Genomic DNA, 144,179 nt, shown 5'->3' on the forward strand with positions numbered 1-144,179 from the left:
GCTCTCCCGCAGAGCGTTCGCGCTTGCGGTCATGGCGGATGTGGTTCCAGGTAGGAGGACGATGCGCTATGGTGTGGAGGTTAGCTGGGCGATGCCGCTTTAAGTAGCACATTCCGGTGAGGCCAAGCATCCGGGTGCGTCATTAAGTCGCCAGAGTTGTTCCTCGCGCACCGAGCCTCTTAATGACGACATACGAACGGACGGCATGAATGCGGGCAGCTGGCGCCGGCTGGGAACGCACCGTGCGACGGCGCGAGGGACGAGGATTTTGGTGTGCCAGGGTAGTCAGCTGCGGTTGTGGCAACGTTGGAGATGCCCTTTGATCACATGTGATCCTCGCATGTCATTGAAAAAGCAAGACGACCCGGCATGGTCTCAGGTCCAGAGGATGCAGTTGGCCGCGCTACACCACTCCGCGGACGCATCACGGCGCCCCGTGCATCCTCGACGAGCCGGGTGTTGGGGTGTGTTTGGATTGTGGCCAAAGTGCACCTTGCCAAAATTTTGGTCATGACCAAAAGATTGGTCTTTGTTTGGATGGTTGCCATTTTTTGGCATTCCAACGAACTCTAGCCAACTCTAGTTCATTTTTCTAGCCAATGTCGGCCAAATCATGGCAACCAATACCTCAACCAAAATTTTGGTCATGACCCAAAGATTGGTCTTTGTTTGGATGGTTGCCATTTCTTTGGCATGCCAATGAACTCTAGCCAACTCAAGTTCATTTTTCTTGCCAATGTCGGCCAAATCATGGGCAACCAATACCTCAACCAAAATTTTGGCTACCCAATGCTTTGATGGGGCAACCTTGGGCACAAACCAAACATATCATTGGTCGTGCCACAACACTAACGCCACCCTCGGCAAACTGAAACCGACCGTGTCTAGCGACGATATGAGCGTGTCGCTCACCGCGGTCGCCGTGTCCAGAGGTGGTGCTGGAGCTGTGCCCCGTTGTTGGCCCCAATGACCCACATGAACGGTTGTCAGTGGCGAGGAGGTCATGGGCCAGCTCCTCCATTGGACTAGTCTGCGCTACGTCGTCCTGACGGGTGTGCCCCACATGTCTGTTTCGCTGTTTTCCCGGCCATATTCGAGCGTTAGTGCTCCGCGTTGTGCATTAGGCCTTTCACTATGTAGGCCAAGTGAGACAACTTATTGTTTATTTGAGCCGTTCAAGTATAATCATGTGGCGTTTGCTTATTTCTCATTCCTCTCCAACCCTCTTCTCCATCGATCAGGTCGCCCTCCAGTCGAGTCCATCCTCCCGCATGCCTCATTTGAACATTCCACCGAGTATCATTCGCATGTACCCACCCTAGTCCTCTTTCAATAGATCTCCGTACCCCGAGATGAAATCGAGAGGGAACGAGTGGGGGCACGTGATACCTAAGGCGTATTCAAAAATTTTAACCGGTGATCATAGCATCCACAAATCATATATAAAGGGTATTCAATGTTCGTTTCGTTTTTGAACGTACAATATACTCCCTCCTATCCTTTCTACTCCCTCCTTCCATCTATATTGGGCCTAATGCATTTTTCAAGACCGCCTTTGACTATTGAGAAGATTAATAGTACATGACATGTATAATGCGAAAATTATATCATTGGAAGCTCCTTTCACATACGAATTTGATGGTATGCTTTATTTAAGTTGCATGTCATATATTATTTCTCTACCTTTTGGTTAAAGTTAGCCTCGAAAACGCATTAGGCCCTATACAGATAGAAGGAGGGAGTAGTTTACATATAAGTTTTATGTGTAGTCAAAGTATATCTACTTTGATAAAAAAGGTATCAACATTCAACAACGCCCAATCAATATTGTTAGATTCGTACGTACTCCTAGATTTGTACTCGAGATGGTTTCCAATTTGACTATTGACAAGATTAATAGTACATGAGATGTATAATGTGAAAATTATATCATTGGAAACTCCTTTCACATATGAATTTGACCATATGCTTTGTGTAAGTTGCATGTCATATATTATTACTCTAACATTTGGTCAAAGTTAGCCTCGAAAAACGCATTAGACCCTTTATGCTTTGTGTAAGTTGCATGTCATATATTATTACTCTAACATTTGTGTAAGTTGCATGTCATATATTATTACTCTAACATTTGGTCAAAGTAGTATAGTGGAAGTGGATCCTCTGACGTAGGTATCCCTGCCTTACCCTCCCTTTCGGTCACTTACTGGCGGACCCCATGCTTGCTAGGCCCCGCATGTCAGTTACTCAATGGGTTCGGCCACGTCAGGGGATCCTCATCCATAGTAATACTCCCTCTGTTTTTATTTACTCTGCATAAAATGGAGGGAGTGGTGGTATAATAAAGGACGCGGGCGGGGGAGGGGGGACGTCGGTTTGCTCTCAATTGTGGTCCCACAAGCGAGCGAAAACGCAAGACGAAGCGTGTTCCATTCGGTGGGTGACGTGGAGGGTCCAGCGTGCCGGGCTGCAACGCGAACGCGACAAGAGCGATGTACAGTCAAAACCGATTGACCGGTCGTCACCGAAACCACTATTCACACCAGAACCTTCGCTGCTCGGCCTACGCCAACCACTGCCCTAAAACCACACCAAATCTCTAGCCCATTCCCCCACCTTTCGATCCCCTAGCCCGCATCAAGCGTCCCCTAGTTCGCCGGAAAGCCATGGTGCACCGCAAGATCACTTACTACAAGATGCTGACGCCGGAGCGCCGTGCAGAAATCGCGGTGGCGGTCGGCGCCACAGACCTCCGTTCCCAAGCTCGCTTTGCGGCGGGCCAATCCCCGAGTTCTCTGGAGCTAAGCTACGAGGAGGAGGAAGCCGATCCAATGTTCATGGTGGAGGTCGCGGCGCAGAAGGCCCCCGATGGGTATGAGACGATGGATGTCGACTTCGTGCCGGCGTCCGAGTCCCGCATGGTGCAGGCGGACCAGTGGTTCAACATGGCGATACTAAAGGAGGACCGGGAGGCAGAGGCTCAACTCGACGCGGAGCGCGCGCATGCCGCTTCCATCGAGGCTCTCCTGCAGGCGGAACCAGATGTCGTGGATGTGAACCGGGGGGCGGAGGCTCAACTTGAGGCGGAGCGCGCGGATGCCGCTGCCATCAAGGCCCTCCTGCAGGCGGAACCGGACGTCCTGGACTTGAACCGGGCGGCAGAGGCTCGACTCGACGCAGAGCGCGCAGATGCCGCTCTCATCGACGCCCTCCTGCTGGCGGAACCGGACGTCCTGGACTTGAACCAGGCTGCAGAGGCTCGACTCGACGTAGAGCGCGCGGATGCCGCTACCATCGAGGCCCTCCTGCAGGCGGAACCGGACGTCCTCGAGTTGAACCGGGCTGTGCTCTCATCCATGCAGAGCGCCCGCACGCTCCGCTTGAACGAGTAGCTGGAGGCCGAGGACAACCACGGTGCGGAGACACACGTCGGCAGCGATGGCTGGTTCGTGCCGGCAGCCAAAGACGACGAGGCCTTCTCTTTCCGCGAGCAGTGATAGTTTTTCTTTATGTTGTTGTTTTCATGGATCTTTTGCTATGTAAAAACATATATTGGTTATGCAAGTCGCCTGACTTGGGTCAGTCTACCATTTCAGGCGGTTGGATGAATATCCTACGTCTCATAACCCTTCTTTCCTTCTTCCTCACCTCTTCTTCTTCCCCAACAGACCACCGCACGGGCCGTACGGATACTCCCCAACATGCGGTTGGATAAACATACTCTATGAACGAAAATTATGTGTCAGCGATAGGATGGCTGAGTTTGGTGTGTTCACATGCGACAGCATGTGTCAGTGAGGGTGCGTTCCCTTGGTTGGGTTTGCGGCGTGCAGGAGCGACTCTGTGAGGGTGCGGTGCGACCGCGACATGCAGGAGCGACCGTGTGAGGGTGCGGTACGACCGCGATAGCCATGCGCAAGTGTACCTCCTTCTCATTTTGAAAACTTTAGGCAAGCTTGGCAAAAATGTGTGGCGAAGTTTGGCAATGCAAGGCCTAGACCCAAACAGGATAAGTACGTACTCCCTCCGTTTGTTTTTAGTACATACTAGGAGTACTAGTGTTAAAAAAGAAAGGCTGGGTTTTCCTTCACGGGATTTAATCGATACAAATCCTCGTTTCATGTGTCAATTAATGCGTATTTTCTTCTCCAAAGACCAAAGAGCTAACCATCTCACTCCTCATTGCTTGATTAATGCAGCGCCATGCAAACCAACCTTCTCACTTCCGCATGCATGCAGGGGATATTAATGTCCTTGGTTGCTAACCCCATCAATTTTGCCTCGATTAGTGTTAGTGGCCCTTTCCAAATTGTAATTTTGATATACTGGCCTTGTGTACAAAAAAATGGAGGTAGTAACTATATTTAACTTCCTTTCCCATTGCGGTGACGTCGACGATATTTTTTGTGTGGTGGTTTGGCGAAGTGTGTTCGACGGAGAACACCATTTGCATCCAGGAAGTCCTTTACTAGTACTACTAGGAGTAACTAATGCCGTGAGATGGCTTCTCGAAGAAGACGATGGAGAAGCGGAGTTAGCGAAGAGTGAAATGATGGCTGCTTCGTCTGTGCTTTTGTGATTTGACGCCTCACTGCTTTGTGATTTGTGATAGAAGGGACAGGGGAGTAGACTCTGTGCTCTATACTGTAGTACTACATGCGTCCAAGCATGGGAGAAAGAGGAGAGACGTTGCATTTTTCTATTCCTTCAATCAATCAATCACGGAGCTTCGGTTCCATCTTTTTCGCTTTGGCAACACCATCCACAATGGTTCCCACGATGCCAAAAGCTATTTTCACATTTGGCTACACATTGTGGATGCCCTTAACCGTACCACTTGGTTTTGCTCCTATGTGCTATCTATACAAATCTCAATTATATTGATCTAAAAAATTATAGAATCGAGATTAGTAAAAAGGACGTGATTTTGCCGCGCGGATGGGGGGGAGGTTTCTTATTTGAGCAATGCTACATCCACCTAATGGTTTACATAAAGTTACGAACTGATGTGATGTGGGACTATTTGATTGGATTAAAGGAGGGGATTAGGCCCACCCCACCTGAAAATCAGGGGGGCATATATAGATTAGATGGAAAGTATACGTAGCAGTTACGTAGCCCTTTGTAAGTCTAGGATTAGGCTTCTTATTTTCGGAGGACGTTGTCCTGGCGGTTTGCTAACATGCGGTCCCACATGTCAGTGCTTTACCAAGCCGATCCGCGTCCCACATCAGGCAGAACAACGGCAGAAGCAACACGTGGTTTAGTTGAAGAAGATGAGGGAGAAGCGGATTCAGCAACGAGTGAAATGATGGTTGCTTCGTCCCTCCAACTTAACTGCGGGAAAGGTGCAGCTTTGTGATTTGACGCCTCATTGCTCATTACTACGCCGACGCCATGACTGGGGTGCTTCACCCCGGCTGCTCTACACTATATTCCTGTATGGCACGTGGACCTGGTAGCTTGATGACCCACATGTCGGCGAAAGGGACTAGAAGATTTATGAAAGCGAGCGCTCCACTCTTACGACGGAGGAGTAGACGACACGACGGCCCAGTGAACTGTCACTTGTACTGTATAGTACTAGTATAGTTTTGCTGTTTCGCACGATCCATCGACACAAACCCGATTAAACAGGAAAGGGCGGGATTTTTCCCGCGCGGTAGATGATACTGGCCATACATTTCAAAGGCAATTTTAATGTATGGAAACTGAATAATTATAAGTAACAATATGATATCTAGTAAAACTAAAAACACATATGATTTATTGTGTTAGAGTGTAGTAGTAGTGCTGTATTGCATAGTTGTTAGATGTAACATGGGAGAACGTGTAGAGATGTAGTTTTGGAGGGCCTACAGAGAGAAAAGCGTAATACGGTCACCGAACTTCAGAATAAGCTGATTATGGTCACTATATACGTTTTGCGGTGATTATACGGTCACTTGCTCACAGCTCAGCATCGGATTGCACTCTGTTGACCGGCCAAATAGTCTGCGTGGCGCCATGTTGACTAGTTAAATTAACCACGTTCGTTGTGGGTCCCACTTGTCAGTACGCATAGGCAAAAGGTCAGATAAACACAAATTTACGCAGGCGTGACAAGGCTCCAACCCGTGCGCGGGAATCACCTGGTTGTGTATGTGTCTGTCAAGGCCTGATGTGTGCGCATGCACGTGTAGGTTGAGCACTTGAGCGTGAGAGTGTGTGTTGGTCGTGTGGTGTACTGGTGTGTGCATGCATGCGTGCGTGTGTGTGTGTGAGTGTTGTGTGCATGCGTGCGTGGCTGCGTGTGTATGTGTGAGTGTTGCGTGCATGGGTGCATGTGTTTGTGTGTGTTGCGTGGATGCAGTTCGTGTGCATGCGTGCGTGTGTGTATAATCACCACACCAGCTCCTGTGTGTTAAAACAGACGGCTCAGCATACCAATACAAGGCCACCTTGTCCGCTGTGCCCACGGTCATGACTTTGAACCACCCTCCAAATATTTTTTTTGTCATTTGTTTTCATTCTTACTAGAAAGATGCCCGTGCGTTGCACGTAACATCAAGATGCATTTGTATGACTTGTTTATCTTGTGAGAGAAAAGGATGAACAAGGGAAGGCCTTATTTGCAAATGTGGAGAGGTGTGTGGGTACCTTTTTGCAAAATTCCATAGTTTCTTTCCTATCCGTCAGATATAAATCGGACGGCCTATATTGCAGGATGGCAGGCACACCATCATCACCAACTCTGTTTTTTATAAGAGTGTATTTTATGTATTTTATAAGAGTGTAGATGTAGAGTAGATACAAGTCGACAGGTGGGCACGATGGTAGTGAGGTAATGTGATGCAACACTAGAGGTGCCACGTGGAGCGTTTAACTGGTCAACTAGTCATGTCATGAGCAAATACAGAGTTGTACGGTGAGCCCGTGACTGCATAATAACCACTAAACATAAATGGTGACCGTAATGAGTGGATTCTGAAGTCCAATGTATGTATCGTGCTTTCGCTTCAAATACAATGATCGTCATTACATATATCGCTAGAGAAAGATGAAACATGCCTGAATTTTCTGGGGGGGCTTAGTTTTAGAGGACCTGGAGATAGTTTTGTATGCATACGTGAAAGGGCGTACATGGGGGGTATGCGATGGAAAGAGAGATGCTCTTCGTTTCTCTTTATTATGACTAACTTTGTATATAGTATAAAAATATACAAATTCACAGTGCGGAATAAATATCATTGTGGGCACCATGCAATGCAAATTAGCGTTCGTACTCCTCCATATAACTTTGTAATGTTGTATATATGTAGAAACTCTAAAATATTTTTTTGGCCACACTTTATTCAAAAGGAATGTTGTATGCGAGATAAACGTGAAGAGAGGGCTTTTTAGATCAATGGGGTATGTGATGTAACATGTGTGAATGTGTAGTTGATGCATTTGGCGGGGCCTAGAGAGGTATGTGTGTGTATTACGTATTCGAGAGAGGCATGGATAAAGGGGACGACGGGGGGTGGGAGAGATAGCGCAAGAAATGAGAGTGGTCTAGAGAGAGAGAGACGAATATGACATCACGACAAGAGATTCCATTCCGTTGAGTGTGTATATGCAAGGAGTGAGGGAATAGAGGCACCAGGAGAAATTTTCTATGTGTGTGGTGTTTGTGTTGGTATTTGTGGGTGTGAGAAGATAATGAGACGTGGGGGCAGAGGATGTGTCACCGCGTGAGGTCCGGTGGGTCGAGGTGAGGCCCTTCGTTCTGTTCCGTCCTGCGCCACATTGGTTGGCTCGTGACGCATTTAGGAAGACCCATGGATGACTAGTCGTACAAGACAAAGATAGCAGAATTGTGAAGGACTCTGTGTCCACTTACAAAGCCGGCTAGGATTTGTAACCCTAGGTTCTCGGACTAAGGTAACCCCTTTATCTCTGATATTACTATTCATCCAACCTAACTTTAAGGGGCATCCTACAGAATGCTCTGCTAGAATCATACTCGTCGATTGGGAAGAGAGGTGTGAGACAATGTGTGAGAGACAGGCGTAAAGATAATGTGCGTACATGAGACACGTAGGCAGGTCCATGTATATAGAAAGGGTTGATGAGGATTGTGCGTGTGTATGTTTGAGAGAGGAAGAGTGCTTGTGATAAAGGTTAGTGAAAACAGTTGTAAATGGTTACGAGAGAGAGGGAGGGTTATATCTAGAGCATGTGTGCGAGAAAGACACCTCGGGAGAGAGTGTGTGAGCATGTGTGAGAGACCACCGATGGAGAGTGAAACTACACGTAAAAGACTGCTCTACACATTGATTAAAGATATAAATTGTATCCAAATATTAGGATGGGATCATGATATTTGCAATTCACGTAAGGAGCGGTCATTGATCCATCAGACATCTAGATTCTATCGAATTTGAGCATGTCTATGTTATTATTCGACACAATTGATCCACATAGTTAGTATTTTGAACTCCAGACAATGCATCACTTTAGCAATCGAATATAAACATGAGTATAGTTCATGTTGTGTGTGTAAAGCACATTATACATACGAAAGTTACACAATGGACATTATAAATAGCTACTACCTATGAACTAGCATACATTTGAATTCAACTTAAGGTGGTTTAAAAAAACTCAAATTCAACATGAAGTCCATTCAATTATTTGAATTTGATATCATGGCATTTGTAAACCAAACCTAAATTATGGGGGCACCAATCTTTGCTCTGATTTTGTACATAATAGCATATGTAGTCTTGTACAAAATAGATTCAAATTTAGCTCCTCCATTCCAAAATAATCGTAGTTATAGGATTTTCATGTGTTAAAATTTCAAAAAGAAGCGGGTAATTTAATGAGGTTTTCAAACATACAAGGTCAAATATAACGTTGTATATTTAGGTCAATCCTCATAGTTCAAGAGTACTCTAAACGTGAATGCTTGTGTTTCAAAATTTCGAACGAAGCTCCAAAAGAGCCTCTACTCGCCCGAAACCGCGTGAGACCAATGTTTGGTACTACAAGGAAATTACTTTTCTAATAACTCCGAACCGTGAAACCTACCGGCCCGACGTCCAAAGGTCTAAACCGGGGTAGGTTTGTAGCTTCATCTAGAGGCTACACTGTAGGATCGAAAGTATGTCTAGAGGGGGGGTGATTAGACTACTTGACCAAATAAAAGCTTAACCTTTTCCCAATTTTAGTTCTTGGCAGATTTTAGCTATTTTAGGACAAGTCAAGCAATCATCACATAATTCAAGCAAGCATGCAAAGAGTATATTGGCAGCGGAAAGTAAAGCATGCAACTTGCAAGAATGTAAAGGGAAGGGTTTGGAGAATTCAAACGCAATATGAGACATGGATGTTTTTCCCGTGGTTCGGATAGGTGGTGCTTTCCTACATCCACATTGATGGAGACTTCAACCCACAAAGGGTAACGGTTGCGAGAGTCCACACAGGGTAATGGTTGCGCGAGTCCACACAGGGCTCCACCCACGAAGGGTCCACGAAGAAGCAACCACCCACAAAGGGTCCACGAAGAAGCAACCTTGTCTATCCCACCATGGCCATCGCCCACACAGGACTTGCCTCACTAGTGGTAGATCTTCACGAAGTAGGCGATCTCCTTGCCCTTACAAACTCCTTGGTTCAACTCCACAATCTTGTCGGAGGCTCCCAAGTGACACCTAGCCAATCTAGGAGACACCACTCTCCAAGAAGTAACAAATGGTGTGTAGGTAATGAACTCCTTGCTCTTGTTCTTCAAATGATAGTCTCCCCAACACTCAACTCTCTCTCATAGGATTTGGATTTGGTGGAAAGAAGATTTGAGTGGAAAGCAACTTGGAGAGGCTAGAGATCAAGATTCATATGGTAGGAATGGAATATCTTGGTCTCAACACTTGAGTAGGTGGTTCTCTCTCAGAACATACGAGTTGGAATGGTGTATGTGTTCTGATGGCTCTCTCTTCAAATGAAGAGGAGGTGGAGGGGTATATATAGCCTCCACACAAAATCCAACCGTTACACACAGTTTTCTAATCTCGGTGGGACCGAATCAACAAACTCGGTCGGACCGAAAATGTAAACCTAGTGACCGTTAGGGATTTCGGTGGGACTGACATGCAACTCGGTAGGACCGATATGGTTAGGGTTTGGGCATAACATAATCTCGGTGAGACCGATTACACAAACTCGGGGAGACCGAATTTGGTAATTAGCTAACCAGAGAGTTGGTCAGGCAAACTCGGTGGGACCGATTTGCTCTTTCGGTGAGACCGAAAAGTTACAAAGGGGAAACACTGAATTTACATTGCAATCTCGGTGGGACCGATTCGCTCTTTCGGTGAGACCGAAAAGTTACGAATGGGAAACAGAGAGTTTGCAATCCCATCTCGATGAGACCGAGATCCCTATCGGTAGAACCGAATTGCTAGGGTTTGGCAGTGGCTAATGACAAGTGAAACTCGGTGGCGCCGGATAGGAAGAATCGGTAGGACCGAGTTTGGCTTAGGGTTTAGGTCATATGTGGATATGGGAAAGTAGTTGAGGGTTTTTGGAGCATATCACTAAGCACATGAAGCAAGAGGCTCATTAAGCAACACCTCATCCCTCCTTGATAGTATTGGCTTTTCCTAAAGACTCAATGTGATCTTGGATCACTAAAATATAAAATGAAGAGTCTTGAGCTTTTGATCTTGAGCCAATCCTTTTTCCTTAGCATTTTGAGGGATCCACTTTCACATCCATGCCATGCCAATCATTGAGCTTTCCTGAAATAATCATCTTGGAATAGCAGTAGCTCAATGAGCTATATGTTGTTATGAATTACCAAAACCACCTAGGGATAGTTGCACTTTCAATCTCCCCCTTTTTGGTAATTGATGACAACATATAGATCAAAGCTTCGACAAATGATAATAAGCATGAAATATATCGTCGCTTTGAGAAGTATGTGATAAGTAAGAGCTCCCCCTAAATTTGTGCATATTTGAAATTTGCTTTGGACTGCAAATGCACAAGGAGTTAGAGTCATGGGTTCTTCCATGTCACATACATCTTGGTGGAGCGCTTAAAATGATAAGAATGAAATACATGCACTCATCACCAAGAATAGTGAAAGATCACATAAGATAGATAAGATAATAGCATTAAGCAAGCATTAAGTGTAGCTTATGATCAAACACATGATCATCAATGTCTCACAAATAATGACGTAGTATCTCAAGCACTCAAAAGCAAACAAGTTTGAAAAACCACCAAATAAAGCAAGAGAGAAAAGCAACACACTCTCTCTCTCTCGAAGCCTATGATCTACACATTTTTCTCCCCCTTTGGCAACAAGTTACCAAAAAGTTCCTAGAAAATGCATAGTACTAGATCGACGCTCAGGCTTGATCTTCTGGTGGTGGTGGAGTCCGGATCACTCCAAGGACGAAGGCTTCTATAGACGCTGAAGTAGACGCTGGAGTTGGAGCTGAAGTAGATGCTGGAGCTGGTGGAACTGAGGCTGTAGCTGGTGCTGAGGTGGTGGCTCTTGTGTCAGCAACTGGCACGGCAAACGACCTCGGACCTCGTGGCACTCTTGCAAAGGCAGTGGTAGTCCTGCCTCTCCTCTCCTGCATATCATCTTGGAGCTGCTCCACTGCAGTCTGAATCTCCGTTACCTTGACATCCAAGTCATAGAACTTTTGTTCCATGATTCTCTCTAGGCTTGCCTGGTTTTGAGTTAGGGTGGCTAGACCTTGCTCAATCTGCAGGGAGGATGCAATCAGGTAACCAAGCTGCTCTTGTTTGGTCTTCAAGAAATACTCAGATGCCCCCTCTTGAGTTGGCATCTTGGCAGCTTTCTCCTTCCTTGCCTTCTCCTTCTTTGCATATGCTTCGGCAGATGATGGCTCGTTCTCAGTCATGACAACTTGATTGTCCTCAAAATCTGGACGGATGGGCAGGTGTTCCTTGTCCAATAAATATATGCCCATGCCCATCTTGGAGTTAATGAGCTCCTGGATCTGAGGGGCATATCCGCAACTCCTCTTCTGATCTGCTGCAGTCCTTTTGATAGTTTCCACTATGAGGCTCATCACCTTGAACTTCTGAGGCACATCAAATACATGTAGCAAGTTGATAGCATGGCCTCTGATCGTCTTGTGATCTCCAGACTTGGGCAATAAGGTGTGCCTCAAGATCCAATTGATAGTTGGCAGCCCTGACAGAAGGTAATGCACAGACCCAAATTTGAACGTGTCAAGTGCTTCATTTGGAATTTCCTTTTACATATTGGACATAGAGTTATGGTCCATCTTCTTCTTGGCATATATGTCAAAGTCATCATCATGCTCCTCTGGGGCATTAATGATCTGTGCCCACTCAGCAATTATGGATTGGTACCTTGTACCCTCAGACATCCATGTGATCCTCCCATATGAATAAAAATGTGCTGTGGAGTAGAACTGCATTATAAGCTCCTCATTCCACTTTGTGAGCTTCTGCCCAACAAAGTTAGCTACTCCACAAGCTATGAAGCTGTCTTGCACTCCAGGATAGTGCTCCTCATTGTCCTTGATGTACTGCCAGTCAACCCATCTCATATCACAGACTATTGGCTTCTTATCAAGCAGTACTGTCTCATAGAAGTCCTGCTGTTCCTTAGTGTGGAACCTGTAGTCAACAGCAGTCCTCCTCCTTGAAGCATACGGGTCTGCTTCTCTCCACTTCCTCAGCCCTGAATCTCTCCTGAGCTTCATGTCCTCAGCCACATGATGCGCATCGTTGTGGTCTGGGATCTTGGGCTTGAGCTTTCTCAGAACTTGCTCTTCATCCTCTTCTTTTGCAACAGTCTCAGGCATTGGGGCCTTGTTCTTCTCAGCTGCAGGAATGCTCCTTGTATTCCTCTTTGGTTTTGGCTTGGAGGCAGCTTTGGGCTTAGATGCAGTAGCCCCTGATCTTATGGCATCACCCATCAGCTTGGGTGCCTTGGGTGCTGGTGCAGCTACCTCTTCTTCCTCTTCCTCTTCCATGATGGAAGCCTTTCCTAGCACTCTGGCTACGGTCTTCTTGACCCTTTCCTTTCTTTTCTTTCCCTCAGCAGCAACTGGCTCTTTGGGTTCAGGCTTTTCAGTTGAGGCTCTTGCCTTTGACATGGGCTGCCTGCCTGCTGGCCTTTTGATTTTCAGCCCTGGCTTTGTGCCATGAGCTGGCTCAACTCTCTTTGATGTGGCCTCTTCCTCTGCCACATAATCTTCATCTTCGGAATCAGAAGTTCTCTTCTTCCTCTGTCTGGTGGCAGCTTTTGGCAAGTTGCTAGGGGTGCTCCTGCTGCCCTCATCTGAAGAGCTGGAGGGACTAGTGCCCTCACTCATGTGCACCTGCTGCTCTGACATGTTCTGGCTGTCACTTTGATCAGACATGCTGCAAGCTCTGACTGCTGACCCTGTGAATAGGTTATAGATGAGGTAGAAAAGATGAGCATCACAAAATGCAGAGATTTTTGCAAAAGAATGATCCAAAAACTTAGTTTTAGTTTCCCACTGAAATCATCTCGGATCTACCGATTTTCAAACTCGGTGATACCAAAGCAGTTTTGGAACCTAAACTAGTGAACTCGGTAGGACCGAGTCACAGTTCGGTGGCACCGAGACTGCTAGGGTTTCACAGAGTTCCAAAATCGGTCACACCGATAAGTAATTCTCGGTCAGACCGAGTCTCACTTGTGCAATGGCATAAGCCAAATCGGTGGGACCGAGTTTTTCAACTCGGTGGGTCCGAGATGGTTTTGGCGGAAACCTAACCCTAAAATTTTCAAATCAAAGCTAATCTACGGGCGTATTGACTGGATAGGAGTGTTTCAATCGTGGCAAGAATCATGAAGAACACAATGTGCTAGGAATCGGACGGGGAATAGCACTGTGATCGAGTCCATACCCTAGTTCGGCGGAGACTCGCTACGGCGGCAACGGCGGGGCAGAATTCCCGTTGACGGCGACGGAGACCAGCGACTGGAGGCGGCTGGCGGCGAGAAGACGATCCGGAGACCACGTTGGCAGAGCAGGCTATCACGCGAGCGAAGGGGTTCGGAGAAATTTCCAAATTTTGCCCGTGACTATATATAGCCCGACCCTGTCGGTGTGACCGAGTGGAACAACTCGGTGGCACCGAGATTCATAACTGCATGCAGTTACTGAAATTCGGTGTGACCGAAATGTTCAAATCGGTTGCACCGAGATCGAAAACCTAGATCAACTTGATGATCTCGGTAGGACCGAAAGTGGGGTATCGGTCAGACCGAGAATCATAAAGAGGTTTTGGAAGTTTAAGTCTATGACGAATCAGGGACTCCGAGCGCTCCTCACACAGAGTGGTTCGAATCTGACTTGATCAAATTTTGTGATGCAGCATGAATAGAGTTTGAGACGAGAAAAGCATAGATAGCTAGAGGAGGTACTTAGGCATTCTTGTCCATCCACTTGGCAAAAGAAAATAAAACCAAACAATCAAAACAACAAGTGGATGTCCTCGAATGAGTAAAATATGCAACCAGCATGCTCACACAATAAGATGGCAAATGAAATATGTGGCAAGGCATGCACAACCAATTCTAGCATCTATCAAGCAATTTGCGATGACAAGGTCATCTATATATGAGTATATTGACTTAGGAGTCAAGTGAGAGCACTTGATCATAGGTCATACTCATCGTTTAAGCTCAAGTGGGGTTACCACTTTTACATAAAGCATTGTTGTGTTCACATCTTTAGAGTTGCTTTAGCTCAAGTCTTAGAGTAAAGCTCCCCCTAGATGTGATATCCCCCCTAAGAGGGATGAACTAACCTTGGGTTTTGTCGATGATGACTTCATGTAGATGTTGAAGATGTGGGTGCTCAATGTTGATGTAGATCACTTGGAGCTATCTATTTGAGTGAATTGCACTTTCAATACCTACATGGGTTAGTCCCACAAGGAACAAACAAGGATATCCATAGACATAGAGTGATGCACACAAAGGATGATGTCCATGAAAACTTTTAGGTTACCTTGTCCCTTGTCTTACCAACAAGAGGGTTTGTGACTCCTTGAACAAGTGCAAGATGTGGAAGTTGATTGCACTTGTTCTTGCCAAAATGATAAGAGTGAAGTATGTTGGCGGAGTCACCCTCAAGAACTCTCTAGTTCTTCTTCTTTTGGATCCACATCATCTTGATGGGAATCCTTGGAGTTGTAGTCATACTTGATGAAGTGGAACTTGAAGTAGTCTTGGGAATCCACTTGACTAAGGTCTTAGGAGCTTCTTCAAATGCGTCAATTTCCTCTTGAAGCTTGTCCTTGCCTTTTTGCTTGTGGTCTTGTGGTGGAAGATCATCTTGAGATTGTGTCCCCTTGAAAGAAGTATACTTCTCTTGTTGAGGAACAAACTTTGTCTTGGGGTATTGATCTTCTTCCCACTCAACTCCATTGGCATTGAACTTTCGTTCAAAACCAACACCTTGATTCGTCCGGTGCATTCTTTGCTTGCGCACAATTTCCTCGAATTGCTTACTCCCGGCAAGGCTTTTGTACACTCCTTTCTCTATAATTCCCTTCAATAAACCATTTTCTTTCTCAAGTGTAACTTGGCTAAGAGAATCATTAGTGGAATCAAGAGAACTACTAGAAGCAACAATATTGGATTTAGCATGATCATTGTTACTGCTAGAGGAAGAATCTTTCTTGTTCTTGTTACTAGACTTGACTTGAGGCATGTAAGTGGATAAGAGTAAACGCTTGGTAATATAAGAAGAGCTTTTCTTGCGGAGATCATCATTGATTGCTTTTAAGAACTCATGCTCTTGCTCAAGATTGAGCTTTTCAAAGCGTAATTTCTCATGAGCTCTTAAAAGTTCTCGATGATCTTCGAAGATAGTTTCATGAGCTAACTTAAGAGTGTTTAGTTCTTTAGTTAGAGCCTCAATCTTCTCCTTATCATTGTCATTCGTTTTATCTTGATTAGCATGTTTAATTGACGTTTCATCATAGTATTCATCACTAGAGTTGTCAACAAGCAAATCATCACCTAACAAGTCATCTTCATCACTATTGAAATCAACATACTCGGGGTGTGTTACCTTAGGACCTTTGGCCATGAAGCATCTTCCAATTCCTTCATTTGGTGAGTCAAATATGTCGTAGGAGTTGGTTGACACAAGTGCTAGACCGGCAACACCTTCATCTTGAGTATCTTCGGAGTCGGAGTGATAACTTCTCTCGGAATGGCTGTCGGAGTCAGAGCCGGATACCCATTCACCAACATGAGCTTGATGTCTTCGTCTTGTGTAGCTCCTTGATGATTTTTCCTTCCTTTCCGAATCCTTGCTTCTCCGTGAGTATCTTCGTTCATAACGATCATCTCTACTCCTCCTCTCTCTTGGTGGTGATTCTTTGCTTCTTCTTTTTGGAGAATCTTCTCTTCTCTTGTAGGGAGCCGTGCACTCATTGGAATAGTGTCCGGGTCTTCCACAACTGTAGCAGTTTCGCTCTCGACTAGAAGATCTTTTGTCATTGTAGGACCTTGACTTGAAGCTTCTATCTTCGCTTCTACTCTTGTAGAACTTGTTGAAGTTCTTCACCATTAAGCTCAATTCTTCATTGAAGTCTTGTTTCTCACTTGATGATGTAGGGGCTTCACAAGAGGCTTTATAGGCACCACTTGATTTGTTGTGAAGTTCCTCTTTATCCTTAAGTGACATCTCATGAGCAACAATTCTTCCAATCACCTCCGTTGGCTTGAGATCTTTGTAATTGGGCATCATTTGGATCAATGTGCACATGGTATCATATTTTCCATCCAAGGCTCTTAGAATCTTCTTGATGATGAATCTGTCGGTCATCTCTTCACTTCCTAAGCCGGCAATCTCATTTGTGATGAGAGCAAGCCTAGAGTACATTTCAGCGACACCTTCACCATCCTTCATCTTGAACTTGTCAAGTTGGCTTTGAAGCACATCCAACTTGGATTCCTTAACGGAGTCGGTACCTTCGTGCATATCAATCAAAGTGTCCCAAATTTCCTTCGCATTCTCAAGACGGCTGATTTTGTTGAATTCTTCGGGGCACAATCCGTTGAAGAGAATATCACAAGCTTGAGCATTGTATTGCAACATCTTCAACTCATCTGCGGTAGCTTCACGGTTTGGTTCTCTCCCATCAAAGAAGTCACCTTGCAAACCAACACACACAATAGCCCAAACGGCGGGGTTATGTCCAAGAATATGCATCTTCATTTTATGCTTCCAACTAGCAAAATTAGTACCATCAAAGTAGGGACCTCTATGGTGGTAATTTCCCTCGCTAGACACCATACTCTCCTGGGTTGTGAAACCAAGGCTATGACCACCAAAGCTATGGAGATCAAAGCAAATGGAGACCAAAGCTCTGATACCACTTGTAGGATCGAAAGTATGTCTAGAGGGGGGGTGATTAGACTACTTGACCAAATAAAAGCTTAACCTTTTCCCAATTTTAGTTCTTGGCAGATTTTAGCTATTTTAGGACAAGTCAAGCAATCATCACATAATTCAAGCAAGCATGCAAAGAGTATATTGGCAGCGGAAAGTAAATCATGCAACTTGCAAGAATGTAAAGGGAAGGGTTTGGAGAATTCAAACGCAATATGAGACACGGATGTTTTTCCCGTGGTTCGGATAGGTGGTGCTATCCTACATCCACGTTGATGGAGACTTCAACCAACAATGGGTAACGGTTGCGAGAGTCCACACAGGGCTCCACCCACAAAGGGTAACCTTGTCTATCCCACCATGGCCATCGCCCACACAGGACTTGCCTCACTAGCGGTAGATCTTCACGAAGTAGGCGATCTCCTTGCCCTTACAAACTCCTTGGTTCAACTCCACAATCTTGTCGGAGGCTCCCAAGTGACACCTAGCCAATCTAGGAGACACCACTCTCCAAGAAGTAACAAATGGTGTGTAGGTAATGAACTCCTTGCTCTTGTGCTTCAAATGATAGTCTCCCCAACACTCAACTCTCTCTCATAGGATTTGGATTTGGTGGAAAGAAGATTTGAGTGGAAAGCAACTTGGAGAGGCTAGAGATCAAGATTCATATGGTAGGAATGGAATATCTTGGTCTCAACACATGAGTAGGTGGTTCTCTCTCAGAACATACGAGTTGGAATGGTGTATGTGTTCTGATGGCTCTCTCTTCAAATGAAGAGGAGGTGGAGGGGTATGTATAGCCTCCACACAAAATCCAACCGTTACACGCAGTTTTCTAATCTCGGTGGGACCAAATCAACAAACTCGGTCGGACCGAAAATGTAAACCTAGTGACCGTTAGAGATTTCGGTGGGACTGACATGCAACTCGGTAGGACCGATATGGTTAGGGTTTGGACATACGTAATCTCGGTGAGACCGATTACACAAACTCGGTGAGACCGAATTTGGTTATTAGCTAACCAGAGAGTTGGTCAGGCAAACTCGGTGGGACCGATTTGCTCTTTCGGTGAGACCAAAAAGTTACAAAGGGGAAACACTGAATTTACATTGCAATCTCGATGGGACCGATTCGCTCTTTCAGTGAGACCGAAAAGTTACGAAAGGGAAACAGAGAGTTTGCAATCCCATCTCGGTGAGACCGAGATCCCTATCGGTAGAACCGAATTGCTAGGGTTTGGCAGTGGCTAATGACAAGTGAAACTCGGTGGCGCCGGATAGGAAGAATCGGTAGGACCGAGTTTGGCTTAGGGTTTAGGTCATATGTGGATATGGGAAAGTAGTTGAGGGTTTTTGGAGCATATCACTAAGCACATGAAGCAAGAGGCTCATTAAGCAACACCTCATCCCTCCTTGATAGTATTGGCTTTTCCTAAAGACTCAATGTGATCTTGGATCACTAAAATATAAAATGAAGAGTCTTGAGCTTTTGAGCTTGAGCCAATCCTTTTCCTTAGCATTTTGAGGGTTCCACTTTCACATCCATGCCATGCCAATCATTGAGCTTTCCTGAAATAATCATCTTGGAATAGCATTAGCTCAATGAGCTATATGTTGTTATGAATTACCAAAACCACCTAGGGATAGTTGCACTTTCACACGCAACCGCATCCGAAAAACATTCATACACAATGGCGCCTAAGCACACATGCGCACGACCGAATTCACTCCCGCCCACTATTTGGGACACCTGGGATTACCATCCTACCCCCGACCCGCAGTAGGTCCCAAATTTAAGAGGGGGGCAAAGTTTGTACTTTCCCCAAATTTCAAACAAGCGTGTCCCATCTTCTGTTCAAAAAAGCCAAAAACAAGCGCGTCCTAGACCGAAACATGGTTCCCCCCCCACCCGTCCGATTCCCCATTCATACTCCGCGGGCGCCGAAACTACCTCTCCAACAGCCACGAAACCCCGGCGTCCTCCGCTCGCCACCCCATCCCACCCATCAACCACCGCTCTCCTCCATCACGCCGGAGCCGATACCCCGACGTCGTTTTCCACCGCAACCTCAACCGCAACGCCCTCCATGGCTAGTAGTTGAAGCCGAGGCCGAGCCGTCCGTACCCGAGCCAGTTCAACCACGCCGTCCTGCGCCTCACCGCTGCCGCTCGAACTTCGCCACCCTCCACCGCACCGGAGCTATTCCTGCTATGCCGTCCTTCACCGCCTCGGATCTGCTTCCCCTCCGCCGACATATGGCCACGGCAACACAGTCAACAATTTGGCCATGGGTTCGTCCAAGCATGCACCCTCCAGAACATCAGTTTCCCCGATAAAAACAAGAAGATCGGCGCGACATGTGGGCGTGCCCACACCGGCAACCAAAAAAGGTACTCCTCTTCCTTATTCATGCAAAGCTTACGTCTCTACTTGCACGGTATTCATCCCATAGAAGACAATAGTTGACCGCTTCTTCTTGATACTAGATGTTCCTAGTAACTCGCGATGCACAAGGTTTCTCCTCATATACTATTTCACCTTAGCTAGAGGTCCATCGCCCCCCTGAATTTCAATTTCTGGCCACTTGATTCCCAATTAACGGAAGCATTCCCCGGCGTAACAGGCGCTAGTACGCCTATTACGCCGGGGAAGCAGCGCCTTGGTGTTTATCATAGGGGCGTGTGCGGCCTAGAGCTACTGGCGCCCAATCTAGAGGTCGGCCGAGATTAGAGGGATGGCCTGGGGGTGCTGCCAAGCACGGCGGTGGTGTGAGGTCGATGGGAGGGCGGGGCGGCAGAGACAGGGGTCTGGGCCGGTGGTCGCTGGCGGTTCGAGAAAGATCGTCAACAGTGACTGGTGGGAGGTAGACGAAGGCCATCTGCCCGTTCCTTATAGATCGGATGGTTCATTAAAAAAATTGACTGACCTATTTATTTTCAGTCGACTGTTATCTTAGATATGACCACATGTGGTGGTGTGCTGGAGGAGTACCTGCATTTCCTGTGCTCATATATTACAAAATCATACGGAGTAGAATCTAATTGTGTTTGCCATGCAATGTTGTAGAGCTATCATATGTCTCCTGTCATTTATTTTTCAGCCACCTGCTATCTGCTACTTTTACAGTGCACTAGTTCTGCACACACTTCACCCTTACTCTCACTGTTGTGTTTTTATGCAAGGGTATTTCAGACTCTGCTGCCATGAGAGAAGCCAAAAAGAAAAGAGATAAGTCGCTCCAGCTTGTTGTGTGGCTAGGCAAGACACGTTTCAACGCTTTAATGGGTGCAGTGTCAGCAGATGGAGACAGGGAACGTAGCTCTGGAGTTGATGACCTCGCGCAATGAACCACCATCCCAGGTGCTTGCTTTAACTTCGCGGTGTCATATGTGGTTGCATGTTCCATATGGTGTCTAGCTTTTATTCGAAAGGCCGAAATCGATAAGATAAGGAAAGATATTTTTTTTACATGAACCACCATCCCGTGAGCACCAGAAGACAAATAGCTAGTCAGGGCACTGGCCGAGCCAGTGACAAGCCCAACAAAGATAGGCATCACCTGGAAGCCAACTAAAAAGCTGCAATGGTGGTGAAGCAGCCCGCCTCCCACCAAGCTCTCAGGTCCTAGATGATCATGCTCACCACTCCAGCCGGATTTCTAGCTTGTATTGCTTCCAATTTGGTTAAATTGCACTTGCTTAGCTTACACATTATACCTTTGAATATGACATGCCTTTCTGTTTTTGGTACATACTAGTACATCTGTGTATTAACCATGTTCTTACATCAAACTAATGTTCTTGTGTATCCCTCATCAATCACTTATGACGAGGTAGGCAAGCAAGGGGACTACTCCTCATTTAAAGAATGCAACGTCAGCCTCCCGACATGATTCTCAAGAAACAAAAATGCTACATGAAGATAGTGAACGTAGCTCTGTAGTTGATTACAGCATTTCCCCTACACTAGCATCGCAGGTGCTTGCTCTAACTTGGCAGCATGATATGTGGTTGCATGTTGCATATGGTGTTTAGATTGTAATTCTTCCAATCTGGTTAAACTGCATGTGCTAGTCTGCTTAGCTTATACATTATACATGTTAATGTGACATGCCTTCCTGTATTTAGTACATAGTACATCTGTCTATTAAGCATGTTCTTACATAAAACTATTGTTTTTTTGTATCCCGCATCAATCAACATGACGAGACACCTTTAGTATATGCAGTGCGATATTAGTTGCATCTTTCATATGATTTATAGCATGCGTTGCTTCTAATTTGTTGAAATTCCATTTATGATGGGACGCTTTTAACTTGGTAGAGTCATATTGGTTGCGTCTTTCATGTGGTGTCTAGCTTGCATTGCTTCTTATTTGCTGGAATGGTTTCTGCTTAGTTTACACAAACAGTTGTGAACATGCCATGCCGTCCTGTTTTTCGTACATATTCCATCCTGGTATCATGTGTTTGCCATACATCAAAGTAGTGATTGTCAGTATCATGCATGAATGAGTTCTGAAGAGACAATTTTATTGCCTTTTCTTGTCGGTTTTACTTGACAATTCAAAATCAATAAAGCGGAAGGAGGTTAGCAAGGCAGCGGATAAAGGTGCTCCTTCCGAACGGAGGGCCTCTATAGTTTCTACTCCTCCACACCCCAAGATGATTTTCAAGACAACTCATGCATAGACACTCAACAAAGTTGTGTTTATGATGAGCACATCTCCCCTAGTGCAGCATCACCGGTGCTCCCTCCAACTTGGCACTGTTATATGTGGTTGCATGTTATGTGTGATGTCTATCTTGTATTGCTTCTAATTTTGTTGAATTCCATCTGCTTACTTTACACATTATACTTGAGTAAGACACGTGTTCCTGTTTCTAGAACATACAATATCTGTCTATCACACCATGTTCTTACATCATATTACTACTGTTGTGTAACCTGCAACAATCACTTATCATAAGACGCGTTTGACTTCGGAGTGTGATATAAGTTACATCTCACATTCTTTTCTAGCTTGTACTACTAATTTGTTGAAATGGCACTTATGACGAGACAGTTTTAACTTGGTAGAGTGATATTCGTTGCATCTTTCATATGATGTCTAGCTTTCATTGCTTCTAATTTGTTGAAATGCCTTCTCCTTAGTTTACAGATCATAAGATGTGAATATGCAATGGCACTAATGACGAGAGACCTCTAACATGGTAGTGTGATGTTGTTTGCATCTTGCATATGATTTATTTCTTGTATTGCTTCACATTTGTTTAAACGCCATTTATGATGAGACACTGTTAACTTGGTAGAGCGATATTTGTAGCATCTTTCATATGGTGTCTACCTTCCATTGCATTGCTTCTAATTTGGTGAAATGTCTTCTTCTTAGTTTACACATCATAGTTCTGGTTATCTCTTCCGTCCTGTTTTTCATACATATTACATCCTCCTATCAAGTTGTTGTCTAACATCAAAGTTCAGTTCGTCTGCATCACGCATCAATTTGTTCTGGAGAACTAAATTGTTATTCATTTTTCTTGTCGGCTTGACTTAACATGGCACAGAGAAAGAGGAAGAAACACAGAATGGCAGGGAATGAGAAGCGGATGAATCCTGCAGATTCTGCTGGTACTGATGGTGCAATAGAAGGTCAAAGTCCAGCAGAAAATTCTACAAACACGGCATCCCATGCTACACGAGTTGCAAAAAAGACAAACAGAAACAAATAGCTGCCACCAAACAAGCAGAGACGGCCCTAGTTCTTGCAACACCTACCACAGTACTACCAGCTGCACGACGTACTCATGCGTCAACTGAGCTAGCAGCACGTTCCCAAGCTCCCTTGCCACCTGACACTACTTCCCAAGCACTCTTGACACAAGACGAGTTGGCAATATCAGATGAACCTTGTGAGCTTCAACAACAAGAAGGTAGTTGCTGGAGTCAAGTTACATTTGCATGCTTCTTTATAAGTAGTCTCACAGTTTGATGTACACTAACACTTCCTATGTTTGTTGTTGGACTAGCACCTAGGCGCAAGAGGAAACAAACATCAGGGATAATGCTCGATAGGTTAACTAAATCTAGAGGAGGAAGAATGGAGATCCGTTTTGAGGCAGGTTTAAAAAGGCCACGTGATGCTACAGAGTCAGCCAAGTTAGTATCAGAGGTAGTGGTTGCTGTTAGGTGTCATGTACGTATCCTCCCAACATGGATTCAGTACAGGAATGACAAAGACGAAACCCAGTTCAACACCTTCCTCGACCATTTATCTGTAAGTATGGTTATGTATGGAAACTAGTAATATCGTCTTGCTCTGTCCAATACTTTCTAGGTTGCTGATAATGAGACTCCCATAATTTTCATTAGATGAGGTTCAAGTTGGATAGCCAAGATGATGCAACTAGACAAGCTTGCACCCATGTTTTCAAGTCTGCTCTGCGACAATATCGGTATAACTTGAGGAAAACTCACTTTGAAGGCAAGGCTAACAGTGAACTTGCCCAAACATCTCCAGTGGAAAATATAACTGATGAAGACTGGAGAGGCCTCGTTAAACACTGGTCCGATCGAAAGTATCAGGTACATTATATATATGTCATCAGATCACATGTTGAAGTCCTATTTACGCCTGTGCCATACAAATCTATCTTCTTGTAGGTGAACTGTTCAAAGAACAAGGCCAACCGTACGAAAGTGAAATTCCAACAGACGACTGTATCTCGTAGCTATATTGCACACTGCGAGGCTCTTGTAATGAGCTGATGTTTCACTCTTTTCGTTGTACCATATTATCAGATCTATATTGACTTGTTCCAAATGCAGAGGAAAGCCCGCAAGGACCAAAAAGTACCAGAACCAAATGCTGTGGAAATCTTCAAGGACTGTCACACCAACAAGAAGAAGGGCATGACTACACCAGTCAAAGCCGCTATTGTAAGTCCTTAATCATCATGCCTTTTAACTACTACTTACTCTGACTTGTGCCTTGAACTGCATGGTTTGCAGCCAATGTCTATTACTCTTTTCAATTTTATACCACAATTGTCTTAGCGTATCATTGCACCTTACAAGGTTTAAAAGAGAGGAGTGATGTTCCTTTCATCTTGACCCGTAATCTAGTTTCGTGCTGGACTTGCCCACACAATGTTACAATTGCCTATTTGTCTGTTCTCAGTTGTTTTGTGATATGAATGACGTCATACTATGCTTACTGTATTATAAACTTCGTCTCTTCATCCTTAGCCCTCAATACAATGTGAAGAAATAGACAATACATTAGCGATGGTACATGGTCATATGTTTGGAACCTGGTTTTATTATGCACTTTGCAATAAAATACAACTAATATTTTACATGGGTTCACCAGAATAAGTTCTGTATATAGACCAAAGCTATTTTGTTTGGTTTTGCTGCCTCCTTAATATCTTCTGTTCTGGTACTACTAATGTAAAACCTCAACTTTTCAGCAAGCTATGGAAAAAATGGTGGAACCGCCACCTTCTGAAGGTGGCAAGGCAACTATAACCGCAATGTCAGCTCTTGCTGCAGTGGGTCAGTACCTGTCCACTAACAGTGCCAAAAGCACGTTCCTGCATAATACTGGGTTGGTTGTTAAGGCAATATCGTCCAAACTACCTCATGATCAAGATATGCAAGCTCAAAGCAATGTTGTATCTGCGCTCCAGACACAAGTCCATTCCCTAACAGAGACCCTTTGTGAAACAAGGAGAAACATTGCTCAATGTCATCAAGATATGCATGGTTTTGAAAGAAGACTATTAGACATTTGCTATGTTGTTCAGGAGCCTAGGGGAAATGAAGGCGAGGGTTATGGTGCTCCATCGAACAATACAACATGAAAACGTAATAGTCGGGTCAAATGAACTGAGCTTTTGAACTTCTGGTGGTGCATTTATCTGCTAGACTGTTAAGTTTTATGCCAACCTTCCTTTTGTTATATAGTTGTAATTTGTTTTGGTGCGATACAAAATGTATTCTTAACATGCAGCCACCGCCTGAAGAAAACAACAAGCCATTCTTGTATAGTGTAGGGTGTTCTCTATATTTGCACTGGTGGCGATCTTTGATGCCGAGTGGATGTAATGTGTGCAATCGCCTTAATAGCCTAGTGTTAGTTTCAGCCTTATTTATTTCCTAGTATTCTTTTTCCCTGGTTTGCTAGTGGCCGCAACTACCATGGGCCATATACGGGCCGTAGGATCCATGGGTCACCTATGGGCCGTCGATAAATGGGCCTGTAATCGGTGGGCCTTGGGCCGTCGGATAAATGTGTCTACATGGGCCATAATCGGGCGTAATTGGTATCGGCCCAGCACGGTAACAGGCCGTTAACAGGCCGTAGGACAGCAAAGGCTTAATTCTGTCACAGGCATAACGGGTCGTTAATGGGCCAGAATATAGGACGGGCTGGAAACGGGGCAACGGGTTAACAGGCCAGAAACGGGCCGACTCTTACCATGGGACGATTTTGGCCCATTAGGGTAACAGGCCGGTAATGGGCCGACTCTTGCCATGGGCCGAATTTGGCCCATTAGTGGAACAGGCCAGTAACGGGCCAGAAGTAATCGAGGGCCGAAAAGGAGCCCAAGAACGTATGGGTTGTCAATAGGCCGAAAGCTAACACGGGCTGGAAACAGTCGATGTAAATCATGGGCCATTAATGGGTATAAAGAAAATTACTGTTTATTATGGGCCAGACTCACCGTGGGCCTGTAATGGGCCGAAAGATACGAAGGCCTCATATGGGTCGAAAGACATCGTGGGCCATACATAGGCCGAAAGTGAAATGGGCTGGTATTATATTCGATGGCCCACATGACGTTGTTGGGCCGATTTCCTTTAGGGCCTAACGGGCCGTGAGTTAACGGGCCATAAAATGGGCTATTTGCGAAGAGACTGTTAACAGGCTTTTCATGGGCCAGCCCGTTAACTTTTGACCAAGTCAAACGGGCCGGCTTTGTAAGCTAAATGGGCCACTGTTGGTCCGTGCCACGTGTCGACATATCATAGGCGCCTATCTGACCCACTGACGAGCTGACACGTGTTTCGTCCAGCCAATAAGAATTTAACACGTGGAAATTTCCCATTGGTCGGGGCTGTTAATGGGTTATCGGATCCAAAACCTAACCCGATAGCTTAACGGTGTTCCGTTACGGTGGATGCCACGTGTCGGTCACCCTTGACGAAAGCACTTCTGTGACGTGTGATTTATCGTCATGGAAGTGGACACTTCCGTGATGATAATTTTGGTAATGTCATGGAACACTTCTATGACAGCACATGTATGACTATCTTGATTCTGTCATAAATTTGGCATGGATGTACATGCATGACAAAAAAAGCGACCTACTGTGACAAATACGTATCATCACGGAAGTGTATTTTTTTGTAGTGGCTCCTCCAGACCTATGCTGCGAGACATGGTCGAGCAAGATGGGATTTGCCCCTCCGATCAGGAGAGATATACTCTGGGCCCCTCGTGTGATCCGACCAGGATAAGCATGGCCATGCGACAAGGATTATGAGATAATCTGGTTTGTGGTCGGCATCACTGGAGCGAGAAAGAGGCCGGGCTAGCACAAGGATGACAGACTCGCCTTGATCCCGACAACATATATCGTGTGGCAAAAGGAATGGAAGTATGATGTACAGGTTCGCCTAACCAGCTTCATAGTCTGCTTGGTGTTCGGCATGCCTTGCTAGGGGCCGCTACCAACTGTGCAGTTCAGAGGTGATCCGAACTGTGACCAAGCCGGCTTGAACCTAAGGGGCCGCGCGCTTAAGGGAAGGAACCTACAAGGTCGGATCCGAGGACACTGGTCGGATGTGATCCGAGCTGTATTCGGATTGTGGCCGAGTAGACTTATGGGCTTTAGGGTCCGTGCGAGGCCCAAGTGTTGAGCCCACGACGGATGCCTATATAAAGTGGGGGTGCGGTACATTCATGCGATTTGATCGCTTCAGCGCTATCACTAAGGTTTGCATGTGTTGCGAATAGACACCTCCACTCGCCACCAGTTGTGTGATCAGACCTAGCAGTCCGTCGCACGACGTTCCTCCTGCACGTGCGGATACTGTTAGAGGAGGTGCACTTGCGCCGCTCTGGCGAACCTGTACGTGGGAACCGACGACCAGTTGTACGAGGGAGATCGGACAAGGAGGAGACGATCCGCGCGGACGCGCTGCCCCAACTCTTCTTCCGCTGCACGGCACTGCGCGTCTAGTGGTAACGAACTATGATCCATCTCCCGTAGCATGTTCTTGGTTGTTCTGCGCGTAGGAAAATTTTAATTTGCAGTCAACGCACCCTACTGTAGAACCCATCATGCTCAAGGTCAGCAGGGGACTCGAGGTAAGACGAGGTTGCTTCTCGGGAGGCTTCATCGCCTTAGCAGAAGGGGCCCTGAGGAACCGCGATTAGGAGGAGAAGCGGCACTTTAGAAATTACAAAGATAATGTACGCACTCATCAATAGCAATGTACTTCCTCTGCTTCAATGGCCGGAAGGTGTCACCACTGCAACTTGGATACCCCCTCCTCTTGCGGAGCGCCGCGAAGTTTGGTCGGAGCCGACTGAAACCTGGGGCGCGGTCACCAAGGCCGGGCGCGGATGGTGCGACCTCTGAGGAGGCGACCTCAGGGGTGCCGGACCACGCTGAGACTTCGGCACTCACCTCGAGGAGGTTCACCGAGGCCTCGGGGGCTTCGGCCTCAGGAGCATAGGGTTGCGTCGCCCCCCAGGCCGTCTCCTCAGGATGGCTCTCCAAGGTCCCGGGGGACGGCACATCAGGGGCCCAGAGCAGTGTCGATTCCTCAGCAGCAGCGTCGCCATCGCCCGACAGCAACCGCCCTCCTGCGCCCCCTCCCGGAGCAGGCATCGCGCTCGTGGCAGGAAGTGGGGCCATGAAGACACATGAAAGTGCAACCATCCCTGGGTGGTTTTGGTAATTCCTAACAACATATAGCTCATTGAGCTAATACTATTCCAAGATGAATATTTCAGGAAAGCTCAATGGTTGGCATGGCATGGATTAGAAAGTGGACCCTTCAAAATGCTAAGGATAAAAGATTGGCTCAAGCTCAAAGCACAAGACTCTACATTTTCTATTTTACTGATCCAAGATCACATTGAGTCTATAGGAAAAGCCAATACTATTAAGAAGGGATGAGGTGTTGCTCAATGAGGTGCTTGCTCAAAATGCTTAGTGATATGCTCCAAAACCCTCCACAACTTTCTCACTTCCACATATGTCCCACACCATATATTCAACTCGGCCCCACCGATTCTTTCTATCCGGCCCCACCGAGTTCAGTTAACATGGACACTTCCAGAAACCCTAGTCTTTTCGGTCTCATCGATAGGGATCTCGGTCTCACCGAGATGGGATTGTGATATCTCTGTTTCCCTTCGTAACGTTTCGGTCAAACCAAGATAAGTGATCGCTCCCACCGAGATTGCAATGTAAACTCTCTGTTTCCCTTTCGTAACACTTTGGTCCAACCGAGATGAGCGAATAGGTCCCACCGAGTTTGCCTGACCAACTCTCTCTTAGTCCATTACCAAAATCGGTCTCACCGAGTATTGTGTAATCGGTCTCATTGAGATTATGTTATGCCCTAACCCTAACGAAATTGGTCCCACCGAGTTGACATGTCGGTCCCACCGAGAATCCTAATGTTCACATTTTGAACTAAATCGGTCTGACTGAGTTTCATGATTTGGTCCCACCGAGTTTGGTGATTTGTGTCTAACGGTTAGATTTTGTGTGGAGGCTATAAATACCCCTCCACCCACTCTTCATTCGAGGAGAGAGCCATCAGAACATGCCTACACTTCCAATACATATTTTATGAGAGAGAACCACCTACACTTGTGTTGAGGTCAATATATTCCATTCCAACCACATAAATCTTGATCTCTAGCCTTCCCCAAGTTGCTTTCCACTCAAATCTTCTTTCTACCAAATCCAATTGTATGAGAGAGAGTTGAGTGTTGGGGAGACTAACGTTTGAAGCACAAGAGCAAGGAGTTCATCATCAACACACCATTTGTTACTTCTTGGAGAGTGGTGTCTCCTAGATTGGCTAGGTGTCATTTGGGAGCCTCCGACAAGATTGTGGAGTTGAACCAAGGAGTTTGTAAGGGCAAGGAGATCGCCTACTTCGTGAAGATCTACCCTAGTGAGGCAAGTCCTTCGTGGGCGACGGCCAAGGTGGGATAGACAAGGTTGCTTCTTCGTGGACCCTTCGTGGGTGGAGCCCTCCGTGGACTCGCGCAACCGTTACCCTTCGTGGGTTGAAGTCTCCATCAACATGGATGTATGATAGCACCACCTATCGGAACCACGCCAAAAATCTCCGTGTCAACATTGTGTTTGCTCCCTCAAACTCCTCCCTTTACCCTCATATGCAATTGTTTTACATTCCGCTGCTATACTCTTAGAATTGCATGTGTAGGTTGATTACTTGTTTGTGCTAAGTTGCTAAAATCTGCCAAGAACTAAAATTGGGAAAAGGCTAGATTTTTATTTGGTCAAGTAGTCTAATCACCCCCCCTCTAGACATACTTTCGATCCTACAAGTGGTATCAGAGCCTTGGTCTCCATTTGCTTTGATTTCCATAGATTTTGGTGGTCATAGCCTTGGTTTCGCAACCTAGGAGAGTATGGCGTGTAGCGAGGAAATTACCACCGTAGAGGTCCTTAATTTGATGGTACAAATTTTGCTAGTTGGAAGCATAAGATGAAAATGCATATTCTTGGACATAACCCCGCCGTTTGGGCTATTGTTTGTGTTGGCTTGCAAGGTGAATTCTATGCTGGGAGAGAACCAAACCGTTAAGCTACCGCGAAAGAGTTGAAGATGCTACAATACAATGCTAAAGCTTGTGATATTCTCTTCAACGGATTATGCCTCGAAGAATTCAACAAAATCAGTCGTCTTGAGAATGAAAAGGAAATTTAGGATACTTTGCTTGATATGCACGAAGGTACCGACTCCGTCAAGGAATCCAAATTGGATGTGCTTCAAAGTCAACTTGACAAGTTCAAAATGAAGGATGGTGAAGGTGTCACCGAAATGTATTCTAGGCTTGCTCTCATCACAAATGAGATTGCCGGCTTAGGAAGTGAAGAGATGACCGACAAATTCATCATCAAGAAGATCCTAAGAGCCTTGGATGGAAAATATGATACCGTGTGCACATTGATCCAAATGATGCCCAATTACAAAGATCTCAAGCCAACGGAAGTCAAGTGGTGCTTACAAAGCCTCATGTGATACTCCCACATCATCAAGCGAGAAACAAACCTTCAATGAAGAATTGGGCCTAATGGTAAAGAACTTCAACAAGTTCTACAAGAGTAGAAGCAAATAAAGAAGTTCCAAGTCAAGGTCCTACAATGAAAAAAGATCTTCTAGTCGTGAGCGTAATTGCTACAATTGTGGAAGACCCGGACACTACTCCAATGAGTGTACGGCTCTCTACAAAAGAAGAGAAGATTCTCCCAAAAGAAGAAGTAGACGAGAAGAATCGCCACCAAGAGAAAGGAGGAGTGGAGATGACCGTTATGAATGAAAACCCTCTCTGAGAAGCAAGGATTAAGAAAGGAAAGAAAAGTCATCAAGGAACTACACAAAAAGAAGACATCAAGCTCATGTTGGTGAATGGGTATCCGGCTCCGACTCCGACAATCACTCCGAAAGAAGTTATCACTCCGACTCCGAATATACTCAAGATGAAGGTGTTGCCGGTCTAGCACTTGTGTCAACCAACTCCTACGACATATTTGACTCACCAAATGAAGGAATTGGAAGGTGCTTCATGGCCAAAGGTCCAAAGGTAACACATCACGAGTATGTTGATTTCAATAGTGATGAAGATGATTTGCTAGGTGATGATGATTTACTCGTTGACAACTCTAGTGATGAATACTATGATGAAACGTCAATTAATCATTCTAATCAAGATAAAACGAATGATGATGATAAGAAGGAGATTGAGCGTCTAACTCAAGAACTAAACACTCTTAAGTTAGCTCATGAAACTATCTTGGAAAATCATCAAGAACTTTTAAAGACTCATGATAAGCTACGCTTTGAAAAGCTCAACCTCGAGCAAGAGCATGAGTTTTTAAAGGCAATCAATGATGATCTTCGCAAGAAAAGTTCTTCTTACACTGCCAAGCGTTTACTCTTGTCTACTTACATGCCACAAGTTAAATCTAGCAACAAGAGCAAGAAAGATTCTTCATCTAGTAGTAACAACAATCATGCTAAATCCAATATTGTTGCTTCTAGTAGTTGTCTTGATTCCACTAATGATTCTCTTAGCCAAGTTACACCTGAGCAATAAAATAGCGTATTGAAGGGAATTATAGAGAAATGCGTTTACAAGAGCCTTGCCGGGAGTAAGCAATTTGAGGAAATTGTACGCAAGCAAGGAAGACGCTAGAAGAATCAAGGTGTTGGTTTTGAACGAAAGTTCAATGCCAATGGAGTTGAGTGGGAAGAAGATCAATACCCCAAGATGAAGTTTGTTCCTCAACAAGAGAAGTATGATCCTACTTCTTTCAAGGGGACAAAGCTCAAGATGATCTTCCACCACAAGACCACAAGCAAAAAGGCAAGGACAAGCTTCAAGAGGAAATTGATGCATTTGAAGAAGCACCCAAGGCCTTGGTCAAGTGGGTTCCCAAGACCACATCAAGTTCTACTTCATCAAGTACAACTACAACTACAACTCCAAGGGTTCCCATCAAGATGGTGTGGATCCAAAAGAAGAAGAACTAGAGAGTTCTTCAGGGTGACTCCGCCAACATACTTCACTCCTATCATTTTGGCGAGGACAAGTGAAAAAAACTTCCATATCTTGCACTAGTTCAAGGAGTCACAAACCCTCTTGTTGGTAAGACAAGGGACAAGGTAACCTAATGCTTTCATGGACATCATATTGTGTATGCATCACTCTATGTCTATGGATATCCTTGTTTGTTCCTTGTGGGACTAACCCGTGTAGGTATTGAAAGTGCAACTCACTCCAAAGGATTGCTCCAAATGATCTACATCAACATTGAGCATCTACATCTTCAACACCTACATGAAGTCATCATCGACAAAACCCAAGGTTAGTTCATCCCTCTTAGGGGGGATATCACATCTAAGGGGAGCTTTGCTCTAACCAATTGAGCTAAAGCAACTCTAATGGTGTGAACACAACTATGCTTTATGTAAAAGTGGTAAGCCCACTTGTGCTTAAACGATGAGTATGACCTATGATCAAATGTTCTCATTTGACTCCTAAGTCAATATACTCATATATAGATGACCTAGTCATCACCAAATTGCTTGATAGATGCTAGAATGTTTGTGCATGCTTTGTCACATATTTGATTTGCCATTTTATTGTGTGAGCATGTTGGTTGCATATTTTACTCTTTCAAGGACATCCATTTGTTGTTTTGATTGTTTGGCTCTTTCTCTTTTGCCAAATGGATGGACAAGAATGCCTAAGAACTCCCTCTAGCTATCTATGCTTTTCTCGTATCAAACTCTATTCATGCTACATCACAAAGTTTGATCAAGTCAGATTCGAACCACTCTGTGTGAGGAGCACTCAGAGTTCCCGATTCGTCATAGACTTAAACCTCCAAAACCACTTTGTGCATCTCGGTCTGACCGATTCATCCTTTTCGGTCCTACCGAGTCACTAAGTTGATCTAGGGTTTTTCAATCTCGGTGCAAGTGATTAGAACCTTTCGGTCACACCGAGTTGCAGTAACTGCCTGCAGTTTTGCATCTCAGTGCCACCGAGTCGTTCCACTCGGTCACACCGACAGGGTCTGGTTATATATACTGACGGGCCAAAATTTGGAAATTTTTCCGAACCTCCTTGCCCACGCATAACCTACTCTGCCTCCTCAGGTCACCGGATCGTCCTCTCATCGCCAGCGACCTCCCGCCGCTGGTCTCTGCCGCCGTCTACAGAAATCTTCACCGCTGTTGCCGCCGTAGCAAGTTCATCGTCGAACTAGGGTACGAACTTGATCATTGTGCTAATCCCTAACTCCGATTCTTAGCACATTGCTTTGCCATGATTCTTGCCACGGATGAAATCATCCTGTCCAGAAAAACATCCTGTAGGATCGAAAGTATGTCTAGAGGGGGGTGATTAGACTACTTGACCAATTAAAAATCTATCCTTTTCCCAATTTTAGTTCTTGGCAAATTTTAGCAACTTTGCACAAGTCAAGCAATCTTAACACAATTCAAGCAAGCATGCAAAGAGTCTATGAGCAGCGGAAAGTAAAGCATGCAACTTGCAAGAATATAAAGGGAAGGGTTTGGAGAATTCAAACGCAATTGGAGACACGGATGTTTTTGTCGTGGTTCTGATAGGTGGTGCTATCGTACATCCACGTTGATGGAGACTTCAACCCATGAAGGGTAATGGTTGCACGAGTCCACGGAGGGCTCCACCCACGAAGGGTCCATGAAGAAGCAACCTTGTCTATCCCATCATGGCCATCGCCCACGAAGGACTTGCCTCACTAGCGGTAGATCTTCACGAAGTAGGCGATCTCCTTGCCCTTACAAACTCCTTGGTTCAACTCCACAATCTTTGTCGGAGGCTCCCAAGTGACACCTAGCCAATCTAGGAGACACCACTCTCCAAGAAGTAACAAATGGTGTGTTGATGATGAACTCCTTGCTCTTGTGCTTAAAATGATAGTCTCCCCAACACTCAACTCTCTCTCACAGGATATGGATTTGGTGGAAAGAAGATTTGAGTGGAAAGCAACTTGGGAAGGCTAGAGATCAAGATTCATATGGTGGGAATGGAATATCTTGGTCTCAACACATGAGTAGGTGGTTCTCTCTCAGAGAATGTGTATTGGAAGTGTAGGTATGTTCTCATGGCTCTCTCCATGAATGAAGAGTAGGTGGAGGGGTATATATAGCCTCCACACAAAAACTAACCATTGCACACAATTTACCAATCTCGGTGAGACCGAATTGAGAAACTCGGTCGGACCGATTTAGCAAACCTAGTGACCGTTAGGATTTTTGGTGGGACTGAGATGCAACTCGGTAGGACCGATATGGTTAGGGTTAGGGCATAACGTAATCTCAGTGTGACCGATTACACAAACTCGGTGGGACCGATTTTGGTAATAAGCTAACCAGAGAGTTGGTCAGGTAAACTCGGTGGGACCGATCGCTCTTTTCGGTGGGACCGAAATGTTACAAAAGGGAAACAGAGAGTTTACATTCCAATCTCGGTGTGATCGATCGCTCATCTTGGTAGGACCGAAATGTTACGAAGGGAAACAGAGAGATTACAACCCCATCTCGGTGTGACCGAGATCCCTATCGGTGAGACCGATTTGCCTAGGGTTTGTGGCAGTGGATATGACATCTGAACTCGGTGGCGCCGGATAGAAATAATCGGTGGGGCCGAGTTTGAATTTTGGTTTAGGTCATATGTGGATGTGGGAAGGTAGTTGAGGGTTTTGAAGCATATCACTAAGCACTATGAAGCAAGAACCTCATCAAGCAACACCTCATCCCTCCTTGATAGTATTGGCTTTTCCTATAGACTCAATGTGATCTTGGATCACTAAAATATAAAATATAAAATGTAGAGTCTTGAGCTTTGAGCTTGAGCCAATATTTTTGTCCTTAGTATTTTGAGGGGTCCACTTTCCTCATCCATGCCATGCCAATCATTGAGCTTTTCCTGAAATATTAATCTTGGAATAGCATTAGCTCAATGAGCTATATGTTGTTAGGAATTACCAAAACCACCTAGGAATAGTTGCACTTTCAATCACCCCCTTTTTGGTAATTGATGACAACATATAGATCAAAGCTTCGACAAATGATAATAAGAGTGAAAAACATTGTCGCTTTGAGAAGTATGTGAAAAGCAAGAGCTCCCCCTAAATTTGTGCATAGTTTATGATTTGCTTTGGACTACAAATGCACAGAGAATTAGGCTCATGGGTTACTCTTCCATGTCACATACATCTTGGTGGAGCACTCAAAATGATAATAATTAAATACATGCACTCATCACCAAGCAAAGTGAATGATCATATAGGGATAAAATGATAATGTCATCCAATAAGCATTAAGGTAGCATATGACCAAACACACATGATCATCCAAGTATCACACAGACAGAAAGTATCTCAAACAAGCAAAGCAAATAAAGTTCAACCACCAAAGCAAGAGAGAATAAAAAGCAACACTCTCTCTCAAAGCCTATGATCTATACATTTTTCTCCCCCTTTGGCAACAAGTTACCAAAAAGTTCCTAGAAAATGCATAGCACTAAATCATCTCTCAGGCTTGGTCTTTAGGTGGTGGTGTCCGGATAACTCCAAGAATGAAGGCTTCAGTAGATGTAGATGGAGCTGATGGAGTAGGTGCTGGAGCTGGTGGCACTGAAGCTGTAGCTGGTGCAGATGAAGTGGCTCTGGTGTCTGGAACAGGCACTGCAGCAGACCTCTGAGCTCTAGGCACTCTGGCAAATGCATCAGTGGTTGTCTTGCCCTTCCTCTCCTGCATATCATCCTGAAGTTGCTCCACAACAGACTGGATCTCAGTTACCTTCACATCCAAGTCATAGAACTTCTGCTCCACGATCCTCTCCAAGCTCTCCTGGTTTTGAGTCAGGGTGGCCAGTCCCTTCTCAATCCTCAGAGTGGAGGTAATCAAGTAGCGAAGCTGATCTTGCTTGCTCTTCAGAAGATACTGAGATGCTTCTTCAGTAGTTGGCATCCTTGCAGCCTTTTCAGCCTTTGCCTTCTCCTTCTTGGCTTGTGCATGCATAGAAGATGGTTCATTTTCATCCATCACCACAATGTTGTCCTCAAATTCTGGGTAGATGGGCAGGTGCTCCTTGTCCAGCAGATATGTGCCAGTGCCCATCTTGGAGTTAATCAGCTCCTGGATCTGTGGGGCATACCCACAACTTCTCTTCTGATTTGCAGCTCTCCTCTTTATGGTTTCCACTATTAGGCTCATGACTTTGAACTTCTGTGGGACATCAAGGATGTGAAGCAAGTTTATTGCATGGCCTCTGATCATCTTGTGATCTTCTGACTTTGGCAAGAGAGTGTGCCTGAGGATCCAGTTGATAGTTGGCAGTCCTGACAGAAGGTAATGTACAGATCCAAACTTATGTGTCTCAAGAGCAGCATCTGGGATCTCCTTGTACATGTGTGCCATGGAGTTGTGATCCTTCTTCTTCTTGGCATAGACATCCAAGTCATCTTCACTCTCTTCTGGAGCATTGATCAACTTAGCCCATTCAGCAACCATTGACTGGTACCTAGTGCCTTCAGACATCCAGACGATCCTTCCATCTGGGTAGAAGTGAGCTGTGGAGTAGAACTGCATGATGAGCTCATCATTCCATTTTGTGAGCTTCTGAGCCACAAACTCATCAACTCCACAAGCCTTGAAGCTGTCATATACACCAGGGAAGTGATCCTCGTTTTCCTCAATGAATTTCCAATCAACCCATCTCATGTCACACACTATGGGCTTCTTGGCAAGTAAGACAGTCTCATAGAAGTCCTGTTGTTCCTTTGTATGGAACCTGTAGTCCACAGCAGTCCTTCTCCTGGTGGCATATGGATCTGACTCCCTCCATAGCCTCAGACCAGAGTCCTTCCTGACTTTCATGTTTTTTGCAACTGGATGAGCATCATCGTGATCTGGAATTTTTGTCTTCAATTTCCTCAAGACAACAGAATCATCTTCTTCTTCCATTGCAGCTTCAGGCATTGGGGCCTTGTTCTTCTCTGCAGCTGGAATGTTCTTGGTACTCCTCTTTGGTGCAGTTTTGGGTTTTGGAGTAGCTGGCTTAGAAGCTTCTTTGGGCTTAGATGAAGCAGCCCCTGACCTTATGGCATCTCCCATAAGTTTCTGTGCTTAGGTGCTGGTGCAACATCTTCTTCCTCTTCCTCTTTAGAGTATCTCATGATTGAGGATCTCCCAAGCACTCTGGCAGTGGTCTTCTTGACCCTTTCTTTCCTATTCTTCCCTTTTGCAGCAGCCTCTTTGGGTTCAGATTCCAAAGGTACTTGAGTAGAGGCTCTGGCTTTAGACATGGAAATTCTCTTTGCAGGTACTTTGGTCTTCATACCAGGCTTAGTTGCAGCAGTAGTGCTATATTCCTTTTTAACCACTTTCTTCTTGGAAGTGGCCTCATCCTCAACTGCTACATAGTCTTCATCCTCAGATTTAGAAGTTTTCTTCTTTCTGGCCCTGGTGGCAGCCTTTGGCAGATTGCTTGGTGTGCTCCTGCTGCCATCATCTAAGCTGCTAGAGGGACTAGTGCCCTCACTCAAGTGAACCTGCTCCTCTGACTTGTTCTGGCTGTCACTTTGATCAGACATATTGCAATCTCTGACAACTGACCCTGTGAATACATTATAGATGAGGTAGAGTGGATGAGCATCACAAAATACAGAGGTTTTTGAAAAAGAATGAATCAAAAACTTAGTTCTAGTTTTCCTCAGAAAGCATTTCGGATCAACCAATTTGTAAACTCGGTGATACCGAAGCAGCTTTTGGAACCTAAACTAGTGAACTCGGTCAGACCGAGTCACAGTTCGGTGGCACCGAGACTGCTAGGGTTTCACAAAGTCCTGAACTCGGTCACACTGATTTGCAATTCTCAGTCAGACCGAGAATCACATGTGCAATGGCCTGAGCCAAATCGGTGGTACCGAGTTCCACAACTCGGTTGGTCCGAGATGGTTTCGACGGAAACCTAACCCTAATTTTTCAAATCATCTCTAATCTACGGAGTGTTTTGACTGGATAAGATAGTTTCAATCATGGCAAGATTCATGGCGAACAAAATGTGCTAGGAATCAGATAAGGATAGCACAGTGATCAAGTTCATACCCTAGTTCGGCGATGAACTTGCTACGGCGGCAATGACGGGGATGATTCCCGTTGACGGCGGCGGAGACCAGCGGTAGGAGGCAACTGGCGACGAGGAGGACGATCCGGAGACCCTGGAGGCAGAGTGGGCTAAGCGCGGGCGAAAGAGTTCAGAGAAAATTTCCAAAATTTTGCCCGTGGGTATATATAGCCCGACCCTATCGGTGTGACCGAGTGGAACAACTCGGTGGCACCGAGATTCATAACTGCAAGCAGTTACTGAAACTCGGTGTGACCGAAAAGTTCGAATCGGTTGCACCGAGATTGAAAACCTAGATCGACTTAGTGATCTCGGTATGACCGAAATGGATGAATCGGTCAGACCGAAACGCACAAAGAAGTTTTTGAAGTTTAAGTCTATGACGAATCGGGGACTCCGAGTGCTCCTCACATAGAGTGGTTCGAATCTGACTTGATCAAACTTTGTGATGAAACATGAATACGGTTTGAGACGAGAAATGTATAGATAGCTAGAGAAGGTTCTTAGGCATTCTTGTCCATCCACTTGGCCAAAAGAAAAGGAAATCAATCAATCAAAACAACAAGTGGATGTCCTCGAATGAGTAAAATATGCAACCAACATGCTCACACAATAAAATGACAAATGAAATATGTGGCAAAGCATGCACAAACAATTCTAGCATCTATCAAGCAATTGGCGATGACTACGTCATCTATATATGAGTATATTAACTTAGGAGTCAAATGATAACATTTGATCATAGGTCATACTCATCGTTTAAGCACAAGTGGGGTTACCACTTTTACATAAAGCGTTGTTGTGTTCACACCATTAGAGTTGCTTTAACTCAATTGTTAGAGTAAAGCTCCCCCTAGATGTGAGATCCCCCCTAAGAGGGATGAACTAACCTTGGGTTTTGTCGATGATGACTTCATGTAGGTGTTGAAGATGTGGATGCTCTACGTTGATGTAGATCATTTGGAGCTATCCTTTGGAGTGAGTTGCAATTTCAATACCTACACGGGTTAGTCCCACAAGGAACAAACAAGGATATCCATAGACATAGAGTGATGCACACACAAGATGATGTCTATGAAAGCTTTAGGTTACCTTGTCCCTTGTCTTACCAACAAGAGGGTTTGTGACTCCTTGAACTAGTGCAAGATGTGGAAGTTGATTGCACTTGTTATTTCCAAAATGATAAGAGTGAAGTATGTTGGCGGAGTCACCCTGAAGAACTCTCCAGTTCTTCTTCTTTGGGATCCACACCATCTTGATAGGAATCCCCGGAGTTGTAGTTGTACTTGATGAAGTGGAACTTGATGTAGTCTTGGGAACCCACTTGACCAAGGCCTTAGGAGCTTCTTCAAATGCATCAATTTTCTCTTGAAGCTTGTCCTTGCCTTTTTGCTTGTGGTCTTGTGGTGGAAGATCATCTTGAGCTTGTGTTCCTTTGAAAGAAGTAGGATCATAGTTCTCTTGTTGAGGAACAAACCTTGTCTTGGGGTATTGATCTTCTTCCCACTCAACTCCATTGGCATTGAACTTTCATTCAAAACCAATACCTTGATTCTTCCGGTGCCTTCCTTGCTTGCGTACAATTTCCTCGAATTACTTACTCCCGGCAAGGCTCTTGTAAACACCTTTCTCTATGATTCCCTTCAATAAGCTGTTTTCTTGCTCAAGTGTAACTTGGCTAAGAGAGTCATTAGTGGAATCAAGAGAACTACTAGAAGCAACAACATTGGATTTAGCATGATTATTGTTACTACTAGAAGAAGGATCCTTCTTATTCTTGTTACTAGACTTGACTTGAGGCATGTAAGTGGATAGGAGTAAACGCTTGGCAATGTAAGAAGAACTTTTCTTGCGAAGATCATCATTGATTTCCTTTAAGAACTCATTGCTCTTGCTCAAGGTTGAGGTTTTCAAAACATAATTTCTCATGAGTCCTTAAAAGTTGTCAATGATCTCCTAAGATAGTTTCATGAGCTAACTTAAGAGTGTTTAGTTCTTTAGTTAGAGACTCAATCTTCTCCTTATCATTGTCATTCGTTTCGTCATAGTATTCATCACTATAGTTGTCAACAAGTAAATCATCATCACCTAACAAGTCATCTTCATCACTATTGAAATCAACATACTCGGGGTGTGATACCTTTGGACCTTTGGCCATGAAGCATTTTCCAATTCCTTCATTTGGTGAATCAAATATGTCGTAGGAGTTGGTTGACACCAGTGCTAGACCGGCAACACCTTCATCTTGAGTATATTCGGAGTCGGAGTGATAGCTTCTCTCGGAGTCATTGTCGGAGTTGGAGCCGGATACCCATTCACCAACATGAGCTTGATGTCTTCGTTTTGTGTAGATCCTTGATGACTTGTCCTTCCTTTCTGAATCCTTGCTTCTCCGAGAGGGTCTTCGTTCATATCGATCATCCCTACTCCTTATCTCCCTTGATGGTGATTCTTCTCTTCTACTTCTTCTTTTGGGAGAATCTTCTCTTCTCTTGTGGGGAGCCATACACTCATTGGCGTAGTGTCAGGGTCTTCCACAATTGTAGCAGTTTCGCTCTCGACTAGAAGATCTTTTGTCATTGTAGGACCTTGACTTGGAACTTCTCTCTTTGCTTCTATTCTTGTAGAACTTGTTGAAGTTCTTCACCATTAAGCTCGTTTCTTCATTAAAGGTTTGTTTCTCACTTGATGATGTGGGGGCTTCACATGAGGCTTTGTAAGCACCACTTGACTTGTTATGGAGCTCCTCCTTATCCTTGAGTGACATCTCATGAGCAACAATTCTTCCAATGACTTTCGTTGGCTTGAGATCTTTGTAATTCGGCATCATTTGGATCAATGTGCATATGGTATCGTATTTTCCATCCAAGGCTCTTAGGATCTTCTTGATGATGAATTTTTCGGTCATCTCTTCACTTCCTAAGCCTGCAATCTCACTTGTGATAAGAGCAAGCCTAGAGTACATTTCAGCGACACCTTCACCATCCTTCATTTTGAACTTGTCAAGTTGACTTTGAAGCACATCCAACTTGGATTCCTTGACGGAGTCGGTACCTTCATGCATATCAATCAAAGTATCCCAAATTTCCTTTGCATTCTCAAGACGGCTGATTTTGTTGAATTCTTCGGGGCACAATCCGTTGAAGAGGATATCACAAGCTTGAGCGTTGTATTGCAGCATTTTCAACTCTTCCGCGGTAACTTCATGATTTGGTTCTCTCCCATCAAAGAATTCACCTTGCAAGCCAACACACACGCAATAGCCCAAACGATGGGGTTATGTCCAAGAATATGCATTTTCATCTTATGCTTCCAACTAGCAAAATTAGTAACATCAAATTAAGGACCTCTACGGTGGTAATTTCCCTCGCTAGACGCCATACTCTCCTAGGTTGTGAAACCAAGGCTATGACCACCAAAAGCTATGGAAATCAAAGCAAATGGAGACCAAAGCTCTGATACCACTTGCAGGATCGAAAGTATGTCTAGAGGGGGGTGATTAGACTACTTGACCAATTAAAAATCTATCCTTTTCCCAATTTTAGTTCTTGGCAGATTTTAGCAACATTACACAAGTCAAGCAATCTTAACACAATTCAAGCAAGCATGCAAAGAGTCTATGAGCAGCGGAAAGTAAAGCATGCAACTTGCAAGAATGTAAAGGGAAGGGTTTGGAGAATTCAAACGCAATTGGAGACACTGATGTTTTTGTCGTGGTTCCGATAGGTGGTGCTATCGTACATCCACATTGATGGAGACTTCAACCCACGAAGGGTAATGGTTGCGTGAGTCCACAAAGGGCTCCACCCATGAAGGGTCCATGAAGAAGCAACCTTGTCTATCCCATCATGGCCATCGCCCACGCAGGACTTGCCTCACTAGCGGTATATCTTCACGAAGTAGCCGATCTCCTTGCCCTTACAAACTCCTTGGTTCAACTCCACAATCTTTGTCGGAGGCTCCCAAGTGACACCTAGCCAATCTAGGAGACACCACTCTCCAAGAAGTAACAAATGGTGTGTTGATGATGAACTCCTTGCTCTTGTGCTTCAAATGATAGTCTCCCCAACATTTAACTCTCTCTCCAGGATATGGATTTGGTGGAAAGAAGATTTGAGTGGAAAGCAACTTGGGAAGGCTAGAGATCAAGATTCATATGGTGGGAATGGAATATCTTGGTCTCAACACATGAGTAGGTGGTTCTCTCAGAGAATGTGTATTGGAAGTGTAGGTATGTTCTGATGGCTCTCTCCACGAATGAAGAGTGGGTGGAGGGGTATATATAGCCTCCACACAAAAACTAATCGTTGCACACAATTTACCAATCTCGGTGAGACCGAATTGAGAAACTCGGTCGGACCGATTTAGCAAACCTAGTGACCGTTAGGATTTTTGGTGGGACTGAGATGCAACTCGGTAGGACCGATATGGTTAGGGTTAGGGCATAACGTAATCTCGGTGTGACCGATTACACAAACTCGGTGGGACCGATTTTGGTAATAAGCTAACCAAAGAGTTGGTCATGTAAACTCGGTGGGACCGATCGCTCTTTTCGGTGGGACCGAAATGTTACAAAAGGGAAATAGAGAGTTTACATTGCAATCTCGGTGGGACCAATCGCTCATCTCGGTAGGACCGAAACATTACGAAGGGAAACTGAGAGATTACAACCCCATATCGGTGTGACCGAGATCCCTATCGGTGAGACCGATTTGCCTAGAGTTTGTGGCAGTGGCTATGACATTTGAACTCGGTGGCGCCGGATAGAAAGAATCGGTGGGGCCGAGTTTGACTTTTGGTTTAGGTCATATGTGGATGTGGGAAGGTAGTTGAGGGTTTTGGAGCATATCACTAAGCACTATGAAGCAAGAACCTCATCAAGCAACACCTCATCCCTCCTTGATAGTATTGGCTTTTCCTATAGACTCAATGTGATCTTGGATCACTAAAATATAAAATGTAGAGTCTTGAGCTTTGAGCTTGAGCCAATCTTTTTGTCTTTAGTATTTTGAGGGGTCCACTTTCCTAATCCATGCCATGCCAATCATTGAGCTTTTCCTGAAATATTAATCTTGGAATAGCATTAGCTCAATGAGCTATATGTTGTTAGGAATTACCAAAACCACCTAGGGATAGTTGCACTTTCACATCCCATAGATTAGTTTTGATTTCAAAATTTAGGGTTAGGTATCCGCCGAATTCATCTCGGACTGACCGATTTGTAGATATCGGTCTCACCGATTTTGGCTTAGGCCAGAGCACATGCGTTTTCGGTCTGACCCAAAATTGCAAATCGGTGTGACCGAGTTCAATTAACCCTAGCAGTCTTGGTGCCACCGAACTATGACTCGGTCTGACCAAGTTCACCAATTTAGGTTCCAAAAACTACTTCGGTATCACCGAGTTTACAAATCGGTAGATCCGAAATGCTTTCTGTGAAGAACTAAAACTAAGTTTTTGAGTCAATTGTTTTGCAAAACTCCTGTACTTTGTGATGCTCATCTACTCTAACTCATCTATAATCTATTTACAGTAGCTGCTGACAGTTTGCTTGCACGATGTCTGACCAAAGTGATAGCCAGAACAAGTCTGAGGAGCAGGTTCAACTGAGTGAGGGCACTAGTCCCTCTAGTTCATCTGATGATGGCAGCAGGAGCACACCAAGTAACTTGCCAAAGCAGCCACCAGAACAAGAAAGAAGAAGACCTCAGATTCAGAGGATGAGGACTATGTGGCTGTTGAGGAAGAAGTCAGCTCCAAGAAAAAGGTGCTGAAAAAGGAGTATGGCTCAGCTGCTACAGTCAAGCCAGGGATGCATAAGAAGGCACCAGCAAAGAGAGTCCCCATGTCTAAGGTCATAGCATTCACTACTGAAACCTCCAAGCCTTCTGAAGAGGCAGTTGGAGAATGCAAGAAAAGGAAGGAAATGGTCAAGAAGACCACTGCCAGAGTGCTTGGCAGATCATAAATTATGAGAGATGATGATGAAGAGGAAGACGATGCTGCACCAGCACCCAAAGCTCAAAAGCTCATGGGAGATGCAATCAGATCAGGAGCCGCTCCATGTAAGCCCAAAGATGCTCCCAAGGCAGCTGCTCCAGCTCAGAAGCCCAAAAGAAGCACTAGAAAAATTTCTGCTGAGGAAAAGAACAAGGCCCCAGTGCCTGAAGCTACTAAAGAAGATGAAACTCAAGTGCTAAGGAAGCTCAAACCCAAGATCCCTGACCACAATGATGCACATCCAGTCGTAGAAAACATGAAAATCAGGAAGGATGCAGGATTGAGAATATGGAGAGAGTTAGATCCATATGCTACCAGGAGAAGAACTATTGTGGACTATAGGTTTCACACTAAGGAACAGCGGGACTTCTATGAGACGGTGTTGCTTGACAAGAAGCCCATTGTGTGTGACATGAAATGGGTAGACTGGGAGTACATCCAGAAAAATGAAGATCACTATCCTGGAGTGTATGATAGTTTTAAGGCATGTGGAGTTGATGAATCCGTTGCACAAAAGCTCACCAAGTGGAATGATTAGTTGATCATGCAGTTCTACTCCACTGCCCACTTCTATCCAGATGGGAAGATTGTATGGATGCCTGAGGGTACTAGGTACCAATCCATAGTTGATGAATGGGCTCAGTTGATCAATGCCCCAAAAGAAAGTAAGGATGACTTGGATGTTTATGCAGAGAAAAAAGAAAGACCACAACACTATGGCCAACATGTACAAGGAGATCCCAGATGCTGCCTTGGATACACATAAATTTGGATCTGTCCATTACCTGTTGTCTGGTCTGCCTACCATAAACTGGATTCTGAGGCACACACTGCTACCCAAGTCAGGTGATCACAAGATGATCATAGGACATGCTATAAACTTGCTGCACATATTTGATGTCCCACAGAAGTTCAAAGTCATGAGCCTGATTGTTGGGACAATCAAGAGGACTGCTGCTGATCAGAAGAGGAGTTGTGGGTATGCTCCACAAATTCAGGAGCTCATTAACTCAAAGATGGGCACCGGCACATATCTTTTGGACAAGTAGCACATGCCCATCTATCCTGAATTTGAAGACAACACTGTGGTGATGGATGAAAATGAACCATCTTCAGCTCAAGCACATGAGAAGAGATAGAAAGCAAAGGCAGAGAAAGCTGCAAAGATGCCAACTATTGAAGAGGCATCTCAAGTGTTCTTGAAATCCAAACAAGATCAACTTGGATATCTGATCCAATCCACCCTGAGGATTGAGAAGGGCTTGGCCACCCTGACAAAGAACCAGGAGAGTTTGGAGAGGATCGTTGAGCAGAAGTTCTATGATCTGGATGTCAAGGTAACTGAGATCCAAACTGCAGTTGAGCAACTTCAGGAGGAAGAAGAGGAGAGGAAGGGCAAGTCTACTACTGATGCTTTCAAGCGAGTGCCACGAGGTCCAAGGTCTGCTGCAGTGCCTGTGACAGATACTCGAGCTTCAGTGTTAGCACCAGCAGCCACAGCTCCAGTTCCACCTCCAGCACCCACTCCATCAGCTCCAACTACTTCATCGGAAGCCTTCGTCCTTGGAGTTCTCTCTACACCACCTCCCGAAGATCAAGCCTGAGAGTCATTTAGCACTATGCATTTTTGAACTTTTTGGTAACTTTTGCCAAAGGGGGAGAAAAATGTATAGATCATAGGCTTCGAGAGAGAGTGTTGGTTTTTATCTCTCTTTCTATTTTGTTTGAAACTTTATTGTGTGCTTGTCTGAGCTACTTGTGAGATACTTGTTGATCATGTGTTCGATCATATGTTACCCTTAATGTTTGGTTGAATGATGCTATCTTTTATATCTCTTATATGATCATTCACTTGCTTGGTGATGAGTGCATGCTTTTAATCTCTATCATTTTGAGCGCTCCACCAAGATTTATGTGACATGGAAGAGTGACCCATGATCCTAATCGATTGTGCATTTGCATTCAAAATAAAATTTTAAATAATGCACAAATTTAGGGGGAGCTCTTGCTTATCACATACTTCTCAAAGCGACGATGTTTTTCAATCTTATTTATCATTTGTCGAAGCTTTGATATATATGTTGTCATCAATTACCAAAAAGGGGGAGATTGAAAGTGCAACTATCCCTGGGTGGTTTTGGTAATTCCTAACAACATATAGCTCATTGAGATAATACTATTCCAAGATGAATATTTCAGGAAAGCTCAATGGTTGGCATGGCATGGATTAGAAAGTGGACCCTTCAAAATGCTAAGGATAAAAGATTGGCTCAAGCTCAAAGCACAAGACTCTACATTTTCTATTTTAGTGATCCAAGATACATTGAGTATATAGGAAAAGCCAATACTATTAAGAAGGGATGAGGTGTTGCTTAATGAGGTGCTTGCTCAAAATGCTTAGTGATATGCTCCAAAACCCTCCACTACTTTCTCACTTCCACATATGTCCCACACCATATATTCAACTCGGCCCCACCAATTCTTTCTATCCGGCGCCACCGAGTTCAGTTAACATAGCCACTGCCAGAAACCCTAGTCTTTTCGGTCTCATCAATAGGGATCTCGGTCTCACCGAGATGGGATTGTAATCTCTCTATTTCCCTTCATAACGTTTCAGTCAAACCGAGATGAGCGATCGGTCCCACTGAGATTGCAATGTAAACTCTCTGTTTCCCTTTTGTAACACTTCGGTCCAATCGAGATGAGCGAATCGGTCCCACCGAGTTTGCCTGACCAACTCTCTGTTAGTCCATTACCAAAATCAGTCTCACCGAGTTTTGTGTAATCGGTCTCACCGAGATTACGTTATGCCCTAACCCTAACGAAATCGGTCCCATCGAGTTGACATGTCGGTCCCACCGAGAATCCTAATGTTCACATTTTGAACTAAATCAGTCTGACCGAGTTTCATGATTCAGTCCCATCGAGTTTGGTGATTTGTGTGTAACAGTTAAATTTTGTGTGGAGGCTATAAATACCCCTCCACCCACTCTTCATTCGAGGAGAGAGCCATCAGAATATTCCTACACTTCCAATACATATTTTCTGAGAGAGAACCACCTACACTTGTGTTGAGGTCAAGATATTCCATTCCAACCACATAAATATTGATCTCTAGCCTTCCCCAAGTTGCTTTCCACTCAAATCTTCTTTCTACCAAATCCAATCCTATGAGAGAGAGTTGAGTGTTGGGGAGACTATCATTTGAAGCACAAGAGCAAGGAGTTCATCATCAACACACCATTTGTTACTTCTTGGAGAGTGGTGTCTCCTAGATTGGCTAGGTGTCATTTGGGAGCCTCCGACAAGATTGTGGAGTTGAACCAAGGAGTTTGTAAGGGAAAGGAGATCGCCTACTTCGTGAAGATCTACCCTAGTGAGGCAAGTCCTTCGTGGGTGATACGTCTCCAACGTATCTATAATTTTTTATTCCTCCATTATATATTATCTTCTGTTTTGGACATTATTGGGATTTATTATTCACTTTTATATTATTTTTGGGACTAACCTATTAACCGGAGGCCTAGCCCAGAATTGTTGTTTTTTGCCTATTTCAGAGTTTCGCAGAACAAGAATATCAAACGGAGTCCAAACGGAATGAAACCTTCGGGAACGTGATTTTCGGAACGAACATGATCTAGGAGACTTGGACCCTACGTCAAGCAACCAACAGGGACGCCACGAGGTAGGGGCGCGCCTACCCCCCCCCCCCCAGGCGCGCCCTCCACCCTCGTGGCCCCCCTATTGCTTCACCGATGTACTCCTTCCTCCTATATATACCTACGTACCCCCAAACGATCAGAAACGGAGCCAAAACCCTAATTCCACCGCCATAACTTTCTGTATCCACGAGATCCCATCTTGGGGCCTGTTCCGGAGCTCCGTCAGAGGGGGCATCGATCATGGAGGGCTTCTACATCAACACCATACCCCTTCAGATGATGTGTGAGTAGTTTACCTCAGATCTTCGGGTCCATAGTTATTAGCTAGATGGCTTCTTCTCTCTTTTTGGATCTCAATACAATGTTCTCCCCCTCTCTTGTGGAGATCTATTCGATGTAATCTTCTTTTGCGGTGTGTTTGTTGAGATCGATGAATTGTGGGTTAATGATCAAGTTTATCTATGAACAATATTTGAATCTTCTTTGAATTCTTTTATGTATGATTGGTTATCTTTGCAAGTCTCTTTGAATTATCAGTTTGGTTTGGCCTACTAGATTGATCTTTCTTGCAATGGGAGAAGTGCTTAGCTTTGGGTTCAATCTTGCGGTGTCCTTCCCAGTGACAGTAGGGGCAGCAAGGAATGTATTGTATTGTTGCCATCGAGGATAACAAGATGGGATTTTTATCATATTGCATGAATTTATCCCTCTACATCATGTCATCTTGCTTAAGGCGTTACTCTGTTATTATGAACTTAATACTCTAGATGCATGCTGGATAGCGGTCGATGTGTGGAGTAATAGTAGTAGATGCAGGCAGGAGTCGGTCTACTTGTCTCGGATGTGATGCCTGTATACATGATCATACCTAGATATTCTCATAACTATGCTCAATTCTGTCAATTGCTCAACAGTAATTTGTTCACCCACCGTAAAATACTTATGCCCTTGAGAGAAGCCACTAGTGAAACCTATGGCCCCTGGGTTGATCTTCATCATATTAATCTTCCAACACTTAGTTATTTCTGTTGCTTTTTTACTTTGCTTTTATTTTACTTTGCATCTTTATCATAAAAATACCCAAAATATTATCTTATCATATCTATCAGATCTCACTCTCGTAAGTGACCGTGTAGGGATTGACAACCCCTTATCGCGTTGGTTGTGAGGATTTATTTGTTTTGTGTAGGTGTGAGGGACTCGCGCGTAGCCTCCTACTAGATTGATACCTTGGTTCTCAAAAACTGAGGGAAATACTTACGCTACTTTGCTGCATCACCCTTTTCTCTTCAAGGGAAAACCAACGCAGTGCTCAAGAGGTAGCAAGAAGGATTTCTGGCGTCGTTGCTGGGGAGGTCTATGCAAAAGTCAACATACCAAGTACCCATCAGAACCCTTATCTCCCGCATTACATTATTTGCCATTTGTCTCTCGTTTTCCTCTCCCCCACTTCACCCTTGCCGTTTTATTCGCCCTCTCTCTCTCTCTATCCTCCCTCTCTTTCTCTATTTGCCTCTTTTTTTGCCTGTTCCTTGTTTGCTTGTGTGTTGGATTGCTTGCTTGTCACAATGGCTCAGATAACACTAAATTGTGTGACATTACCAATACCAACAACAATGATTTTATTAGCACTCCGATTGCTCCTCTTACCGATGCTAAATCTTGTGAAGTTAATGCTGCCTTGCTGAATCTTGTCATGAAAGACCCGTTTTTCGGCCTTCCTAGTGAAGATGTCGCTACGCATCTAAATAGCTTCGTTGATTTTTGTGATATGCAAAAGAAGAAAGATGTGGACAATGATATTGTTAAATTGAAGCTATTTCCTTTTTCGCTTAGAGATCATGCTAAAGCTTGGTTTTCGTCTTTGCCTAAAAATAGTATTGATTCTTGGAATAAGTGCAAAGATGCTTTTATCTCTAAGTATTTTCCTCCCTCTTAGATCATCTCTTAGAAACGATATTATGAATTTTAAGCAACTTGATCTTGAACATGTTGCACAAGCTTGGGAGAGGATGAAATTAATGATACGTAATTGCCCAACACATGGTTTGAATTTGTGGATGATTATACAAATTTTTTATGCTGGATTGAATTTTGCTTCTAGAAATCTTTTAGATTCGGCCGCGGGAGGCACTTTTATGGAAATCACTTTAGGAGAAGCTACTAAACTCCTAGATAATATTATGGTTAATTATTCTCAATGGCACACTGAAAGATCTACTAATAAAAAAGTGCATGTAATAGAATAAATTAATGTTTTGAGTGGAAAGTTGGATGAACTTATGAAATTATTTGCTACTAAGAGTGTTTCTTATGATCCTAATGATATGCCTTTGTCTACTTTGATTGAGAATAATAATGAATCTATGGATGTGAATTTTGTTGGTAGGAATAATTTTGGTAACAACGTGTATAGAGGAAACTTTAATCCTAGGCCTTACCCTAGTAATTCCTGTAATAATTATGGTAATTCCTACAACAATTCTTATGGAAATTTTAATAAGATGCCCTCTGAATTTGAGACTAGTGTTAAGGAATTTATGAATTCACAAAAGAATTTCAATGCTTTGCTTGAAGAGAAATTGCTTAAGGTTGATGATTTGGCTAGGAACGTTGATAGAATTTCTCTTGATGTTGATTCTTTAAAACTTAGATCTATTCCTCCTAAGCATGATATCAATGAGTCTCTCAAATCCATGAGAATTTCCATTGATGAGTGCAAAGAAAGAACCGCTAGGATGCGTGCTAAGAAAGAATCTTTTATAAGTGCGTGTTCTTCTAGTTTCCATGAAAATAAAGATGAAGATCTAAAAGTTATTGATGTGTCCCGTATTAAATCTTTGTTTTGCAATATGAATCTTGATAATGATGAGACTGAATATGATCCACCTTTACCTAGAAGGCGTTCCAAAAGTTCGGAGTTTTTAGATCTTGATGCTAAATTTGATAAAAGTGGGATTGAAGAGATCAAAACTCTAGATGTTAATGAACCTACTATTTTGGATTTCAAGGAATTTAATTATGATAGCTGCTCTTTGATAGATTGTATTTCCTTGTTGCAATCCGTGCTAAATTCTCCCCATGCTTATAGTCAAAATAAAGCTTTTACCAAACATATCGTTGATGCTTTGATGCAATCTTATGAAGAAAAACTTGAGTTGGAAGTTTCTATCCCTAGAAAGCTTTATGATGAGTGGGAACCAACTATTAAAATTAAAATTAAAGATCATGAATGCTATGCTTTGTGTGATTTGGGTGCTAGTGTTTCCACGATTCCAAAGACTTTGTGTGATTTGTTAGGTTTTCGTGATTTTGATGATTGTTCTTTAAACTTGCACCTTGCGGATTCCACTATTAAGAAACCTATGGGAAGAATTAATGATTTTCTTATTGTTGCAAATAGGAAGTATGTGCCCGTAGATTTTATTGTTCTTGACATAGATTGCAATCCTTCATGTCCTATTATTCTTGGTAGACCTTTCCTTAGAACGATTGGTGCAATTATTGATATGAAGGAAGGGAATATTAGATTCCAATTTCCGTTAAGGAAAGGCATGGAAAACTTCCCTAGAAAGAAAATTAAATTACCTTACGAATCTATTATGAGAGCCACTTATGGATTGCCTACCAAAGATGGCAATACCTAGATCTATCCTTACTTTTTATGCCTAGCTAGGGGCGTTAAATGATAGCGCTTGTTAGGAGGCAGCACAATTTTATTTTTATTCCTTGATTTTTGCTCCTGTTTAGTAATAAATAATTTATCTAGCCTCTGTTTTGGTTGTGTTTTTTGTGTTTAATTAGTGTTTGTGCCAAGTAGAACTGTTGGGAAGACTTGGGGAAAGTCTTGTTAATCTTGCTGTAAAAAACAGAAACTTTAGCGCTCACGAGAACTGCTGCCATTTTTATTTGGAAAGTGATATTAAGTTAATTATTTTTGCAGATGATGCAATTTATTTTACAATTTTTGGGGTTCCAGATCTTGCGCTAGCTACAGATTACTACAGACTGTTCTGTTTTTGACAGATTCTGTTTTTCGTGTGTTGTTTGCTTATTTTGATGAATCTATGGCTAGTAAAATAGTTTATAAACCATAGAGAAGTTGGAATACAGTAGTTTTAACACCAACATAAATAAATAATGAGTTAATTACAGTACCTTGAAGTGGTCCTTTGTTTTCTTTCGCTAACGGAGCTCACGAGATTTTCTACTTTAAGTTTTGTGTTGTGAAGTTTCCAAGTTTTGGGTAAGGATTTGATGGATTATGGAACAAGGAGTGGAAAGAGCCCAAGCTTTGGGATTCCCAAGGCACCCCCAAGATAATCTAAGGACACCAAAAAGCCAAAGCTTGGGGATGCCCCGGAAGGCATCCCCTCTTTCGTCTACTTCCATCAGTAACTTTACTTGGAGCTATATTTTTATTCACCACATGATATGTGTTTTGCTTGGAGCGTCTTGTATGATTTGAGTCTTTGCTTTTTAGTTTACCACAATCATCTTTTTTGTACACACCTTTTGATAGAGACACACATGATTCGAAAATTATTAGAATACTCTATGTGCTTCACTTATACCTTTTGAGTTATATAGTTTTGCTCTAGTACTTCACTTATATCTTTTAGAGCGCGGTGGTGGATTTGTTTTATAGAAACTATTGATCTCTCATGATTCACTTAGATTATTTTGAGAGTCTTAAATAGCATGGTAATTTGCTTAAATAACCCTAATGTGCTAGGTACTCAAGATTAGTAAAAACTTTCTTATGAGTGTTTTCAATACTAAGAGAAGTTTGATGCTTGATGATTGTTTTGAGATATGGAGGCAGTGATATTAAAGTTGTTCTAGTTGAGTAGTTGTGAATTTGAGAAATACTTGTGTTGAAGTTTGCAAGTCCCATAGCATGCACGTATGGTAAACATTATGTAAAAATTTGATACATGAGGTGTTCTTTGATTGTCCTCCTTATGATTGGCGGTCGGGGACGAGCGATGGTCTTTTCTTACCAATCTACCCCCTAGGAGCATGCGCGTAGTGCTTGGTTTTTGATGACTTGTAGATTTTTGCAATAAGTATGTGAGTTCTTTATGACTAATGTTGAGTCCATGGATTATACGCACTCTCACCTTTCCATCATTGCTAGCCTCTTCGGTATCGTGCATTGCCCTTTCTCACATTGAGAGTTGGTGCAGTAGGGGCAGTTTCACACAGTTTGGTTTGGCCTACTAGATTGATCTTTCTTGCAATGGGAGAAGTGCTTAGCATTGGGTTCAATCTTGTGGTGTCCTTTCCTAGTGACAGTAAGGGAAGCAAGGCACGTATTGTATTGTTGCCATCCAGGATAACAAGATGGTTTTTTTATCATATTGCATGAATTTATCCCTCTACATCATGTCATCTTGCTTAAGGCGTTACTCTGTTCTTATGAACTTAATACTCTAGATGCATGCTGGATAGCGGTCGATGTGTGGAGTAATAGTAGTAGATGCAAACTTCGCCGGTGCATCCAAACCCCATGATATGATACGCTCTTTCACACATAAACCTCCTTATATCTTCCTCAAAACAGCCACCATACCTACCTATTATGGCATTTCCATAGCCATTCCGAGATATATTGCCATGCAACTTTCCACCATCCCGTTTATCATGACACGTTCATCATTGTCATATTGTTTAGCATGATCATGTAGTTGACATAGTATTTGTGGCAAAGCCACTGTTCATAATTCTTTCATACATGTCACTCTTGGTTCATTGCATATCCCGGTACACCGCCGGAGGCATTCATATAGAGGCATACCTTGTTCTAGTATCGAGTTGTAATCATTGAGTTGTAAATAAATAGAAGTGTGATGATCATCATTTAATAGATCATTGTCCCAATAAAAAAAGAGAAAGGCCAAAAAAATCAAGGCCCAAAAAAAGAGATGAAAAGGGACAATGCTACTATCCTTTTTTCCACACATGTGCTTCAAAGTAGCACCATGATCTTCATGATAGAGAGTCTCTTGTTTTGTCACTTTCATATACTAGTGGGAATTTTTCATTATAGAACTTGGCTTGTATATTCCAACAATGGGCCTCCTCAAGTGCCCTAGGTCTACGTGGGCAAGCAAGTTGGATGCACACCCACTAGTTTCTGTTGTTGAGCTTTCATACATTTATAGCTCTAGTGCATCCGTTGCATGGAAATCCCTACTCCTTACATTAACACCAATCGATGGGCATCTCCATAGCTCATTGATTAGCCTCGTTGATGTGAGACTTTCTCCTTTTTTGTCTTCTCCACATAACCCCCATCATTATACTCTATTCCACCCATAGTGCTATATCCATGGCTCACACTCATGTATTGCTTGAAGGTTTAAAAAGTTTGAGATTACTAAAATATGAAACAATTGCTTGGCTTGTCATCGGGGTTGTGCATGATGAGAGCATTCTTGTGTGACGAAAATGGAGCATGACTAAACTATATGATTTTGTAGGGATGAACTTTCTTTGGCCATGTTATTTTGAGAAGACATAATTGCTTAGTTAGTATGCTTGAAGTATTATTATTTCTATGTCAATATTAAACTTTTATCTTGAATCTTTCAGATATGAATATTCATGCCACAATTAAGAATAATTGCATTGAAATTATGCCTAGTAGCATTCCACATCAAAAATTTTGTTTTTATCATTTACCTACTCGAGGACGAGCAGGGATTAAGCTTGGGGATGCTTGATACGTCTCCAACGTATCTATAATTTTTGATTGCTCCATGCTATATTATCTTCTGTTTTGGACATTATCGGGCTTTATTATTCACTTTTATATTATTTTTGGGACTAACCTATTAACCGGAGGCCCAGCCCAGAATTGCTGTTTTTTGCCTATTTCAGAGTTTCGCAGAAAAAGAATATCAAACGGAGTCCAAACAGAATGAAACCTTCGGACGTGATTTTCGGAACGAACATGATCCAGGAGACATGGACCCTACGTCAAGCAACCAACAGGGAAGCCACGAGGTAGGGGCGCGCCTACCCCCCCCCCCCCCCCCCAAGCGCGCCCTCCACCCTCGTGGGCCCCCTATTGCTTCACCGATGTACTCCTTCCTCCTATATATACCTACGTACCCCCAAACGATCAGAAACGGAGCCAAAACCCTAATTCCACCGCCATAACTTTCTGTATCCACGAGATCCCATCTTGGGGCCTGTTCCGGAGCTCCGTCAGAGGGGGCATCGATCATGGAGGGCTTCTACATCAACACCATACCCCTTCAGATGATGTGTGAGTAGTTTACCTCAGATCTTCGGGTCCATAGTTATTAGCTAGATGGCTTCTTCTCTCTTTTTGGATCTCAATACAATGTTCTCCCCCTCTCTTGTGGAGATCTATTCGATGTAATCTTCTTTTGCGGTGTGTTTGTTGAGATCGATGAATTGTGGGTTAATGATCAAGTTTATCTATGAACAATATTTGAATCTTCTTTGAATTCTTTTATGTATGATTGGTTATCTTTGCAAGTCTCTTTGAATTATCAGTTTGGTTTGGCCTACTAGATTGATCTTTCTTGCAATGGGAGAAGTGCTTAGCTTTGGGTTCAATCTTGCGGTGTCCTTTCCCAATGACAGTAGGGGCAGCAAGGAATGTATTGTATTGTTGCCATCGAGGATAACAAGATGGTTTTTTTATCATATTGCATGAATTTATCCCTCTACATCATGTCAACTTGCTTAAGGCGTTACTCTGTTATTATGAACTTAATACTCTAGATGCATGCCGGATAGCGGTCGATGTGTGGAGTAATAGTAGTAGATGCAGGCAGGAGTCGGTCTACTTGTCTTGGACGTGATGCCTATATACATGATCATACCTAGATATTCTCATAACTATGCTCAATTCTGTCAATTGCTCAACAGTAATTTGTTCACCCACCGTAAAATACTTATGCCCTTGAGAGAAGCCACTAGTGAAACCTATGGCCCCCGGGTTGATCTTCATCATATTAATCTTCCAACACTTAGTTATTTCCGTTGCTTTTTTACTTTGCTTTTATTTTACTTTGCATCTTTATCATAAAAATACCAAAAATATTATCTTATCATATCTATCAGATCTCACTCTCGTAAGTGACCGTGTAGGGATTGACAACCCCTTATCGCATTGGTTGCGAGGATTTATTTGTTTTGTGTAGGTGCGAGGGACTCGCGCGTAGCCGCCTACTGGATTGATACCTTGGTTCTCAAAAACTGAGGGAAATACTTACGCTACTTTGCTGCATCACCCTTTCCTCTTCAAGGGAAAACCAACGCAATGCTCAAGAGGTAGAAGTGGGCGACAGCCATGGTGGGATACACAAGGTTGCTTCTTCGTGGCCCTTCGTGGGTGGAGCTCTCCGTGGACTCGGGCAACCATTACCCTTCGTGGGTTGAAGTCTCCATCAACGTGGATGTACGATAGCACTACCTATCGGAACCACGCCAAAAATCTCCGTGTCAACATTGCGTTTGCTGCCTCAAACTCCTCCCTTTACCATCATATGCAATTGTTTTACATTCCGCTGCTATACTCTTAGAATTGCATGTGTAGGTAGATTACTTGTTTGTGCTAAGTTGCTAAAATCTGCCAAGAACTAAAATTGGGAAAAGGCTAGATTTTTATTTGGTCAGGTAGTCTAATCACCCCCCTCTAGACATACTTTCGATCCTACAACAGGGCTCTCGCGAGGCCCTTCAAGGCCAAACGAGCATGGTCCCCATTCATCGAAGAGGGGCATCTGCTTCATGAACTCCACCTTGTTTAAGCAGCAATACAGAAGACAACCCTCCTCTGGCAGGTTGGCCGACATCGGGTCGCCCGTCAGGAGCTCGAGCACCGTGCGCCGTTCCTCAGGAGGAAGAGCCAGAGCCTGAAGCCTCATACAGTCCCCGTAGCCAGAGAAGGTCCACATTTGACGAGAGTGGTGCTGGAGCGGAGCGATGTGACACCGGATGAACTCCTTCACCACCATGGGTGCCGTCATGTCGAGGTCCTTCAACCTAGCGAACCGAAGCCAGACATGGGCGAGCCGCCGATTGGTGAGCTTCGCGTGCCCCTAACCGGAGCTCGGAGCAGCTGGGACCCGAGGGGGCAGCAGCAGGGGGTGCGCACGCAACCATCCATGAACACCCACCTCTTCCTGAATCCTCCGACGACTGGCGAGAGCTCGAAGTCAATCCCCGAGCCGGCCGTCACTGCGATGGCCTGGAAGGATACATGCCCAGAGCGCTGGAGAGGGTCTGTCAGGTGCAGCGAGAAAAAGTGGCGAAGCAGAGCCACAGAAGGGGCAATGCCCACCATGGCTTCGCAGACAAAGGTGAAGACAACAAGGAGGAAGTAATGTGGTTGATGTAGTCGAACGTCTTCGTGATCCAACCGATCAAGTACCAAATGCACGGCATCTCCACGATATGCACACGTTTAGCTCGGTGACATCCCTCGAACTCTAGATCTAGCGGAGGCCGAGGGAGAGTTTCATCAGCACGACGGTGTGTTGACAGTGATGATGAAGTTATCGACGTAGGGCTTCGCCTAAGCACTACGACAATATGACCGAGGTGGAAATCTATCGAGGGGGCACCGCACACGGCTACGAAATCAACTTGTCTGTCTATGGGGTGCCCCCCTTCCCCGTATATAAAGGAGTGGAGGAGGGGGCCGGCCGGCCTCCTATGGCGCAGCCCAAGGGGGGAATCCTCCTCCTACTAGGAGTAGGTTCCCCCCTTTCCTAGTCCAACTAGGAGGGGCGAGGAAGGGAAGAGGGAGAGAAAGGAAAGGGGGGCCGGGGCCCCTCCCAATTCGGATTGGGCTTCGGGGGTGCGCCCCACCTCTTGGCCGCCTCCTCCTCTCTTCCACTAAAGCCCATGTAGGCCCATTAAGCCCCAAGGGGGTTCGGTTAACCCCCTGGTACTCCGAAAGATGCTCAAACTAATCCGAAACCTTTCCGGTGTCCAAACATAACCTTCCAATATATCAATCTTCGTGTCTCGACCATTTCGAGACTCCTCGTCATGTCCATGATCACATCCGGGACTCTAAACAACCTTCGGTACATCTAATCACATAACTCACAATACATATCGTCATCGAACATTAAGCGTGTGGACCCTACGGGTTCGAGAATTATGTAGACATGACCGAGACTCATTTCCGGTCGATAACCAATAGTGGAACCTGGATGCTCATATTAGTTCCTACATATTCTACGAAGATCTTTATCGGTCAAACCGCATAACAACATACGTTGTTCCCTTTGTCATCGGTATGTTACTTGCCGGAGATTCGATCGTCGGTATCATCATACCTAGTTCAATCTCGTTACCGGCAAGTCTATTTACTCGTTCCGTAATACATCATCCCATAACTAACTCATTAGTCACATTTCTTACCAGGCTTATAGTGATGTGCATTACCGAGAGGGTCTAGAGACACCTCTCCGACAATCGGAGTGACAAATCCTAGTCTCTATCTATGCCAACTCAACAAATACCATCGGAGACACCTGTAGAGCATCTTTATAATCACCCAGTTACGTTGTGACGTTTGATAGCACACTAAGTGTTCCTCCGGTATTCGGGAGTTGCATAATCTCAAAGTCATAGGAACATGTATAAGTCATGGAGAAAGCAATAGCAATAAAACTTAACGATCATTATGCTAAGCTAACAGATGGGTCTTGTCCATCACATCATTCTCCTAATGATGTGATCTCGTTCATCAGATGACAACACATGTCTATGGTTAGGAAACTTAACCATCTTTGATTAATGAGCTAGTCAAGTAGAGGCATACTAGGGACACTTTGTTTGTCTATGTATTCACACATGTACTAAGTTTCCGGTTAATACAATTCTAGCATGAATAATAAACATTTATCATGATATAAGGAAATATAAATAACAACTTTATTATTGCCTCTAGGGCATATTTCCTTCAATCTGGCCCTTCACGGTTTCTTAAATTCCCGGAGAACCGTAAATCCATTTGCACTGAAATTTTTACATGATTTTTTTGATAAATTATCTTTCTTGCACTAGAATAAGGGCTCCAACCGCCTTATAGGGTGGGCACAAGACACCTGGGTGCGCCAGGGGGTGCCTGGAGTGCCTTGGTGAGTTGTGGAGGTCGTGGGCCTCCGTTAGCGTTGATTCCACCTCCCAAAATTCAAAAATATTCCATAATAATTCTCCGTAAATTTTTATTGAATATGGACTTCGTTTGATACGGATTTTCTGTGAAACAAAAACATGCAACAAACAGGAACTGGCACTGGGCAGTGGGCACCGGATCAATAGGTTAGTCCAAATAAATCAGATGAAATGTTGCCAAAAAGTACGTGAAAGTTCAATAATATTGGCATGAAACAATCAAAAATTATAGATATGACGGAGACGTATCAGCATCCCCATGCTTAATTGTTGCTCGCCCTCGAGTAGGTAAATGTTAAAAGAGATAATTTTGATGTGGAATGCTACCTAGCATAAACTTGATCATATATCTAATCATGGCATGAATATTAAGACATAAGTGATTCAAAGCAATAGTCTATAATTTGACATAAGGACATCAATACTCAGGCATCCCAACAATCAATCATGTCTTTCAAAATATCAATGCTAAAGAAAGCTATCCCTACAAAATCATATAGTCTTGTCATGCTTTGTCTTCTCAACACAAAGTATTTATCATGCACAACCACGATGACAAGCCGAGCAATTGGTTCATACCTTTTAACGCGCTTTAGCTTTTTCAACCCTCACGCAATACATGAGCGCGGGCCATGGATATAGCACTACGGGTGGAATAGAGTATAATGATAGGGGTAAATATAGAGAAGACAAAAAAGTAAGAAAGTCTCACACCGACGCGGCTAACCAGCGGGCTATGGAGATTCCCATCAATTGATATCAATGCGAGGAGTAGGGATTGCCATGCAACGAGTGCACTAAGAGCTATAAGTGTATGAAAGATCAATATGAAAACTAAGTGGGTGTGCATCTAATCCTATAATGAAAAATTCCCACTAGTATATGAAAGTGACAACATAGGAGACTCTCCATACGAAAAACATGGTGCTACTTTGAAGCACAAGTGTGGAACTAGCATGCCGCTTCTCTCTTTATTTATTTATTTCTTTTCTTTTTGTTTCTTTTTGTTTCTTTTTCTTTTTCTATTTTTCTCTCTCATTGTCCGGAGCCTCATCCCGACTCGTGGGGGAATCATAGTCTCCATCATCCTTTCCTCACTGAGTCAATGCTCTAAAAATGAATAATGATGATCATCACACTTCTATTTACTTATAACTCAAAAGAAATAAAAATTACAACTCGATACCTATAACAAAGTATGACTCTATATGAATACCTCTGGCAGTGTACCAGGATGTGCAATGATATAGCATAACAACGATATCAAAAAAACGGACATGCCATGGAAATATCATTCTAGCTATCTTATGATCATGCAAAGCAATATGACAATGAATGCTCAAGACATCAAAATGGAAGCGATTGAAGTTGCATGACAGTATATCTCGGAATGGCTATGGAAGGGCCATAATAAGTAGGTATAGTGGTTGTTTTAAGGAAGATATAATAAGGCTTATGTGTGATAGAGCATATCATATCACAGGGTTTGGATGCACCGGCGAAGTTTGCACTGACTCTCGAGGTGAGAAAGGGTAATGCACGGTACCGTAGAGGCAAGCAAATTGCAGAAAGGTAAGAGTGTGTATAATCCATGGACTCACATTACTCATAAAGAACTCATATACTTATTGCAAAAGTTTATTAGCCCTTGAAGCAAAGTACTACTACGCATGCCCCTAAGGGGATAGATTGGTAGGAAAAGACCATCGCTCATCCCCGACCGCCACTCATAAGGAAGACAATCAATAATAAATCATGCTCCAACTTCATAGCATAACGAGAGACTATACATGCATGCTTCGGGAATCACAAACCTTAACACCAATATTCTTACTAACCACAACCATTTACTAGTACCTCCCACATATTACCATCTCTATATCGCAAAACTATTGCAAGGAATCAAACATATCATATATAGTGATCCATAAGTTTTATGTAGGATTTTATGACTAACTATGCAAATGACCAATTCCTGTTTACTCTCTAAATAGATATAAGAGAAGCATGAGAGTTTAATTCTTTCTACAAAAGACCAAGCTCTAATTGTTGTAAGTGAATAAAAAGAGCATTCTACAAATAACAGTTTTCCATGTGAAGAGAAACAGGCAATCCAAACTTCAAATGATATAAGTAAAGCACATGAAGCATTCTATAAAGCCATACTCAAAAGATATAAATGAAGTGCAATGAGAATTCTATAAATCTACCATGGACTATCTCATACCAGCATGATGTGAAGGAAATATGCCCTAGAGGAAATAATAAAGTTGTTATTTATATTTCTTTATATCATGATAAATGTTTATTATTCATGCTAGAATTGTATTAACCAGAAACTTAGTAAATGTGTGAATACATAGATAAAACTGAGTGTCCCAAGTATGCCTCCACCTGACTAGCTCGTTAATCAAAGATGGTTAAGTTTCCTAACCATAGACATGTGTTGTCATTTGATGAACGGGGTCACATCATTAGAGAATGATGTGATGGACAAGACCCATCTGTTAGCTTAACATAATGATCATTTAGTTTTATTGCTATTGCTTTCTTCATGACTTATACATGTTCCTCTGACTATGAGATTATGCAACTCCCGAATATCGGAGGAACACCTTGTGTGCTATCAAATGTCACAACATAACTGGGTGATTATAAAGATGCTCTACAGGTGTCTCCATTGGTGTTTGTTGAGTTGGCATAGATCGAGATTAGGATTTGTCACTCCGTGTATCGGAGAGGTGTCTCTGGGCCCTCTCGGTAATGCACATCACTATGAGCCTTACAAGCAATGTGAATAATGAGTTAGTTACGGGATGATGCATTATGGAACGAGTAAAGAGACTTGTCGGTGACGAGATTGAACTAGGTATGAAGATACCGACGATCGAATCTCGGGCAAGTAACATATCGATGACAAAGGGAACAACGTATATTGTTATGCGGTTTGACCGATAAAGATCTTCGTAGAATATGTAGGAGCCAATATGAGCATCCAGATTCCGCTATTGGTTATTGACCGGAGATGAGTCTCGGTCATGTCTAAATATTTCTCGAACCCGTAGGGTCCGCACGCTTAACATTCGATGACGATTTGTATTATGAGTTATCTGATTTGATGACTGAAGTTTGTTTGGAGTCCCGGATGAGATCACGGACATGACGAGGAGTCTCGAAATGGTTGAGACATAAAGATTGATATATTGGACGATGTTATTCGGACACTGGATGAGTTCCAAGAGGTACCGGGTAACTATCGGAGTGTCGGAGGGTTATCGGAACCCCTCGGGGGACCTAATGGGCCTTCATAAGACTTAGTGGGGAGAGAGAAGGGCCACAAGGGGCTGCCCCCCCCTTAGTAGTCTGAATTGGACTAGGGGAAGGGGGCAGCGCCCCCCTTTCCGTCCCTTCTGAAAGGATCGATATGGTTGACTAGAGGGGGGTGAATAGGCAACTAACAATTTTTAGCTTTTCTTTAACAATTTAAACTTTGCATCAAAGTAGGTTGTCTAGATATGCAACTAGGTGAGCAACCTATATGATGCAACAAGGATAGGAACACAAGCAAGCAAGAGATATAACACAAATAAGCTTGCACAAGTAAAGGCACGAGATAACCAAGAGTGGAGCCGGTGGAGACGAGTATGTGTTACCGAAGTTCCTTCCATTTGAGGGGAAGTATGTCTCCGTTGGAGCGGTGTGGAGGCACAATGCTCCCCAAGAAGCCACTAGGGCCACCGTATTCTCCTCATGCCCTCACACAATGCGAGATGCCGTGATTCCACTATTGGTGCCCTTGGAGGCGGCGACCGAACCTTTACAAACAAGGTTGGGGCAATCTCCACAACTCAATTGGAGCCTCCCAACGACACCACGAAGCTTCACCACAATGGACTATGGCTCCATGGTGACCGCAACCGTCTAGGATGCTCAAACACCCAAGTGTAACAAGATCCGCAAGGGATTAGTGGGGGAATGAAATATCTCTTGGTGGAAGTGTGGATCGAGGCCTTCTCAACCACTCCTGAGCAAATCAACAAGTTTGATTGGCTAGGGAGTGAGATCGGGAGAAAATGGAGCTTAGAGCAACAATGGAGCTTAGGGTTGGAAGAGATAAGTCAACAGGGAAGAAGGGGACCCCTTTTATAGTGAGGGACAAAGATCCAACCATTATCCACCTACCAGTCCGCGGCCAGCGGTACTACCGCACCAGGCCAGCGGTACTACCGCAGGGCCACGCGGTACTTCCGCTTGCTGCCAAGCGGTACTACCGCAAGGTCACGCGGTACAACCGTGCAGGCACGCGGTACTACCGCTGCACCCGTAACAGCTAGGGCAGACCTGTAGCACAAGTGCTGAGGGCGGTACTTCCGCGGGTGTGGTACTACCGCTCCCCCTTGCGGTACTACCGCAAGGCAGGAACCCCCTAGCCTAGGAAGAGTGCGGATAAGGAAACATCCGTGCCTACTTCCGCTGAAAAACGGAAGAAGCAAAAACCCGACACGGTACTACCGCAGAGGGGCGGTACTACCGCCTGACAGCTGAGCACGGTACTACCGCGGAAGGGAAGCGGTACTACCGTGGTAGTCGCGGATGTAAAAAATTGCATCCGCCCCTACTACCGCGAGGGAGCGGTACTAGCCTGGTGGGCCACAGTAGTGCAGCTCTAGAGGAGCGGTACTACCGTGGGCACCTGCGGTACTACCGCGCCGCAGCACGGTACTACCGTTGGTGCCTACGGTACTACCGCTCACTTGGGAGCAGTACTACCGCAAGCCAACACAGCAGCCAGAAACAAGGTGACGAGATAACAATGGAGGAAGCTCCAAGGTGCAGGGGAAAGGAGGGGACTAGGAAGAAACGTGAACGTGATGATTCCACCCAAACCTTTCCGACGCGGACTCCCTCTTAATAGTACGGCTTTCCTACGACTCAAATCCACCAAAAAGAAACGTAGAAAAGACGCCGTCTTCAACAGTCTTCGAGGGGCACCCAACCGTCTTGTGCCTAGCGATGAAATGTCTGGGATACTCAAGGCACACGATTAGTCCACAAACGCATTGTCATCAATCACCAAAACACCTTAGGGATAAATATGCCCTTGCACCTTCCCCCTCTCCCTTCCTCCTTCCCCCTTCCACCAAGTGCAATCCTACTAGGACTTGGAGTCCTAGTAGGACTCCTCTCCTTGGTGCACCCTACAGGGGCCGGTCAGCCTTCCCCTCTCCTCCTTTATATACGGGGCAGGGGCACCCTAGAACACACAAGATCAATTGTCTTAGCCGTGTGTAGTGCCACCCTCCAGAGTTACACACCTCGGCCATATCGTCATAGTGCTTAGGCGAAGCCCTGCGCCGGTAAATTCATCATCACCATCACCACACCGTCGTGTTGATGGAACTCTCCCTCGTCCTCAACTGGATCAAGAGCTCGAGGGACGTCGTCGAGCTGAACGTGTGCTGAACACGGAGGTGCCGTACGTTTAGTGCTAGGATCGGTTGAATCACGAAGACGTTCGACTACATCAACCGTGTTACTAAACACTTCCACTTTCGGTCTACGAGGGTACGTGGACACACTCTCCCCTCTGGTTGCTATGCGTCTCCTAGATAGATCTTGCGTGATCGTAGGAATTTTTTTGAAATACTTCGGTCCCCAACAGTGGCATCCGAGCCAGGTCTATGCATAGATGTTATATGCCCGAGTAGAACACAAAGAGTTGTGGGCGATAATAGTCATACTGCTTACCAGCAACGTCTTACTTTGATTCGGCGGTATTGTTGGATGAAGCGGACCGGACTGACATTACATGACCGCGTTCATGAGACTGGTTCTACCGACGTTCTTTGCACACAGGTGGCTGGCGGGTGTCTGTTTCTCCAACTTTAGTTGAATCAACTTTGACTACGCCCAGTCCTTGTTGAAGGTTAAAACGACACACTTGACAAAAAATCGTTGTGGTTTTGATGCGTAGGTAAGAATGGTTCTTGCTAGAAGCCCGTAGCAGCCATGTAAAACTTGCAACAACAAAGTAGATGACGTCTAACTTGTTTTTGCAAGGCATGTTGTGATGTGATATGGTCAAGACGTGATGAGATATAAATTGTTGTATGATATGATCATGTTTTCTAAAAGTTCTCGGCAACTTGCAGGAGCCTTATGGTTGTCGCTTTATTGTATGAAATGCAATCGCCATGTAATTGCTTTACTTTATCACTAAGCGATAGCAATAGTCGTAGAAGCAATAGTTGGCGAGACAACAACGATGCTACGATGGAGATCAAGGTGTCAAGCCGGTGGCGATGGTGATCATAATGGTGCTTTGGAGATGGAGATCAAGGGCACAAGATGATGATCGCCATATCATATCACTTATTTTGATTGCATGTGATGTTTATCCTTTATGCATCTTATTTTGCTTAGTACGACGCTAGCATTATAAGATGATCCCTCACTAAATATCAAGGTATAAGTGTTCTCCCTGAGTATGCACCGTTGCTATAGTTCATTGTGCCAAGACACCACGTGATGATCGGGTGTGATAAGCGATACGTTCACATACAACGGGTGCAAGCCAGTTTTGCACGTGTAGAATACTCGGGTTAAACTTGACGAGCCTAGCATATGCAGATATGGCATCGAAACACAGAGACTGAAAGGTCGAACATGAATCATATAGTAGATATGATCAACATAGTGATGTTCACCATTGAAAACTACTCCATCTCATGTGATGATCGGACATGGTTTAGTTGATATGGATCACGTGATCATTTAGATGACTAGAGGGATGTCTGTCTAAGTGGGAGTTCTTAAGTAATATGATTAATTGAACTTTAATTTATCATGAACTTAGTACCTGATAGTATTTGCATGTCTATGTTGTTATAGATCAATGGCCCGTTCTACCGTTCCCTTGAATTTTAATGCGTTCCTAGAGAAAGCTAAGTTGAAAGATGATGGTAGCAATTACATGGACATGGTCCGTAACTTCGGGATTATCCTCATTGCTGCACAGAAGAATTACGTCCAGGAAGCACCGCTAGGTGCAAAACCCGCTACAGGAGCAACTCCAGATGTTATGAATGTCTGGCAGAGCAAAGCTGATGACTACTTGATAGTTTAGTGTGCCATGCTTTACGGCTTAGAATCGGGACTTCAAAGACGTTTTGAACGTCATGGAGCATATGAGATGTTCGAGGAGTTGAAGTTAATATTTCAAGCAAATGCCCGGATTGAGAGATATGAAGTCTCCAATAAGTTCTATAGCTGCAAGATGGAGGAGAATAGTTCTGTCAGTGAACATATACTCAGAATGTCTGGGTACCACAACCACTTGACTCAACTGGGAGTTAATCTTCTTGATGATAGTGTCATTGACAGAGTTCTTCAATCACTGCCACCAAGCTACAAAAGCTTCATGATGAACTATAATATGCAAGGGATGGATAAGACAATTCCCGAGCTCTTCGCAATTCTCAAGGCTGCGGAGGTAGAAATCAAGAAAGAGCATCAAGTGTTGATGGTTAACAAGACCACTAGTTTAAAGAAAAAGGGTAAAGGGAAGAAGGGGAACTTCAAGAAGAACGGCAAGCAACTTGCTGCTCAAGTGAAGAAACCCAAGTCTGGACCTAAGCCTGAGATTGAGTGCTTCTACTACAAAGGGAGTGGTCATGGAAGCAGAACTGACCCAAGTATTTGGCGGATAAGAAGGATGGCAAAGTGAAAGGTATATTTGATATACATGTTATTGATGTGTACCTTACTAATGCTCATAGTAGCGCCTGGGTATTTGATACCGGTTCTGTTCCTCATATTTGCAACTCGAAACAGGGGCTACGGATCAAACGAAGATTGGCTAAGGACAAGGCGACGATGCGTGTGGGAAATGGTTCCAAAGTTGATGTGATCGCCGTCGGCACGCTACCTCTACATCCATCGTCGGGATTAGTTTTAGACCTAAATAATTGTTATTTGGTGCCAGCGTTGAGCATGAACATTATATCTGGATCTTGTTTGATGCGAAATGGTTATTCATTTAAATCAGAGAATAATGGTTGTTCTATTTATATGAGTAATATCTTTTATGGTCATGCACCCTTGATGAGTGGTCCATTTTTGTTGAATCTCGATAGTAGTGATACACATATTCATAATATTGAAGTCGAAAGATACAAGTTTAATAATGATAGTGCAACTTATTTGTGGCATTGCCGTTTAGGTCATATTGGTGTAAAGCGCATGAAGAAACTCCATGCTGATGGGCTTTTGGAATCACTTGATTATGAATCACTTGATGCTTGTGAATTCCATGCCTCATGGGCAAGATGACTAAGACTTCGTTCTCCAGAACAATGGAGCGAGCAACTGACTTACTGGAAATAATACATACTGATGTATGCGGTCCGATGAGTGTTGAGGCTCGCAGCGGGTATCAGTATTTTCTGACCTTCACAAATGATTTGAGCAGATATGGGTATATCTACTTGATGAAACATAAGTCTGAAACATTTGAAAAGTTCAAAGAATTTCAGAGTGAAGTGGAAAATTGTCGTAACAAGAAAATAAAGTTTCTACGATCTGACCGTGGAGGTGAATATTTAAGTTACGAGTTTGGTCTTCATTTGAAACAATGTGGAATAGTTTCGCAACTCATGCCACCTGGAACACCACAGCATAATGGTGTGCCCGAACGTCGTAACCGTACTTTATTAGATATGGTGCGATCTATGATGTCTCTTACTGATTTACCGCTATCATTTTGGGGTTATGCTTTAGAGACGGCTGCATTCACGTTAAATAGGGCACCATCTAAATCTGTTGAGACGACACCATATGAACTATGGTTTGGCAAGAAACCTAAACTATCGTTTCTTAAAGTTTGGGTATGCGATGCTTATGTGAAAAAGCTTCAACCTGATAAGCTTGAACCAAAATCTGAGAAATGTGTCTTCATAGGATACCCAAAGGAAACTGTTGGGTACACCTTCTGTCACAAATCCGAAGGCAATATATTCGTTGCTAAGAATGGATCCTTTCTAGAGAAGGAGTTTCTCTCGAAAGAAGTGAGTGGGAGGAAAGTAGAACTTGATGAGGTAATTGTACCTTCTCCCGAATTGGAAAGTAGTTCATCACAGTAATCAGTTCCAGTGATTCCTACACCAATCAGTGAGGAAGCTAATGATGATGATCATGAAACTTCAGATCAAGTTAGTATTGAACCTCATAGGTCAACCAGAGTACGGTCCGCACCAGAGTGGTACGGTAATCCTGTTCTGGAGGTCATGTTACTTGACCATGATGAACCTACAAACTATGAGGAAGCGATGATGAGCCCAGATTCGGCGAAATGGCTTGAGGCCATGAAATCTGAGATGGGATCCATGTTTGAGAACAAAGTGTGGACTTTGGTTGACTTCCCCGATGATTGGCAAGCAATAGAGAATAAATGGATATTCAAGAAGAAGACTGATGTTGACGGTAATGTTATTGTCTATAAAGCTCGACTTGTTGCGAAAGGTTTTTGACAAGTTCAAGGAGTTGACTATGATGAGACCTTCTCACCTGTAGCGATGCTTAAGTCTGTCCGAATCATGTTAGCAATTGCCGCATTTTATGATTATAAAATTTGGCAAATGGATGTCAAAACTGCATCCCTTAATGGGTATCTTAAAGAAGAGTTGTATATGATGCAACCAGAAGGTTTTGTCGATCCAAAAGGTGCTAACAAAGTGTGCAGGCTCCAGCGATCCATTTATTGACTGGTGCAAGCCTCTCGAAGTTGGAATATACGCTTTGGTAGTGTGATCAAAGCATATGGTTTTATACAGACTTTTGGAGAAGCCTGTATTTACAAGAAAGTGAGTGGGAACTCTGTAGCATTTCTAACATTATATGTGGATGACATATTGTTGATTGGAAATAATATAGAATTTCTGGATAGCATAAAAGGATACTTGAATAAGAATTTTTCAATGAAAGACCTCGGTGAAGCTGCTTAATATTGGGCATCAAGATCTATAGAGATAGATCAAGACGCTTAATTGGACTTTCACAAAGCACATACCTTGATAAAGTTTTGAAGAAGTTCAAAATGGATCAGTCAAATGAAGGGTTCTTCCCTGTGTTACAAGGTGTGAAGTTGAGTCAGACTCAACGCCCAACCACTGCAGAAGATACAGAGAAAATGAAAGTCATTCCCTATGCCTCAGCCATAGGTTCTATCATGTATGCAATGTTGTGTACCAGACCTGATGTGTGCCTTGCTATAAGTTTAGCAGGGAGGTATCAAAGTAATCCAGGAGTGGATCACTAGGCAGCGGTCAAGAACATCCTAAAATACCTGTAAAGGACTAAGGATATGGTTCTCATTTATGGAGGTGACAAAGAGCTCGTTGTAAATGGTTATGTCGATGCAAGCTTTGACACTGATCCGGATGACTCTAAGTCACAAACCGGATACATATTTATATTGAATGGTGGAGCTATTAGTTGGTGTAGTTCCAAGCAGAGCGTCGTGGCGGGATCTACGTGTGAAGCGGAGTACATAGCTGCTTCGGAAGCAGCAAATGAAGGAGTCTGGATGAAGGAGTTCATATCCGATCTAGGTGTAGTACTAGTGCATCGGGTCCAATGAAAGTATTTTGTGATAATACTGGTGCAATTACCTTGGCAAAGGAATCCAAATTTCGCAAGAGAACAAAGCACATCAAGAGACGCTTCAATTCCATCCGCGATCAAATCAAGGAAGGAGACATAGACATTTGCAAGATACATATGGATCTAAAAGTTGAAGAGAAACAGGCAATCCAAACTTCAAATGATATAAGTGAAGCACATGAAGCATTCTATAAAGCCATACTCAAAAGATATAAGTGAAGTGCAATGAGAATTCTATAAATCTACCATGGACTATCTCATACCAGCATGGTGTGAAGGAAATATGCCCTAGAGGCAATAATAGAGTTGTTATTTATATTTCCTTATATCATGATAAATGTTTATTATTCATGCTAGAATTGTATTAACCGAAAACTTAGTACATGTGTGAATACATAGACAAAACTGAGTGTCCCTAGTATGCCTCTATTTGACTAGCTCGTTAATCAAAGATGGTTAAGTTTCCTAACCATAGACATGTGTTTTCATTTGATGAATGAGATCAAATCATTAGAGAATGATGTGATGGACAAGACCCATCCGTTAGCTTAGCATAATGATCATTTAGTTTTATTGCTATTGCTTTCTTCATGACTTATACATGTTCCTCTGACTATGAGATTATGCAACTCCCGAATACCGTAGGAACACCTTGTGTGCTATCAAATGTCACAACATAACTGGGTGATTATAAAGATGCTCTACAGGTGTCTCCGATGGTGTTTGTTGAGTTGGCATAGATCGAGATTAGGATTTGTCACTCCGTGTATCGGAGAGGTATCTCTGGGCCCTCTCGATAATGCAGATCACTATGAGCCTTGCAAGCAACGTGACTAATGAGTTAGTTACGAGATGATGCATTATAGAACGAGTAAAGAGACTTGTCGATGACGAGATTGAACTAGGTATGAAGATATCAATGATCGAATCTCGGGCAAGTAGCATACCGATGACAAAGGGAACAACGTATATTGTTATGCAGTTTGACCGATAAAGATCTTCGTAGAATATGTAGGAGCCAATATGAGCATCCAGGTTCCGCTATTGGTTATTGACGGGAGACGAGTCTCAGTCATGTCTACATAGTTCTCGAACCCGTAGGGTCCGCACGCTTAATGTTCGATGACGATTTGTATTATGAGTTATGTGATATGATGACCGAAGTTTGTTCGGAGTCCCGGATGAGATCACGAACATGACGAGGAGTTTCAAATGGTCGAGACATAAAGATTGATATATTGGACGATGTTATTCGGACACCGGATGAGTTCTGGAAGGTACCGGGGTAACTATCGGAGTGCCAGAGGGTTATCGGAACCCCTTGGGGGAACTAATGGGCCTTCATGGGCCTTAGTGGGGAGAGAGAAGGGCCACAAGGGGCTGCCCCCCTTGGCAGTCCGAATTGGACTAGGGGAAGGGGGCGGTGCCCCCCTTTCCTTCCCTCCCCCTCTCCCTTCCTCCTTCCCCCTTCCACCAAGTGGAATCCTACTAGGACTTGGAGTCCTAGTAGGACCCCTCTCCTTGGCACGCCCTACAGGGGCCGGCCGGCCTCCTCCTCTCCTCCTTTATATACGAGGGAAGGGGGCACCCTAGAACACACAAGATCAATTGTCTTAGTTGTGTGTGGTACTCCCCCTCCATAGCTACACACCTCAGTCATATCGTCATAGTGCTTAGGCGAAGCCCTGCACGGGTAACTTCATCATTATCATCACCACGTCGTCGGGCTGACGGAACTCTCCCTCGTCCTCAACTGGATCAAGAGCTCGAGGGACATCGTCGAGCTGAACGTTTGCTGAACATGGAGGTGTCGTACGTTCGGTGCTAGGATCGGTTGAATCACGAAGACGATCGACTACATCAACCGTGTTACTAAACGCTTCCGCTTTCGGTCTACGAGGGTACGTGGACACACTCTCCTCTCTCATTGCTATGCATCTCCTCGATAGATCTTGCGTGATCATAGGAATTTTTTTGAAATACTTCGTTCCCCAACATGGTGCATAGAAGAAAAATGAAAACTAAACGCAAAAGACGCTCCAAGATTTGCACATATGACATGAACAAAACAAAGACGAAAACATACTGGTACTTGTTGAAGAAAGATGTGACGCCTTCCGGGGCATCCCCAAGCTTAGACGCTTGAGTCTCCTTGGATATTTACTTCGGGTGCCTTGGGCATCCCCAAGCTTGAGCTCTTGCCTCTCCTCCTTCTTCTCATATCGAGACCTCCTCGATCTTTGATCAGTTCATCCACACAAAACTCAACAGAAACCTCATGAGATCCGTTAGTATAATAAAGCACATCACTACTTTAAGTACTATTGCAAACCAATTCATATTTGCTTTTTCATTATAGCTACTGTAATATAACTTTTCCATGGCTTATACCACCAATAAAAATTGATAGTTTCATCAAAACAAGCAAAACAATGGATCAAAAACAGAATCTGTCTTAAACAAGACAGTCTGTAGCAATCGGAACCTCTACCATACTTCTGGTACTCCAAAATTTCTGGAAAATTAGGAAAAAATAAACAATTTGTATATAAATACTGTGCAAAAAGTTTCAGAAACGTTTGACATTCAGTAAAAAATGAAAATTCACGCGCTACAGCCAAAGTTTCTGTTCCTGCACCGCACATACCAACAAACAATCTAATCATCCTAAAGGAAAATCTTGGCACATTATTTTTATAATGAAATAGATTTGTACAAGGGGATAATTATTATTGTGAGAATCTTAATGAAAAAATCTGCATTGTTTCCATGAGCATGAACACAAGTGTTCAAGGTCGACCCTCACTTCTCCAACCCATCACCTTTCAATCGCTTCTCTTTTTGAAAAAAGTTTTTAGTTTCCCCTCTATATTTTTTTGTTTTTAAACTTTATAAAAGCACTCAACATAAATAAATGACTATCTAAAACTTCCGGGTTGTCTCCCTGGCAGCGCTTTCTTTAAAGCCATTGAGCTAGGCATAAAGTGCTCAAGTAATGGATCCACCTGGATCCCAAGGTATATCAAAGCCAATTTTAATTAACAATGATTAGGCATTTAGTAATGAGCACAAAGCAACATAAATAATGCAATGACGAAGTCTAACTCTCTTCCTACGCATCGGCATGTCATAAAAGAACAATTCATGCACATCAAGTAAAGGCCAATACATATCATAAATAGTTTCTTGTAATTTTTTCGTGTTGGAAACATAAAGAGGTGGAGATATAGTTCCTCTCTCATAATAATTGCAAGTAGGAGCAGCAAGCACATGCATATTATATTCATCAAAATTATCATGTGCAATGGTAAAAGGCAACCCATCAATATAATACTTAATAAGTGCAAACTTATTTGATATAGTGTAGTTTGGAGAATTCAAAAAGATAATAGGACTATCATGCATGGGTGTAATAGCAACAATTCCATTCTTAACATAAGGAATAATATCAAGTTCATCTACATAAGCATAATTCATATTGGCATCATGGCCACAAGCATAGCAAGCATCAAGTTCATCAAAAAGGGATATTTCAAAAGAATCAACGGGATCATAGCAATTATCATAACATTCATCCTTCGGTAAGAACGAAGGGACATTAAACAATGTATGAGTTGGAGAGTTACTCTCATTAGAAGGTGGGCACGAGTAGCTAATCCGCTCTTCCTCCTTTTGTTCTTCGCTCTCCTCATCATCTTTTTCATCCAATCAGCTCACAGTTTCATCAATTCCTTCTTCCATAGACTCCCGCAAAATATTAGTCTCTTCTTGGACAGCGGAGACTTTCTCAATAAACACATCAATATCGTAATTGCATTTATAATTATCATAGCAATATTTAAGGATAGCAAAAAATTTATGTCTATAAACTGAATCATCAAAATCTTCAAACTTTTCAAACAAAGATTCAATTTCATAAGCAACCTTAAAAGCAACAAATTCTTCTATTTGTTCCACATCATAGTAATCATATATACCATTAGCATAAGAAGCCAAGGTTTCATTATCATTTAATTTGCATGAAAGGGGAAGGTGTGGAGCGTTCATCCTAGAGCAACAAGTATAATCATATCTCATGCATAGCTCTCGAGCATACCAATGCAACATATGAATTTGATCCCATAAAATTTTCCTTTTTGATTCAAGAGATAATCCCTAAAGTATTCACGTTGATCCAACGTTACCCCCATTATCAAGTTGAATGGGGTTTTCTCAGGATTATCGAAGTAGTGCATAATAGTTTTCACATAACGAGCATCGAGGGTTTTAGGAGGTTCCCCATCTCCATGAGTAGCAAGTACCACTAATTTTTTGGTGTTTCGTGTTCCATATCCATAACTAAAGATAGAGAACAACTTAGAACAGAAAAATAAAAAATTCTTAGTGATAAAGAAAACAAGCACACATGAGAATATTCACCCCACACTATTGCTCCCCGGCAACGGCGCCAGAAAAAGGTCTTGATAACCCACAAGTATAGGGGATCGTTTGTCGCCTTCTTCGATAAATAAGAGTGTCGAACCCAACGAGGAGCTAAAGGCAGAACAAATATTCCCTCAAGTTCTATCGACCACCGATACAACTCTACCCACACTTGACGTTTGCTTTACCTAGAACAAGTATGAAACTATTTTGCAAGAATAAAACTATGAGTACTTTGCGAGAATAAAACTACGGATAAATTGCAAGGTAATAAAAGTGGATAGATTTTGTCAATAAGAAAGTCATTTGTCCCTAGGAAATCGATAACAAGTACCGGTAATCATTCTTGTAATTTTACATGAGGGAGAGACATGAGCTAACATACTTTCTCTACATGGATCAGATGCACTTATGATTGGAACTCTAGCAAGCATCTGCAACTACTAAAGAGCATTAAGATCGTGAAACCCAACCATAGCAGTAAGTATCAAGTCCTCTTTATCCCATACGCAACAACCCACCTACTCGGGTTTAAGCTTCCCTCACTCTCGCAACCCACCATAAGCGAATCATGAACGTATTCCAACACTCTACAGCGGGGACCCCTCACGTTTGCGCAAGACGGAGGGCACCGTAGGACAGCACCATAAATAAAATATACAATCATACCAACCAAGATCACGATTAACCCACAGGACAAAATGATGGGGAACGCAGTAATTTCAAAAAATCCTACGCACATGCAAGATCCATCTAGGTGATGCATAGCAACGAGAGGGGAGAGTGTTGTCCATGTACCCTCATAGACCGTAAGCGGAAGCGTTATGACAACGCGGTTGATGTAGTCGTACGTCTTCATGATCCGACCGATCCTAGCACCGAAGGTATGGCACCTCCGCGATCTGCACACGTTCATCTCGGTGACGTCCCACGAACTCTAGATCCAGCTGAGGTCGAGGGAGAGTTTCGTCAGCACGACGGCGTGATGATGGTGATGATGAAGTTACCAACGCAGGGCTTCGCCTAAGCACTACAACGATATGACCGAGGTGGAATTATGTGGAGGGGGGCACCGCACACGGCTAAACAATTAACTTTGATGTGTTCTAGGGTGCCCCCTCCCCACTTATATAAAGGAGGAAGGGGGAGGCCGCCGGCCCTCTAGGCGCGCCAAGGAGGGAGGAGTCCTCCTCCTAGTAGGAGTAGGACTCCCCCCTTTCCTAGTCCTACTAGGAAAAGAAGGAAGAGGGAGAAGGAGAAAGGAAAGGGGTGAGGGAGTCCTGGACTAAGGGGTCCTCGGGCGTCCGGCCTGTTAGCCATGGGCCAGACTGATGGGCTGTGAAGATACGAAGACTAAAGACTACACCCGTGTCCGGATGGGACTCTCCTTGGCGTGGAAGGCAAGCTTAGCGATCAAATAAGTAGATTCCTTTCTTTGTAACCAACCTTGTGTAAACCCTAGATCCTCCTGATGTCTATATAAACCGGAGGACTTAGTCCAAAGAGGAGACAATCGTTACCATAGTCATACATGCTAGGCTTTTAGGGTTTAGTCCTACCTCTTGAGCACTGCGTTGGTTTTCCCTTGAAGAGGAAAGGGTGATGCAATAAAGTAGCGTAAGTATTTCCCTCAATTTTTTAGAACCAAGGTATCAATCCAGCAGGAGATCACGCTCGAGTCCCACGCACCTACACAAATAAATAAGAACCTCGCAACCAACATGATAAAGGGGTTGTCATTCCCTTCATGGTCACTTACGAGAGTGAGATCTGATAGATATGATAAGATGATATTTTTGGTATTTTTATGATAAAGAGAAATAAAGATGCAAAGTAAAATAAACGGCAATAGAAATACCTAAGTGTTGGAAGATTAATATGATGGAAGATAGACTGGGGGCCATAGGTTTCACTAGTGGCTTCTCTCAAGAGCATAGGTATTACGGTGGGTAAACGAATTACTGTCGAGCAATTGATAGAATTGAGCATAGTTATGAGAGTATCTAGGTATGATCATGTATATAGGCATCACGTCTGTGACAAGTAGACCGAAACGATTCTACATCTACTACTATTACTCCACACATCGACCGCTATCCAGCATGCATCTAGAGTATTAAGTTCATAAGAACAGAGTAATGCTTTAAGTAAGATGACATGATGTAGAGGGATAAACTCATGCAATATGATATAAACCCCATCTTTTTATCCTCGATGGCAACAATACAATACGTGCCTTGTTGCCCCTGCTGTCACTGGGAAAGGACACCGCAAGATTGAACCCAAATCTAAGCATTTCTCCCATTGCAAAAAAGATCAATCTAGTAGGCCAAACCAAACTGATAATTCGAAGAGACTTGCAAAGATAACCAATCATACATAAAAGAATTCAGAGGAGATTCAAATATTGTTCATAGATAAACTTGATCATAAACCCACAATTCATCGAATCTCGACAAACACACCGCAAAAGAAGATTACATTGAATAGATCTCCAAGAAGATCAAGGAGAACTTTGTATTGAGATCCAAAGAGAGAGAAGAAGCCATCTAGCTAATAACTATGGACCCGAAGGTCTAAGGTAAACTACTCACACATCATCGGAGAGGCTATGGTGTTGATGTAGAAGCCCTTCGTGATCAATGCCCCCTCCGGCGGTGGAAATAGGGTTTTGGCTCCGTATCTGATGTTTCCTCGGTATATGGGTATATATAGGAGGAAGAAGTACGTCGGTGGAGCAACGAGGGGCCCACTAGGGTGGAGGGCACGCCTAGGGGAGGTGGGCGCGCCCCCCTGCCTCGTGCCTTCCTCGTTGATTGCTTTACGTAGACTCCAAGTCCTTTGGATCACGTTTGTTTCTAAAATCACGTTCCCAAAGGTTTCATTCCGTTTGGACTCCGTTTGATATCCTTTTCCTTTGAAACACTGAAATAGGCAAAAAACAGCAATTTGGGCTGGGCCTCCGGTTAATAGGTTAGTCCCAAAAATAATATAAAAGTGTATAATAAAGCCCATTAAACATCCAAAACCAAAATATAATATAGCATGGAACAATCAAAAATTATAGATACGTTGGAGACGTATCATTTAGCCATCTCGATCTCGTGGCAGATCAACTCTTGTAATACTCATATTCATCAAGATCAATCAAGCAGGAAGTAGGGTATTACCTCCATAGAGAGGGACTGAACCTGGGTAAACCTCGTGTCCCCTGTCTCCTGTTACCATCGACCTTAGACGCATAGTTCGAGACCCCCTACCCGAGATCCGCCGGTTTTGACACCGACATTGGTGCTTTCATTGAGAGTTGCACTGTGACGTCGACGACAGAATCGATGACTCGCCTTGTTCTCAAGTACAACATCACCACCGACGGAGCACTGGCCCCAGGCCAAACCCTCCGGCTGGGCGGCTTTACCATGACCGCCTGTTCAGTTGTTAAGCCGACGATGACCTCCCGGGTCATCGAAAATCCCCATCATATCGACTCCGAACACTCCAAGCAGATGGATCCAGTGGAGCTTTCGTCTTTAAACGAGCTCCTAGATCGCATCGCCGCCCTGGAGGTCGCCACAGACTACGATTAAATTGGGCTTAAACCCGATCAGAGAGAAATCAAATCTCCACCAATCACCCACCAGATAGCGATAGTCGAGGAGCGAGACGACAACTCTTCCTCCATACTAAAGACGGACTATGTCTGGGTCTCCGGCTTCGAAGAGCCGGAAACCCACCTACGAGGAGATGCATCCTGTCCTCCGAACATAGAATCGGACGACAGGCCTAAGAAATCAGTGGATATCTCGGAGCCCGGTCTGTTAAGTTTGGAAGTCCTTCAGACTCCGGATCCAAAATTGGGCCAAGGTTCAGATTTAAAACCACCCACCCATCCAAATATCACTACAAAAAAATACACTTCCGTGATGATACATGTTTGTCACAGTAGGTCGCTTTTTTTGTCATGCATGTACATCCATGATAAATTTATGACAGAATCAACATAGTCATACCTGTGTTGTCGTAGAAGTGTTCCATGACATTACCAAAATTATCATCACGGAAGTGTCCACTTCCATGACGATAAATCGTGCGTCACAGAAGTGCTTTCGTCAAGGGTGACCGACACGTGGCATCCACCGTAACGGAACGCCGTTAAGCTATCAGGTCGGGTTTTGGATCTGATAACCCATTAACAACCCCAACCAATGGGGATTTTCCACGTGTAAAATCATCATTGGCTGGAGGAAACACGTGTCGGCTCATCGTTGGGACAGATGTCAACCACTCATTGGACGGAAGGTGCCTATGATACGTCGACACGTGGCACGGCCCAATAGTGGCCCATTCCTGTGAAAAGGCCGGCCCATTTGACTTGGTCAAAAGCTGGTGGGCCGGTCCATGGAAAGCCTGTTAACGGGCTGTTCGAATATAGCCCATTTATAGCCCGCTAACCCAAGGCCCGTTACACCCTATCCGAATTAGGCCCAGTAGCGTCATCTGGGCCATCCAATATGATTCCAGCCTGTTTTCACTTCTGGCCCATGTATGGCCCATGACGTCTTTCGGCCCATATGAGGCCCTATGTAACTCTTGGCCTACTAAGGGCCCGTGGTGAAACTGGGCCGTAATGAACAGTGTATCACTTTACACCCATTAACGGCCCGTGGTGAAACTGGCCCGTAATGAACAGTGTATCACTTTATACCCATTAACGGCCCGTTATTCCGTTGGGCCGTTTCCAGCCCATGTTATCTTTCGGCCTTCTCAGAGCCCATTTATTCTTGGGCTCATTTCCAACATTTGTTTACTTGCGGCCCGTTACTGTCTTTTTTGCTTGTGGGCCAAATTTAGCCCGTGGTTACAGTCGGCCCGTTTGTGGTCCGTTAATACGTTGGGCCGATTTCATAGCGTCATCAAATGCGGCCTATTAACGATGGCCCGTTATGGTCGGCCCATGAACGGACGATTCCAACTCTAGTCCATTTACGGCCATAATGCGGTCTGTTTGGCCCATGTTTGGCCATTCGATTATACGGCCCGTATAAGGCCCATTGATAATACGGCCCGCAGAAGGCCATTGTTTCTACGGCCCGTAGAAGGCCCATTATTTCTACGGCCCGTAGAAGGCCCACTGTTTCTACGGCCAGTAGGAGGCCCAGTGTCACTACAGTAAATATTAGCCCATGGTTATTGTGGCCTAGTTTTAAAAATAGGTTATTGCAGCCACTAGCTAACCGTGGAAAAAGAACTACAATGACTACAAGCAAACAAATAAACAAGACAACAAGGAAATAAATAAGAAAGCAACTAACGCCAGGCTATCACGGATATTACACATATTACATCCACTGGGCATCAAAGTTTGCCACTAGTGCAAATATAGGGAACAAAGCAGCATATCATATACACTGGTTGTCAAAGTTGGCGACCAGCGCAAATAAACGCCGCAGCAAAACAAATCCAGAACTGAAACCACTTCAGAAGATCTCAAGAAACAATATCCTGGGTACCCATAATGCTGTCAAGATGCTTAGCAAGCTTATTAACTTTCTCTTGTTCGGCGCTTAAATCCTCCAACGCTTGCTGTTGCACCAGAAAATATGCATCTGAATTATGCAGGGACTTCCTCAGTTCTTCAGCTTCCTGTCGCAGCACATCTGATCGATGTCTTTCAACTTGAAGTTGAGACTCAAGAAGACGAACTGATTCAGGCAGCGAGTTCGAAGAGCTTGTGCCAGCAGTACTGGCCAGTAACTCGAACACTACATCAAGACAGGACTTTTGGGTTCCCTCACTGTCGTCAAGATAGTTTTTATCGGCTTTCTTGGAGACCAACAGGGATGTCTCACTATCTTGAACCTTATCTGCATTACTTCCTTTACCATTGGATAACGCGGTATTTTTCTCCAATATTTTGTCTGCATTCTAAAAGAGAAACAAGCAGACACATCACATGTTTACCATGTTGTATATGAAACTCATTTTGGTAAATGAGTTCAGTAGTAAAGTGGACAGGATAACAGCATGAAACAAACATATATCTATGTACCATGGTCACTTTATGGTCTATACCATTCTAGTTTTTGTTGCCAAATCAAGATAGAGACACATTGAAATAATATTTGTTCAAGACAAAGCAGAATAGACAGAATATAAGTGTGGGTAACTATAGAGAAATAACAACACTTGTAATGTGCATGACATGAGAACATAACTGTTTGTTCAATTGAAACTGAAATCAACATAGAGCAGGTTACAACAGCAAACCAGTTAAAGAAACAGGTTTAAAACATACCTGTTGCGCCATTGGAGTTTAAATTCCATCCTTCAAATTTGAAAATAGTTGGTATGAGTAAATATAGTCATGCAAGAGCAAAGGTGTATGAACCATAGCTACAGAACCTGACCTGAGAACAAATCTTCTTCTCCTTTAAGCGTTGAGTTGGGATTCAGAGTGGTGGTCCTCGTGCTTTGGGCACTGCAGTTCCCTTACTAACTGCTCGTGTTTGGGTGCTCTGTGGTGGAGACGGTGCTGTGTCAACTGGAACTGGGTTACTATCTGCCGGGGTTGGGGTTAGAAGGGGTGTAGCTGGTTCTCTGTCCAACTGGGTAGGGGTACAATCTGCAACAGTCTGGGTTATGTGTGGTGGATCAGGTCCTTGGGAAAGTACAACCGTGGTTCTATCTGCATCAACTGGTAGCACTATCTTTTCTGAAGACCGTGTTGTTACTCCCTTAGATACTGCCATCACGCTCTCCAATTCAAATGGCTGATAAACAAGAAAAGAAATTGAAAGTATAGACATTGTATAATAGAAAGTTGCAATGGATAGTGGGGAATAAAAGAGGGCATGAAATAATTCATATTTATGTTGTCTAACCAAACAGGATGGCATGACACAATTTCACATATATGATGGCTAACTAAACAGGATAGCATGACACAATTTCACATTATGATGGCTAACTAAAAAAGCTGGAAAGACATAGTTCAAAATATGAGACTATGTAAAAAGGATGACATGACATAACTATATAATGTGTTTATTAAATAGGTTGGCATGCCATAATTCACATACATTCACGGATAGAATGCCATAATTCAAAATATGATGACTGTAAACACTAAACAGGATGAGATGATATAACTATATAATGTCTTTATTAAATGGGTTGCCATGCCATAATTCAGATAGATGATGTGTATGTACTATGTAAACATGATAACATGATATAATTCAAATATATGATTTATATAGTAAGCAAGTAAGCAGATGGTAATCCATATATGATGTAAAAACTAAGCAATGCATGACATGGGTAATATAACCCTACCAAGTTTGAGCATAGACCTCAGGGGGAAAATAGGACTGGTCATCAGTCTCTGAATCCTCCTCTGAGGAGCTCTCTGTAACCAACAAGATGTTTGCTTTAGCAGGTAGCATTGTCTGCTCTGAATACCTTGTTTTCATTCCAGATACTTCCATCACCGCTTCAAATGGCTGATTCACAGGAAGAGTAGTTGAATATACAAACGTTGTCGCCAAATGGAACACGTTATACAAAAAAATGATAGCATGATATAATTCACATACATGATGATTGGCTAAACAGCATGGCATTGCATAATTCACATATATAATGTCTTGCAACAAGATGGCAATGTATAATTCACATATATAATGTCTTGCAACGAGATGGCAATGCATAATTCACATATATGGTAATTAGACACTGAACAGGTGGCATTCACACAAAGCATGTCTAAACTAATCAAATGACATAGCAATGCGAGACACCATACGCACGATATGAGCAACATAACCCTGCCAAGTTAGATCATACACCTCAGGGGGGAATAGGACTGGTCATCTGTCTCTGAATCCTCCTCTAAGGAGCTATCTGTAACCAGCGAGATATGCGCTTCATCAGATAGCATAGTCTGCTCTGAAGACCTTGTTTTCACTCCAGAATTTGCCATCACCGTGTCAAATGGCTGATGCACATGAAGAGCAGTTGAATGTAATAACATTGTTGACAAATGTAATATGTAATGAAAAAAAGGATGGCCTGATATAATTTACATACAAGATGACTGGCTAAGCAGGATGGCATTGCAAAATTCACATATATGATGCCTGGCTAAACAAGATGGCGTTGCATAATTCACATAAACGATGAATAAACTAAACAGATGGCATTCGCACAAAGGATGTCTAAACTAAGCAGATGACATATTTGATGTATAAAGTAAGCAATGCAAGACACCATATGCATGATATAACCAACATCAGCATGCCAAGTTAGAGCGAAGACCTCAGGGGGTAAATACGAGTTGTCTTCTCCTTCTGAATCCCCCTCAGAACAGATATCTTCCTCTCGATTACAATCTGAAATGTGTGGAGGGGGGCTGCCTTTGCGCCTACCATGGAGCGACGTCTGCATGAAATTTTATTGCCACACAAGGCTCGTCTCTTTTGCTCTACATGTTCAGTTCCATTGTTTACAATAACTGTCATGCATAGGAATAAAACATAGTGAGATTATGTAAGGAGTGCATGCAGAAATCCAGAGTGATGGTAGCAACCTGTGGATAGACCCAAAACCAATAATAGCAGGCAGATAATGGCTTCAGTTAAAAAATACAGATAATGGCTTGTTTACTGTTTGTTTCCCACCCAACATGAAACTCATAGTAGACACCGGAGATTAACCAGATAGTAGATAGATACTATTGATAGCGACCCCGATATGTACCCCACAACCATTTAAAAACTCAAGTTTGACCATTAGTTTGGAGCTGACTCAGAGTCTAATCGGTGAACAGGACGATAAAGTAGCATGTAATATTAAGCGATGCATAACGTAAGCAGACACGAAAGAGTGCGACCTCTCTTGCAGACCCGTGTAGTCCTCAAGGTCATCTGCTCGGTTGATGATGGTAGTGCAGTTTTCATGGCTACCAGCGGCGGGGAAGAAGATCTGAGGCGGCGAAAGACAGTCTGGAGGCCGGATCCCTGTTGTGCTGGACCCTTCTGTCGTTGGAGCAGCTGAGCTGGGGTGGACGACGGTGCAGCAGGAGCGGGACAAACCACGCAAGGTTTTCTTTGACAACTATCTGTAAGAGAACTAATTCTGTAAGGGCTCGTTTGAATTGGAGGATTACAACAATGCAGGGATAGGAAATAGACAGGAATAGGATAGGAATGCACGTGCAAAATAGAGAATTTAAAAACACAGGATTTCTACCAATCTGGGTGTTTGATTCACAAAAATTGGAAGATCACAGGATGCAAAGAAGCATGGTGAGATTAAGTCAAACCACAAGAAAATGTACGGTTATAATGCTATTATGCTACTATCTCTTAGTCTTGTGCTTCATGAATAGGAATTTGAAAAGGAGGACAAGTGAAAATTAAAATTCCTACGTTTTTTCTTTCAAGGAGACACTAAAGGAACAAATCCGTGTGCTCAGTGGACAATATATATAACATGTAGAGTAAAAAAGAGATGCAACAAGTGTACAACCTCTTTGGCGAAGCCATGTCGATCTCAGCGTGATTGGGTTGGCCGGTGAGGATGCTCCGGCTGACTTGGCTGTCGGAGGAGGGGAAGAAGATCTTAGGCGTCTGGAGATGGAGCCTGAGGTACTGCTCCGCTGTGATGGAGGGTTTCGTCGTTGGAGTAGCTTCGGTGAGTTGTACGACGCTGAGGCTGAAGCAGGACAAGAGAGACAACGAACAACATTATCCTGAGTGGAATTCTAATAGCATCTCCAATACATGACATAAAATACATAACCACAAAGTGCTAGATCTAAAACACATCAGCCGCTCATCTCTGAACTTAACTGTCGAAACTGAATTTAACTGTCGAAACTAAACTTAACTGTCAAAACTAAACTTAACTGTCAAAACTGAACTTAACTGTCGAAACTGAATTTTGCTGTCGAAACTGAATTTTGCTGTCGAAACTGGACGCACTAGCAAGGTGAGGCTACACGTCGGTCAACTGACTTTTTCATCTCTGGTCAGTCGATTTTGCAGCCGTTGGATACGAGATCAAGGGCCTGCGGTTCATCTTCAAACTCCACCCCCTGAGCCGGCCAAACAGCAGCCCCCCGCTGCCCGCGGCCGGCGGTGCGCCGCCTCGCCCGCCCTGAAAACACTCCCCACCGCTTGTCCGCCGCCACCCCGGCCATCCCTCTAGCCCCCTCCCCGTGCCGAGCTTTTTCTCCGGCGATCCCCACGCCACCGCCCCGCCAACGCCCCGCCACCGTCGGCGACCACCGCCCCCATCCTGAAACCTAAGATAGATAGTGGGGTACCTCTCCAGCGAGCCCCCCTCCCCGCTGCGGCTGGTTCTTCCTTCACCCCGGCGGCATCGGAGTGAAGTGTAGTTAAATCGGAGCAGATCGCAAGCAAGAGAAAGAGCGAGAGCAGTAGCGCGAGCAAGAGCAATAGCAAGAGAAAACCAGACAAGGGACCGAGAGCAAGAGCAGAGCAGCAGCGCGAGCGAGAGCTAAAGCAGCAGCAGGTCCTATTGATGTGGACGTCGCCGCCGAGGGAGCGACGCCGTGGAGGAAGTGGCCGGCGACGCCGCCATGGATGGAGCCGCGCCGTGTTGGCTCGGGACCGAGCGCCGGCAGCACCATGAGATCGAATCAAGAAGAAAATGCGGCGATTAGTGTACAACCTCTTTGGTGGAGCCGATTAGGCCGCAGCTTCATCCGAGGAAACGGTGATGATGATGCTCTTCCGGTGGTGCAGGTGAAGACGGCGGTGTGGTAATGGAGGTGGCACGAAAGACGAGGGGAACGTCGGGGCAGCTCCTTGGAGGTGGAGGACGGTGTGGCTGAACCGGCGGGATGATGAGATTGACAACGGATCCTCATCCGGTATGGTGGATGAGGGACGTCGAGGTGTTGCTGTGGATGACGTCGTCGGGGAAGAGGCTCCGGGTGGGTTGCGGACGGAGCAGGGTGTGGGGTTTCGTCGCGAGTTTTCACGGCCTCGGTGTACGAATGGGTGGGCGGATGGGATGGCAGTGGGGAACCATGGCTTAGAGATGCGCTTGTCCGAAATGTGGGGTAAGTTACAAAAGTACCCCCACCGATTTGAGGCGGTTCTTTCGGTTCAGGGGTACCACGGGCATTTCGCATGTCGGGATTTCACAGGAGGTGGGAGTTTTCGCGCGCATTGTAATTTCGGAATAGCAAGGCACGGGTTGAGATGGAGGGAGTTGTCGGAGCACAACGAGACAAAGATATATCTTAAATATTTCGGGCTAACAAGGCGCGGGTTGGAATTTCCGGACAAGCCTAACGTGTACTGTACCAAATCAATGTGCCCTACAAATGTCATTCAAAACTTTGAATTCATGTTATGTTCAATTAAAATATTTCGCTACGTGTATAATGCATGCAACCTACTACTCAAATGAACGTTTTAGTGCATTCCAAACGTATATACTACCACTTCAATATGAACTAAATTTGAATTTGTTTCTCTATTTGAATAAGATCTACAGTAATGATTGTTGTGAAGTCAAAGCATTTGAATTCGTTTCTCTGTTTTAATAAGATCTACAATCATCATTATTGTCAAGTTAAACCATTGTTTGTGTATTATCTTCACAGCACACCACATGATTAGTCTCGAGTTACATATGAACTATGTGTACTATATGAACTCGAACTAGATTTTTTGAATCCACTTTATTTCGATTTCAAATCACATAGCATTTCTAGCTCTAGCTAGATCTTCATAATCTAAACCATGTCTCATATGTATAATGTGTTTATCACATTATGTATGGTGCCCCGCCCCATACACCTACAAGTATTTAGATGTGAGTTGCAAACACCACACATTACCACAAATTCAAATAAAATGTGAGAATGTTCGATATATAGTATTGTTTAGATTGTTCGATATTTAGTTGTAAGCTACAAACGCCACACATTATCAGAAATTCAAATAAAATGTGAGATTGTTTGATGTATAGTATGGTTTAGATTGTTCGGCATTTAGCTGTGAGTTGCAAACACCATGCATTATCACATTATGGTATAACATGTGCAGAGCACGTGTATCACCGCTATATTCATGCATGCAATGTTTAAAACACTATGATCTCCTATTCAAATATATGAATCCGCTTTCATATCAAATTATGATCTTTGTTAGTCTCTTACACCCACACAATCCTCTAACCTTTGTAGCTACCACTAACTTTCTCTCATCCATGCACACGCCCTCCTCGCCCTCCCCCTCCCTCGGCATTCTATCCATCAGGCACATTCATTTTTTTCTTTAGGTCGTTCTCCCAGAGTCTCCACAACTCCTTTCCGATACACACCGATCGATAAACCTCTCCAGCGATGCCTGCCTACAACATACAAACACACCTTCAATCTCCTCCTTTATGTGTCCTTGCCTCGTGTCTCTCATATGGTCAGACACACGTGTAAACTCTCGCCCCTCTTTTCATCGCTCTCTCACAACCGCACACTCCTCCCCCTATCTAGCTAGTAGTTGGGCCTCTCGCACCACCTCCTAGCTCCATTCTCTCTGTCTATCCGTCTCGCTGAGCCTTATTAGCCTCTAACAAATGGACATACACCGACCGATCTCTCGCTATACATATAGCTAGCTAGGTCCTTATAACTCGTTTTTACCCACACGTCAATCGATCTACCTCATTAGTTGTGTCTCTCCCTTCCCCCGACAAACAACAATTGATCTACTGATCTAGTTAGGTTTGCTTACCAAACACATGGTTCCCCTTCATCATCCATGGATGCGTCCCGACAGATCTATCACGCACAGGCACACACAGAAACACATCCCCACTCTTATTGATAACATTGCAGTTGCACCCTCAGTTTGTCTAGTAGGCCTCTCCCACCATCTTCGAGAAGCAACTCCATCACCCATCCAGCACTCTACCCCTCTCCCTCCCTCTCCCTCCCTCTCTCTCCTCTATCTCTCTCCCATCATATTTCCCGTCCTTCAGTTATGTATGGATGTCGACCGATCTCCCTCAAGACATAGCTGGGTCTCTCCTTCTCAACACATATACGAGTCATTCTACCTCTATAGTTAGGCCTCTGCCTACCCCTCCCACCACCCCCTCCCCCCACACACACCGATACATCGAGCGCTCTAGTCATGTCTCCCTGCCACACACAAACTTGACGTGTGCCCTCTAACGTTCCGGTAGGCCAGTCGCCCTATATCTTTGACTTGTACACACACACAATTTCGATGGCTCTCTTCATCGATCTCGCACCCACCCACTTGATCCTGTCTTCAACTCTATCGATAGCTATGACCCCTCCCTCTCTTCTCGTGGATTGCCCGACCCTCTATGTATGATATGGACAGGCCTCCATTTCACACACATTGCATGCAAAATTTTGTTTGAGATGTCATCGACACATATTCCCACAAATAATTCATGAAATCAACCCCCACCCCACCCCCACCCCAAAACAAAAAACACTCACGAACGCGGTTTGTATCTCTCACACACACCCATGTAGGTGGGGAACGTGCACGAAGAGAAGAGGTGCATGCACGGCGCACGTACTCCCGTCTCTTTCCCAACCACACCTGTGCAGGTACACGGTGGAGCTCATTTCTGTACGAAAAAGGCAGCCCACGTGGTAATTTGGCACGTGTACTGGTTGTCCACTTGGTGGAGGGAGGATCGTCTACCACGGGTGAACAAACAAATTGTGACTTGGCGTGTTATGTTAAAAAAAGAGGCAAACCATGTGGGGCCTACCTTAGAGGCAAGGCTCTATACGCTGGAGTACTTTTGATGTGTCCCGTCAACTCGCAGAACAAGGAGAAGCTTGCTTAGTACGCCGTCTCCCCCGCCCACGGGCGCGGTGGCTCGCAGGATGAGGTGAAGCTTGCTTACTACTCCCTCCGGTCCTTTTTACTCTGCATATTAGGTTTCTCTAAAGTCAAACCCTTCAAAGTTTGACCAAGTTTGTACACGGAATTATTAACATTCACATAACAACACCAACGTTATTAGATCCATCTTGAAATATATTTTCATATTACATTTATTAGGTATTATATATGTTAATAGTTTCTATTATAAATTTGGTCCAACTTAGCAAAGCTTGACTTCAGACAAATCTAATATGCAGAGTAAAAAGGACCGTAGGGAGTACGCCTTACGCCCGCTCCCTCGCCCATGCGCGCGGTGGCTCGCAGGACGAGGAGAAAAAATTACTACTCCCTATGTTTACTCCTCGTCCCTACTACCTTGGTTATAGAGATTATATCATATTGTTTGGAATAAATATATGTCCTTTAGTAGATTTCAATATGAACTACTAGTACATACTCCAAACACTGATGTATATAGACGTATTTTAGAGTGTAGATTCACTCATTTTGCTCCGTATGTAGCACTCTCCCTCGCCCCTCGACCCTCGCCCACGTGGTGGACGTGCAGCAATTCATTCGGTCTCATATAGCCAGAACGATATATACTGCACTACCATTATTGCTCGACTTCCCGAAGAGGTGAAGAGCCAATCGCAAGGTCAATATTTTGCAGATGCCAAGCACAAGGTTATAGGAGAACGAGTAGTAGGTGCCGCGTCATTTATAAATAAAGTTTTTTTATTCAGTGGCACGTACGCAATATGATAGGTTCATATGGAGAGAAAAGGAGTACATAGTCAGGACGGGCCAGCCTACGGTTGCTTGCTGGGGTTGCTCTCTTCACACTCTCTCGCACAAAACGACTGTGGCCACATCTCTAACATCCCAACGGATCACGTCCGCTTGGGGAAGGGGTGGATGCTTATTGTAGATGCGGTGGCCGTCGCCGACGGCGAAAACCCACTGTCGGCACGTCCCAATCAGGGGTCCCCGCCGTTCTCTCTCACAAAGCCGGCGAGGTTACCTTCGTCCCTTCCTCACTGCCATGACGTGGGCAGTTGCCGCCTCCCGCCGCCCTCCTCAAGGTTGAGCTACGTCCCTCAGGTACAACTCCCTTTACAGCCGGCTTGCACCACTGCTCCAGCTGCCCACATCACTCCCTGTGGATATTTCTCTACTTCTTTGCCCCGCACATACCTCTACTTGCTTCTACGTACTGTATTTGTGATGAGTTTATGTCTCATCAACTAGTCCTAGTAATCTTATTCTAATCACGCTTGTTCAATTTCTTTGCCACAGGGATGCTCATCTCGATTTTGGTGAAACTGCACAAAATGATCCGATGGTCAAAAGGTTGCAAACTTCATTTATTAGGAAGCTCGAACATTGCCAGCAAATTGAAGCCTCGTTAGGGTTCACGGTTCAAGGGCTAGGGACTGCATGGATCATTTTTTTCTTTAGCTGCCTCTGTTCCGAAATAAGTGTCAACTTTAGTAGTAGTACAACTTTGTACTAAAGTTTGCACAAAGTTGAGAAACTTATTTTGGAACGGAGGGAGTACATATTTGCTATGATCTGTCAATCATTGAGATGCAATAGCATGCATGTTAGTCTCCTTTGTATTTGATGAAATGTTGCAACGGGCAACCTTGGAAGCAAGATACATGTAACAGAAGCTGGAAGCTTCATAGCATTGTACAAATTTATCTCGCTGATAAATTACAGTACGTACTATACTAGTACTTCCTCGGTTCCTAAATATAAGTCTTTGTAGAGATTTCACCATGAACCACATGCGGATGTATATAGATGCATTTTAAGTGTAGATTCATTCATTTTGTTCCGTATGTAGTGGAATCTCTACAAAGACTTATATCTACTAGTAATAGCTAGCCCCCACTACTAGGAATTCTCTATCCTCTCCTTGAGCCACATCATGAAAATTGATGTAGCTGTTAGATGAAGTAAATCAGTCCATAATAGTCTTCTGATCTTGACGTTGAGAGGCTCTGCACTAAGCCACATGCAAGCATGCAGAAATACCGTGCCACATGCATGTGAGTGGGTTTTAAATCACATCAACATGTCTGCATGCAAGCATGCACCGGTAGCATGCATGTAAGTGAGCTTTTAAGTCCCATTAACATGTCAAAAAGAAAAATATAATCCCATTATGCAGTAGGAGTTCAGGAGTTGGCTGATCTTTTTTCCTTACGTGGGATGATCTAAATGATGATGGGAGTTTATTTAGTTTGGCTACCACATTTGTCATGCGGTTATAGAGTTTTTTTGTTCTATGAAATCTATAATTTTGCGTAGAGAGATATATCGTTGTTCCGCGCCAACACGCGGGGACTCATCTAGTAATATTTAGGAACAGAGGGAGTACTATGTAAAGAGTTAGGTGTCGCACGGTGATAGTAGTGTGAGGTGGGCCATGTAATCACTGAGCCTGCGTGTTTTCACTGCTCTTGCACGCCTCCGCTGTAAGAATGGAGAAAATTGTAATCTAGTAGTAGTAGTATACCTCCTTTCGCCGAAAGCGTGGGACATCTAGCAGTCCTACCACCTTAGTAATAAAGACCAATGAGCCGTCAAATCACATAGACCCAGTAGTAAGTTGGACGGATGAAGCAACCATCACTCTTGCGCCAGTGAGAGGTCGCGTCCGCTCTGCCTGGGCATGAATGCGGCACCGATTCTTTGGAGCGACGCTGACCGTTTCGGGCGGGAAGCGCGCGCGGACGATGGAAGGGCTTTGGGTGGGCCAGGCTGGTCAGGAGCGGGCGTGGCAGCTGTCCGCATGTCCCTACCGGACATGCCCGGAAACGAGAGGATGCACCGACTCTCGCGGCTAAAATCATACACTACACAACATCTCTCTATAGGAGTAGGTCGATCTGCCGCTCTCTCTAACACACACATGGTGTTAAACACACACACACACGCGCGCGCGTGCGCACCTTGGTCCCGTTGCACCTTCTAATGTGACTTATTACACCTAGACGGAGGGAGTAGTAAGTATACGAGATATGGTGGCACACTGACTTAAGTCGAATACAAGTGGCCAAAATTTGTGTGCATGTTATAATAAGGATTCACTTAAAATAGTACGTGAGCGAACAGAGGGATCAATTGGACAGTGTTCCCGAGCAGTAGCGAGATGTGTGAGGTAAGATACACCGCTGGCGCTTTTAATTTTTCTTATTAATTTGTTTGTTTCACCCTCTGACTGGTGGGACCCAACGTACTATGTGGAGAGAGATAAGGTGACTAAGGCTGCATTATTTCTGCACCACTGTGGATAGTCTTACCACCAAAGCCACATGACACGATTATGATTGAAATCCCAATGACTCCCACACACACACAAAAAAACACGGCATGCTTATCACACGAATGCAGGAATGTATAAAAGGTTATTTCCCTCTCGTTGAATATAACGGGAGGGTTGTGTAGCTGGTTAGCCTGTTCGCTCACTCTCTCGCCCTCTCCCGCTGGAGCCTCAGCGCTTGTAGTTGCTCTCTTCACACTCTCTCGCCCTCTCCAGATCTAAACAAGACTTCGTTGGCCTATCTCTCCCCTCACTGCTGCTCAAAGAGCCGGCAGGATCCGTCCGCCGGGAAGGGAAGGAGGCTTAACGCTGTCGCCGTCGGCGAGGGACTACCGGCGCATCTGTTCACTTTCCACCCAGCGGCGGCGCGGGAGGGCCTCCGACCCCTTCTTCGCCACCGTCCCGTCGCCCACCGAACCACGCCCCAAGAACCTTAAGGTATAATTTACTTACTCCACATGCATTGCTCTAGCTACATGTATACCATGAATCTAGGACGTGGTTCAAAGAGGAAAGGAGTGGGGGAAAGTAGTGGGAAAAGTTGTATATAGCATGAATCTAGGACGTGGTTCAAAGAGGAAATGAAGGGGGAAAGTTGTATAGCATTAATCTAGGACGTGGTTCAAAGAGGAAAGGAATGGGGGAAAGTAGTGGGGAAAGTTGTATCGCATAAATCTAGGATGTGGTTCAAAGAGAAAAGGATGGAGCGAAAGTACTAGTTCAAAAAGGAAAGGAAGGGACAAGGCTGTAGAGTTTGAGCAGGACTAGATTTGCTGCGCTCACATAGGGAAAGGCGTCTAAAGATAACAAAACTGGGACCAACACAAATATGCTCCTTGGTTGCTTGTTCTTTGTTGCAACAGACTGTGCATGACCACAGTACATCGGTAGATGCACATGGTGCTGGTGCGTCCACTGTCCCGTGCAACTCATTAGCTATTGTTAATCTAAGGCCCTGTTTGGTTAAAAACTCCCTAGTCCCTACCTGCTGGGTTCCAGGGACTAAACATGGACTAGAGGTTATTAAATGACATGCTAAAAGACCATGTTACCCCTAGTAATGAACTAATAGAGACAAGGTGCGATGCGTGGCAGGGGCAACTGTTGGAAAAAGTCCCAAAAAGACTCCCTCGGGGTCTTCTTTCTTTAGTCCCAAATGCCCACTTTTAGTCCCTAAAAGTCCCTCCTCTTTGGTTTAGATGGGACTGGCACGGAGTTTTTTTAGTCCCTACACCAAAATGTCTCTGTAACAAACACCCTCTAATAATGCCGCTGGAAAATTGATGCAATGCCACAGTTAAAAGCAAATTACATGTTTAACGAATTTTATTGTTAATATAATCTCTATGTTAATATTAATCAATGCCACCATTTAAGAAATGCTACTGTCTTGCTTTATTTCCCATTTAGATAAGGTAGATGCTTCTTTTTGTTGGCTTCTGTGTCATCCACCGTTATTGACCACTAATTGTTTCCTTTGCACCTCTGTGTAAACAGGGTTATCTGCTTCACCTCGTTGCCATTGTGACCTTTTGTTGCACTACACAAAACACTTTTGTTTTAAGAGTGTTTTGTGCAGTTCGACCAAAATGTCACACCGACAACGTTGCTTGATTGCTTGATCTTAGTGGAACTGCACAAGAGGAGATCTTACTTCCTATCCGTTAAGGCGAATTTGGTTCAGATCTTCTTGTTGTGAGTTGTTTGAATTCCGCATCATGAGAGGTCAGCACTAGCCTTCTTTCACATGATTCTGCACTGTGCATTCATATGTTGTGCTGCTTGTACGATAATGTTGCTTGATTTTAGTGAACTGCACAAATGGATACAAGACTTCCAATCTGTATGTGCACCGTAATATCCCATTGAGGTAAGATAAGGATATTTCACAACTGCTGGCCTGTATTTTGCCACTTTCATCAGAAAATTAAGTTTAGTACTATACTTTTGCTCCCTAATTGACATGCAAAATCTTACATTGAAGGTGAAGCTTGTTTGTTATTGAACCAAGTGATGAAGGGGAAGAACAAGGGGAAGAAAAACAAAAATCAACTCCCGGTGCTGTCATGAAAAGTGGTATTGTCCTTGAGAAGTGCTTCATCTGTGCTGTTTTAAATAATTCCTTTCCTTTTTTTCAAGCAAACAGTGATGCTAGCATTTAGTAGTCCTCTTGTCTTTGCACAACAGGATCATCTTCCTCTGAAGAAGAATATGGAGTACGTGAAGTGACTAGTTCCGATTATGCCAGGATGAAGAAGCCCTGTCTATCTTATCATCAGAAGGAGTAGTTGAAGGATGGTTACATTACTCCCCACAAGACCAAACTAACTTCAGCTCAGAAGGACTGACAAAATCTCCATTTTTTTTGCTGTGATGCGCGAGTACAATGTTGTTCTAGGATTCTTTCTGGTGAGTTCCATTTTTCTAAAAGTGTGCTCTACATGGACCATGTATGTGCATGTTGAAAGTGTCAATTCATAGTATAGTTTGCTCTATACTAATCACTTTTTTGTATTTGTACAAACAGGGGTGCTCAGCTTGATTTCAATGGGAACTGCACAAAATGTTCATGAATACATCAAATCATTCATTTCCACCACAAGAAAGGAGGTGCCGATAAGTTCAAGGCGTTGCAACATATAAGGGCGAAATCATACAAGCTACGCGCGAATTTGGTTGATTTTCGTGGAACTGCACAAAAAGAACAGCTGGTTTATTTAGCACGAGGTGCCATGTCAATATCCGAACTGATGGCAAACCGTGCCCATTCCACAATCTTAGGCATTTGATATTTTCGAATGGGACAACCTTGTCAAATTTTGCTCATTGATTTTACCAAGACATGCGTTCGATATTTTTGAATGGGACGCCCTTGCTGTCAGCAGCGTTGATCATTTTTTTTCTTTATTCTTTAGTTGTGAAGTAAATATTGCCTCTGACATGTGAGTCGCTGAGATGCATAATCATCGATTGTTTTGAATGTTCTCTATGAATTGCCAGGCCTGTGTGTTTTATTGCAATGTACAGAAACGCTAAAAACCTGCTCAAACTCTTTGTACTCCTTCTGTTCCTTTTTACTTCGCACATTGTGAAAGTGCATACTTTTTTGTATAAGATTGGTCAAAGTAGAGATACTTTGACTGCAGACAAAACTTGTATGCAGACTAGAAAGGACCGGAGGGAGTACATGTGAAACTGCTGCAGACGAGGTGATCACCCTGGGAATAATGCTAGTACATATTGTTTTGCATGTTCATCCAATGCCAGTGATACAGGAATTCGAACTAGTCGAAATAAATTCATTCATACACGGTCGGATTTCATATAAACATGCCAGATTTCATTACATTTCATACATTCTTCAACTAAAAAGGGGTGCGCTGGAGGTATAATTTATTAACTGAAGCTACCCACCTGTGTCCCGCTGAGCCGAACAGAAGCTTCAGTGACTTAACTGCAGGTGCAGTTGCGTAACTGACATGTGGCCTGTTGGGCCCACGTGTTAGTCAGCCAACTGCACCAGCAGTTAAGTAGAAGCAGCGTTACTCTCCAGCAGAACTCCTCGAGTCCACATCGCCGCCAAGAAGCTAACTAGCCGTCAATGGTCAACCCTCCTAGCTTGGCTTCAACAGGAGGGTAGCAGCTGTGGCCTTACTTGGACCCGAGCGGCGGCGACCTACCGTGTTCTACTCTTCCTCATTTTCTATGTGGCGTAGCCTCGTTGGCAGCGGGGCGCGGCCTCGGCGGAGCCGGCAATGTCCTCTGTCTCGTTGACGGCGGGCGGCGCCTCAGCAGAGCGGTGGAAATCCTCCCCCGCGTTGCCGGCAGGGTGGGGCCTCGGCTGAGCCGGCGATGTCCTCTGCCTCGTTGTTGGCGGGGCAGGGCCTCGGTGGAGCCAGCGATGTCCTCTGCCTCGTTGTTGGCGCCGCGGGGCCTCAGCGGAGCAGGGCCTCGTCGACGCCAGTGGAGCGGGGACTCGTCGGAGCCAGCATTGTCCTCTGCCTCGTCCTCGGTCTCGCCAAACAGCGCCTCGCCCGCTTCATCGCCCTCTTTGCTAGCCTCTTTGTAGGCGGCCGCAGCCTCCGCCACCCGCATGCGCTCCCGCCAGCGCTCCAGGTGGCCCTTGCGGGTGGAGCGATACGAGTCGAGCAACGCCTCCTGCTCCGCCCGCTCCGTGGCGATCTGCTCCTCTGCCTGCAGATGCTCCTGGAGGAGATGGTGGTTGTAGGCGGTGTCGGCCTGCACCTCCCGGAACTGCTCCTGACGCATTTGCCTCACACTGTCCATATATTGGGCACGGGCCTCGCCGATGGTCATGGTGCAATGCACCGGTGAGGATGGCGTGGAGGAGGGGGTTGGCGCCGGATCATCGACTACCATGTTCTTCATTGGGACATCGTCGTCCTCCGGCTGCCTGCCGGCCAGCCGGTCGGCAGCAATGGCTGCCATCTCCTTGTGGTCCGTCGTCCTCCCGTCCCGAAGAGCGCTGGAGCGCGAGGAAGCCATGGTGGGCAGTAGTGGTATGGATAGGAGAAAGGGAACGGATGCGGATGACTGCGGCTATGGCCGGCGCAGCAGTTTATATAGCAATGATGGGCTGGCGGAGGGACGGACGTGTGGCACTGGAGTAGCCACCTTGGCAACCGCGTATCATTAATGTGGGCGGCAGATGGACGGGCGGACGGCACTTGTGTCGTTTGAAGGCACTGGGAAGCGGGGCGGGCGACGCTGACTGTTTCGGGCGAAAAGCGTGCGAGATGACTTTACTTGGAGAGGATGACAATGGGGAGCCACCAGGTCCATAGCCTCACGTAAGCAAGTGCCTCCTTATTTTATATATATATATACTCCCTCCGTCTAGGTGAATAAGTCGTATTAGAAGGTGCATCATGACCTAGGTGCAAGCATATTGGTGGAAAATAAGAATATTTCTCTCTTCTAAACACAACATTTAATCACAACAGTTAAGAGGATGCCTTATTAGCTACCCATGCAGGCCATCGTAATTCATAGCATGCAAAGTGCTTTTATTTCTTGCCTAATAACCGCATGGACGTGATGCATGCATTGGTCCTTGCCCGAGCAAAAAAAAGGGAGGAAAGGGGTTTCCACGGGAGACAACAAGGTAGAGGTGGAAGCGCTCGTTGGAGTTATTTATTTTGCTTCCCCCTGGTTTCCTGACATCACGGTCCCACACCATTGTCAACCTATGTAGTACTAGTCAATAAACGAGAGAATTGCACAAGAAGCGGCCGACAGCTGGGACCAAGCAGCTCGAGCAGTATTTGTGTTTTTGAGGTGTGAGCACTGCAGAGTTTTTCGATGTTTAGCCCAGATATTAATTTTTCTCCTCTGAACAACAACGAAAACATCGCTGCAGGTATTAACTCGGCGGGCTGTGGCCCGTCTAGCCCAGGCCAGATATCCAGCCCAGATATTATTATTTTTTTCAAGCTGAAAATGGCTAGCCCAGCTATACTTTTTTTTAGGAATACCCACGCAAGGTCAAGTTGTTATTCTCCGCCCCGCTGGGCTGCATATCTTTCCTAGAAGGGATGCATTAGGCTTAACAAGAAAATAGGCTTTAAAAAACTGGGCAGTAACTATAAAAAATGCACCAAACACGTGATTAGTTTATAAAATATTATTTTTGGATATTGAAAATTTTAATTTCATTAATTGTTGCGAGCGCAATGTTTCGTTGGATTTTTACGTAATATAAATTTATATTGAAATTGTATTTAATCTGACTAGAAATTTCGGGATAAAAATATTTCGGATCCCATCAAAATGTGGGAAATTTTATTGAATTCTGTTTTGAACGGTTTGTTCAAATGGGTTGTACTTTTAACAAACTATAATGGGTTGTAGTAAATTCCATTAGAATTCAAAAATGGGCTACACATTCTTACAAATCTCAAATGGGCTATAAGTTCTCTGCCACACACTTCTGGCCTTACTAAGTTGACGCGTCCTCTAAAAAAACAGAGTTGACGCGTATGCAAGGCTTTGTCAACTTATAGTCAACACACGGTTCTAGCAGCAGTGGCCGTTGGATGTCCATCCAACGGATGCCGTGCTTCTTCTTCAATCTCGGATATTCTAGCTTCACCCGCCCAAAAAATGATTCCTCCCCCTGGCATCTGGGGAGCACCGTTTCGGAAGCTGACCTGTGGGCCTACTAAGTTGACGTACCAAGGGCTTTGTCAACTTAGTCAATATAAACGATTCTAGCTGCAGTGACCGTACGATGTCCATCCAACGGCTGTAGTGCTTCTTCAACCTCTGGTCTTCTTGCTCCAGCCGCCCAAAGCAGCGCCGGTCGTGCCGCCTGCTCCTGCCTCCCGTGGCCGGTTGTGCTGCCGTGGAGGCCTCACCGCCCCCTACTATTCCCACCGCTGGCCAGGCCTTGCGGCAACGGCAACCTCACACCGCAGCCGAACGAGTGAACCCTCATACTCCTCTCCGCATGGGCATCCACTGTCGCGTCTTCACCGGCTTCGTGTCGTCCCCTTCCTAGGCCTCACCGTCGTCCACCGCCCTGGTGCTCTCGGTGCGGCGTGGTCAACGTGGAAGGAACGACTTCCATCGGACATGGACTGTACGTGGAGAGGCTGACAGCTGGGTCCACAGCGGCAGCAAGGAAGTGCCTCCTTATTACGCGGAAAATAATGATTCCTCCACCTGACAGCAGGGACCCAACGGACAGGCCACCAGTATTTTGCGAAAAAAATCGTTTCCCCCTGACTGCTGGGACCCACCAAACGGGCCACCGTATTTTGCGAAAAAAACGTTCCCCCCGCTGTCAGCTCGGACCCATCGAAAGTGCCTCCTTATTACGCACAAAAAATGAATACTCCCCCGGCTAGCTGGGACCCACCTTGCTGGGAGGCTGACTTGTGGGCCTACTAAGTTGACGGGGACGAAGGGCTTTGTCAACTTAGTCAATATGAACGATTCTAACTCCAGTGACCGTACGATGTCCATCCAACGGCCGTAGTGCTTCTTCAACCTCTTGTCTTCTTGCTCCAGTCGCCTAAAGCAGCGCCGGTCGTGCCGCATGCTCCTGCCTCCCGTGGCCGGCTGTGCTGCCGCAGAGGCCTCACCGTCCCCTACTATTCCCACCGCTAGCCAGGCCCTGCGGCAACGGCAGCCTCACACCGCAGCCGAACCAGTGAACCCTCGTAGTCCTGTCCGCGCGGGCTTCCACTGCCGCATCGTCCCCTTCCTAGGCCTCGTCGTCATCCACCGCCGTGGTGCTCACCGCGCGGCATGGTCAACATGGTCAAGGAACGACTTCCATCGGAAGAGTACTGTACGTGGAGAGGCTGACAGTTGGGTCCACGGCCACAACACAGTTTTTTTGTGATTTGCCAAGTAAGTCGCTTTGTCAGGCCTGTTGGGCTGCAAATCTTTCAAGACGAGGAGAGCTTTCATTCGGCTGGCCGAGAAAATGGCCCATGAGTAATGAGAAATGGGCTGTACATTTTTAAAACACATCAAACCGGTAATTAGTTTCAAATATCTTTTTTCATCTCAAGATTTAAATTACATTAATTTTTATGCGTGGAGAATTTGTTGGATTTTATATTGATATACATTTATTTTTAAAATCAGTTTGAATGTGAGTCAAAATTTCGGGATTAAAAACAGTTCGGACTGCACCGAAATATGCAAAATTTCGTATAATTTTTTAACCGTTGCCACAATATGGGCTGTAATGCTAACAAAAAGAATATGGGCTCCAAAAAAACCTTAAGAATTAGCAAATGGGCTGTAAATTATTAGAAATAATGGCAGATGGGCTGTATGTTGTTTTCCACAAATTTGAGGCTTTCCTAAAAGAGGTTGACGCACAAGCACTGACTGTTGGATGTCCATCCAACGGCCGCCGTGCTTCTTCAATCTCTGCTCTTCCTGCTCCAGCCGCTCAAACAAGCGCCGGCAGGACTGCCTGCTCCCTCCTCCTCGCGGCCGGCTGTGCTGCCGCGCAGGCCTCATCGCCCGACCGTACTCCCATCGCTGGCCTAGCCATCCCTCTACTCACCCACACCAGCTGTTATTCTCCGGTGACGGCAGATGAACCAGTAAACCCTCGTACAGTCGTACTCCCCTCCGCGTGGGAAACAACTATCGAGTCTTCCCTGCCTCCGTGTCGTCCCCTTCCTAGGCCTCGCCGTCGTCCACCGCCCTGGTGCTCTCGCCGCGGCATGGTCAACGTGGTCAAGGAACGACTTCGATCGGACGTGGACTGTACGTGGAGAGGCTGACAGCTGGGTCCACGGCCGCAGCAAGGAAGTGCCTCCTTATTACGCGGAAAATAATGATTCCTCCACCTGACAGCTGGGACCCATCGGACGGGCCACTGTATTTCGCGAAAAAACGTTTCCCCCTGACTGCTGGGACCCACCGGCTACATCTTCGCACGCAAGGAAGTGCGTCTGGGCAAAAAAAATGGTTCGCCCCCTGACTGCTGGGACCCACCACTACATCTTCGCAGGCAAGGAAGTGCCTGACAGTCGGGACCCACCTGGTCGAAGCGTACGTAGCGTTGTCATTCTGGTCGCGAACGTGTACGTACATACTGGTCGTAGTAGAGGCGCGCACTTGTCGTAGTAGAGGCGCGCACGTAGCATGTACACATACGTACAACGGCCAGGATGCAAGAAAGAAAATACGGCCACGTATGTGTACATATGGGCGGGGTCTCGAACGCCTACTCGCGCATACGTACGGCCAGGGCTCATGTACATGGCTGGGTCGGAACGGAGAAACAGCGTCATCGTCGTGTTCATGGGGAGGCAACGGAATGCGTCGTGTTCATGGGGAGGCAATGGAATGCGTCGTGTTCATTAGGAGGGCTTGGACGGAACAGGCGATGGAAACGAGGCCTGGCGTACTGCAGAACGGAGGAAACGTCCTTGTGTTCGACCGGCCACGTTCGAAACGGGATCCTGTTCATCGGGAGGGGTCTGGCGTACCGCAAAACGGAGGAAACGGACCTCCTACGGTCGAAACGGGGGTCTTGTTGATTGGGAGGGGTGTGGCGTACCGCAAAACGGACGAAACGGACTTGTGTTGGAGCGCTACGGTCGAAACGGGGGTCCTGTTCATCGGGAGGGGTGTGGCATACCGCAAGACGGGACTCCACGGGATACTGTTCATCTCCACCATCGACCCCCTCCAGCCTCCACGAGCTACTGTTCATCCACCATCGACCTCCTCCAGCCTCCACGGGCTCTTGTTCATCCACGGGCTCCTGTTCATCCAGCCTCCACCGCGCGCTACTCCACCGGCTACTGTTCAACCAGCCCTCTCCACAGGCTCCTGTTCAACCACCCCTCCACGGGCTATTGTTCATCCTGCCCTCCACCGTCTACTGTTCATCCTGCCCTCCACGGGGTCCTGTTCATCCAGCCCCAACGGGCTCGATCGATCGGGGTCCTGTTCATCCGCCCCCACCGAAAACTGTTCATCCACCCCCCCCCCCCCCGCAACGCTCACTGTTCATCCAGAGGCAGCATCGATCGGCTTCAGATAGCAGCAGTAGCGAAGGAATCGCTCGATCGGGTTCAGTTAATAGCCATCGATCGATCGCTCGGGTTCAGTAACGCGTAGCTTGCAGTGCAATCGCTCGGGTTTAGTTAGAGCCCAACGCCTCGCTCGGGTTCAGTTAGAGCCAACGCCTCGCACACACGCGCGTACGTGTATGAGAGAAACGCGCATCACTCGGCCCCCGACCTCCCACCATAACCGGGAACTCCCCGAAATTTTCCTCCCCCTCGCTTCTACCACGGTTTTTTCCGTCATGGACGGCCCAAAGAATGTCATGGAGCTGCGTCTCCGGCCCGACCAGGATGAAAAGCCCATTTTCTGTCATGATTTTTTGTCATAGAAGTAGGAGCCCACCACATCTATGATTATACCGGGTTTTGTCGCAATTATCGTCATAGAAGTGTCATATGTATGACAGAAAAAAAATCGTTCGGCCCAAAATGTCACGGATGTGTCTTTTTTTTGTAGTGTATAAGCGCTCTCATGAGCAAACAACAACAGTATCAGGAAACGGTCCACCACTTCTGGGCCAGATTCCTTCTTGTCAAAGACAAGATTAAAGATTGCCGCAACAAGGAAGCGATCTCAGCATTCCGCAACAATTGCATGGACGAAGGAATCCTCAACACCATCAACCGCCGTCGCATACTACAGTTCGCTGACTTGGCAACTATCGTACAGAAGTACAGCGCAATGGAAAGCGCCTGGAAAATTCAGGCAGCCCGTTGGGAACCATCGGTCCCCACTCAATCCCTCATTCAGGCGAAAAGGGCACACCCTTGCAACACGCCCTGTCCAATAGTAAAGAAATATAAGTCCAGTACGAGGCGCGGAACTGTTCTGGAAGGATGGCTCGATGGGCCATGCAAAATACACGCAACACCGAATAGCATACCAACACATAGCCTTAGAGCATGTTGGATACTCCGGCAAGTGGCCAAGAGCGGCGAGGATATCCTCACCAAGAATACCCCAGAACAACACCCCCCATAGGACGATGACCCCAAAGTACTGACGGTATTCGAGACATTCGCCTCAAACAATAGGCGCAAAAGGGCACTCCACGGACTCGCTGAAGTTTGTCAAATAGCAGCAATAAACCCTTGGAACGACACGGCTATAACTTTCAATGCCGGTGACGAACCAAAATACAGGACAGTCCGAGCACCATCCGCCTTGGTCCTCAGTCCAATCGTGGACGGCTTTCGGCTCACCAAGGTTCTCATGGACGGCGGCAGTGGACTAAACCTCGTCTATGAAGATACACTCCACAAAATGGAAATAGACAGGAGCCGCATCGAGCAAAGCAGCACGACCTTCCGAGGAATCTTTCCTAGACGGGAGGCGTGGTGTGCGGGAAAAATAACACTCGACGTGGTATTTGGCACGCCGGAGAATTATTGGTCAGAAGAAATAACCTTCCAAGTGGCCCCTTTCAATAGCGGATATCATGCCCTCCTGGGGCGAGAGGCATTTACACGCTTCCAAGCTGTACCTCATTACAGTTACATGAAGCTTAAGATGCCCGGGCCCAATGGCATAATCACTCTCGCCAGTGATCTGGACATAGCACTCCGCGCCGAAAATAAAACCGCATCCCTGGCCCTTGAGGCATTATCTGAAGATCTCACGACCGAAGAATTAACCGCACTGCGCTCCACGGTGGACAGAGATGATGTAATCTTAGACAAACGCCCCAAATCCACCTCCTTCAAGCCAGCGGAAGAAATAGTCAAATTCCAGGTCCATCCAACGGACCCCAAGAAGACAGCATCTATTGGGGCACCGCTAGACCCAATGGTCGACACCACGCTACGGGATTTTCTTCATGAAAATTGGGATATATTCGCCTGGCACCCCTATTGTAACGCCCTCGATGCGGCTATATCATGTCGCAAGTTAGGCAATCATCACAACATCCCATGTAAGATAGATAATAAAAGGGGAGATATAGCTGCATCGAGGGCGTTACACCTATGACATGCCAGGAATCCCACACGAGTTGGCCGAACACAACCTCAACATATTAAAGGGATACAAACCGGTCAACAAACACTGCGACGCTTTTCCGAACCCAAATGTCAAGCCATGGGAGAGGAGCTAGCCAAGCTAATCGAGGCCAGATTCATTAGAGAAATAAAACATCCAGACTGGCTGGCAAACCTCGTGATGGTACCAAAGAAGGATAAATCATGGCGCATGTGCGTCGATTTTAAAGACCTCAATAAGGCTTGCCCTAAGGATCCCTTCCCCCTCCCCTGCATTGATCAAATCATTGATGCCACCGCAGGACACGACTCACTGTGTTTCCTCGACGCATATTCCGGATACCATCAAATCAAAATGGAGTCCGACCAAGCTGCAACAGCATTCATCACCCCATATGGGCCATTCTGCTTCAACAACATGCCCTTCGGGCTCAAGAACACCGGCACCACCTACCAACGCATGATCCAAAAATGCCTAGAGAAACAGATCGGAAAGACAGTTGAAGCCTATGTGGACGACGTCGTAGTCAAGACAAGGCACGTCGAAACACTAATAGATGACCTACGTCTCACATTTGACAACCTCTGCGCATATGACATTAAGCTCAATCTAAAACATTGTATGTAATATCAAATGGAAGGAGCTCAATGGCCCATTTGGCAATCCGGCCTGTGGCAATATCTCAAATAAATGGAGACTTTGATGCCAAAGATCCGAAGATGGCAGCTTATCGTAATGTCGTCCTAAAAATGTCGGCTCGGTTCGAGGGGCTCGAGTTCTTGCTCGTATCGGCGCCAAGCGTGACCCCGTCCCATCTAATATCTTTTTGGAAAGGCTTTATAAGCCATCCGTGGTGTTTCAGGGGGAAAGCAGCGACACTAGTCCAGATCTGAACACAACCCCAGATTCCGAACCCACCGATATCATCAGAGGCTCAGCCACCAAAATAACACCGTCGGCCCATCTCATTATGGCAGTCATTGCCCCATGGACCGAACCCTTCTTGGCCTAGCTTAATAGGAAGGAACTTCCTGAGGATCAGAATGAGGCCCGCCGCATTGTCCGGCGTTCAAAGGCCTACAAGGTTCACGATGGAGAGCTCTATAAGAAAAGCACTACCGAAGTCCTCCAAAGATGTATCTCCAAGGAGGAGGGGCGACAACACTTGGCTAAGATTCATGTCGGTCTCGGCGGGCACCACGACGCAGCTCGGGCCCTTGTTAGCAAGGCCTTCTGTACAGGGTTTTATTGGCCGACGGCCCGAGCAGATGCACAGGACCTTGTCCAAAGATGCGTCGGATGCCAACTCTTCGCCAACCAAAGCCATATGCCCTCTACCGCCCTACAAACAATCCCCATAACTTGGCCTTTTACGGTTTGGGGACTAGATATGGTTGGACCCCTTAAAGGAGGAAGCCATAAGAAAAAATATCTGCTGGTCATGGTGGATAAATTCACTAAGTGGATAGAGGCCAAACCAGTTAAAACGGCCGAGTCTGGGCCGGTGATAGAATTCATATACGGCGTCGTACACCGTTATGGTGTTCCACACAGCATCATCACTGATAACGGCTCCAACTTCACAGCTAATGAAGTGAAAAACGAGTGCGCTAACCTAGGCATCAAGCTCGATAACGCCTCGGTCTATCATCCGCAGACAAATGGACAAGTCGAACGAGCCAATGGTCTTATTATGAGTGGCATCAAGCCTAGACTAGTGCGGTCTTTGAAATAATCAGACAAGCACTGGGTTGAGGAGCTTGACTCCGTACTCTGGGGGCCGCGGACCACGCCCAATTGCACTACCAGATACACACCATTCTTCATGGTGTACAGTGCAGAGGCAGTGTTACCCTGCGACATTATTCATGACTCACCTCGAGTGCGCATGTACGAAGAGAGAGAGGCCGAGCTGGATCAGCAGGATAGCTTAGATGTCCTAGAGGAAGAGCGCGACGTCGCAAAAGCCTGTTCCGCATTTTATCAACAGCAGGCTCGCAGGTATCAAAGTAGAGAAGTGTGGGCTAAGACTTATAATGTTGGCAAACTCGTTCTACGCCTGTCGGAGAAGAAAAAGGACAAGCTCAAGCCCAAGTGGGAGGGTCCCTTCATCATTGACGAAGTTCTCACTGGAGGAGTGTACCGCTTGCGTGATGCATCAGACAATCGCTTAGAGCCGAACCCCTGGAACGCGGCCAGACTCCAACGATTCTATGCCTAGCGCCAAACCCTGTGTTCGTCTCCTTCTTCCTGTTGTTTCCATTATTTTTTCTCTCTCTTCATTTTTTCTCTTTAGCTTTAAAGCTTTTGTGCGGTTAGACTGTGCACCCCTGACGCACACATCTTCAAATATGTATGTCTATTATACCTGGGGGGCTTCTTGTACAGAAGCTTGTTATTATTCTCCGAGCATCAAGCTCATTACATATGCATTTTTCCCATATGTACCTTTTCATTGCCATTATATGCATCGATATGACTTAAGTTTTGGCCAAGCTGGGTTGCCTGGCTCCTCTGCTTATGCCCTACATTCCCGTTAGTTTGGCTAGGGCATAAAGGGAGCACCTCTGCGATTGTTACTGCCGGGTCATCCGGATGTGTACCTCAGACTGGGTGAAGCCAAAAGCTAGCATTCTTAAGGGAATATTCGGTCGGTGAATTAAAGATGTTTCCACATTCACTCCACCGTGAACCACCAGAAGTTACTTATACTGCGATTTTTTGATCACAGTTCGGACATGCACATGAAACACATGCACACCCAGGGAAAGGAACCCTTAACGGAACTATTCTCTCTAGAAAATGTTTCTTACATAGTGTAATATAACATAGCTAGCCGGATACAACTTATCTGTTCAAGCAACTATGACCCCTACGCCTGGCTTCCATGTATACCCCGGTCTATTCGGTCTGGTATTCGGAAACACTCCGCACCTTCGGGTCCCGAGGTTGAAGCGAAAAGGTCTGCCATGACAATCATTTTACAATTCAGCTAGGATTTACATATATCAAGGAAAGTACATAGTCACTTAGACTCATAAATTTCCTCCTCTATACCATCCAACAGGCTGTCTAACTTACAATCCTGTTGGGAATATCTGGCTGCTACTGCTACTTGGTCATATACCAAATTAACGGGCACTTCTTTCCCATCTGAACCTAAAGTTCCGACCCGGGCCATGTGATTCGGATCAAGCTTGGTCTACCGTGTTTTCACCATGGCCCAGGCCTCTCGAGCACCCTCCCGGCAGGCCGATATTTTCCATAATCGTATATGTAGCCGCGCTCCCTTGAATAGCTCTACAGGCTCCTCCATACTTCATATAGGGGAGGCGGATGGCCATAAGGCCTTAGCAACACTCCGCATTGCCTGCCGAGCTTGCTCGTGCATTTGCGACAGCCCTTGCAGTAGATCGTCCGACAATCCGGACACCTCCTCCTCGGGACGGGCCTGTCAGCATACCTGCAAACATAACTTTGTCAGTTCCTTTCATCTACGAACTATTATAAGGAAAATTCGGCCACATACTGAATATGTTGCTGCGCAGCCTTTTATTCTCCTTCATGGAGTCGGCCAGTTGGGCCCGTACATCTTTCAGATCCTCGCCCAATCGGGTATTCGAATCCTGGAGCTTGTTCTTCTCCAGCACGACTTTTGTGAGCACACGCTCGCCCGCGGCTAGCAGTTTCTTGGCTTCTCGTTCTCCGCCTTGGGCAGCTTTCAATTGTTCTTGCAGTTGACCTAGTGATCCTAATAAGAGGTGAGCAACCATGTTAGCATTATTGGTACACCATTATGTTTTCTCAATGGAGGGAAACATTACCAGGAGACGCCTTCTTGGATTTCTCCAGTTCGGCACGGGCAGCAGTTAGCTGCGTCTGACACTTTTTTAGCTCCTGGGCTAGCAGGTCCTTCTCCGTAAGAACCTGGTTATACAATGATACTTAAATTAGTTGTACCAACTGCTTCAAGTCTCGGGGGCTACTGGCATATGGTTATCATATTCGGACAAAGTAAACTTACCCGCACATCTTTTAAATGCTGCTTGGTAGCTCTGTTAAGCCCATCTCGAGCAGCTCGGATGTATGCATCAGTCGAGCTGAAGGCGTTAAAGGCCTCTCCTGAAAATTTGGGGTCTTGTAAAACGGCCCTTCGGCGCCGATGATTCATGGCGCTCTCCACTTCCGAGTTAGTGACAGATACATCATCCGAATCCTCGGGTGGAGGACAGTCCGGCATTACCCCCGTATCAGCCCCCGTCTTTATGGTAGGATCTGGATCCTGGATGTGGGAAGTATGACTGGTCGGCCCCCCGGATGTAGTCCGGCACACCTTTTTCCTGATACAGGATAAACAGAAAAGTCACAGTTGGATGTGACTGCCAAGGTGCATATGAGAAAATCCATACCTCTTTGATGAAGGCTCGGCCGTATCTTCATTTGCCTTCCTCTCCGAAGGCTTGCCCGGTGTGGGGGCTGCTCTCTTTGGAGATTCCCCTGGGGCAGCATGGCGCGCCGAACACCTCCCCTTTTGAGCACAGGACGGTGCAGTGGGTGAGGAAGAATGATGAAACTCTCTTGGACAAGGTATCTCCAGATTACTTACATGCAAAGCGGGAAGGAGACCGGGGTAGTCGGCGATGATGGGTACATCCATACCATCATAGCTCGTCTGATAGAATATTCCATCCTCGAGCTCCACAAATATGTCCGGATCTTCTTCATGTCCAGGGTCAAGATCCCGGTTGCGATTCTCCGGCTGAGGGGCAGGGTCATGGATCCCCTCGACAGCCTTTTGCCATTCCTGTTATAAGCGGATAAGATACTTCCTGTCAAGAATGATTCAGGGACAGGAGTAAAATAGTGGAGTTAGAGCTTACCCAGCTAGGAGGATTATACCTGGAAAATCTGTCTCGATATTGGAGACGGGTGAACTCCTCCTTCTCCCCTTTATACAGTTCGGCCAATATTTTGGCCAGAGCGGCGGGGGTCTTTGGGCCCTTCCGACCGTAGCGTGAGGCGTCGTCTTCCCCGTTATAATGCCACATGGGCAACCCTCTGTATTGGAGTAGCTGGACCCCCGCGCTATGGAGATCGCCATTACCTCGACTATTGACAATCCAGACTAGGCAAGCATCTTAATCTTGCCCGGCAGCAGGCTCATCTCTGCACTATCCTCTTCCTCAAGGCTACGAGGACGCCGGCTATGGCATTTATTCAACGGAGCACTTGAAAACTCGGGGAGGCCCATACGGACGGGGTCGGGAAGAGCGACGTCGTCAATATAGAACCATTCGGAAGCTTTCTTCGGTGTGCCGGACAGGTATCCGGTCCTGACGATGCGCCACACTTCGGCTCCTCCCACTTTAAAAATTGACCCACCTTGATTACGAGGGACAAGGCATAACAGTCTTCTCCATAAATCGAAATGGGCCTCGCAGCCCAGGAATAGCTCGCATAGAGCGACATAACCCGTGATATGAAGGATAGAGGCGGGAGTGAGATTGTGCAGTTGGAGGCCGTAATACTCCAGCAGACCTTGGAGGAAGGGATGGATCGGAAATCCGACACCTCTTAACAAGAAGGGGACAAAGCATACTCGTTCTCCCCTAGACGGATGGGGTAAGTTCTCCGCTTGAGCCCCGCCATTCAAGGACATCATCCTTGCTCCTACAGGGAGCAAATCCGCATGGGGGGAGAAAGCCCAGTGTTTGCAGCTTCACCAGCTGACTGTGAGAAACTGAACATCTCTCCCAATCCCCCTTTTCGGAGTTGTGGGGATGAGAGGAGGAGCTGGGAGCGCTAGCCATGTTGGGGTGGTTCTGCTCTGTAAGATCTGAGGGTTTCTTCCGTGAGATTTGGAGGGGATTTGAGATCTATTCTTTTTAAATAGGCACCTTTCTGGTATGGTAAGGGTGGTATATGCAAGAATACCCTGACCTCTCGCATTCGCTCGACACATGGAAATTGAATTTGTTGATGCACAGAAGCCGAGGGGTACAACATTAAATGGAAGGCCGAACACACTAATTGGAAGTCATTAATGGAGGAACCCGCCTTGCAATGCCAAAGACAATCTATGTGCCGAACACCTCGTCATTGAAGACTGGTTTGGGGGCTACTGAGGGAGTCCTGGACTAAGGGGTCCTCAGGCATGCGGCTTGTTAGCCATGGGCCGGACTGATGGGCTGTGAAGATACGAAGACCGAAGACTTCACTCGTGTCCGGATGGGACTCTCCTTGGCGTGGAAGGCAAGCTTGGTGATCAAATAGGTAGATTCCTTTCTTTGTAACTGACCTTGTGAAAACCCTAGATCCTCCCGGTGTCTATATAAACCGGAGGACTTAGTCCGGAGAGGAGACAATCATTACCATATTCATACATGCTAGGCTTTTAGGGTTTTAGCCATCTCGATCTCGTGGTAGATCAACTCTTGTAATACTCATATTCATCAAGATCAATCAAGCAGGAAGTAGGGTATTACCTCCATAGAGAGGGCCCGAACCTGGGTAAACCTCGTGTCCCCTGTCTCCTGTTACCATCGACCTTAGACGCACAGTTCGGGACCCCCTACCCGAGATCCGCCGGTTTTGACACCAACAAGGGGGGCCGGCCCCCCACCCAATTAGGATTGGGCTTGGGGGGCGCCCTCCACCTGGCTGCCTCCTCTTCTCTCCCACTAAGGCCCAATAAGGCACATTGACTCCCCGAGGGGTTCCGGTAACCCCCCGGTACTCCGGTAATGCCCAAACTCATCTTGAACCATTCCGATGTCCAAACATAGCCTTCCAATATATCGATCTTTATCTCTCAACCATTTCGAGACTCCTCGTCATGTCAGTGATCATATCCGGGACTCCGAACTACCTTCGGTATATCAAAACACATAAACTCATAATATCGATCGTCACCGAACGTTAAGCGTGCGGACCCTACGGGTTCGAGAACAATGTAGACATGACCGAGACTCATCTCTGGTCAATAACCAATAGTAGAACCTGGATGCTCATATTGGTTCCTACATAATCTACGAAGATCTTTATCGATCAAACCGCATAACAACATACGTTGTTCCCTTTGTCATCGGTATGTTACTTGCCCGAGATTCGATCGTCGGTATCTCAATACCTAGTTCAATATCGTTACCGGCAAGTCTCTTCACTCGTTTCGTAATGCAACATCCCATAACTAACTCATTAGTCACATTGCTTGCAAGGCTTATAGTGATGTGCATTACCGAGAGGGCCCAGAGATACCTCTTCGATACACGGAGTGACAAATCCTAATCTTGATCTATGCCAACTCAACAAACACCATCGGAGACACCTGTAGAGAATCTTTATAGTCACCCAATCATGTTGTGACATTTGATAGCACACTAAGTATTCCTCCGGTATTCGGGAGTTGCATAATCTCATAGTCATAGGAACATGTATAAGTTATGGAGAAAGCAATAGCAATAAACTAAACGATCAAAGTGCTAAGCTAACGGATGGGTCAAGTCAATCACATCATTCTCTAATGATGTGATCCTCTTAATCAAATGACAACTCATGTCTATGGTTAGGAAACTTAACCATCTTTAATTAACGAGCTAGTCAAGTAGAGGCATACTAGTGACACTCAGTTTGTCTATGTATTCACACATGTACTAAGTTTCTGGTTAATACAATTCTAGCATGAATAATAAACATTTATCATGATATAAGGAAATATAAGTAACAACTTTATTATTGCCTCTAGGGCATATTTCCTTCAGTCTCCCACTTGCACTAGAGTCAATAATCTAGATTACATAGTAATGATTCTAACACCCATGGAGTCTTGGTGTTGATCATGTTTTGCTCATGAGAGAAGCTTAGTCAATGGGTCTGCAACATTCAGATCCATATGTATCTTGCAAATCTCTATGTCTCCCTCCTTGACTTGACCGTGGATGGATTTGAAGCGTCTCTTGCTGTGCTTGGTTCTCTTGTGAAATCTGGATTCCTTTGCCAAGGCAATTGCACCAGTATTGTCACAAAAGATTTTCATTGGACCCGATGCACTAGGTATGACACCTAGATCGGATATGAACTCCTTCATCCAGACTCCTTCATTTTCTGATTCCAAAGCAGCTATGTACTCCAGTTCACACATAGATCCCGCCATGATGCTCTGCTTGGAACTGCACCAACTGACAGCTCCACCATTCAATAAAAATATGTATCCGGTTTGTGACTTAGAGTCATCCAAATCAGTGTCAAAGATTGCATGGATGTAACCGTTTACGACGAGCTCTTTGTAACCTTCATAAATGAGAAACATGTCCTTAGTCCTTTTTAGGTATTTTAGGATGTTCTTGACCATTGTCTAGTGACCCACTCCTGGATTACTTTGGTACCTGTAGCAACTAGACCTCAAACAGTCTGATCTCTGTGCATTAGTGTCATCCCTGGATCGGTAATGCTGACACGCACAGTACTTGAAGGATTTATAACAAAGTAGCAATTACACACTTGTTACATCGAATGTCTCAAAAGAGAACGTATTACTATAAATATGGCTTAAGGCCATCTAATACGATAACAGCGGAAGGCTTGGAAGATAAAGTGAGTCCATCAACTCCAACGGCATCACTGAGTGAAAGACCACGACCTAAGGCTCCTTACTCGTCGTCTGAAAAGTCTGCAACATGATACGTTGCAGCCCGAAAATGGGTCATCGCATGGAATATGCTGGCAATGTAACACAAGAGAGTAATGAATAGAATAATGCTATCACTACATGCATATATGGCTGGTGGAGGCTGTATGGTTAATAAGTTTTTGCGAAAAGCCAATTTTTCCCTACAACAAAGGAATATATTTTATTTAACTATCATGGTGGTTGTTAAACATTGAGAATGGTAAACCCCATATCAATCCCAATTAAAAGGTATAATAATAACCCAATCAAATTTTATAATAAGAGTGTTGAGATCCACATGATAATCCACGAACTAGATACTCAAGATGTCCATAACCGGAGACACGGCTAACCATGATTAATTTATACACTCTGTAGAGGTTTGCGCACTTTCCCCACAAGACTCGATCTCCTCCGTTGGATTTCTCGCACTTCATGATGTTTGAGAAACGTATGACCGAGACACAGTCTTTCAGAAGCGTTAGCACCTTACGATGGGTAGACAGTACCACCTACATCCCCTACATCTGCTAGTCTACCACTGTAAGAGTTCACATGACTTAATCAACTATGCCAGAGCCCATAGTGGCTTGTGGCTGCACACAGAAGTTTCTAGCATGAAAAATCTTATGATCCCTTTGAGCCTGGGTGGCAGTCCATAGGAGAATCACACGGTACCCAGGGATTTCCAAAAAAATATAGGCAATCACTGGATTTGCCCAGGTGCCTCAGTCCACCCAGATGTGTATTAAAGTTGCCACCTTAAGTTAACCATTAATTAAGAATACTCACATCTGTCATGAATACACTCAAACCCATCCACGTCTACGAGCATAGCATAGCAATATAAGCAACGTAGAAGTAACTCCCAAGGGTTTGATAATAAAACAGGTGATAGGTTCTACCTCATCATCTACTTCCCAATACCAACATGTTATCAATCCTACTCATGCAATGTTTGAGGGTTGAAACTAATGCATAAAAACTGGGTAATGAAAAGTATGATCAAAGTGTTACTTGCCTTGTTGATGATCCACGAAACCTAGAGACTCGTAGTAGCACGCTTCACACTCTGGGTACTCTATCGCAATCAAACAAGCATACAATAAGCAATCAAGCAAGGGCACGGGTAAAACTCAAATACGATATCTAACTGGAAAGTTCAACTTAAGAACTCCGGTTTGCAAAAAGAATCAAATCAAACAAAGCAACAAAACTCAAACGGCGAAAGAAACAAGCTTTGTTTACTAATCTGGTCTAAAGTCAAATTTTACAGTAGCAAAAACGTATTTAAGTTGGTTAAACAGAAAGAGGGCTCCGATACGAAACTCTAGGCGCTTGAATCGCCTGATTCCGATAAACGAGCAAAAGGTAAACTAAAACGAAAATCAGATCAGAAATCACGATCGAAAAATAATCACGGAAAATCTAAGAAAAAGAAAAATAGACGAACATGCTAACGAACGAACGTTCATTATCTGCGGCTAACGGACGAAAACCGTTCGTTAAAATGAACGTACGGACGAACGTCCGCTAAATAACTAAACCGAAAAAAACCGAACCAAAACTAAAAAACAGATATAGGGATTCGGAAAAAACCGATCGGTTTTCTTGCGAAAACCAAGGACGGCGGCGGCTACCTCCGACGGATCCGGCGAGATGGCGGTGGCGGTGCAGCTCCGGTGTGGCGGCGGCGGCGCGTGGCGGCGTGTTAGGGTTTGGGTGGCGGGGCTGGTGGAGTTCGCCGGCGGCTGGGCCTTGAGGCGGCTCGGGGTTGCGGCTTATAAAGCCCCCCCCCTCCCAGGCGGAGTCCTGCTCGGGTACGGCCCGCAGTCGGTTTTCTCTTTTCTTTTTTTGAAAATATCCTGACGTGTGGAAAAATAAATAAAAGAAATATTAAACGGACTCCAAAAATCCCGAAATAAATTTTCCCCGTCCTCTAAAAATAGGACGAACAAAGTGAACAATTATTTGGGCCTAAAATGAAATCTTGAAAATGCATATTTTTCCCTAATTCAAATAAAATAGCAATAAAACTCCGAATAAAATTCTTATTTGATTTTAACATTAAATCTCCGATATTTCTTTATTTTTGAGGAAGTAATTTTATCCTCTCTCTTATTTTTATAAAAGAAATATTCAAGAGAAAATAATTAGAATCGAACGATCCCTTTTTTTCAAAATTCGAGAAAAACTCGAATATGAAAATAATGAAATCCCCAACTCTCTTCGTGGGTCCTTGAGTTGCGTAGAATTTCAAGGATCAAACCAAAATGCAATAAAATATGATATGCAATGATGATCTAATGTATAACATTCCAAATTGAAAATTTGGGATGTTACAAACCTACCCCCCTTAAGATGAATCTCGCCCTCGAGATTCAGGTTGGATAGAAAATAGGTGAGAGTGATCCTTCCGTAGGTCTTCCTCTCGTTCCCAGGTGGCTTCATCCTCGGTATGGTGTCTCAACTGAACTTTGAAAAATTTGATAACCTTGCTGCGTGTAACTCGGCTAGCAAACTCGAGAATTCTGGCTGGCTTCTCCTCATAGGTCAAATCGCTATCCAACTGTATTGCTTCCAGTGGCACTGTATCTCTCAGAGGAATATAACCCATCTCTGCATGGCACTTCTTCAACTGAGAAACGTGGAACACATCGTGAACTCCTGGAAATCCTTCGGGTAATTCCAACTTGTAAGCAACCTCTCCCATACGTTCCAAAACTTTGTATGGTCCCACAAAATGTGGTGCTAACTTTCCATTAACTCCAAAGCGCTTCACTCCTCGAAGTGGGGATACACGAAGATACACTCTGTCTCCAACTTCATAAATTGTCTCCTTGCATTTTGAATCCGCGTAACTCTTCTGCCTAGACTGGGCTACCTTGAGTCTATCGTGAATCAGCTTAACCTTGTAACGCCCTCGATGCAGCTATATCTCCCACGTGCTGAAGCACGACTTAGAGGCATAACCGCATTGAAAGCAATGTCGCAAGTGAGGTAATCTTCACACAACCCATGTAATACATAAGGGAAAGAGATACATAGATGGCTTACAATCGCCACTTCACACAATTACATGAATAAAGCATTACATCAACCAAATACAATCAAGGCCCGACTACGGAGCCAAAATAAAAGAAGACTACCCCAAATGCTACACAGACCCCCGATCGACCCCAACTGGGCTCCACTACTGATCAACTAGAACGAAACAACATAGAGGACAAGATCTTCCTCGAGCTCCTCCTGAGCTTGGTTACGTCAGCTGCTCGGTAACATCGGCACCTGCAAACTGGTTTTGGAAGTATCTGTGAGTCACGGGGACTCAGCAATCTCACACCCTCGCGATCAAGACTATTTAAGCTTATGGGTAAGGTAAAGGTACGAGGTGGAGCTGCAGCAAGCGACTAGCATATATGGTGGCTAACATACGCAAAAGAGAGCGAGAAGAGAAGGCAAAGCGCGGTCGAGAAACTATGATCAAGAAGTGATCCTAGAACAACCTACGTCAAGCATAACTCCAACACCGTGTTCACTTCCCGGACTCCGCCGAGAAGAGACCATCACGGTTACACACGCGGTTGATGTATTTTAATTAAGATAAACTTCAGGTTTTCTACAACCGGACATTAACAAATAGCCATCTGCCCATAACCGCGGGCACTGCTTTCAAAAGTTCAAATCCCTGCAGGGGTGTCCCAACTTAGCCCATCACAAGCTCTCACGGTCAATGAAGGATATTCCTTCTCCCAAGACAATCCGATCAGGCTCGGCATCCAGGTTACAAGACATCCTCGACAATGGTAAAACAAGTCCAGCAACAACGCCCGAATGTGTCGACAAATCCCGATAGGAGCTGCCCATATCTCGTTCTCAGGGCACACTCAGATGAGACATCCTACGAGTAAAACCAACCCTCAAGTTTCCCCGAGGTAGCCCCGCAGTCTACTCGCCCGGACCAACACTCAGAGGAGCACTGGCCCGGGGGGGTTAAAATAATGATGACCCTTGAGTCTGCAGAACCCAAGGGAAAGAAAAGGCTAGGTGGAAAATGGTAAAACCAAGGTTGGGCATTGCTGGAGGAGTTTTATTCAAGGCAAACTGTCAAGGGGTTCCCATTATAACCCAACCGCGTAAGGAACGCAAAATCCGGGAACATAACACCGATATGACGGAAACTAGGGCGGCAAGAGTGGAACAAAACACCAGGCATAAGGCCGAGCCTTCCACCCTTTACCAAGTATATAGATGCATTAATTAAATAAGAGATATTGTGATATCCCAACAAGTAAACATGTTCCAACAAGGAACAACATCTCCATGTTCCAACAAGGAACAAACTTCAATCTTCACCTGCAACTAACAACGCTATAAGAGGGGCTGAGCAAAGCGGTAACATAGCCAAACAACGGTTTGCTAGGACAAGGTGGGTTAGAGGCTTGGTTCAACAATATAGGAGGCATGATAAGCAAGTGGTAGGTATCGCAGCATAGGCATAGCAAAAGAGCGAGCAACTAGCAACCAAAGATAGAAGTGATTTCGAGGGTATGGTCATCTTGCCTGAGATCCTGCAAGGAAGAAGAACGAGTCCATGAAGAAGACAAATGGACATAGGCGAACGGATTCTCACAAACGCGACGTTATCGGAACCAACCCGAAGAAGAAACACCGGAAAGAAGCAAACAACATAGTAAACAACCACCACATAAGCATGGCATGATGCACAACCAAGTATGATGCATGTCCGGTTTAATGAAGCATGGCATGGCAAAGTGCACAAGCAATTCTACAAATTAAGTGGAGCTCAATATGCAACGAGTTGCATATTGACGGAACACCACATTCGAGTTATTTAGTTCGATCTTGTTTATGTACCCAACAAGATTAAATGTTGTTAGCATGGCAAGAGGGTGAAGCAAAGTAAAACTACCTATCTAGTCAAGTTTAAATGAGGCCGGAAGCAATGAACAACAATTCCAGTAAATCCCCATATGCATATATTAGGTTTGGTGCTGTTCTGCCCTAAACCAAATTTTATAGTTGTTAAACAAGAAAAGTGATGCCACCATGTTAAACTAGGCAAAATTCTACCCCACTTACATATAAAGTTTGTTAAATTCCGAGTTACGGTTATTTAGTTATGAATTAAATCATTTTAGCATGGCATTTGGGCAAATTTAAACAAACAGCACTTTAAACATTTTAAACATAGATGAAAGTTGCAAATTATAAAACTAGATGCAATTCTAAGCATTATTCATATACAAAGTTTTTTACATATGATGCTTAGTTTGTGAGTTAAAATATGCATGAAGTTCAAGGGTGTTTCTGCAAAACTGTTTTACTGGAATAAAAGATAAATTCGCAGAAACTGGGAAAAATGTAAAAGCGGGTCGAATCTGGGACAAGCCCAATAGCAGGAAGGAAAAAAGGTGGGGCGCTGGGTGGCCTCACCCATGGGCCAGGCCTATTTTGTGGGGAGGAAGAGGCCAAGGCAGGCCGGGCGCCGCTGGGCTGGCTGGATCGACGAGGAGGTGGAAGGGGGCGCAGTCAATGCGAGCGGTGGCTGCGTGCGTTTGTTGTTCGTTCTCTACTCGACAGAGACAAAGCAGCGGCGACGGCAGGGACTTGACGAACGCGGCGGCGAGGAGAAGCCTCCGGCGAGGGACTTGGCGCGATCCCGACGATGCGAACGAGGTGAGGAGGAGCGGATCCAGGCGGGGGCGTTTGGGAAAAGGGGCACGGGGGCGGACCCGACGGAGACAACTGGGACGTGGCGGCGCTTAGCGGCGAGCTTGAGGCGTCGGCCACGGGAGCTATGGCGAGTCCCTGAGGAGAAGGAGAGCAGGCGGGGATGCAGGACCCAGGCACGAGCTTGGGTTGTAGCCACCCATGGCGCTGCAACAGGAGGGCTGCGGTTTGGTACGCGGAAGATCAGGCGAGGGGATGTGCCATCTCCGGGGGTGCCGCGAATTCCGGAGAAGAGGCAAGGTCTTGGTAACGCCGCTGGTTGCCTGGTCGAAGACAGTGACGAGGAAGGTCGGGCGAGGCAGCTTGAGCTCGGCGGCTGGACTCATCCTGTAGCCAAACAGAGAGGGAGGGGGTTCGAGTAAGAGAGAGACGAGAGAGCGAGAGGAAGGAGGGGGCGGAGAAGAGGTGCGGCGACCTGCTAATGCTTGATGGCGAAGGGAGCTTCGATGGCGCTGCTGCTTGCGGCGGCGCACGGGAAGCACAAGAGTATGCAGGGGGTTCGAGCGAGGAAGCAACAGATGATGGAGGAGGAGGCGATGTGGCGCTGGTCGGTTGGTGGTTTGGATCAGATCTGGGGGGATCCCGAGAGAGTGGCGGCGGCGCTAGGGTAGGATCCCTAAAAATTAGGGTTGTCCAAAATGGACTAGGGATAGACTATATATATATCAAAAGGATTTTTGGGTAGGGGCTAATCCGTCCCTCCAATCGTAATCGAACGGTCAGGAAAAACAGGCTAGGGAGCCCAAATGAGAAAACGGAGACGTTTTGAAGATGTTTGGGGATGATCCGGACACGACGGTAACGACTGCTCGGGTCGGGTCCGGGACAATTTTCGGACGCGCGCGCGAGGAGGGCCGCGGGCTAACGAGAGAGGTTAGGTTGGACCTGGCGGTAGGTAGTGGGCTGTGTAGATGGTCTCGAGCTGAGAGAAGAGAAGAGAGGGAGGCTCGGCGACTGTTTCCGGAGACCGAAAACGTCCGACGTTAGACCGACTATACTGCTGCTATAGTTTAACGGTTGGGCTATCAAACGAACTCCGAATGCGATGAAACTTGACAGGCGGTCTACCTACACTATAATAAGACCGCACGCCAACTTTCAACCTATTCCGAAAACATTTTCTGGCCACTTATAAAATAATATTTCGGACATGCCGCGGGCGCGTGCAAGTGTGTCTGGGCTCAGAACGGACAACGAAGAGAACAAGGAGGCCGGGGCGGATGCAAGTTTTGGAAACATGATGATGCAATGCACATGATGACATGATATGATGCAACATGCAAGAAAATGACAAGGCAACAACAGCGAATAACTGACGGACACCTGGCACATCGGTCTCGGGGCGTCACAACACTCCACCACTACAAGAGGATCTCGTTCCGAGATCTAGGATGGCACCGGAGGGAAAAGGAAGAGGAAGAGAAGAGGTAAAACAAATTGCTTCTTTGACAATTGAGTGAAACCAAAGAACCTTGCGAGGTTGAACAAATTCGAGAAAAGAACACAATGAAGGTGAACAAAGTTGAAACGTCCATTAGAGAAGAGGAACAAGGAACCTTACTAGACCCTTGTAGGTTTAAAGACATAAGAAAAGTGTTACAATGGACAATAGGTACATGCAAGCACTCTGATTGAAACGAGATGGAAGACTTGATAAAATGAAAGAGCTTGAGCAAAAGGACACAACACTCTGGTTAAATGGATAGGCAAGAAAAGAACACGATCCTGACAAAACGAAAAGATGGGTTGAAGAGAGCAACATCACAATGCCTCCAGAAGAAAAGAATAGAAGATAGATCATTAAAATAGGAGAATGGAGAAGAAAATGTCAACATCTGCCACAAAAGAGCTCGACAAAGCATCTTCAGAAGAAGGGTTGAACGGAGTTGTTGGAAAAACCAACAAGGAAAAGAATAAGCTTTATATGGTCTTATGGAATACATCTCAAAATTATGAGGTGACAACCCGCCACTCACGGGAAAAAGAATTGGATTGGTATAAACAAGGAGACGAGAAGGCTTATTTCACCGGAAGGATAGAAGAAGCACTAGGATCATATATTATCACCATTAATAGCAACAATCCTTAGGGAAAGCTTTAGGTGAAATATAACCCCAGATGACTCCAATGAAGAGATTGATGGATTTAAGATACCTCATTCTTGACAACATGTGAATCATGAAACATGAACTCAAGTAATGAAGAATGACATAGCACCACCTCAAATGATACGGTAGAAGGAATTGCACTCCGGATTGCAAGAAGAAGAAAGCTTGAACTCCTCTGAAAATAATCTTGATGAACGTTTTGAGAACGGATTAAGTCCTTGATGAACTATCATGTAGAACCTCCATGAAGAATTCCGGTACAAAAGAATAACGAAAAGAAAGAGAAGTTGAAAACACAAGGTGAAACCTTGCAATGATTAGATGGACCTTCGTGACGATATATTTGAGAGAGCTTGGAACGCTGGAAAAGAAAAGATGAAACAATAGAAACCGAGAATTTGGTGAACCTCCGGAATAAGGAATTAAACAGTTGGATGAAGCAAGAAAAAGAATTACGTTATGCGTATCCTTCACCAATTTAAATTGATGACAAGCAATGGATTGCAAACAACTTATTCCCGTTGGAAGGATTAAGAGAGATATAGTGCAAACTTGAGAAGGTAATGAACGAACCACCGGAAGGGTTGAAACAACGAATAAATTGATATGGTGACTAAGGAAAAGAACTCTTGAACGGACCACCGTAAGAATTGAAAATGATCCAAGTAGGGGTGAATCACCAGTAAGAATTAGCAAATGAACGAAGGTGCTTGAGAGAATTTAGATACAATTGAATATAATAGATCATGGACCGATTAGAGATCACTTGAACGATGCACCAGTAAGATCGGAGAATGATAACTGCAAACTGAGAATGAATAAACCTGAATTGATGGACTCCGGATAATCAACCTGAAAAGACTCATGAATTTCTCCGGATGGGTGAAAAGAATTCCCACAATCGAAAATAATTATGAGAGGATGGAACAAGCTAGAATCACGAATCTTGAAGAGAATGGAGAAAGGTTGAAAGAAGAATCTTCTTCGGTCTTCCAAACTGAGAATGACGACGAGAAATACCATCATGACTTATTTAGGCACTCCGGAAGAATCAAAACGAAGAGGTTGAGCCAACGATGAAAAGAATTTGAAAGGTCTTAGAGAAACCCTCTGACTGATGAAAATTCATTCTTACGTCACACTTCGAAAAGAAATTTTGATAGCTCTGGGAAAATAAGAAGAGTCAGGTAAGATCCTCGAAAAAGACCTGTGGGTTAGGGCCCACTCAAAAGAAACACCGTAGAATGATTGCTTGGAAGAGAGATTTGTACCAGTTAATTAAAATGACTTGAATGAGATAAAAACCTCGAAATAACTTGAATGGATCGAGAATGTAACCGTGAGTCTTCTGAGATATCTTCAGCACTCCGGAACAATTGAATAATGAGAAGTGAATGATAAAGAGGTGCACCGGCATGAGAAGGTATTTGAAACGAGGAAAAAGGGATATGAGATCAACACCGAAAGCTTGATTTGAATCCACCGAAGAAGAAAACGAGTGAAGAGTGACGAACTTGAAGCTCCGTTAGAATCTTCATGAGAATCACCAGATAAGGATATTGATAGAAAAGGAATGGAGAAGCTTCCCATTAATAAAAGGATACTTGAATAAGAAATCCAAGTCCTTGAAGAAAAAGGGTGGGTGGGTGGGAAAAACAAAGGCAACTTGGAGACGGATGAAACAAACACCGTTGCAAAGAACTGATAATTGATCTTGCGGATGTTGAAATGATCGGATCCACTTGTAGAGAAACACGCCAGTTGAAAAAGGATTGACATGACAACCTCGATGATCGAGAAGGATTAGAACACACATAGGAATGTGAGAACACCACTTAGGAAAAGGTATGGAATCAACATTTGACATTGAAGCGACTCGAATACCCCAACTCAAAACAAAACAAAGGATTGGCTTGCAGAAGAAGCCGGAACAAACATATGATAGAGATTTCGTCCGAAGTTTTCGTGGTGGGGCCTACACGGGCTCGATCGTACAGCACCATCATGTACAAGGCAGTGCACATGACATACGAAGCGTCCCTAAGTCGGCATAGCCAAGGACTCTTTAAGACACAACAAGACCACTGTAAAACCAACCGTGGATAGGCGGACCACTAGACGTCGAACCCCAATTTCATAACATACATTTGTCGGAAAGATATCCTAAGAGCTACTTGAATTCCCACTTATAAACTCCCGAAGCTTTCCGGTTATGCAATCAGGTGTTGGGGATACAGGGGAAGCATAATATCTCACCCAAACTAGCAAATCCTACATCCAGCTGTATCCATCCTTCAACACATAACCAAGAAACCTTCAGAAATCGTTTACCTCAACCTTCGAAAAGCATCCGTTATACGAGTTATGGCAATACTCCCTAACTCTTGCCCCAGTACTGGGTGGCGTCGAGGTTATCTCACCAACAACTGCATAAAAGAGATTTTCGATGTCGGCGAAACTATCTCAGGTATTCCAGAACTGCAATGATAAAATTGTGACGACAACACCTCGGAGCTCAACTCCCCGGGACACTGCCACAACCCCTAAATGATAGGAGGCACCAAGAACAATGTTCTCGTCACAAAACCATCGGAACGATTCCAAGATACCCGCGTGATCCTAAAAAAAATTTGTGAAAATTTGAGAAGAGAAGAGTCAAAACTCTACGTCAGGATGCCTCACCAGAGCGACGAAGGGACTAGGGAGTAAAAATAATTCCTAACTCTTCGAAATATATAATTCCTAAATGACTCAAAACATTTTTCTAGACTCAAATACGCCAGCGATTCGATCAAGCAGGGGGCTCCTAAGGTCGGGGAAGGCTCTGATTACCAACTTGTAACGCCCTCGATGCGGCTATATCTCCCACGTGCTGAAGCACGACTTAGAGGCATAACCGCATTGAAAGCAATGTCGCAAGTGAGGTAATCTTCACACAACCCATGTAATACATAAGGGAAAGAGATACATAGATGGCTTACAATCGCCACTTCACACAATTACATGAATAAAGCATTACATCAACCAAATACAATCAAGGCCCGACTACGGAGCCAAAATAAAAGAAGACTACCCCAAATGCTACACAGATCCCCGATCGACCCCAACTGGGCTCCACTACTGATCAACTAGAATGAAACAACATAGAGGACAAGATCTTCCTCGAGCTCCTCCTGAGCTTGGTTGCGTCACCTGCTCGGTAACATCGGCACCTGCAAACTGGTTTTGGAAGTATCTGTGAGTCACGGGGACTCAGCAATCTCACACCCTCGCGATCAAGACTATTTAAGCTTATAGGTAAGGTAAAGGTACGAGGTGGAGCTGCAGCAAGCGACTAGCATATATGGTGGCTAAGATACGCAAAAGAGAGCAAGAAGAGAAGGCAACGCGCGGTCGAGAAACTATGATAAAGAAGTGATCCTAGAACAACCTACGTCAAGCATAACTCCAACACCGTGTTCACTTCCCGGACTCCGCCGAGAAGAGACCATCACGGTTACACACGCGGTTGATGTATCTTAATTAAGATAAACTTCAGGTTTTCTACAACCGGACATTAACAAATTCCCATCTGCCCATAACCACGGGCACGGCTTTCGAAAGTTCAAATCCCTGCAGGGGTGTCCCAACTTAGCCCATCACAAGCTCTCATGGTCAACGAAGGATATTCCTTTTCCCAAGACAATTCGATCAGGCTCGGCATCCAGGTTACAAGACATCCTCGACAATGGTAAAACAAGTCCAGCAACACCGCCCGAATGTGCCGACAAATCCCGATAGGAGCTGCACATATCTCGTTCTCAGGGCACACTCAGATGAGACATCCTACGAGTAAAACCAACCCTCAAGTTGCCCCGAGGTGGCCCCGCAGTCTACTCGGTCGGACCAACACTCAGAGGAGCACTGGCCCGGGGGGTTAAAATAATGATGACCCTTGAGTCTGCAGAACCCAAGGGAAAGAAAAGGCTAGGTGGCAAATGGTAAAACCAAGGTTGGGCATTGCTGGAGGAGTTTTATTCAAGGCAAACTGTCAAGGGGTTCCCATTATAACCCAACCGCGTAAGGAACGCAAAATCCGGGAACATAACACCGATATGACGGAAACTAGGGCGGCAAGAGTGGAACAAAACACCAGGCATAAGGCCGAGCCTTCCACCCTTTACCAAGTATATAGATGCATTAATTAAATAAGAGATATTGTGATATCCCAACAAGTAAACATGTTCCAACAAGGAACAACATCTCCATGTTCCAACAAGGAACAAACTTCAATCTTCACCTGCAACTAACAACGCTATAAGAGGGGCTGAGCAAAGCGGTAACATAGCCAAACAACGGTTTGCTAGGACAAGGTGGGTTAGAGGCTTGGTTCAACAATATAGGAGGCATGATAAGCAAGTGGTAGGTATCGCAGCATAGGCATAGCAAAAGAGCGAGCAACTAGCAACCAAAGATAGAAGTGATTTCGAGGGTATGGTCATCTTGCCTGAGATCCTGCAAGGAAGAAGAACGAGTCCATGAAGAAGACAAATGGACATAGGCGAACGGATTCTCACAAACGCGACGTTATCGGAACCAACCCGAAGAAGAAACACCGGAAAGAAGCAAACAACATAGTAAACAACCACCACATAAGCATGGCATGATGCACAACCAAGTATGATGCATGTCCGGTTTAATGAAGCATGGCATGGCAAAGTGCACAAGCAATTCTACAAATTAAGTGGAGCTCAATATGCAACGAGTTGCATATTGACGGAACACCACATTCGAGTTATTTAGTTCGATCTCATTTATGTACCCAACAAGATTAAATGTTGTTAGCATGGCAAGAGGGTGAAGCAAAGTAAAACTACCTATCTAGTCAAGTTTAAATGAGGCCGGAAGCAACGGACAACAATTCCAGTAAATCCCCATATGCATATATTAGGTTTGGTGCTGTTCTGCCCTAAACCAAATTTTATAGTTGTTAAACAAGCAAAGTGATGCCACCATATTAAACTAGGCAAAATTCTACGCCATTTACATATAAAGTTTGTTAAATTCTGAGTTACGGTTATTTAGTTATGAATTAAATCATTTTAGCATGGCATTTGGGCAAATTTAAACAAACAGCACTTTAAACATTTTAAACATAGATGAAAGTTGAAAATTATGAAACTAGATGCAATTCTAAGCATTATTCATATACAAAGTTTTTTACATATGATGCTTAGTTTGTGAGTTAAAATATGCATGAAGTTCAAGGGTGTTTCTGCAAAACTGTTTTACTGGAATAAAAGATAAATTCGCAGAAACTGGGAAAAATGTAGAAGTGGGCCGAATCTGGGACAAGCCCAACAGCAGGAAGGAAAAAAAGGTGGGGTGTTGGGTGGCCTCACCCATGGGCCAGGCCCAGTTTGCTGGGAGGAAGAAGCCAAGGCAGGCCGGGCGCCGCTGGGCTGGCTGGATCGACGAGGAGGTGGAAGGGTGCACAGTCAACGCGAGCGGTGGCTGCGTGCGTTCGCTGTTCGTTCTCTGCTCGACAGAGACAAAGCAGCGGCGACGGCAGGGACTTGACGAACGCAGCGGCGAGGAGAAGACTCCGGCGAGGGACTTGGCGCGATCCCGATGATGCGAACGATATGAGGAGGAGCGGATCCAACCGGGGGCGTCCGGGAAAAGGGGCACGGGCGCGGACCCGACGGAGACAACTGGGACGTGGCGGGGCTTGGCGGCGAGCTTGAGGCATCGGCCACGGGAGCTATGGCGAGTCCCTGAGGAGAAGGAGAGCGGGCGGGGATGCAGGACCCGGACGCGAGCTTGGGTTGTAGCCACCCATGGCGCTGCAACAGGACGGCTGCAGTTTGGAATGCGGAAGATCAGGCGAGGGGATGCGCCATCTCCGGTGGTGGCGCAAATTCCGGAGCGGAGGCAAGGTCTTGGTGACGGTGTTGGTTGCCTAGTCGAAGACGGTGACGAGGAAGGTCGGGCGAGGCAGCTTGAGCTCGGCGGCTGGACTCATCCTGTAGCCAAACAGAGAGGGAGGGGATTCGGGTAAGAGAGAGAGACGAGAGAGCCAGAGGAAGGAGGGGGCGGAGAAGAGGTGCGGTGACCTGCTAATGCTTGATGGCGAACGGAGCTTCGATGGCGCTGCTGCTTGCGGTGGCGCACGGGAAGCACGAGAGTATGCAGGGGGTTCGAGCGAGGAAGCAATAGAGTATGGAGGAGGAGGTGATGTGGTGCTGGTCGATTGGTGGTTTGGATCAGATCTGGGGGGCTCCCGAGAGAGTGGCGGCGGCGCTAGGGTAGGATCCCTAAAAATTAGGGTTGTCCAAAATGGACTAGGGATAGACTATATATATATATATCAAAAGGATTTTTGGGTAGGGGCTAATCCGTCCCTCCGATCGTAATCGGACGGTCAGGAAAAATAGGCTAGGGAGCCCAAATGAGAAAACGGAGACGTTTTGAAGATGTTTGGGGATGATCCGGACACGACGGTGACGACTGCTCGGGTCGGGTACGGGACAATTTTTGGACGTGCGCGCGAGGAGGGCCGCGGGCTGACGAGAGAGGTTAGGTTGGACCTGGCGGTAGGTAGTGGGATGTGTAGACGGTCTCGAGCTGGGAGAAGAGAAGATAGGGAGGCTCCGCGACTGTTTCCAGAGACCGAAAATGTCCGACGTTAGACCGACTATACTGCCGCTATAGTTTAACGGTTGGGCTATCAAACGAACTCCGAATGCGATGAAACTTGACAGGCGGTCTACCTACACTATAATAAGACCGCACGCGAACTTTCAACCCATTCCGAAAACATTTTCCGGCCACTTATAAAATAATATTTCGGACTTGCCGCGGGCGCGTGCAAGTGTGTCTGGGCTCAGAACGGACAACGGAGAGAACGAGGAGGCCGGGGAGGATGCAAGTTTTGAAAACATGATGATGCAATGCACATGATGACATGATGTGATGCAACATGCAAGCAAATGACAAGGCAACAACAGCGAATAACTGACGGACACCTGGCACATCGGTCTCGGGGCGTCACAAACCTTCTCTTCAGACTCTTTAATCAAATCTGGTCCAAACAACTGTCGGTCTCCAACTTCTTCCCACAACAACGGTGTTCTGCACCTCCTTCCGTAAAGTGCTTCGAAAGGGGCCATCTTCAAACTGGCTTGATAGCTGTTGTTGTATGAGAACTCTGTGTAAGGTAAATTTTCGTCCCAACTAGATCCATAATCTAGTGCACAAGCTCTCAACATGTCCTCCAGAATCTGATTGACTCTCTCAGTCTGGCCATCTGTTTGCGGGTGAAAAGTTGTACTGAACTCTAGCCTGGTTCCCAAAGTTTCATGTAACTAATTCCAAAACTTTGAGGTAAACTGGGTTCCTCTATTTGATACAATGGTCCTCGGAACTCCATGTAGACATACGATCCTGGTCATGTATATCTTTGCCAACTTAGCACTGGTGTAAGTGGTCTTCACTGGGATGAAATGAGCTACTTTTGTCAAACGATCGGCTACTACCCATATTGAGTCATAGCCTGAATGAGTCCTGTGTAATCCTGTGATAAAGTCCATGCCTAGTTTATCCCACTTCCATTCGGGTATCGGCAATGGTTGTAGCAATCCTGCTGGCTTCTGATGCTCTGCCTTCACTCTCTGACATACATCACAAACTGCTACATACTCTGCAATATCCTTCTTCATTCCGGTCCACTAGAAACTATCCTTCAAATCTAGATACATCTTGGTATTTCCTGGGTGAATCGAATATGGAGAATCATGGGCCTCTTGCAGAATTAACTTCCTGATCTCTTGATCACTTGGCACATATACGCGGTCCTCAAACCATAAGGTATCATGCTCATCCTCACGAAATCCTTTCGCCTTTCCTTTGCTCATTCTTTCCTTTATTTCGCCAATCTCCTTGTCCGTCTTCTGAGCTTCTCTGATCTTGTCCATCAAGGTAGACTGAATCTCCAAAGTTGCTACATAACCTCTCGGAACTATCTCCAAACATAGCTCGCGAAGGTCATCTGCCAACTCCTTGGGTAATTCTCCGCTCATGATTGTATTGACATGACTTTTGCAGCTCAACGCATCGGCTACTATGTTAGCCTTTCCGGGATGATATTGCAACCTCATATAATAATCCTTAATGAGCTCCAACCATCTCCTCTGCCTGAGATTCAACTCCTTCTGCGTGAAGATATACTTCAAACTCTTGTGATCCGTTTATACTTCACAATGGTTTCCGATGAGAAAATGTCTCCAAGTTTTCAACATGTGTACTACGGATGCTAACTCCAAATCATGCGTGGTATAATTTAAGTCATGGGGTTTAAGCTGTCGTGAGGCATATGAAACAATTCTTCCCTCCTGCATTAGTATGGCTCCAAGTCCTCGACAAGAAGCGTCGCAATACACTTCGTAATCCTTGTGTTGATCTGGCAGAATCAACACTGGTGATGTAACCAAGCATCTTTTCAATTCCTGAAAGCTGGCCTCACATTCCTCGGTCCATTTGAACTTAGTGTCCTTCTTTAACAACTCCGTCATAGGCTTTGCAATCTTTGAGAAATTCTCAATGAACCTCCGGTAGTATCCTGCGAGTCTAAGAAAACTCCGGATCTCTCCAACTGTCGTGGGTGACTCCCAAATTGTCACTATGACAACTTTGGTGGGGTCTACCGCTATTCCTTCTCCGGATATAACATGTCCAAGAAATCCAACTTCCTTCAACCAAAACTCACACTTGCTGAACTTGGCGTATAGCTGATGTTCTCTGAGTTTCCCAAGTACTAAACGCAAATGCTCTTTATGCTCCTCTTCATTCTTCGAGTAGACCAGAATATCATCAATGAACACCACGACGAACTTATCCAAAAACTCCATAAACACCTTGTTCATCATGTTCATAAAATAGGCAGGTGCATTAGTCAGGCCAAATGACATAACGGTATACTCATATAGCCCGTACCTCGTGGTAAAAGCTGTCTTAGGTATATCCTGCTCTCGAATCTTCAGTTGGTGATACCCTGATCACAGATCGATCTTGGAAAACACCTTAGCTCCTTGCGGCTGGTCAAACAAATCATTGATCATCGGCAGTGGGTACTTGTTCTTGATTGTCGCTTCATTCAATCCTTGATAATCCACAACCATCCTTAATGATCCATCCTTCTTCTCCACTAGAAGTACTGGGGATCCCCAAGGTGATGAACTTGGGCGGATATAACCTTTATCCAGTAACTCCTTAATCTGCTTCTTAATTTCCTCCAAATCCTTCGCGGGCATTCTGTACGGTCTCTTAGATATGGGCCCTGTGCCTAGCAAAAGCTCAATTAAAAACTCAATGTCTCTATCCGGTGGCATGCCTGGCAACTCTTCTGGAAATACATCTGGAAAAACCTTCACCACTGGTACTTCCTCCTGTACAACTCCTGATAAGGAATTTACTTGAGTCCTATTCGGCACATGCCGGGATGCATGCTTTATCCTTCTTCCTTCTGGGGTGGTGAGCAAAATCGACTTATTGACGCAGTCAATGTTCCCTCCATACTTCGATAACCAATCCATGCCTAATATTACATCCAATCCTTGTGACTCCAATACGATTAGGTCTGAGGGGAATAGGTAGTTACCAATCCTTAATGGTAACCGATCACACCATAGGTGAGCCATATACTCTGCTCCTGGCGAGGTTACTAACATGGGTGACCTAAGGGCTTGGGTTGGTAGTTTAAACTTATCCACGAACCCCCTTGATATGTATGAATGCGATGCACCAGTATCAAAAAGTACGACTGCAGTAAATGACTTAACTAAAAACTTACCTATTACTGCATCTGGCTGGGCTTCAACTTCCTCCACGTTAACGTGGTTCACTTGTCCCCTATTGAAAGGGTTGGGCTTCTTCCCAGAGCTTCCATTGCCATTTCCATTCTTAGCTTTAGGACACTCATTGGCGTAATGTCCGGTCTTCTGGCACTTGTAGCAAGTAACGTGGCTTAGATCTTTCTTGGAGGGCGTTGCTGGGTTGGAACGGTTCTGTCCGTTGCTTCCTCCATTGCCATTCACGTTCTTGGAGCCACTATGGTTGTGCGAACTTCCTCCATTATGAGTGTGTCCTCCATGGTTATGGACAAGTCCTCCTGAGTTCGGGGTAAAATGAGGTCTCTGCTGGGCTCCAGAATTATACTTCCCTTGTCCATACTTCCTCTTGCGGCTGCCAATCTGCTGTTGCTTCGCTTCAATCATGAGAGCTCTATCCACCAACTCCTGGTAGTTATTGAAATTTGCCACCATCAACTGCATACTCAGCTCATCATTCAGTCCTTCTAGGAACTTCTCCTGCTTAGCTGCATCTGTAGCGACGTCATCTGGGGCATAACGTGCTAGCTTACTAAAGTCATCCACATACTGGCCAACTGTGCATCCTCCTTGGCGTAAGTTGCGAAACTCACGCTTCTTCATGGCCATAGCTCCTGTTGATACATGGGCAGTGCGAAAGGCCTGCTGGAACTGGTCCCATGTAACAGTGGTTATAGGATAGGTGACAGTGTAATTCTCCCACCATGAGGCTGCTGGTCCATCCAATTGGTGCGCGGCAAAACGCACCTTCTCAGCATCTATGCATCCTGCAGTGGTTAACTCCCTTCCAATCCTGCGGAGCCAATCATCTGCAACTATTGGCTCGGTGCTACTGGAAAACATCGGCGGCTGCAACCTTAGAAAACGGGCTAAGTTGTCAACTGGGGTGGTGGTGGTGGGTTGTTGTTGTTGTTGTTGCCTTGGTTCTGAACTAACAACTGCATCAAGGTATTCTGTTGTTAGATCAACTGAGTGAGCTCCAGTCGAAAGGTAAATCCGGGGTCACGTCTCGGAGGCATCTGAGGGTTTAGAGGGAAGAGAATAGAATAGAAAGAGGTCTAGTGAGAAAACACTACCCATATGCACATGAGACAAACACAATCATATCACTCAATCAAGCAAGCAAGGGCATACAATCGGTCTAGAACTATCATTACAAAAGTGCTCAGACTAAACTATATACATGGTGGAATACTACTACTGATATGGTGGTCTAATAGAAATATTGATCGGTCGAAGACTCCATGATATCTGCTCCAGCTTCATCAATATAGTCATCATCGCTATCGTCGGGGTCCGAGTCGGTGTCGTCGATGATGATGTAGTCTTCAGAACGAATCTCCTTGGGTTCGTCGTCTTCTCCTCCTGGCGCAGGGTCTCCCATGAAAACTCCTAGCTTCCATGTTAGGTCGTCATTCTTCTCCACTAGTACGACGATTTCCTCCTCATAATCTTCACGAGTAGCCTTGAGTTCTTCCTCCAGCTCCGTGATCCTTGTCATTGCCTTCTTCAGGTCTATCATGCATGTGCACATCTGATTCTCCTGGCTGCGAATATGCTGGTTTAACTCCTGGATGAAGGCTGCAACCGATCTATCCCTCCTGGTGTTGATCATTTCCCATTGCTCATCTCGGCGCCCACAAATCTGGTAGATAGTATCCTTGAGATCCTTGTGGTAAATTTCTCCAATGTGTCCTATGGTGATGTGGGCTGCCATACTCTTTCCTAGACTCCAGGTTGGTGCATCAAGGAAAACTCTATGGGCTTAGTGACTGGCGTAAATGTCCTTCCTGGAACTTGAACTTGAATCGTCCAGCGCTCCTCTTCTGATAAAGTGGCATTGTAAGTCCTGGTGAAGCTTGGTATTCCGATGTTCAGGTACTTAGGGACTTCCTTCAAGTGTCGTCCAAAAGGTGCTTCTTCATCCGGTTGTGCAAACTTGTTCCTTGCGTCCGCCATCCTAAAGAGTAGAAAATGGAGAGGAGTTAGAAGTGAGAAGAGAGTAGTGATCTAGAGCTTTAGCTTATTGGTCGTGTCCTACAGTCAGCATGTGCTTTGATACCATCTTGTAGCGACCATACCTCAAACAGTCTGATCTCTGTGCATCAGTGTCATCCCTGGATCGGTAATGCTGACACGCACAGTACTTGAAGGATTTATAACAGAGTAGCAATCACACACACACTTGTTACATCGAATGTCTCAAAAGAGAACTTATTACAATAAATATGGCTTAAGGCCATCTAATACGATAACAGCGGAAGGCTTGGAAGATAAAGTGAGTCCATCAACTCCAACGGCATCACTGAGTGAAAGACCACAACCTAAGGCTCCTTACTCATCGTCTGAAAAGTCTGCAACATGATACGTTGTAGCCCGAAAATGGGTCAGCGCATGGAATATTCTGGCAATGTAACACAAAAGAGTAATGAATAGAATTATCACTACATGCATATATGGCTGGTGGAGGCTGTATGGTTAATAAGTTTTTGCGAAAAGCCAATTTTTCCCTACAACAAAGGAATATATTTTATTTAACTATCATGGTGGTTGTTAAACATTGAGAATGGTAAACCCCATCTCAATCCCAATTAAAAGGTATAATAATAACCCAATCAAATTTTATAATTAAGAATGTTGATATCCACATGATAATCCACGAACTAGATACTCAAGATGTTCATAACCGGAGACACGGCTAACCATGATTAGTTTATACACTCTGCAGAGGTTTGCGCACTTTCCCCAGAAGACTCGATCTCCTCCATTGGGTTTCTCGCACTTCATAATGTTTGAGAAACGGATGACCGAGACGCAGTCTTTCAGAAGCGTTAGCACCTTACGATGGGTAGACAGTACCATCTACGTCCCCTACATCTGCTAGTCTACCACTGTAAGAGTTCACATGACTTAATCAACTATGCCAGAGCCGATTGTGGCTTGTGGCTGCACACGGAAGTTGCTAGCATGAAAAATCTCATGATCCCTTTGAGCCTGGGTGGCAGTCCATAGGAGAATCACACGGTACCCCGGGATTTCCAAAAAAAAAATACAGGCAATCACTGGATTTGCCCAGGTGCCTCAATCCACCCAGATGTGTATTAAAGTTGCCACCTTAAGTTAACCATTAGTTAAGAATACTCACATCTGTCATGAATACACTCAAACCCATCCACGTCTACGAGCATAGCATAGCAATATAAGCAACGTAGAAGTAACTCCCAAGGGTTTGATAATAAAACAGGTGATAGGTTCTACCTCATCATCTACTTCCCAATACCCACATGTTATCAATCCTACTCATGCAATGTTTGAGGGTCGAAACTAATGCATAAAAATTGGGTAATGAAAAGTACGATCAAAGTGTTACTTGTCTTGCTGATGATCCGCGAAACCTAGAGACTCATAGTAGCACGCTTCACACTCCGGGTACTCTATCGCTATCAAACAAGCATACAATAAGCAATCAAGCAAGGGCATGGGTAAAACTCAAATAAGAGATCTAACCAGAAAGTTCAACTTAAGAACTCCATTTTGCAAAAAGAATCAAATCAAACAAAGCAACAAAACTCAAACGGCGAAAGAAACAAGCTTCGTTTACTAATCTGGTCTAAAGTCAAATTTTACAGTAGCAAAAACTTATTTAAGTTGGTTAAACAGAAAGAGGGCTTCGATACGAAACTCTGGGCACTTGAATCGCCTGATTTCGATAAACGAGCGAAAAGATAAACTAAAACGAAAATCGGATCAGAAATCGTGATCAAAAAATAATTGCAGAAAATCCGCGAAAAAGAAAAACGGACGAACAGGCTAACAAATGAACGTTCATTATCTGTGGCTAACGGACGAAAACCATTCGTTAAAACGAACGTACGGACGAACGTCCGCTAAATAACTAAACCGAAAAAAACCGAACCGAAACTAAAAAACGAATCTAGGGTTTCGAAAAAAATGATCGGTTTTCTTGCGAAAACCGAGGACGGCGGCGGCTACCTCCGGCGGATCCGGTGAGACGACGGCGGCGGTGCGTCTCCAGTGCGGCGGCGCGGGGCAGCGGTGGCAGCGGGGCAGCTGCGGCGCGTGGCGGTGGGTTAGGGTTTGGGTGGCGGGGCTGGTGGGCTTCGGCGGCGGCTGGGCCTTGAGGCGGCTCGGGACTATGGCTCAAACCCCCCCCCCTCCCCCGCGTGCGGAGTCCCACTCGTGTATGACCCGGAGTCGGCTTTCTCTTTTTTTTAATATCCTGACGTGCGGAAAAAGAAGTAAAAGAAATACTAAACGGACTCCAAAAATCCCGAAATAAATTTTCCCCGTCCTCTAAAAATAGGCTGACGAAGTGAACATTTATTTGGTCCTAAAATGCAATTTTGAAAAACGCATATTTTCCCTAATTCAAATAAAATAGTGATAAAACTCCGAATAAAATTCTTATTTGATTTTAACATTAAATCTCCGATATTTATTTATTTTTTAGGAAGTCATTTTATCCTCTTTCTTATTTTTATAAAATAAATATTCAAGAGAAAATAATTAAAATCAAACAATCCTTTTTTCAAAATTCGAGAAAAACTCGAATATGAAAATAATGAAATCCCCAACTCTCTCCGTGGGTCCTTGAGTTGCGTAGAATTTCAAGGATCAAACCAAAATGCAATAAAATATTATATGCAAGGATGATCTAATGTATAACATTCCAAATTGAAAATTTGGGATGTTACAGTACCTCCCTGCTAAACTAATAGCAAGGCACACATTAGGTCTGGTACACAACATTGCATACATGATAGAACCTATGGCTGAAGCATAGGGAATGGCTTTCATTTTCTCTCTATCTTCTGCAGTGGTCGAGCATTGAGTCTGACTCAACTTCATACCTTGTAACACAGGCAAGAACCCTTTATTTGCTTGATCCGTTTTGAACTTCTTCAAAACTTCATCAAGGTATGTGCTTTGTGAAAGTCCAATTAAGCGTCTTGATCTATCTCCATAGACCTTGATGCCCAATATATAAGCATCTTCACCGAGGTCTTTCATTGAAAAATTCTAATTCAAGTATCCTTTTATGCTATTCAGAAATTCAATATCATTTCTGATCAACAATATGTCATCCAATTATAATATCAGAAATGCTACAGAGCTCCCACTCACTTTCTTGTAAATACAGACTTCTCCAAAAGTCTGTATAAAACCATATGCTTTGACCACACCATCAAAGCATATATTCCAACTCCGAGAGGCTTGCACCAGTCCATAAATGGATCGCTGGAGCTTGCACACTTTGTTAGCACCTTTTGGATCGACAAAACCTTCTGGTTGCATCATATACAACTCTTCTTTAAGATATCCATTAAGGAATGCAGTTTTGACATCCATTTGCCAAATTTCATTATCATAAAATGCGGCAATTGCTAACATGATCCGGACGGACTTAAGCATCGCTACGGGTGAGAAGGTCTCATCATAGTCAACTCCTTGAACTTGTCGAAAACCTTTCGCAACAAGTCGAGCTTTGTAGACAGTAGAATTACCATCAGCGTCAGTCTTCTTCTTGAATATCCATTTATTCTCCATGGCTTGCCGATCATCGGGCAAGTCAACCAAAGTCCACACTTTGTTCTCATACATGGATCACATCTCAGATTTCATGGCCTCAAGCCATTTTGCGGAATCTGGGCTCATCATCGCTTCCTCATAGTTCGTAGGTTCGTCATGGTCAAGTAACATGACCTCCAGAACAGGATTACCGTACCACTCTGGTGCGGATCTTGCTCTGGTTGACCTACGAGGTTCGGTAGTAACTTGATCAGAGGTTCCGTGATCATCATCATTAGCTTCCTCACTTACTGGTGTAGAAATCACTGGAACTGATTTCTGTGATGAACTACTTTCCAATAAGGGAGCAGGTACAATTACCTCATCAAGTTCTACTTTCCTCCCACTCACTTCTTTCGAGAGAAGCTCCTTCTCTAGAAAGGATCCATTCTTAGCAACGAATATCTTGCCTTCGGATATGTGATAGAAGGTGTACCCAACTGTCTCCTTTGGGTATCCTATGAAGACACATTTCTCCGATTTGGGTTCGAGCTTATCAGATTGAAGCTTTTTCACATAAGAATTGCAGCCCCAAACTTTAAGAAACGACAACTTGGGTTTCTTGCCAAACAACAGTTCATAAGGTGTTGTCTCAATGGATTTTGATGGTGCCCTATTTAACGTGAATGCAGCTGTCTCTAAAGCATAACCCCAAAACGATAGCGGTAAATCAGTAAGAGACATCATAGATCGCACCATATCTAATAAAGTGTGGTTATGACATTCGGACACACCATTACGTTGTGGTGTTCCAGGTGGCGTGAGTTGCGAAACTTGTTCCGCATTGTTTCAAATGAAGACCAAACTCATAACTCAAATATTCACCTCCACGATCAGATCGTAGAAACTTAATTTTCTTATTACGATGATTTTCCACTTCACTCTGAAATTCTTTGAACTTTTCAAATGTTTCAGACTTATGTTTCATCAAGTAGATATACCCATATATGCTCAAATCATCTGTGAAGGTAAGAAAATAACGATACCCGCCACGAGCATCAACACTGATCGGACCGCATACATCAGTATGTATTATTTCCAATAAGTCTATTGCTCGTTCCATTGTTCCGGAGAACGGAGTTTTAGTCATCTTGCCCATGAGGCATGGTTCGCAAGCATCAAGTGATTCATAATCAAGTGATTCCAAAAGCCCATCAGCATGGAGTTTCTTCATGCGCTTTACACCAATATGACCTAAACGGCAGTGCCACAAATAAGTTGCACTATCATTATTAAACTTATATCTTTTGGCTTCAATACTATGAACATGTGTATCACTACTATCAAGATTTAGTAAAAATAGACCACTCATCAAGGGTGCATGACCATAAAAGATATTACTCATATAAATAGAATAACCATTATTCTCTTATTTAAATGAATAACCGTCTCGCATCAAACAAGATGCAGATATAATGTTCATGCTTAACGCTGGAACCAAATAACAATTATTCAGGTCTACTACTAATACCGAAGGTAGATGTAGAGGTAGCGTGCCGACGGTGATCACATCGACTTTGAAACCATTTCCCACGTGCATCGTTACCTCGTCCTTAGCCAATCTTCACTTAATCCGTAGCCCCTATTTCGAGTTGCAAATATTAGCAATAGAACCAGTATCAAATACCCGGGCGCTATTGCGAGCATTAGTAAGGTACACATCAATAACATGTATATCAAATATACCTTTCACTTTGCCATCCTTCTTATCTGCTAAATACTTGGGGCAGTTCCGCTTTCAGTGACCAGTCCCTTTGCAGTAGAAGCACTCGGTCTCAGGCTTAGGTCCAGACTTGGGCTTCTTCACTTGAGCAGCAACTTGCTTGCCGTTCTTCTTGAAGTTCCCCTTGTTCCCTTTGCCATTCTTCTTGAAACCGGTGGTCTTGTTGACCATCAACACTTGATGCTCCTTCTTGATTTCTACCTCAGCAGCCTTTAGCATTGCGAAGAGCTCGGGAATTGTCTTATCCATCCCTTGCATATTATAGTTCATCATGAAGCTCTTGTAGCTTGGTGGCAGTGATTGAAGAACTCTGTCAATGACACTATCATTAGGAAGATTAACTCCCAGCTGAGTCAATTGGTTGTGGTACCCAGACATTCGGATTATATGTTCACTGACAGAACTATTCTCCTCCATTTTGCAGTTATAGAACTTATTGGAGACTTCATATCTCTCAATCCGGGCATTTGCTTGAAATATTAACTTCAACTCCTGGGACATCTCATATGCTCCATGACGTTCAAAACGTCGTTGAAGTCCCGGTTCTAAGCCGTAAAACATGGCACACTGAACTATCGAGTAGTCATCAGCTTTGCTCTACCAGACGTTCTTAACATTGTCAGCAGTATCTGCAGCAGGCTTGTCTCCCAGCGGTGCTTCCATGACGTAATTCTTCTATGTAGCAATGAGGATAATCCTCAAGTTACGGACACAATCCGTGTAATTGCTACCATCATCTTTCAACTTAACTTTCTCTAGGAACGCATTAAAATTCAACGGAACAACAGCACGGGCCATCTATCTACAACAACATAGACATGCAAAATACTATCAGGTACTAAGTTCATGATAAATTAAAGTTCAATTAATCATATTACTTAAGAACTCCCACTTAGATAGACATCCCTCTAATCATCTAAGTGATCACGTGATCCATATCAACTAAACCATGTCCGATCATCACGTGAGATGGAGTAGTTCTCAATGGTGAACAATACTATGTTGATCGTATCTACTATATGATTCACGCTCGACCTTTTGGTCTCAGTGTTCTGAGGCCATATCTGCATATGCTAGGCTCGTCAAGTTTAACCCGAGTATTCCGCATGTGCAAAACTGGCTTGCACCAGTTGTATGTGAACGTAGAGCTTATCACACCTGATCATCACGTGGTGTCTCGGCACGATGAATTGTAGCAACGGTGCATACTTAGGGAGAACATTTGTACCTTGAAATTTAGTGAGAGATCATCTTATAATGCTACCACTGAACTAAGCAAAATAAGATGCATAAAGGATAAACATCACATGCAATCAATATAAGTGATATGATATGGCCATCATCATCTTGTGCCTTTGATCTCCATCTCCAAAGCACAGTCATGATCACCATCGTCACCGGCTTGACACCTTGATCTCCATCGAAGCATCGTTGTCGTCTCGCCAACTATTGCTTCTACAACTATCGCTACCGCTTAGTGATAAAGTAAAGCAATTACATGGTGATTGCATTTCATACAATAAAGCGACAACCATGGCTCCTGCCAGTTGCCGATAACTGTTACAAAACATGAACATCTCATATAATAAAATTTAGCATCATGTCTTGATCATACCACATGACAACATGCCCTGCAAAAACAAGTTAGACGTCCTCTACTTTGTTGTTGCAAGTTTTACGTGGTTGCTACGGGCTGAGCAAGAACTGTTCTTACCTACGCATTAAAAACCACAACGCGGTATAGTGATTGCTTTTTGATCTTCAGAAAGAACCCTGTTCATTGAATCCGATTCAACTAAAGTTGGAGAAACTGACACCCACTAGCCACCTGTGTGCGAAGCACGTCGGTAGAACCAGTCTCACGTAAGCGTACGCGTAATGTCGATCTGAGCCGCTTCATCCAACAATACCGTTGAATCAAGAATTAACTAGTGACGGCTAGCAATATGCATATACCCACGCCCACAACTCCTTTGTGTTCTACTCGTGCATATAACATCTACGCATATACCTGGCTCAGATGCCACTGATGGGGAACGCAGTAATTTCAAAAAAAAATCCTACGCACACGCAGGATCCATCTAGGTGATGCATAGCAACGAGAGGGGAGAGTGTTGTCCACATACCCTCATAGACCGTAAGCAGAAGCGTTATGACAACGCGGTTGATGTAGCCGTACGTCTTCACGATCCGACCGATCCTAGCACCGAAGGTACGGCACCTCCGTGATCTGCACATGTTCAGCTCGGTGACGTCCCACGAACTCTAGATCCAGCTGAGGTTGAGGGAGAGTTTCGTCAGCACGACGGCGTGATGACGGTGATGATGAAGTTACCAACACAGGGCTTCGCCTAAGCACTACAACGATATGACCGAGGTGGAATTCTGTGGAGGGGGGAACCGCACACGGCTAAACAATCAACTTTAATGTGTTCTAGGGTGCCCCCCTTCCCACGTATATAAAGGAGGGAGGGGGAGGCCGGTCGGCCCTCTAGGCGCGCCAAGGGGGGAGGAGTCCTCCTCCTAGTAGGAGTAGGACTCCCCCCTTTCCTAGTCCTACTAGGAAAAGAAGGAAGAGGGAGAAGGAGAAAGGAAAGGGGGCCGACCCCCCCCCACCCAATTCGGATTGGGCTGGGGGGCGCCCTCCACCTGGTTGCCTCCTCTTCCCTCCCACTAAGGCCCAATAAGGCCCATTGACTCCCCGAGGGGTTCCGGTAACCCCCCGGTACTCCGGTAAATGCCCGAACACATCCGGAACCATTCCGATGTCCAAACATAGCCTTCCAATATATCGATATTTATGTCTCGACCATTTTGAGACTCCTCATCATGTTCGTGATCATATCCAGGACTCCGAACTACCTTTGGTACATCAAAACACATAAACTCATAATACCGATCGTCATCGAACGTTAAGCGTGCGGACCTTACGGGTTCGAGAACTATGTAGACATGACCGAGACTCATCTCCAGTAAATAACCAATAGCGGAACCTAGATGCTCATATTGGTTCCTACATAACAACATACGTTGTTCCCTTTGTCATCGGTATGTTCCTTGCCTGAGATTCGATCGTCGGTATCTCAATACCTAGTTCAATCTCGTTACTGGCAAGTCTCTTTACTCGTTCTGTAATGCAAAATCCCTTAATTAACTCATTAGTCACATTGCTTGCAAGGCTTATAGTGATGTGCATTACCGAGAGGGCCTAGAAATACCTCTCCGATACACGGAGTGACAAATCCTACTCTTGATCTATGCCAACTCAACAAACACCATCACAGACACCTGTAGAGCATCTTTATAATCACCTAGTTACGTTGTGACGTTTGATAGCACACTAAGTATTCCTTCGGTATTCGGGAGTTGCATAATCTCATAGTCATAGGAACATGTATAAGTTATGGAGAAAGCAATAGCAATAAACTAAACGATCAAAGTGCTAAGCTAATGGATGGGTCAAGTCAATCACATCATTCTCCAATGACGTGATTCCGTTAATCAAATGACAACTCATATTTATGGTTAGGAAACTTAACCATCTTTGATTAACGAGCTAGTCAAGTAGAGGCATACTAGTGACACTCAGTTTGTCTATGTATTCACACATGTACTAAGTTTCTAGTTAATACAATTCTAGCATGAATAATAAACATTTATCATGACATAAGGAAATATAAATAACAACTTTATTATTGCCTCTAGGGCATATTTCCTTCACAAAACGGATCTACTCAAACATCATAGGATATAGCCAAATATCATTGGGAAATAATATATGGAGTTGAGCACCATGTTTATGTAGAGATTACAGCGGGATAAGAGGTGTTACACCACTGCTTAGAGGGGGAGAAAATTGGTGTTGACGGTAGCAAGATTGTTGATGTTGATCGCCATCACGATCCTTGCCTCGACGGCACTCCGGCGCCACTGGGAGAGAGGGGGAGAGAGCCCCCTCCTTCTTCTTCTTCCTTGGCTTCCCCCCTAGATGGGAGAAGAGTTCCCCCTCTGGTACATGGCCTCCATGGCGGCGGAGAGGTGGGAGCCCCTCCGAGATTGGATCTCCCTCTCTGTTCTCTTCTGTTTCGCGTTCCCCAGATCTGGCCCTTCACGGTTTCTTAAATTCCTGGAGATCTGTAACTCCGATTGTGCTGAAATTTCTACACGATTTTTTCCATAAGTTATCTTTCTTGCGCTAGAAGAAGGGCCCCAATCACCTTACGCGATGGGAACAAGACACCTGGGCGCGCCAGGGGGGTGCCTGGCACGCCCTGGTGGGTTGTGGAGGTCGTAGGCCTCTGTTAGCGTTGATTCCACCTTCCAAAATTCACAAATATTCCATAATAATTCTCCATAAATTTTTATTGCATATGGACTTCGTTTGATATAGATTTTCTGTGAAACAAAAACATAAAACAAACAGGAACTGGCACTATGCATTGTATCAATAGGTTAGTCCAAATAAATCATATAAAATGTTGCCAAAAGTATGTGAAAGTTGTATAATATTGACATGAAACAATCAAAAATTATAGATACGACGGAGACGTATAAGGTCCCTTTGGTGTTTAGTTGGATAATTGACGTCAGATACGTGGCTACAAAAAACACGTGGCAAAGTGAAGGGAACAAAGAATGAACCTACACAAAAAAGAAATAACTACACTTGGCTGGCAATACGTGGCAAACCTATAATTTTGTTTTCGATTCTGTCACAAAAATGCAACAGGCAACAGGAGGGAAAAAATGAAATAATTACTAACACTACAATATTCATAAAAATAAACTATAAAAGGAAGAAAAGGAACACATATAAGGGAAACAAAAAATAAACAAAATTTAATCTCGTTCTCTTTTTCAAAGAAAACAGAATGATTTACATATTGATATCATGAAAATAGTTTGAAAATTGAGCAAGAGAAAAAACTTAATTTAGGATCATATCAAAGTTGTTGTCATTTGATCTATATGAAAATCAAACAACGCAACATGATCCAAAAAAATTATATAAAAAAACTAAGTGCAGAAGATGATCTTAAAAAAGAATATTGAAGTGATCACAAAGAAAAAGATTTATATTCTACCACATCAGTAAGTTTGATCGCATGAACTTCGAAATTAACAAAAAAGCATAACATCTCAAAACATGCCAACATCACAGTATACATATGGTATCATTTACAAAAATATCATAACGCTTTGGACACATATCATTCCAATCATTCTAAAGAACTATTACACATGAATTAGCTATTGAGATTTTTAATTTGTCTTCACTCCACGGTTGAATCAACTCCATCCTCATGAAAGTTATCTTGGTAAATGCTTCAACGCCTTCATTCTAAATCTGCAACAAGCAATTGACAAACAAATTTAGTTATAAAATTTGACAAATATAGAAATGGCATAAAATGAGCTAGAAGTTAAGAAATAAGTTCATTTTTCAAATAAGTAATCAAGAATATATGATAAAAAAGAAAAAAATTGACAACTGTAGAAATGCTATAGAATGAATTAGATGGCATGCTTACTCATGAGCACTATCAGGAATCAAGAACAAGGTTCTTCTGGTCACTCAAAATGTTGTGTTCGGTGAACATCATTTCATTCGCCAATCTGATTCGAATGTTTGCAACGTCTTCATCCTTAATAAAGTCATGCATCTTGACTCTAGGCTTCCAGTGCTTCAAATATAGCGATGTGTGAATACCACAGTCAACAATGCATAGTGAAAATCAAAAGAAACAAAAATAAACATCAAATTGTGTACATTTACTTGGCATAAAAAATTATCTTGAAAAAGAGAAACAAATCACAAATTTTAATGCAAAGAAAAATAAAATATAGCTTACGCATTTGTTTGTTTAGGCACATCAATAAAATGTACAGACCAATTTCTCCGGTTAAGGTTCCTCTAGCTACCAAACATGTTCCAAATCATTTTGAAATTTGGTATCTGTAAATTTACAGCAAACTAATTGATACGTCTCCAATGTATCTATAATTTTTTATTGTTCCATGCTGTTATATTATCATTCTTGAATGTTTTACAATCGTTTTATAGCAACTTTATATCATTTTTTGGGACTAACCTATTGACATAGTGCCCAGTGCCAGTTGCTATTTTTTGCTTGTTTTTTACTTCGCAGAAAATCAATACCAAACGGAGTCCAAACGCACCAAAACTTTTTAGAGAATTTTTATGGGCCAGAAGACATAGGATGGGACAAAGAAGTACCAAATGGGTGCCTCGAAGGGGGCACAACCCACCTGGGCGCGCCTGGGGGCCCAGGAGCCCTAGTGGGTTGTGCCCACCTCGGTGGCCTCCCCCACTGCCTCTTTGCTCTATAAATACCTCAATATTCCAAAAACCCTAGGAGAGTCGACGAAACACAATTCCAGCCGCCGCAAGTTCCAGAAATCACAGATCCAATCTAGACACCATCACGGAGGGGTTCATCATCCTTATTGGTGCCTCTCCAATGATGCGTGAGTAGTTCATTGTAGACCTACGGGTCGGTAGTTAGTAGCTAGATGGCTTCCCCTCTCTCTTTAATTCTCAATACAATGGTCTCTTGGAGATCTATTTGATGTAACTCTTTTTGCGGTGTGTTTGTTGGGATCCGGTGAACTTTGAGTTTATGATGAGATCTATATTTTTATCCATGAAAGTTATTTAAGTCTTTTGATCTCTTATATGCATGATTACTTATAGCCTCATATTTCTTCTTCAAATCTTTAGTTTAGTTAGGCCGACTAGATCGATTTTTCTTGCCATGGGAAGAGGTGCTTTATGATGACTTCGATCTTATGGTGCTCAATCCCAGTGATAGAAGGGGAAATGACACGTATGTATCGTTGCCATTAAGGATAACAAGACCAGGTTTATTCCTATATGAGTAGATCTTGTCTACATCATGTCATCGTTCTTATTGCATTACTCCGTTTCTCCATGAACTTAATACACTAGATGCATGCTGGATACTGGTCGATGTGTGCAATAATAGTAGTAGATGCAGGCATGAGTCGGTCTACTAATCTTGGATGATGACTATATAATGATCATTGTCTAGATATCGTCATGATTATTTAAAGTTCTATCAATTGCCCAACAGTAATTTGTTTACCCACTGTATGCCATTTTTTCTCGAGAGAAGCCACTAGTGAAATCTACAGCCCCCGGGTCTCTTCTTTATCATATTTGCTTTCGAGATCTATTTTTATTTGTTTTTATTTTTAGATCTATTAATCCAAAAATAGAGGAAGAACTATGAGCAGAGGAAGCATAGGGATCAGATCTAGCAAGAAACTACATGAACCCTATCTCGGCACATGAAGCGAAGAACACAAAAAGCAAGATAAACTAAGATAGAGAGGG

This window comes from Triticum urartu, chromosome 2A (assembly GCF_056163025.1).
Source record: "Triticum urartu cultivar PI428250 chromosome 2A, HENAU_Tu73, whole genome shotgun sequence".
Taxonomy (NCBI): Eukaryota; Viridiplantae; Streptophyta; class Magnoliopsida; order Poales; family Poaceae; genus Triticum; species Triticum urartu.